The sequence below is a fragment of the Desmodus rotundus genome, chromosome 13 (genome assembly GCF_022682495.2).
Source record: "Desmodus rotundus isolate HL8 chromosome 13, HLdesRot8A.1, whole genome shotgun sequence".
Lineage (NCBI taxonomy): Eukaryota > Metazoa > Chordata > Mammalia > Chiroptera > Phyllostomidae > Desmodus > Desmodus rotundus.
The window spans coordinates 89096430-89239550 of NC_071399.1; the positions used below are offsets into that span (position 1 = coordinate 89096430).

General features: G+C 47.5%; 2 protein-coding genes across 4 annotated transcripts in view; both read left to right on the forward strand.

Moving 5' to 3' along the window:
• The window catches only part of MRPS31 (mitochondrial ribosomal protein S31), a 23535-nt gene extending 21019 nt beyond the window's left edge, over window positions 1-2516 (forward strand). For both annotated transcript variants that reach the window (XM_045201188.3, XM_053916528.2), the window contains exon 7: window positions 2223-2516. In XM_045201188.3, the coding sequence (XP_045057123.2) occupies window positions 2223-2452 (230 nt within the window). In that variant the 3' untranslated portion in view covers window positions 2453-2516. The remainder of the gene's footprint in view (window positions 1-2222) is intronic.
• Window positions 2517-25845: 23329 nt separating this feature from the next.
• FOXO1 (forkhead box O1) lies at window positions 25846-113210 on the forward strand. Of its 2 annotated transcripts, none has more exons than XM_024568552.2 (3): window positions 25846-26918; window positions 108173-109527; window positions 109996-113210. In XM_024568552.2, the coding sequence occupies exons 1-2, from the start codon at window positions 26271-26273 to the stop codon at window positions 109508-109510; spliced, it is 1986 nt and encodes a 661-aa protein (XP_024424320.2). In that variant the 5' UTR covers window positions 25846-26270; the 3' UTR covers window positions 109511-109527; window positions 109996-113210. The 2 variants fall into 2 exon arrangements, with proteins under 2 accessions (XP_024424320.2, XP_053772501.1); XM_053916526.1 differs by having other exon boundaries at window positions 110142-113210.
• The last annotated feature ends 29911 nt before the right edge of the window (window positions 113211-143121 follow it).

Sequence of the window (143121 nt, forward strand, 5' to 3'; positions counted from 1 at the left end):
GTGAGAGTTCTTGTCACAGTGGGCATTAGCCTGTGAGCTTGAACCTGCGCGCGTGGTGGATTACGTGGATTTTCAAATAGCCGACCACCCTTGCGCGTATGAAAAAAATCCCGCTTGATCTTAGAGTGTATCTTTTTATACATTGTTGGGTTTGTTTGCTGTGTTTTAAAAAAATCTTTTTGCCTCTAAATTCATGAGAGATACTGGTTCAAATTGTTTTCTCTCCCTTCGTCTCTCTCTCTCTCTTTTCTTTCTTTTTTTGGTCATGCCTTTGTTTTTGATAACAAGGTAATACTGGCTTCATAAAGTGAGTTAGGAAGTGTCCTTTCCCCTAGTTTGTGGAAGAGATTGTGTAACTTGGTGTTAACTCTTCTTTAAATGTTTGATAAAATTCTCAAGTGAAGTGATCTGGGCTTATAGATTCTTTTTTTGAGAGCTTTTAAATTACACACTCCTTTTCTTTACTAATTATAGGACGGTATTATCTATTTTTTTGGATGGCTGTTTTGGTAGTTTAATGGAGTTTATTTTCAGTTGTCCTCTCTCAGATTGTTGAACTCGTGAGCGTAAGGTTGTGGTGGTGCCCCTTTACTGTCCCTCCAATGGGGTCGGGATTCATAACAGTAACCCCTTTTCATTCATGATGTTGGTGGTTGGTGCCTTGTCTGCATTCTTCTTTATAGGACTCGGTAGAGATTTATCAATGTTACTGATTTTTTTTAAAGAACTAGGTAGGTATCGATTTCATTATTTTCCTATGTTCAATTTTAGTGATTCCTGATTATCATTTATTTCTTATTTCCTTCCTTTCGCTGGCTTTGGGATTATCGTGCTCTTCTTTACTAGGTTCCTTGGTGGGCGCTTAGACGGTTTGAGGCTCTTCCTCCTCCCCGCGTGTGTGCGGGTGGTGCCGCATGTTTCCTACGCAGCACGGTCTCAGCTGTGGCCCGCAAATTTGGGTGTGTGTGTTTTCATTTGCATTCGTTTCTGTGTGTTTTTTAAATTTCCTTTGAGATTTCCTCCATGGCCCATGGATTACTTGTAAGTATATTAATTTCCAGCTGATTGCAGATTTTCCTGTTGTCTTTCTGTTACTTTTGGTTCGATTCCGTTATGGTCAGATTACCTCCTCTGTGTTTAGTTATGCTACATGTGTTGCAGCTGCTCAGTGATCCTGGCTGCGGCTTACCAGGTGAAGCTTCATAGGTGCCACAAGAGTTTCTGTTCTGCGAGCTTGGTGGAGGGTTCTGTGCACATCAGTTTGGTCCTGATGGTGGTTCATTCTTCCGTATCTTTGCTAATTTTTCTACCTGCTGGTTTTCTCAATTGCTAACGGTGGGATATTGAAGTACCCAACTAAAATTGTGGATTTTTAAGTTTCTTCTTTATTTCCATCATTTTTTCTCTCATGTATCTAGAAACCCTTATTGTTTGGTATGTACATAATTCAGATGCTATCTCATCTTGGTGGATTTATCCTTTTATTGTGTAATGTTCCTCTTTTGCCAAAATAATTTTTTTTTGCTCTAAATTCTACTTTATCTAATACATAGCCACTCATGCCTTCTTTTTTTTAAATTAATGTTAGCAAGATATCTCTTTCTCCGTCCTTTTACTTTCAACCTACCTACTGAAGAACTACCTATTGAGTTTCTCGTGGACAGCATGTATCTACTTTGCCAACCTCTGGCTTTTGATCGGTATGTTTTAAAGTAACTATTGATTTGTTAGGACTTAAGTCTCCAATTTTATTATTTGTTTTCTGTTCATTTTCTCTTTCTCATTCCTCTTTTCCTTGCTTCCTGTGGGCTGCTAGAACCTATTTTAGGACTCCATCCTTTTTCATTTATGTATTTTTTAAGCGTAGTTTGCATAGTGTCCTTAGTGGTTGTTTTAGACATTAAAGTATTTAGTAGCAGAAATTGCTGCTACACTTTGAACATTTACACTATGTTGAGCATTGTAAAAGAACTTTATTGGCTTTGTGTCTTCTTAATCTTTACAGCAAACCCGTGAAGAAGATGCTGTTTTAACCGTGATTTCATGCCCGAGTCAGGGGGTGCTCGGAGAAGTGAGGCAGTTATTGAATTGGTGGGCAGACCTGGGGTGTGACTTCAAAGTTCATGCTTTTCGTTGTAATATTATATTACATTAATGTTAATTTTATGATGTAGGTTTTACATTCAAAATTATAATGTAATATATTTTGTCACATTTTTTAGGTTTTGATGATGATGGTTCAGAATTCCATGAACATATATTTCTAGATAAACACCTGGAAGATTTTCCAAAACAAGGACCAATTCGCCACTTCATGGAGCTGGTGACCTGTGGCCTTTCCAAAAACCCACATCTGAGTGTTAAACAGAAAGTGGAACATATTGAGTGGTTTAAAAATTATTTTGATGAAAAAAAGGATATTCTAAAAGAAAGTGGCATACAGTTTAATTGAAGACCATGGAATTTTTTTTTCAAGATGCTGAAGATTGTAACTAAATAAAATAATTTTACTAGAAGTTTACTTATATGGTATTAATTATTACATCTGATTTGAATGGTATAAATGTCAAATTATTTAGAAATATACAGTGGTAACTGGAAAATATTCTTGCATGAAAAAATTATTAGCATTCATAGATTCAACTAGTAATTCTTTTTAAAAAGAATATTTTAGAATTAGTAATAAGCGTAAAACAACTTTTTCTAACCTTTTGATTTAGTCATCATATATCTTTGCAATACAGTTATTAGCCATATATATGATGACATCATAGGGCTATCACAATTGAGATGATTTATAGGCAGTTTTATATGCATAGAATATATATACATAAATTTTTTTTCTATATTTGCATATATGCATGTTTATATTCTTATATATTTCACACAAAATTAATTACTTTTGCCTAAGTCTGCATCACTGTAGAGAAGTAACCTTGTAGCCCTGGCTGCTGTGGCTCAGTGGATTGAGCGCCAGCCTGGGAACCAAATGGTCACCAGTTCCTTTCCCAGTCAGGGCACCTGCCTGGGTTGTGGGCTGGGTCCCCAGTAGGGGGCACATGAGAGGCAACTACGCCTTGATGTTTCTCTCCCTTTCTCCTTCCCTTTCCTTTTGTCTAGAAATGAATAAATAAAATCTTTTTTTTTTTAAAAGTAACCTTGTAGAAATGAAGGGCTTATTCTAATTTCTTCTTGTACTTTAGATCTTAATGCCAAAGTTGGAACTATTTAGATTATATTATGGTGCTTGGCATTGTGATTCAAATTCACAGAGATTGAGGAGTCTAAAAAGAAACCCTCAAAACAACAGTTTATAGTGACACCAGGCTAGTGGTGCTTCAGGCCCCTGGCATAAGCCAGTAAAACCCCACCAGGCTTCAAACTGTGAAACACTTAACAAAACAAAGCACCGTGAACGCACATCAGCAGAAACAACAGACAACAGAACGAGACTTGTAAAGCCTTCAGATACCGGGCTGGTCATATTCAGAATGTAAAATATGTGTAACAGACGGACATCAGAGCAGGAGATTGTCCGATTTGAAAAAAAATTAAGATCAGTGAAGGTGTTTAACAATAGATTGGACACAAAAATAGATCTAAAGAAATTAGAGACATGCAGCAAAGAGAAGCGGAGAGAAAACAAATATGAAAGGGGTGCTAATTCACGTGAGGAAGTAATCACACTCCTGCGGCGCCCTTCCTGTATGTGTCTCTCCTGTCCTCGGTCTGCTTCTCTGCTCTGGAAGTTTCTCTGCTCAGAAACTTCTTTTCAAGTCTCCGTGTCACTACGAACCTCGATGGTGAGAACGCGACTTAATCTCGCGGCCAGTCCCCCCTGTGACTGACCTGTGACTCCCATCTCACAAGGTGCATGGGTAGGCTTAGCCTTGGGTGAGGCAGTGCATGGCATGCAGTGGCTGGCGCATACCAGATTCTGCAAAAACAACGGCGGTTTTCTTCTCTGCACTCCTCCCAGGCCCCCAGTGTCAGGGTTTTGTCCACGACTCAATGTTTATTTGGGAATCGCAGCTAGCTCCTTTCACAGTTTCAGATCTGGCTATCATTACCTTGAAACAGAATATTTAATGTTTATGAGGCATCTTTCTCATCCTCCAAAATCCATAAGGTCATTTCATCACTAATGTAGGGGACTCCTGCTTTCGCAGGTGGGAGTGGGGACAGGGCGGTGTTGGGACAGGAGGGTTTGTCCTCAAATGGCTCTGGGCTCCATCTTATCCCTGACAGCTTATGTTCTGTCCCATGGAGAAGGAGCCCAGCTCCGTCCAAATGAACAGATGCCCTTAATGAAGGTTTTACTCTGTGGTCTGCTCTGCCATCTCTTTGGGGGTCCCCAAGAAACAGGATAAAAGTAGCTGTTCCCATAGCAACAGACTGATAATGACTGGTACCGGGGCACAGCATACAGACTGTTGTCACATCCTTGACTCACTCATTCACGTGTTAAGCATTCCCAGCGCTCTGCCACATGCTAGGTCTCTCCTAGACACCGGAGTAGAAATGCAGTGGTCCAGCATTTACTGGTCATGAGATGTCATCTTAAATGACATTTTTCTAGAAAAGCCTTCTCTCCCTGATTTGTTCAGTGGGTCCTCTTACTGTCTAATGCCCTTCTGTTTCCCTTTCAATATTTTCCTACTCCTTAAGGGGAGGGGTTGTGTTAGCCTCTATCACCTCTGGAAGCCATGTGCTCAAGGCCTAGCACACTGCTGGGTCCCAAATAGGTGCTCAATGAAACCCGACGTGTGAGTAGAAAACGGAAGGAATAACACAGGCTCATGGGAAAGAGAAAGTTAATGATTCTGTTGTGATACACCCTGACCAGCATCGATGGGGAAAAGTGGGCTGCGGAGGGAAAAGGCGAGCGGACACCTGGGTAGATCTGCCTGCTTCTGGGGGGCAGAATTAGACGGCCATCTGTCTGCCCATAGAGATAAGCTGCATCCTCCGAAATCAGCCTTGTTCATCATAAAAATAACATTCTGGTCTCTGCATGCCACACTCTTCACTGTCTCGTGAATGGTTCAGAACTTGGGGAGAAAGAGGCACACTAGTTATCGACTGCCCTTTCTCATCCTTTCTAAGCTAATTATCTAATTCTTATGTTCTCCTTTGGGCTGCTCTCCTTACCATTTATAAAATAGATTAAACCAACATGATCCTATCTTAGGAAAATACTAGTTTTCTTTTTAGGAAAAGGAAATAGAAAAAAAGTAAATGACTTACATTGTCTATTTAACCAGCGCATAATTAGAAACCTCTGTCTTTGCAGCTGCCAACAAATGAGTAAGTGGCCAAAAATGAAATAAAAATTCTTTCATAATTCTCTTCCTGGGATTCAGTAGATTAGTATAATTAAACTTAGTATGTCTGAAAATAAAGGCATAAATCTCTGCAGCATGTAAAATGATCAAGTCACAATCCCCGAAAGGTGGAAACACCCCACATGTCTATCAACAGGCCAACGGATAAACAAAATGTGTTATATACGTCAGTGGAGTATTATTCAGCCTTAAGAAGGAAGGAAGTTCTGACACATGCCACAGTGTGGGTGGACCTTGAGGACATTATGCTGAGTGAAGTAAGCCGGTCACCAAAGGACATGTCACAGGATTCCACTTACGTGATGTACCTGGAACAGTGGCATTCACAGATGAAAGGGAGAAGGGCGGCCGTCGGGGCTGAGGGGAGGAGGGCACAGGGAGTTACTGTTTAGTGGGGACAGAGTGTCTGTTGGGGAAGATGCCAACATCCTGGGGATGGACGGTGGTGATGGCTGCGCAGTAACGTCGGTGGACTTAGTGCCACTGACCTGGGCACGGAAAGAGTAAACAGTGAATCTCGTGTTCTATGTAACTTACTACCATGACACCTTTTAAAAAACATGATGAAGTGCAGATCGTGTGTATAATAAAGACACGCCAGCCATTTGAAAAAGGAATGCTCTGTTCTCAAGCCAATCGGAGGGCCCCGTACCACCCCAGGAAAGAGCAGCTGTCAGCCAAGGGCCCAGGAAAGCTGGGCAGGGCTGCTCGGTGGCTGAGGTCGGTACTGTGGCATGTTCCCTTCTTGCTACAAATAATTACCGTCGTGTTCACTGTGGCTCCCATTGTCACAGCTGCTACGGACAGGGCGAAGTTCACAGCGATGGTGCTGGTGCTTCATGTGTACTTCTGGAACCTTCTCCAAGGCAGGCATGATTCCCACTTACAGGAATTGAATACATTTCCCGAGGTTGCAAATAAGCGGTGCAGCCAGGACTTAAACCCTAGATCGGCAACCCCAAACCAAGTATTCTTTACCAGCACCCCTCAAGGACAGAGTTTAGGAACAGTTATGTGGATAGTCTGGGGTGAAGGGAGTAGGGATTTCTTCATCTGGGCTCACTGAAGTGTGCTCACAGGGTGAGCAGAAACGGAGGGACTCCGGAGTGATCGTAATGACCAGATGAAAAACCATTGCAGTTTCACGGGGGAAGGGGGTGGGGGAGGCAGAAGAGGGTAAAGGGGGATAAACGGTGATGGAAGGAGACCTCACTTGGGGCGGTGAACACACAGTACAATGTACAGATAATGTGTTATAGAATTGTACACTTGAAACCTATATAATTTTATTAACCAGTGTCACCCCAGTAAATACAATAAAAATTTTTTAAGAAAAATCATTAGAGTTTAAAGAGTGGAATAACAAAGCAATCAAAGAGTTTTGGGGGCTAATTCAGTAGAGCTATTTGGAACTGATGGGGGAGGCAGGGATTAAAGCTAGAGAACTCAGTGGAGCAAATGTCACAGTAGCACCACACACACACACACACCACACACAGACACACAGGTTTTACAAAAGCGGCTGACGCCCTGACTGAGTGCTCAGTGGATTGAGTGCTAGACTGGGAACCGAAGGGTTGCTGGTTCAATTCCTGGTCAGGGCACATGCCTGGGTTTGGACCAGGTCAGGTCCCCAGAAGGGGGCATGGGAGAGGCAACCACACTTTTGAAGTTTCTCTCCCTCTCTTTCTCCCTTCCTTCCCTTCTCTCTAAAATAAATAAATAAAATCTTTACAAAAGGGCTGGTAAGTAAGAAATAGCAACTGAGAAACTGAGAAGTCATTTATCCAGTGTCATTATGAGCATAAGGAAAATTGTTCCTTTAGACCAGGGGTGTCCAAACTTTTGGCGTCTCTGGGCCACAGTAAAAGAAGAATTGACTTGGCCCACACATTAAATACACAAACACTAATGAAAACTGATGAGCAAAAAAAAAGGTCTGTGCATGATTTTCATGATATCCACCACCACAGATAAGCAAAAAAGTCCTCACATAATAACCTAATTATGCAGCGGCCCTGTTGATAATCTTTTAAAATCATCAAGCAGGTCCCAAGTTTGTGATCAATATAGAAAATGCACATATCTAAGTAATAAAACTAAGGAATGTTTTTAGTAAATGTATGATTTTGTGTTGGGCCACACTCACAGCCATTCTGGGCTAGGCTGGGTTGGACACTCCTGCTAGACTCCAGGTTAGCTTGTAATAATCCAGGGATTGGTGATGTAGGGAGGCCGCTGACTTCTGACTTTGAGTACTCCTCCATTCCCTACAGAGGGGTTGGGAAAAGAAAGGGAAGGAAAAGAGTCCGGTATGCTCTGCTTCTGGCTGCTGAAAAATCCTTACACAGGAAAGGAGTTTGAAACGTCCTCAGATGAAGTGTTTGATTTAGATGGACTGAATTTCACCGTAAGAAAATAGCTCACTGCTAACTCATTAGTGTGTAAAATCATCAGACCTGAAAGGGATTAAGATCTTCATTAAACTTTCTGAGATATTAAAAATTAAGAATCTGCCCTGGCTGGTATGGCTCAGTGGATTGAGCACTGGCCTGCGAACCAAAGGGTTGAAGGTTTGATTCCCAGTCAGGGCACATGCCTGGGCTGTGGGCCAGGTCCCCAGTAGGGGGTGCTCAAGAGGCAACCACACACTGATGTTTCTCTCCCTCCCTTTCTCCCTTTCTTTCCCTGTGTAAAAATACATAAATAAAATATTAAAAAAAAATTAAGAATCCAATTACTTCTGCCACGTAAACTGACTCTGGTTAATTAATGCATTGACATATGAAGCTATGATACAAGCTGGCATTTACAGTCTTTGGTCACTTCTACACCAAAGCTGTGAGCCTAACTTGGAGAGGAAGGCCAAGCTAATAGGAGCCAGCAATGATGAAGTACGACCGACAGAATTCTGAAACTAAGACAAATAAACACCTCTTTCTAACTCATTTTATAGCCGTAGAACACTAAGGACTAAGGAAGTGCCTTGCTTAGGGTTTCACACTTTTTTAGTGGCTGCACTGGGACCAGGACTCAGACATCAGACCAGCGACCCTTCCACGTTTTACCCAGAGACGGTGAAACGGAAGGTTTGGACTAGAAGATCCCAGGCACTGGGAAGAGGCTCTGTGCTGCCAATGGAGGCATTAAACACTCTCTGAATGTCTACATCTCTCCTCTCAAAATAGTGAGAGACACGTGGTGCTATCAGTTCACCTGCCTGAAGAAATCTCGCCTGGGAGCCTGGTACCTGCTCTGGCCTTGTCGTCTGCACGTGGCCAGCGGCTGCCGGCCTGCGATCTCTCCTCACGTCTCCCTGAGACCTCGCTCCTATGGTAGTGCTATTTCTTCTTGCGCCCATGCTTCCTCCTTCTTAGTTTACTTCATCCTTTGGTGAAGCACATCCTCCAACAACTGCCTGAGAAAGGGAGTATGGTTAGTTCTTGCTCTAATATGCTACTGAATAACCAACCACAAAACTTTGAGCAGGCATCAAGCCCTCCACTTGATTCAGCTGGTCTTCCTTTTAGCTAACAAGCCTGACTGCTCTAAGAATCACCTGGGATGATTGTTAAAGACAGATCCCTGGGACCTGCCCCAGAGTTTCTGATTAGAGTTTCCGAGGAAGGGATCTGGAAATTTCTTTAACAAAGCTACTCAGGTGACTTCTTAAAATATTTTATTTAATTTTTAGAGGAGAAGTAAGGGAGAAATAAATGGAGAAAAACATTGATTGGTTGCCTCTCGCATTCTCCCAAATGGGGACCTGGCCTGCAACCAAGGCATGTGTCCTAACTGGGGATTGAATCAGCAGCCTCTTGATTCACAGGCTGGTGCTCAAACCACTGGGTCACACCAGCCAGGGATGCTCAGGGGATTTTATCATTTGGCAACTATGATAAACACTGCTGTAGATGTTGGTTCCGTAAACCCAGTTCTTCACAATGTGCCCCAGGCAGGCATGGTGGATCTTTAAAACAAGGAGTCTGACTGCCCCCATTCAAACCTGCATAAGCCATAACGTGTCTGTAAGTATGGCCCTGGAGAAAGAAGATAACTACTGAAAATGGCTCCCCCTGCTGGGCTCAAATTAAAACAAAAACAAAACAAAACAAAAAAACAGAGCCTAGCAGCCATTTCTACACAGGTGCCTCTCGTGTAAACTGCATTTCAAGGAGAAGCCTGCACTGAGCTGCCGGCCTCTGCACTGTGTCTCTGCCACAGAGAGCCACCATCTGAGCCAGCTCTTATAAAGAAGATCCTGGGATCCTATTTCAGCCAATAGGACTGAGGCTTTCCCCATCCAATCAGAGTTGTGCAGCTATGTCCCTATCAGCTTCTTCACTGACCATTCAGAGTGGCTCCATTCTGACTAATCAGGACAATGCCTCTTAGACCGATCGAACTGAGAAGATTTGGAGTCTTCATTTACATCAGGATGGACCAATCAGAAACCAGGGGCAGGGATTTCCTTTTATATAAGTCAGCTTCCCTCAGGCACTAAGAGTGCCTTTCCCCCTCCCTTTTTTACAAAGTATTTTATTTACTTTTTCTAGAGAGAGAAAGGAAGGGAAGGAGAAAGAGAGGGAGAGAAACACCAATGTGTGGCTGCCTCCCTTGAATCCCCCACTGGGGGCTCGCTGGCCCGCAACCGAGGCATATGCCCCGACCAGGAATTGAACCGGTGACGCTTTGCTTCATAGGCTAGTGCTCAATCCACTGAACCACACCAGCCAGGGCCCCTTTCCCTTTCTTTAGGAATTCTTTTTCAGTTTATTGATTTGAGAGAGAGAAACATCAGCTTTGTTGTTCTACTTAGTGATACATTCATTGGTTGATTCCTGTACGTGCCCTGACTGGGGATCGAACCTGCAACCTTGAGGTATCTGGACGACATCCTAACTGAGCTGCCTGGCCAGGGCGAGGCCCTTCCCCTTTGCGCTGAAGACTTTGTTCCCCTGCTGGAGCTGACTAAATCTGAAACCCCGAAGATGTCTCACCACAGCAGAGTGGAGCTGGCCGGCACAGCGCAGAGAAGCCCTGCACGGAGCAGAGCTGTCTAGCCCGAGAGGGGCCTGGCCCCAGGGCACTTCCCAGCACTGCTGTTCTCACAGCTGTGCTGTATCACCGATGAGCTGTTTGCCCCGAGCAAAGTTTCTTTCTTCACCACTGCGCCACAGACTGGGCATGCCTGTTGGCTTTCAATTGACACCCAGGGCCATTGGTTGATATAAGTTGCAATCTATTTTTATTCTTTCTTTGAAGTGCTTTAATCAAACCATAGAATCCAGATGCATATGAGGTCCTCCTTGGTAAGAGTAACTTACATTTTCATAGACTTAATTATTTAAAAAAAAAAAATGTGTCCTGTCCCTTCTCTTCTGCTGGAGCACGAGCTGAGACGTAGAGTTGAGTCAAATTTATATTGTGCTTTTGACCTTATGAGAAATGAGCCGTGGAGGCAAGCACGGGTTTTCAAGCTGTCCAGTTCCTGCGAAATTATAATGGGTAGGTTTGGTTTTAGAAGAACTCGGTGAAGGCAATTCCCCCCCGCCACCCCATGATTAGTATGAGTAATAATGGCAGTTATTAAAATTGAAGCTAAAATACCTAGAATTAAGATTTTGGCAGAACACACCGACATTCCTAAGTTTTGGACATTTTAAATATACGCCTTGATGAAACAAACGTTCACTTCTCACTTGGGTTTTAAAAGTAAGAGGTGGAAAGAAATGACAGAAATAAAAGTTATATGACAAATATACTTTAAATGCTTGATCTCTTATGAATCTTAGGATAAGGGGGGTAAAAAAACAATGAGTTAAACAGCAAGATTGAAAACAGCTTAGAAAATCCTTGAACTAACAGAAGAGTGTTTTAGACAATTTAAATTTCCTGGGAAGCTTGGCTTATTGCGAGTACTTTGGGAGTATTTTTCTTGTCAAGGCTAACCTTTTAAATCTGTCACAAGATGATCAGTGAAATGATTTCACTTGGCCCATTTTGACATGAATCTATCTCCAGTTTCCCTCTGGCTTCACAAAAACAGGCCTACCCATCACTGACCGCAGTGGAAACCCCAGAATCAGAGAGCAGTCTGTCTTCCCCAGGAGGGCCCGGGGCTCTCAGGCTCCCGTTGGCTGTGGAGGCTGCTTGGACGCTCGCTTGTATTTTCTCCCTTTCGCTCTGGCCAAGAGTGGACGGGGAGCTCTCGACCACGTGGGATCCCTTTTGCCCTGGTTGGCTGTACATTCTACCCCAATCCAATAGGGAAAAACGGTTTCCGTGTGCACATCGATGTTGCGAAATTATGTTACCATCTACAGCAGGGCTTGCTTTATCAGGGACAAAAGAAGTCCTTCCCCACGTGAAATCAATCATTCTGGTTCCGTCTCTTACCCCGCCTCCCCTGCCGCCTCACCTCTCTGCCTCAGTTCCTGTCCATGTTAGTTAGTGGTCCTTTTGTGCACCAGTCTCGCACGGGGCATGGAGTGTTTGTCTGTTACCCTCCTAGAGACTTTGGGTTTTATCGTAATGGCTATCCATCAATCCACTTCCGTAATTATTACTGTTGTTTACAAAAATCCAAGGCATAAATATCCTCAAAGATCCATCCATTCCCAAAGTTCTTCCTCCCTTCTTTTCAAGTGAAACAAAGCTTCTGTTTTTAGACTAATAAAGATATTTCAAAGAGGCTGTGAAGATCTAAAGAAAATGCTCTCTTATGTATATTTATTTACTAGGTAAATATCATTTTCCAAAATGCAACTGATAGTTTTTTCCCATCAAAATGAAATACAAACTATATAGAATAAAAAACGTTGAGAAGTCAATATGTTTAATGTGAAAATATGCATATATAATGAATAATGAAAATGGTGCACTATTTATATTTATTAAAAAAATTTTTTTACTTTATTTCATAGAGGGAGACACATTGACATGTTGTTCCACTTATCTACACATTCATTGGTTGCTTCTTGTATGTGCCCTGACCAGGGCTCGAACCTGCAACCTTGGTGTACCCGGATGATGTTCTAAGCAACTGAACCACCTGGCCAGGGCTTATATTACTTTTAAGATACTATAAAAATTAAACTGTTTTTAAAAGGCTCATCAAAAACTATTTTTTTCTTTACTTTTCTGAGTTTATTCTCTATAACTGAACCTGTTTTGCAAATAGACTACTAATGTCACATACCAGTAGGGGGCACCAAAACATTAAAAATTAAGTAGTTTCGAAAAAGGAATTTTTGGCAAGTTTTTTCTTGACCCTTAGCATTAATCAGAAAATGATAGAAGACACTGACAAGGGAAAGAAACAGTTCAATTAGAAAATCAAAGCTAAAACCCTGGCCAGGTAGCTCAGTTGGTTAGGGACATTGCCCCAGTACTCCCAGGTTGTAGGTTTGATTCCTGGTTGGGGTCCAAACAAGAAGCAACCAGTGGCCCTGGCTGATGTGGCTCAGTGCACCGAGTGCCGGCCTGTGAACCAAAGGGTTGCAGTTCGATTCCCAGTCAGGGCACATGCTTGGGTTGCAGGTCAGGTCTCCAGTGGGGGCCACGTGAGAGGCAACCACATATTGATGTTTCTTTCCCTCTCTTTCTCCCTCCCTTCCCTCCTCTTTAAAAGTAAAATGTAAAAAAAAAAAAAAAAGCAACCAATGAGTAAGTGGAACAACAAATTGATGCTTCTCTCTCAAATCAATAAATAAATTACATTAAAATTCATTCAAAAAGAAGATCAAAGCTAACAAATTACCGTGACTAAGTTTGTAGAGAGAAACATTTTCTGTGTGAAAACCACGGGACAGTTAAGTTTCAGATGTTTAGTATTGGTGGCTGTCTCACGGACACAAAGCTTCACGCTGGCTCTCTGACACCCCGTACCGACTGTGGACAATTACAACTGGGAATCCCTCACACGGAAACAAATGGCGAAACTCCATGGCACGTGGTCGGCTCTGTGCTTTGATGGCCTAGAATATGTCACTTTCAAGTCTCGGACTGTAATAGCTTTCAGAATGATGACATTTGGGGCCTGGACCGTGGAGCCATCCACTCGAAGCGTGCCAACAGCATCTGATGACGAAAGGCCAGATGACATGCACAGCGGCCAGTGCCACATTTCCATTGGCAGGCTGGACTTCTTGAGGCCCTGCTCTTTACCAGAAGCTCCAGGAGGGAAATGAATATCGGGTCCTCAAAAAGTGAGTGCTCTGTCCCTTAGCTTGTTTATTTCCGTGAGAACGAAGAGGAAAGGCAAACCCGGCATTTCCCTTTGGCCTTGCTGCACACCTAGAGAATGTGTACTGAATTGAGCCTGGCCTGTGGCAGGAGTGTAGAAAGAAACCGTCGGCACAGGAAAAAGTTCCTACGGCTCGGAATATGTTAAGATTTATATCAACCCGGGACCCAGTCCAGGTAGGGTCCAGTGGCGTGGTGCTCTGTCCCTGCCAAAATGTTGAAAGCTCTCTGTGCGAGGCAGTTCAGCTACGTCAGACAGGAGAGGAGCTGGGTGTAGATCCAGGTGTGGGAGCAGCTGTGGTCACGTGAGCGGAAAGGCGTGTGTGCGTGGAAGCAGGGAATGCTCACTTCAAGAGCAGCTCCTCCAAAAAGCGTTTCTCTCTCCATCCAGAGGCCTGGGTTAGTATGAAGGCTAGGAAGGAGTTCTCTCTTCCTTCTTTTCTTTTTTTATTGTATCTATGTGCAAAGATGGATGTTAGCTAAACCTGTTATGGTAATCATTTCACAATGTATGTAAATTAAACCAGCCTGCTGTATGCCAATTATTTTTCAACTGGAAGAAAAAAAAGACTGGGAAGGGAATTAATGGTTGCGTCAGCCCAGACAGGTGTAGAGCAGAGGCATGGCCCACGCCGCGGAGACCGAGGGGCAGAGATGGGGGCGATGGACTGATGACTCGCGTTGTCAGTGCTGATTCCGAAAGGCCTGAGCTGAGCGAGGCCTGCAGCAGGCCCCGGGGTGCGGGGAGAGCCTGTGCTACACGCTGGGCGGACTGGCTCCAACACTGGCACGCCCGCGGCCCACTCCGGGGAAGGCTGGTCTGTCATTAGGCTCCTCCGCAGTCGCGTGGACCGCGGGTGAGCAACCCGAAAGCATTTTGGGTTGCTGGGTGTGGGACAGAGGAGCCTCGCAGGGGAGCACCCTAGGATCTGGCCTGTGTTTTTCTTATTCCATTGGCTGGCCCTCCTCACAACTGCTTTTCATGCAGACTCTGCTCCTCCTGAAGGTGGTGTTTTCTCAGGGCTCTCCAGAAGCCTAGGGGTGGGGGGAGAGACTTGCTGCAGGGGCCAGGGAAGGGTGGGCGGAGCCTCTATTTCCCTCCCATTCTTACTTGTTCCCAGGATAGTTGGCTGAGGACTATAGGTGACGGACTGGTGTGGGTGGGCGTGGTTGAGCCCTCCTCGCTATAGATGGAAGACCAGGTGGGAGGAAGTACAATCCCAGGCTGGAGCTGAGGCCACGGGTAGACTCCCTCCCAGCCTGCAGAGAGACCCCTGTTATATGAAGGCATCTCAGACCCGGTCAGGTGCCTGCAGGGCCTGGGGCTAATCCCACCTGCAAGCACTATTCTGTAATGACTTCAGGTGACCCACACACAACAGGTAGGCCTTCCCGTTCCCATGATTCAGACAAGGAAACCGCCTGGAGGAATAAAGCACTCTTCTTGGAGCCACTTTGCACTGCTGTGTTGGGTTGGTGAACGAGAGGCAGTGAGGATCACACCTACTAATTTAACAAGGCACAGGGATTACAGGGTAAGAGTGGAGTCTCCGGGCCAAAGTGCCTGAGCTGGTGTCCCAGCTCCCACGCGTGCTGGCTAAGTGACTCCACCTCGCTTCCCTGTTCCCCCACGTCCTCATCTGTACAAGAGGAACACCCCCCTCCCGCCACCATCTGGTTTTGGGAAGGTGAAGGGAGAGTTTATATACGAACAGTGCCTAGAGGTATCGCTGACGCATAGCGAGTACCAGATACGCGTTTTACTCGAACGGCGACCACGCTGCCTGTTCACAAACCGTGCATCTGCACAGATGGATTTGGTTGAGACTTTGGCTCCTAAATTAGTGCTTTATTTGCTTAACTGCTTTTCTGGGTTAGGGCCCCTTTCGTTTCTCAACGGAATGTTAAAAATCTAACCTAACCTCTGAAAAAACTTTGAAAAATCCTTTAGTCAGTGGATTGATTTGCCAGGGCCGCTGTAACAAAATACCACAGACTGGGCGGCTTAAACAACAGAAATAATTTTCTCACAGTTCTGGAGGCTAGAAGTCCAAGATCAAGGTGTTGTTTTTTTTTTTTTTTTCCGTCTTCTTGGCTGGCAGATGGCCTCCTTCTTGTTGTGTTCTCACACCACCTTTCCTCTCCGTGTGCGCTCTTCCCCCTGGTAGCTCTGCTCTTCCAAATTTCCTCTCCTTAGAAGGGCACCAGTGGGATTGGATTAGGGCCCACCGTAACCTAACTGCCCCGTCTTAACTTAATCACACCTTTAGAAAGACCCTACTTCCAAATACAGTCACATTCTGAATTTGTGGGGCTTCACTATATGAATTTGGTGGGTGGGGGAGACACAGTTCAGTCCATAAAAGTCAGGTCCCTCAAGACAATCTCGATGCACTAACATTCACAAAAGAATGCAACAAGTATCATTTCAAGGGAGATGCTGAGGGCTTGGGAGCAGTCTGACCGTGGGTACCAGCAGGACTGCTATCCTATGACCATGTGTACGCGTGCGTGCCAGAGCACAGCCAGGGGTTTCAATCGAGTAGGATGATTTTCAAATGCCCCCTGCTGCGGCTCTCGGCAGCTTGGAGAAGAGGGAAAGTGGTAAAGGGGTGGTGGAGGCACGTGAGCGTGGGACGGGGGCGGCCACTCCAGGCAGCCGATGGCCCCCACCTGGGACCAACTCAGGACCCGCTTGTGAATCTTCTGTGAAACAAGTATTGTATCCATGACAAGTACTTTGATCATTTTTCCATCACGACCTATTTAAAAGTATATTTTTCCATTTTGACCATTTTACTGCTTGTCATGGAAAAGAATGTATCAGCAAAGGTAGCTAAGAAGGTCCTTGCTAATAAAAAAACTTTCACACTTTTAATTTTTTTTTTTGGTAACATTTACATCACAAATTCTTACCTTGATTGTGTAATTTTGCAACTTTTTTTGTTGTTTTCATGTCAGGTCCTCCTGATTTCTAATTTAAGAGGTTTCCATGGTTCTCATCAGTTTTTGTTTATTTGCGACTAAATTTGTTGTGCATTTTAATTGGGCTGTGAAAATAAGGTGAATTTATGATCTTTTAATAGAATCCTGGTGTGTCTACAGAGAAACGTGAGGGCGTGTGAGTGCACTCGCACACTAATTGACACACGGTTTCACAGTACAGCTGCCAAGAATAACTAATCTAGGAATAACTGTGGCGTCTGATAATACAGGTGGTTTCATTTTAGAAATACTTTATCTACATGCACAGATGTAAAATCTTTATTTTTCAGACTTTATTTATTTTTCTTAGAGGGGAAGAGAGGGAGAAAGGAAGGGAGGAAAACATGTGAGAGATAAACATTGACCAGCTGCCACACCTATGTGCCTGCAACCCGGGCCTGTGCCCTGACTGGGAACGGAACCAGCGACCTCTCGCTTTACGGGACAACACCCCGCCAACTGAGCCACACCAGTCAGGGCCCCTTTTCAATTGTAACAGTGAACATTAAAATTAAGCTTCTGCCTCCTTCCTAAATATAAGTATTTAAATGGTTTCTAAAAAAATCAAACCTAGAAAAAAAGACCCAGGATTTAAGTCATTATATTCTAACTCCTTTTCAGTGGAATATTTATTGTCATTACTATTGTTCTGTATGTTTTGCTTTGCTTTTGAAAAAATTTTGTAGGACTTCGTTGGGTTTTTTTTTTCTTTTTTCCGTAAGAAAGTCACTTGTCTCCAGCTTTTATGTTTCTTAGAGGCAACATCTACCTCGTAAACATGTTGGGGTATCTGTGTTTCATTTTTAAGGATTTCACCCAGAAGAAAAACCACAGAAAACCAAAAGACACACACACAATTCTCTTTTGCAATTATTTTACAGAAATTTGCCCTATTGTTAAAGTTGTTACGCTGCTCTCTCTGATAACATTATCTGTTAAGTTGAAGCCGCCAGTAACATCATCAGCTAAACTCCCAAAATGAGTCCGCTAACTTTGTTTTTAACTGCTTTGTAATTGCCTGCTGAGGCTATCAAGAATAATATGAGCCTTTTTGAAGACTCCCTAGCAAAGTGTTTGTATATCAGACCATATAAAAGAGGTGAACCAAAGGGTCGGAATTCTCAAGTCATTTACGTGTGTTTTTCTTTTAAAACTCAGCTGTAAAGTATGGCTAGGTAGTATGAATTGCTGAGATTTGAGACTTTTCCTAAATTTTTGCTGTGACATTCCATGCATAGTATACGCATTACCTCTGAATTCACAAAGAATCAGTTGGATTTTGGCAACTAATGTGCACAATATTTAAACAGGGAGGAGCCCTAGTAGGATTTTGAACAAATGCCAGTGATTTATAAATCAGGGATTTATCTAAGTTAAAGTAATTCATATAACAATAAAAACCTGTCCACGAGGTTGTTCCCGCATCACAGGACAATTATTTCATTCCTGTTCCAAAACATCTGAAGACATTATTTTGACCCTACGATTCCTCCTTGAGGTATGTAGGGGGCAAGTCATACCAAGATAAAATTCAAAATGCAGAATAAAGTGGACACTACTTAGGGAATAAAAGCGCTTCTACTTGGTCATGCTTTGCCGAGTTTCTGCTCTGCTTGCATGATCCATTGGCGATTTTGCGTTATCATATTTTGAAGGGAGGGCCACAACATGCCATACTTGTCCAGACACTGTGATCTGTAAGAGAGCCACTGTGTAGCCACCGCTTTCTGTTCACGCAAGTCTTGGCTGGGGACAACTGAGGGACGAAATGGGGTACTTTCATAGCGAGGCCTTGTCAGACTCCTAATGTGACTGTGTCTACGATGAAAAGTGAAAAATCAGCCCTGGCTGGTGTGGCTCAGTGGACTGGGCACTGGCCTGTGAACCAGGGGGTCGCTGGTTCAATTCCCTGTCAGGGCACGTGCCTGTGTTGCGGGCGGTCGAGATGCAACCACACATTGATGCTTCTCTCCCTCTCTTCCTCCCTTCCCATCTCTAAAAATAAATAAAATCTTTTTTAAAAAAGTGAAAAATCAAATCAAGCATCAAATATGTCACTATTAAAGGAGAGACTATATTTGAGTGATTAAGTGACTATACTTGGTTCTCATACAAAAGTCAGCATTAATCTATAACATCTGCTCCCTCTCGTGTCAATTGGGTACATTGGATAACATTCGATGGGTCATCAAAACTAGGACATCTCCTGGAAATGGGAGAACACCAGGGAGTGATTTTCCTTTTGTGATTCATTGGCCATTTAAACTGTTCCTGGCTGAAAAGAAGGCAGCCACAGATAAGCTCTTCTGACTAATACTGGCCTCCAAGTCTGTGGTTTCTGAAGAGGCTGCCTATTCTTCTCTGTGATGTAAGGCTGAAGATAGGAAAGCACAGCCTAAACTCTTAGTTCAAGGATGTCTTATTCATGCTTTTTATGAAAACTAGGGGCATTCCCGCAGTCAGTTTTTCTAAAGGTGCTTTAAAAATATTTTTGATATTTTATGCTCTCGTGGTGGTGGAGGGCACTTTCTACTTCACTTTGAGGTTGACTTCTAATTGAAGAGCAAGAGGGTTTTGTTTGTTTTTAATCTTATTTATAGTCTCACGAAAGTAAACTTTATAGCTTCAACCAACCCCCAGCAAGCTCAGCAACAGAGCTGGATTAAAAAGTACTGGACTGACAACCCACGTAAACCTTGAATCTATTCATAGGTTCTAATCTAACCTCATGTGAAGCTTGTGAACCTCATGTGAGGGAAGGCTTCCTTTAGATACAAATTCATGCTAATCACTTTCTTGGATGGGGGTAGAGCTCAACAGAGCTGTTGAACTTGACTGGATACGTCTTTATTCAGGATAAGGGAAGTTTTGAAAAGAGTTCCAGATAAGCCAACCTTTCTAGAAGGGCGGGTTGCTCTTGCACGATGTGTTAGGCTGCCAGTTCATATAAGCCAGAAGTGCTACTGGCTAATGCCTTGAAATCCCCCACATCATTTGTTATACAAATGCCCACATCAGCATCATTATTGTTATTTATGTTCCATCCCTAGGCTCTGTTCATTAACATAAACTGAACTGGTTTCAGGCAGAGATGATGGGGGACAATGATTCTCCCCCACCGTCCATCCCCCAAACCCAGATATCAATTTTCTGGAAAAAAATTGAATCATCCAATTGTGTCTGGCTAATTTCTAGTCCTCTAGAAAATCCCCAACACTTAATGGAGGCAGAAAGTATAATATTAAACAGGAGATGAGCTCTGGGTTTTGATAATGGGAGCTTCATGAGGATTACACTTAGATAAGCTTCTAAGATAAGACCTTAGGTAAGTTTCTTAGCTCTTCGAGCCTCAGTTTCAATTTCTGTAAGATGTGAATCATAATAATTTGTACATTTTGGGGGGTAGTTTTGAGGACTGATTTAGATTATAAAGTGCTTAGTCTATAGTTACTGTTGAAAAAAGTCATTTTTATTAACAGTGGGGCATAAAAACTTTTATGTGTATTTTCTGATTCTGGATAAAAATAATTTATGGGTTAGAACTGAAAACGTTTAGAAACAAGAGATATATATTTATATTCATCAATTTACATATCATGTTTCAGACGGTGTAAGAAAATGGAAAACAGGAGGAGGAGATATCGCTAAGTCTGGTCTTAGATTGTGGAAAGCTTTGCCAGGTTGGAATCTTTCACAGTGCAGGCATGCAATAGCTGTCAAATGTTCTGTTTTCCGTTTGTTGTTCAAAAACAAAATTATTTAAAGATATGAGAAAAATCCATGTTCCCTCCAGCACGTCAGTGATCAGTTAATTAGAAATTCCATTTTTAAATTTTAACCCTTAGACTATAAAAGATTTCAGTGTGTTCTAAAGGCTGTATTTACCACAAAATAGAAACCTGACATTATGGAGAAATACCCTCTGTTCACCTCTGTTTACTCTCTGGCACGGCAAACTTTGCATATGGGTGGGCCCTGTGAGCCAACCAAATCTGAAATTTCATCAACTCTTACCTCCCGTGTTTATACCGTAACTGACACAGTCAGGGACTCTACCTAGCATATGAAAAACACATGTATCTAATGAGACAGTCATTACCTCTTCCTATCGATTTTTATCACCAAGTGACAAGCAACATGGTTAGTTGCTATAAAATGCTAACTAACAGTTTCTTTATCTTTCATTTTCATTACTGGACTCTTAGTGGTTTGTTTACAATCACATTCAACTCCCTTTCCCTAGTATAGTGTTATGGAAATAGGGTGATTTGATTTGAAAAAAACCTGATTATTGAAAACAGCAATTAATTCATCCTGCTTAACTTGAACATTCATACATATTACTTTTCCAAGTAAATAAGTAAAATGCCTTGTTAAACTTCCTTTCTGCCAAAAATGTGCTCCCATCTGTGTTCTACATGGCAGCGTTTTTTAATTTAATACATATGTCCCCTTTTTTAGAAGCATGTTAAGAGCTTTAATATGACATGAAACAGAAATGAAATAGTGAAAACACATTGTGTTTCAGGCATGAGTGGAAAATTCAGACTTGTGACATTCAAAGAATTTAGGATTTCATGTGCCATCCATTAATTTTATGGCAATTCTATGAGTCCTTAATGTTAGAAAAATTTTCATTGTAATATGTATATGTTTTGGGGTTTGAGTTATTTTATTGTCTCCAAGGTAAAAACCTAGTGTTTAAAATAGGTTGGATTTTATCAAATAATCTGAAAACCCCCCCGTTAGAAAAGGTACTGTGAAAAGCAATGAAATAGAAGGCAAAAGGTTTTGGTCTGAATACCAGGAGGTCCAAGTTCTGATCCAAATACAGCACTGCACTAACTGCAACTCAACTTGGGCAAAGCACTCAACTTCCCAGTGTCTCTATTTTCTTACCTGTGAAATGAGGGGTTTTGCTTAGACCAATAACAATCCATCCCCCAGATACCACCATTGCTAACACTTTTAAACATTTTTTTTTATCGATCAATTTTAGAGCGAGGAAGGGGAGAGAGAGAGAGAGCAACATCAATTTGTTACTCCACTTTAGTGATACATTCATTGGTTGATTCTTGTGTGTGCCCTGGCCGGGACTGGAACTGGCAACCTTGGTGTATGGGGACGACACTTTAAGCCACTGAGCCACCCGGCCGGGGCTGCTAACACTTTTGCTGTTGCAATGTCCTTACGAATGATCTGTCTACTTTATTTTAAATGGCCGCATGAGATTCTACCTGACAGGTAAGCCATCGTTTATTTAACCATCCTCTATTATTGGGCATTTAGATTATCTGCACATATAGTTTAGAATTCCTGTAGACACCTGCAAGTTGACTCTCACTAAGCCTTAAAGTGAAGGGAGAGAGTACACTGAAGCTGAGAAACACTGGCTCTTCCTAACAACTGAAAACATTGACTATCTGGTGCATGACCTGCCCAGTGCTTCTCCCCAGTTACAGATGACTAAGCATCATGTTTAGGTGTCATAGACAAGGACTCGATGCAGCCTGTGTCCTTTGTCCATTTGAGCAGGATTATCCCAGCCCTCAGTCTTGGTGGTCAGAGTTCATACTCCCAGTACCTGGGGATGGCTCACGTATTTAGCTTGTCTACTTCATCTTACTACTTTTCTTCAAAACGGTTATGATATTCGAATTTTTCCTGCTTTCGCAGTCCTTGTGTCCATCAAATACTTTTTTGTGAGTGTTATCCACCCCCCCCCAATATTTCAGTATGCATTGCTGATCATTGAAGAGCAGCATGATCTTCATTCTGACATCCAGTATCATACAAAGGAAGATAAAACACGCCATTTATAACCTCAAGGAACTTACCATAGAAACAATGTACTCGAAGATGTACAGTGTCTGGCGTGTACATAGTAGGCTCTCTATACATATTTGTTGGACGATCAGCAAAATCCAAAGGAAATTATCCCTCAAGAAAAATGAACAACTACCATATTCTGATATTACCCTGGTACCACTTAATATGCCAGCGAAGCCGAAGCTGTTGTCTTTTCAGATTATTATTTCCTACGCACATACTAAGGAAAGGCTGTTCTAGGTTGGCGGCAGTGCCTTTCAACAATCCGGACAAAGCACTGGGAGAGAGCAGTTTTGGGGGAAGGGAAATGGGAAGTATGCTGCTAAGTGCCATGACCGAGAGAGAAGCATCTAGGCTGTTGATTTACTCACTAAATTTGACTTTATTATCTATTCTGATGAGTGAGAATTTAAACCAGAGATCGATGCACGGTGTGCTGATAGTGAGGTGTAAATGCAGAAATTTCTGCCTGGGAATTGATCACTTGAGATGGCATCAGCGAGAATATCCTTTTTCATTTCAATTGTCCTTACCTGCCATGAAACATTTTTCTTCTCAGTTAGGTCACATGTACCAACTAATAATTGATAATCATTAGAAAAAGCCTTCAAAGCGAACAGCTACCACAAAAAATACTGACGGAGAAATGAACATTTTTTCTTTCAAGCAGAACTAGTGCCAACCTAAATACTTGGGCATCCTTCAAAGAGAGAAAACATTTATATTTTTTGAGTGAAAAACCCAAACCACTTCTTTGTAATCTTTTTCTTTCATTGTCTCACTATCACCATCATCTTTTTGTGTCTGCTTTTAAAAACTTTTAAATCAAAACTTCATTCAGTTCAGTGGAGTTCATCTAACAAAAATTACAAAAATCGGGGGGGGGCGTTGACTGGAGAGCACCACACCACCAAGTTTTATAGTAGTTATTCATATAGTGGGATTACGGGATATTTATAACTTTCCATCTGTGAATTGAGATTATGGACAGGAAACCAAGACAGTGGAATTCTGGTTCTGGCCTTGGGGCATACAGCCTTGCATAAATCAGTTAGTCTCTCTGTGCCTCAATTTCCCTATCTATAAGCTAAAGGGGGTCACCAAGGTGATCGCCAAATTTATTTTCAATGTTCAGATTATGTAGGTGTAGCTGAAAAGGAAGTTCAGCTTGATACAACCTTTACGGAGGGCAATTTTGGCAGCGTGTCTCAAAATTACAAATGCGTTTAACTGCTGACGCAGTGATAGCTTTTCCAGAAATTCCTCCTATGTAGTTGGAAAGATGCGAACTGAGTTATAGAAGGTTATTCATTACAAGGATAGCTTGTGGTAGCTAAAGACGGGCAACAAGCACTGTGCCCTTCACCAGCACCCAACAGTTCAGTAAATTGATACATCCACCGCTATGGTAGGCAGCTGTAAACTAGAACCTTCAAAGAAACAATTAGGCAGGATAGCACAGAATTCAAGATCTGGGCAGTCTGGAAGAAAACTCCCTTAACCAATCCCTCGCACCCGACTGAGGCTCTGAAAAACCGGAATGGAAATGAAGGCAAGGCCAAATTTGCAGCTGACTTCCTTCGCCAAGAATGATGCACTAGAGCACCGCCTCTGTGCAGGGTGCGGCCGCCTGGAGCCGGGACTGCCTGTGCAGAGGGTAATTGCAAAGGGTCGACTTTGCGACCTTCCTTTGAGCTCCTCCTCGGGGGTGCTGAGGTCCCCTAGCGGCTGGCAGAGGAAGCCCGAATGTCCGAATTTGATAGTAAACGCTAGGGGACCGCAAGCAGGGGGTTGTGAACTAACCCATCCTCAATGCACCAGGCTCCCGACCCCTCCCCAGCCCACCACCCCCAATATCAGTAGGAAGCTGTTGTGATAAGTGGATTTTAAAGAAGTAGGGGGCTGTACAAGGGAGATGATAGTGACAATGTCAAGGAAGAAATAAATCTCTAAATTTTCAAAGTTTTGTAAAAGATGCCTAATTTTCCTAAGATGCTATTTTTTTTCAATTGAAGAATTACCTGTAAGAAAGGTTTTGTTTTTTTTTTTTTAAGAATTGGGAGCTGTCATTTTGGACAAGATATTTAAAACCCTACTGTCAATCTTCCCCCGTAAATGATCCCACCCCTCTGAAAGGAAATGCCTTCCATATTCCTCCTAAAAAAAAAAAAAAAAAAAAAAAAAAGAAGCAAAGCAAAACAACTTGAAAACTGTTTCTTCTGCTCCCTGAGACACAAGGGCCGTTGTCTTCTTACCTTTGGCCCCACTGATCTCTACAGGACGTCCTAGACCTGGAGCCCAGATGGGGGAGGGTGGGGTGGGTGGGTTGATTGACGCACGTGGCAAACAGCCTAAATTAGGAACCTGGGGGTGGGGCAGGGCTACGCCCTAAGGCACTTGAGTTTTTAACATCTCAACACCTCATCACTTTCATTCTAAATAGCAAAGAAGTTACAAGGAAACAGTTAAACTTAATTAGAGGTAAATAATAAAGTGACAAGTTTCTCACTCAAGGCTCCCCTTTCCCTGCCGTCCCTGGCTGACGCGGCGGGCAGGCTGAGGTTCCCACTGAGGGAATGATGAGGTCTAGGATGCCTTTGGGACCGTCTGTGCGTGCGAAATAGGACTACATTTGTCGGGCCAAGCCCTTTCCCCCTGATTTCTGGCCGTGTAGGTCAAGGATGGAATGAAACTGGCTGGTGGCTGCTTGGCTGGACGGCTGGCCCCGCACTAGACCGAACCGCAGAGGCTCAGCTAACGGGTGCGGAGGCGGTGGGAGGGTGCTGGACGCGCGGGCTGGACCGTCAGAACCCCGGCGCCGGGGGGCGTGCTTGGCCCACGCCGGGCCTGAGGTCTTGACAATTCGCGCAGAAAGAAAACAAAAAACCAAAACAAAACCCACCGGCAGCCCCACGTTTCTTTGCAAAGAAATCGTGGGTGGAGCTCAGAGCCGGGCGGCTGAGAATTCCGAGAGGCCACCTCCGTCAGCCCACCCAGCGCCTCCGGAGCGCGGCGCGTCCTCCCCGGCCCCCGGCCCCCCGCTTAGGGCCCGGAGAGGAGGTCGAGGTAGAGCGAGCAACTCGTTCTGGTGCTTCCTCAGTACTCGGCTGTGCTCCTCGGTAGTAAACAAAGTGTCGCTGCCGCCTCCACGCTGGTTTGCCTCCTAGCAATCAAACACTGAAAGGGCGAGAGACTCACGAAACACTCGAGAATTACCAGAAAATAATAACAGATCCAAAAAGAGAGAGAGTGTGAAAGAGAAAAACACCCCACTACCCCCCACCAACCCACTGCCGCCTCCCGGTGGAAAACCGGCCCCCGCCCAGGCCGGCGTCCACTGGCTGCCTCGGCGGCGGTGCCGCGCGCTCATTGGCCACGGTAGCTGTCAGTCAGGGGCGGGCCGACGCGCGCGCCGCAGCGGGCGGGGGGTGGCGGCAGATCCCGTAAGTCGGGCGGCCGCGTAGTAGCTGCAACCTCCGCTGCCGCAGCCACATTCAACAGGCAGCAGCGCCGTGGTCGCGCCGCGGAGAGCGAGCGGCCAGCGGCGTCCGTCAGTCCTCCGGTCCGCGAGCCCTGTCATCAGGAGCGCGGCGCCGGTGCTGTCCGGGCCCGGCGACCCTGGCCTGCCGTCCCGTCGGTGCAGCGGACCCAGAGGAGTCTAGATGTTGATGGACTCGTGAAGTTAAGTTCTGGGCTCGCGCTTCCACTTCGCCGCTTCTTCCTCCGGGTTTCCGTCCTCTTGCGGCACCGACCTCGCTCCCAATCTCGGACCAGCTCTTCGCAGCCCCCCCTTCCTTTGGCTCCGGGTGCTGCGCTCTACCCCTTCTCGGCTCTCCCGCGACTGGGGGAGGGGCGGGGGTCACCATGGCCGAAGCGCCCCAGGTGGTGGAGATTGACCCGGACTTCGAGCCGCTGCCGCGGCCGCGTTCGTGCACCTGGCCGCTGCCCAGGCCAGAGTTTAGCCAGTCCAACTCGGCCACCTCCAGCCCGGCGCCGTCGGGTGGCGCGGCCGGGAACCCCGATGCCGCTGCGGGCCTGCCCTCGGCGGCCGCTGTCAACGCGGATTTCATGAGCAACTTGAGCCTGCTGGAGGAGAGCGGGGACTTCCAGCAGGCGCCCGGCTCCGTGGCGGCGGCCGCGGCGGCGGCGGCGGCGGTGGCGGCGGCGGCCGCGGCAGCAGCGGCCGCCACTGGGGGGCTGTGCGGGGACTTCCAGGGCCCGGAGTCGAGCTGCCTGCACCAGGCGCCGCCGCAGCCCCCGCCGCCCGGGCCGCTGTCTCAGCACCCGCCGGTGCCCCCCGCCGCTGCCGGGCCGCTGGCTGGGCAGCCGCGCAAGAGCAGCTCGTCCCGCCGTAACGCGTGGGGCAACCTGTCCTACGCCGACCTCATCACCAAGGCCATCGAGAGCTCCGCGGAGAAGCGGCTCACGCTGTCGCAGATTTACGAGTGGATGGTCAAGAGTGTGCCGTACTTCAAGGATAAGGGTGACAGCAACAGCTCGGCGGGCTGGAAGGTGAGTGGCCTCGGGGGCGCACGGCCAGACCGGGAGAGGGGGCGCGGGAACCTTTACCTGCGCCTGAGATCGCAATGGGGCATATGAGGGGCGGTTGTGCAAGTTTGTCCTGAAAGTGCAGGGCACGCGTGCAGGGAGCGGGCGAGAACTGGCACAGGTGGGTGGTGGGCCCGAGACCAGTTGGGGGAACACAGGTGTGTGCGCGCGCTCAAGTGAAAGTTGGAGTGGGATGAGGACCGAGTCCGTTTAAGGGAGTGAAGAAAGTACGCCAAGAAATGAACATCAGAGAAGGCACAAAAGTTCTCCAGTGACAGAAGTGGGTTCCCCGGGAGTTGCTTTCTCCCTCTTCGGCCCGCGCAGATTTCTGCGGCCGCTCCTTAACCTCCAGAATCTCAGGGTTAAGGGCGGCTCCTTCCGACCTGTGGCGCGCGACCTCCCAGCTTGGGCCGCCCCGGGGAGCCGTTTCCGCCGCACAGGGCCGGGATGGGCGCGGCGAGGGCCATCGGAGTCCCGCCAGCGGGGAACACGGCTTGCAGGTGGAGGGGATAGGCGCGAGCTTGTCTGTGGGGGTTGGCCGCGCAGTGTTTGGAGGCCGGTGTGCATTTTGCTTTGTTTTGATTGTATCCGCAGTGGACTTGAGTGGAGGGGACCGGGCGCGCCAACCGCGAGGTAACGCATCCGACACGTGCAGTGGGGTGGCCACCGCCTGCGGAGCCGTGGCGCCGGGCCGCGCAGGGCGAGCTAAAGTTCAAGTGTGACCCTCGGCGGGGGCGGAGGCGGGAGCTGACGACCGCGAGGGAGGGGCCGAGGGCGCAGGAAGCGAGCGCCTTTAAAGGGCCAGCGCGGCTTTCCGCCCGGCCCGGGGGACTGGCGGCCGGCTCTTAGCTACGCGAGGAAGTGCCCGAACTTTTGGCCTCGCCGGTGGCCCCAGGCCTTTAATCAGCAGGGAGAGGCCCCCCCGGGTGTCCCGGGCTGGGGATCTGTGTGTACACCTTCTCTCTTGCTTTGCCACCTCTGTGTTACCACCGAGCGCGGAGGTACAGATCTGAAGGCCTCATCCTGACTATACAGCCTAATGAAAGATAATCATAATCTTTTTGTACAGCATAATCTTTAACGCGCAGTTGTCACACCAGGGTGATTTTACACAGTCATTCCTGTGGTTACTGTGTGTCAAAAAGGTTAAGTTATTCACATGGTGTTGAAGTTCCTGGAGAAGGACACAGGATTTTATTTTTTCCAAAGTGAGTTTTAGAGTAAAGTTATCCCTTACAGCTTAAGGACTAGGCAGCCATGCTATTTATCAAGTGTTTCGAAAAGCAAAGTGCCTCCTTAGTAGGTGTGCAGGTGTGAGTAGGCGAACAAAGTTTATTCTTCTATTATTTATTAATTATTTTCCATACGAGCAACTGTAAACCTACTTTTGCCCCACACTGTATTAAGTCACAAAGTTGGGATTGTCTGCCAAATCTAATTTTATTTAACATTTGAATATATAACTGCTGCATTTACTTACTCATTTATCATCCTACTTGAGCTATGATTAAAAGCATTTGCCATTTTAAAGTAATTTTTCTTTTGCCATTTGAAGTACAGTGTGTACTGACACCATTCTTCCACTCTTTTACGTCCTTGGATGTGGGTACAACCTGTTTAAGCTTGTTGGAGTGCCAGAGTTTTGGTATGATTTTAGTTTTGCCTCTCAAATGGTCTTAAGTCAGGGTATTATCCTTAAACTAGGAATAATAACTAAACTTTTTAAAGATTCAGTGCTTAGTAAAGAAACAGATAATAAAGCCATATCATTCCCCAACTATTATTATTAGGTTCTTGTTCTGATTTTTCCCTCCAAATGCAATTATACTTTTACCATTTTTAAAAGTTTACTTAACAGAACTGGTAGATCCATTAAGTGTTAGGGTTATGTGTCCAGACCTGGAGGCCCAGGGGCAGCTCCCAGGAGAAATCTGGAGGGGCTTTGGGAGGCGGCAGGCTGCCGTTCTCAAGTGAGTAAATGTTTCAAGTGTAATCGGGAGTCAGTTGGTGCAAGTCAGATTACAGCAAGTGCATTTTCACTTTGAGTAAAAGGGTATTTTAAGAAGAAAAGAAAAAAAGACATGAGGTGTTCTAACTCATAACTAGTCTTATGGTTAGAGTTTTCATAAAAATGAGTTACTTGTTAAAACCAAGTTTCACTGAGATCTGAAAGATTCTCCTGTTTTAAAGATTCATAAAAGGGAGAAGTTGAGTTCTAAAAGGCAAATCAACCAAAACTTAACTGTTTTAAGGACTGAGGAGCTGCTGCTTTGGAACACTTAGGTATTTCCTGTGATTTACTACTGGGAATTAGACTGAATCTTTAATTAAATATAGTTTCTTGTGCTTTACTTCCTATGGCCTGCCTGAGGATTTGAAAGTCATTTGCATGGATAAAGTAGTTGGAAAGCTGTTAAAGAGCTCACGAACTGCTGGTTCCTTAAATGCTGGTTCTGTTTTCGGGACTAGCACTTTGTATTTGTAGGGATGGTACTTTAATTCTCTTTTACACTTGTTTCAACGTCGGCTACCGCTGTCAGCAGGTTCCACACCAAGCAGAAGCTGAGGCCTTTGGAAAACCTGGGATCTTTTAAATCGTGAACAGTGTTTATAAATAGTGAAACTTCATTTCCGTGACCCATCTTTTTTTTTCCACATAGAAAGCTTTCTAGAGTTTGGGAAGTAAGTAGTATTGTGAGTTCTGGTTCTTTCTTTTCTTTTTTCTTTTTTTTTTTTTTTTTGTACTGGCAATTTTTAGTTGACTTTTGTTTTTTTGTTTTGATATTATTTGGAACATTTAATTTAGGTTAACTGAATGCTGTTTTGATATTATTTGGAACATTTAATTTAGGTTAACTGAATGCTTCCACATACAAGACTCAACACGTGTTAAGGAAAATATAAATTGTTTATCGTGAAGTAACTCAGATAGTCTTTATGTTGGAATGAAGTTTCTTTAATTTGGTCTGTGAGCTGAGAGTGCAGTTTTTTGCATTTTAAAATTCGTATCTGCTTTGTAAGTAATTTGGGGTTTTGGGCTGCCTGTGAGTAATTCACAGTAATGGGCCAGAGGCCCACGGCAGGAAGATGGCTGCTCTCTCGCTGCATAGTCACATTTGACTTAAAGAATCCCGGTGTGGCCAACTTCCAGATTGTTACTGAAGTAACCGTAAAGAAATCCCTTTTACAGTCGAGTGAAAATTGCAATATATGAATTTGAAAGGAGCATGAGGAAAGAGATTAAAATTGGTTAATGGGAGTATGCAGTCAAATATATCTTATTTGCTAAAAGGTAGAAATTGTGTGGGACTGATGTGTACGTGTCTGATAAGATTTTGTTCAGATATTTAAAAATAGATGCAAGTGTAAATATCTTGAGACTTATAAGAACTTTATGGTTTTTACTTTTTATTTTTTTAATTGACTATAGAGTGAGGGGAAAAAACCTCATGAGTTTGTCCCACCTGCTTGTGTGTTTGTTGGTTGTTTCTTGTATGTGCCCTGACCAGGAATCGAGCACGCACCTCGGCACATCAGGATGACGCGCTAACCAATTGAGCTGCCAGGGCGAAAACTTGATTTTTATTTTACCTATGTTTTTGTGTATGGCAGGAGGTGTGGCTTCTATTTTTGAATGATACTGAGCTTTTTCTTTTTTAAGTGGCAAACATTTGAGTATTGGAAAGAAAGTTTTTAAAGTTTTCATGTAAACTTTTTAAAAAAGGTTCAAGTTTGTGGAGGCCTTCCCAAAATGACGGAGAGGCTATCGTGTTGGCAGTGGACATAAATATTGCTGGATATTGTGCTCTGTGCAGGGAATCCAAGCGGACATTTGAAATGAAGATGAAGGGAAATAATAGTCAGCAGTTAGTTAGAATCCTCATTTGGCTGGAAACTTTTTGCCTGTCCTTGAGTTTTTCATCCAAACTCCTAAACTGCAATTCTGCATGACTTTCTAAGAGAGCAGCTGTCTGTATTTGCCTGGAATTTCTTTGGGAAGCCTGAACTATTTGTATTTTTCTGGAACACTCTGCCCTTGGAAACTACCCAGTACCCTGGCATCATGGGAATTTACTTGGCTTTTTTTTTTTTTTTTTTTTTTTTTGGTCTGTATGTGTTGTAACTTCGGTGCTTCCTGGAATCCTCTAGGGAAGGCAGTATAACCTCCGTGGTGATTGGAGAGAGCAAAGGAGTTTGCAAATGCATGCAGCGTTAGTGAGCCCAGAGCGTATTCAGTCCGCTTCCCTGCAGCTCAAGATTTGCCTTGGCCTTGGCAGGAGCAATGTGCAGAGACTTGCCCCATTGGCCTGGGCCCTGGGACCTCCCTTGGGCCAGATAACCCCCTTACTCTGTGCGTACAGAATTCTGAAGTTGCTGTGGTGGTTCTCACGTGTGAGATACAGAGGACCAGATGAACTTGAAAAAAAAAAAAGTTCATTTTGGTGTCTAAGGGTTGCAGGTTTGTATTGTGAGGGATATATACCGCATAGAAGTGCACTCAGGTGTGGGAGAAGTCTCTTTTTGCTGATTCCGGACAAGGACTAACAAAACTCGTCAGTGGTGCAGAAGTCCTTGGCAGAGTTATGTCGTGTGGTTTCTAAAGAACGTATGAAGCAAGATAAAATATTTTTGTGCATTGATGATTTCATATGGTTCTACCTTTTAGATAAAGGCTTTTTTCACTAGCATTTCACCTTACTCCACTCAGTCCACCTGTGATTTATCAATCTACCTCTAGGTTAAAGCCCTCTAAATACCGCGTCTTGGGTGGAGTTATCCTTGCCACTTGGAAGGCATTTGGACTGCCTTCCTTTTTAAATTGCCTTTTCACCTACCATATAGCTTTGATAGAAGCTAAAGAAAATACACATTAGTCTTGACGTTAAGCCAAATAAAATTAGAATGCTAAATCTGCCTTTTCAGTTTATTGTTTAGTGAATTTTCACTTTAATGCATTACTTAAGGACATAAATTCAACATGTGTCCTTTATTTCAGGCAGTGTTCACTAAGAAAAAACAAAACAAACCAGACGGAGCTACGTGATCAGCTTCTATAACCCCAGGCCTGTGTTTTGATGATCGCCTGAGCCTCGTTCTTGATTGCCAGTGAATCACGAAGGCTGGCAAGGAAGTCCCTCCCGTCTCCTTTTCTGTTGGCCACCCTGTCTGTAGAAGTGCTTTCTTGTCTTGAATTCTGCTACATTGTACTGTCCTGACCCTCACTCCTCATTCTGGTTGTTTGGTTTATTCAGGATTCTCCTTTTCCTGTGCTCCATCATGAGTAGGAGGTCTTTCCAGAAGGTATCCAGACATTTTTTGAAGAAGATATAAAATACAAGAAACACTGTGCATAGGACAATGACACCTCAGTCCCCTTCAAAGTAGGCACCTTGGGACCTCACAGAGTTCTCCCAATTGCCATCAGATGGCCCATCCTATTTTCCTGAATCTCATCAATGGTCTGAAATCTCTTCCCTTTCAAAGGTAATTTTAGTTTTGGGAAAAGCCAGAAGTTGCAGGATGCCTAATGTGGGCTCTAGGGGGGTTAAGTCAGCTGAGTGATTTGATGTTTTGTCCGAAACTCCACATGAGATAAAATGCATGAGTGGGCACATTGTTGTGATGAAGCTGCCAATCACCAGCTGCCCAGAGCTGCGGCCTCCTGAATCATCTGAATAGTTTCTGGGGGGAATGTTGAAGCCTAACACAAAATTTGATGCAGATCTGTTGCTCTACTTGCTCAGTCACTTTCAATGTGATGGCCACACAGTACACATGTGGTCACTCAATGGTGTCTCCCCCCCCCCCCCCCGACTAGTACAGTGAAGTCGGCATTGTTCATGCATGCTCATTCCATACCACTCTCCTTGGCTGCCAGGTTACATTGATGTGGCACAAACCATTCTCATTATATTAACAACAGCTGGGCTTTCCCCAGGCAAACCTTGTACACCTTGAAACTAGTTGTGTTTTTTTTCTCTGATTCTTTTCTAGTTGACCTACCCTCTATTTTTCTATGTTCTAGTTACCTAAAGGCCATAAATGTCCCATTTTCACCTCAAATTCAGCTGTCTAAACCCAGGTGTACTGTATTTCCTCTCTCTCAGCCAAGGTTCCTGTCTTGAGTCCCCCAGTTTGGGTAATGGCCTACTTAGCTCTTTCCCTAGTTTGCAGACCTGGACGTTCTCTTCAGCACTCTCTTCTTACCGGTTCGGTGTCCCCAAGCTAACAAGCTCTTCTTTCCTAGACTTTCTTGAGACTTGCACATCCTAGTCTCTAACCATCCCCTAGATAACCTCTTAATTCAGGCCGGCACCACGCTCGCCCTGGGATCTGGACCATCTCTTACTGAGAACTCCACAAATTTTGCTTAGTCTTCAAGGCTCAAGTTAGTTTCACCAACTTTTATTCTCGGCTTGTGCTGGAAGGCATTTTTGCGTTCCCTGAGTGAAGGCCTGGTAAGCTCTTAATTCATGCTTAATTTAACTTAAATGGCCGCATGTTTTAGCATCTTAGTTATATTGTAAATATCTGGTTTGGGGAAATTTTTTCTTAAAATATGGGCCTTTTTAATTTCAGCTTCCTGTTTTCTAGATGATCATAATTTATATTATGAGAGTTTTATTAATAAAAAGCACAGTGATTATGTTAGTTTCAAGAGATGGTCAAAGCCGTTTTCTCCCATTTGTTGAATAATTATTGTGTATAAGATGTACTAAATGCACTTGAATGGTTGAAAAATTTTTCACACTTGGATCCTTTGGGAGCTAGAAAGGGTTAAGTGCCTTTGAGAAAAATGGAATTCTTAATTGGCCATTGAGGTAGGCCTTGAAAGTGGGATGCTCTTATCCCAAGATTTCATTATAAAATGTTTCATACGTTCAGCAAAGTTGAAAGCATTTTACATTAAACACCCGTATACCTACCACCTGGTTTCACGACTGCCATTTTTTATACTTCCTTTATCATGTATCTTTCCATGGGTACATCCGCCTTTCTGTCCTTCAGTCCATCTTATTTTTAAATTTATTTTTGGAGTTATGCCTGGCATTCATGAAGGCATGAAAATAGGGGACGTGTCAGTTTCTCTGAGTGCTGGACACATGAAATACAGAAGTACAGCAATACAAAAGTATAAGAGTTTTGTCAGGCTGAATGTGGACTTTATTATGAAAGTAATACTTGTGATAAGACCACATTTTTCTGTGAAACTGTATCTTTTTGTAATGTAAGAAATTATAAAAATGGGATTGCATTTTTAGTTTTTGAAGGTGCAACTTTTTAGAAGCATGCTCATGTGTGAATACAGAGGCCATGGAATGCACTTTAAATCCAGTGGTATGCCGCATTTTTGTGAATCCTACCTGAGGATGTGTTTTATTGATTTTAGAGAGAGAGGAAGGGGGAGGAGAGAGAGAAAGAGAAACATCCATGGGTTGCTTCCCATATGCGCCCCAAGTGGGGATCAGACACGCCACCTGGCTATGTCCCACCAGGGACAGCACTTGCCACCATGTGACTACAGGGTGTCGTGCCAACCAACTGAGCAACCTGGCCCAGGTGTACTGCATTTAAAACCTTTTATTTCTCAATTACAATTTATATTCAATATTATTTGGTAGTAAACTGCATTTGATTTAAAACTGACATAGACTTTGGTAATACATGGAACAGATTAAATAATTGACTTTATGAATAGTAGGTATTTAAAACATACTTAGCTTTTTGCTAGGTGTGTTCTTGAAAAGTAACTTTCATGCTCTATAAGCAGAGTGATTCACACAAAGAAATATCACTACTGAACATAATTCTTGGGTTTTTATTTTTGAGAAATGAAGTTAGCATTCTTAAAATACAGTCAGGGCAAATGTGAGAGAAAGGTATATTGACTTAAAAAGATGCTTTAAAATTTAAATACTGGTTTTAATATTGTGTTAGCTAACTATTAGAAGTCCTCGATGTAACAGATCTTTATCCTCTAACTCAAGTACAGGAATGGAGAAGCTTCATTACAATGAGACGCTTCAGCGGCTCCAGGAGAGGCTAAATTTGGGTAGGCTTAAACCCAAAATTAATGCCAAGCAGGCAGACATAACTGAATGTATTCAGAATACTTGGAGTGAGAATGACTAGCTTGTCGTGATCTAAAAGGTTTATGCAATAAAAACTGTAGTATGGCCTATCGAAAGGCACAAATACAGAGTTATAAAGCGTATTAGCCATTTTGGAAATGATAAGTGTTGAAGAGAGGTACAAAGCTCTTTGACTATTATGTTTGTACCTATAGTAGTAAACTACATTTTATTTAAAAGGTACTCTGCCTGGGGTCGGGGGGCGGTGATACAGAAGTAGACTGAATAGGTCACTACTGTGAGGTTTTTACTAAATGTGTAAGTTATTTTCCGCGTGGACACAATAGCTTTCCAAGCACACTTGCGTGATTGCTAATGATGTCAGGGAAATTAGTCAAACCAACTAAGAAACAATAATGGAATTGGCCGATCTAATTTTTTCCCCTTATTGTTTGTAGATTGAGCGACGTTCAGAATTGCAGCTTGTCTTTGCTCCCTTCATTCCATAAGTAGAGGGAAATGTAAAAACATCCTATAATTTAGTCTCACTGGGTTCTGATACTGCTGGAGAATTGTGGGGTCTTAGTCCCCTCTGGGAGGAGAGGCAGAAGTCAGTTTGTAGATGTCTTGGAGTCAGGTGGTTTCTACCCAGGTAGCCTTGTCCCTACTGACACCAAGTCACATGAGTTCTTTAATGTTTAGGGACAGTGGATGGCATATATTTGTCTTCTCAGTAGAGGATGCCACCTCTACAGCATGTAGCTCATTGGTCTGCACTGCAGCGTCTGTGACTGGGATGTGCTCTCACCCCCAACAGGCCCTGTTCCTCTTACACCCCCCTGCAAGTCACGTGTATGGACACCCCGAGGCTGCTGCCTTACAGAGATCCAACATCTCTGCCTGGAACTTTGACACCTAAAGTGAAAATATTTTTATGCTTTGATTAACTCCCCCCTCCCCCTCCCCCCATGATATTTGTTTCAATTATAGTGTTGTTTTTGTGTGGCTTAAGTTACAGAACTGATCTCAGTGGTAAAACCCATGAATTTAGTAACTCTGAAGATGCTGCCCAACTCATGTTTTTCAAACAAAACTGGGGGAGGGGTGGGATTTGATGAAGCCTCAGAGTTGAGAAAAAAATGTTTTTCTGTTTACAGCTATGATCCTGAAGTTGTTACAGACTTACCTTTGCCCTGCTGGTAAGGGGCCTCCTTATTGCTTTTGCTGACTTAAACATTTGAAAGTAGCTAAGTGAACTTGGCCTCAGGAAGGGGAGGAGGGGACCTTGGTGGTTGCATTTGGTAACTACAGTAAAAAAGAAAGAAAGAAAAAGAAAGGAAGGAAAGAAGGAAGGAAAGAAAAGAAAGTAAGAAAGAAAGAAAAGAAAAAAAAGAAAAGAAAGAAGTCTCAAAGAGCATGATGGTAACCCTGGAAGTGTTATTTGGACTCCAGCCAGGAGGAGGAAGAGGAGAACCAGTTTGGGTTCTGTGGGGGTATAAAGAGATCTTGTCAGTAGCTTGTGATTTCTCCAGTAGTTACCTACGACCTTTGTTTTTCCTGGTCAGTCCCCCCAGCCCACCCCACCCCCAATTAGTTTTCCATTTTTAATCTAGAAAATTAACGCTGTACCTTTCCTCCACCAGCACCACACCCCAGAAGAAGCTTGTGTGCAGTGGATGGAGGGAAGATCTGTCTTCTCTGAATGAGGAAGCCCTGCAGACAGAATGGGAGGGAGGGTCTTTGTCTGCAGTGGTGACCAGGGTTACGGTGAAGAGGGCTTGCCCTTCATTTTCCATCAGAAGAGAAATACGTTTGGATTTCAAATCCAGTTTGGAGAGATAAATTATAATTGGATTGCATAATTCCTAGGTTTCTAAATAGTGTGCCCTTCAAAGCATGAAAACAAAATAACCACATAAGTTTTTGCGAATGGTCTATACAAGTAAATATCAAATACTTCAGCCTGGTTGCCTGGATGCAAGGTCAAACTCAATGGTTTGGATATGGTTTAGCTAGAGACTTTTATTTTGCCAGATTTTTGAAGTAGTGACCGTCAGATGTGAATTTTATTGCACTATTCTGTCAGGAGAGGAATATTTTTCAGCTGTTCTCATATAATCTTAAGTGTAGGATTGCATTAAAATAAATGCATCAAGACAGGTGCATTCACTCACCACAGTTTTTTTTTTTTTTTTTTTTTTAAATCTTAGATGATGTAATTACTTGTCTTTGTGAGGCTTAATTTGCAGAATCACTAATTTGTCACAGCAGTGAGGGTTCAGTGTCAGGTTTCAGCCAGCGGTTCTGTACTTTGAATAGCGGAGAAACCCTGCTACCTTAAGGCAAGTATTACATCACCTGTCTGCAGCTGGGGGACCTCCTGCTTTGAAGGGGGCTGAGGGAGAGGTAACAGGGGGAATTTGCCGAACTTGTAAAGAACTTGTAAATATCATTGAACCTGTAAAGAACTTGTAAATGTCATCGGTTGTTTGTGTGCTCAGCACGGATACGTTTCTCTAAACCTTTTCTAAGCCCTTTCTCTGGATAGGTAGGCGTGCATGCCATCACGAAATTTGCATACAGTGAATGGAAAGCTTCCTTTGGACCATCCTCTTTATGCAATCTATGACTGAACTAATCTCTCTCCTGGAGAATTTAACTTCATCTTTAGTGGCTCATTGCGACATTTGCATACATTGCATGTGGAAGATTCCTGTACTCTTGCTCTCTCTTGTTACCTGCGTGTCCGAGGGTGGTTTCTTGAGCCATTTTAGAATTCATGAAATAGAATGGTGTAGTGCCTAGATTTCTCCTTACTTGTATGTATATATATAACAATTATCCTAATGCATTTATATGCCTTTGTATTAACACTGATTTTCAACATCGTATTTGATGGCTTTACATTTTAGATGAGGCCACCAAAATGGTATTTATTGTATTGGCTAAAAAGTTGGTTTAGTTTTTTCCATACCAGAACTCTAGTAGTGCTCGTGTGTCTGTAACATCATTCAGAACAATTTTGTTAGACTGTATTGTGACAGCCGTCATAATCAGCGTGCGTTAAAAAAACTTACCAAATTGGTGAATTTTTGTGCAGCCATTTTAATATTGAAGATGGGAGAAAATTTTGGTGTATTATGCTTTATTATTTCAAGAAAGGTGAAAACGCAACTGAAATGCAAAAAAAAAAAAAAAAGATTCGTGCAGTGAATGGAGAAGGTGCTGTGATGGATCAGACGTGTCAAAGGTGGTTTGCAGAGTTCGTTGGTACTATTGACATTTTGGCCAAAGAATTCTTTGCTGTGGGACCATCTTATGCACTGGAAGATGTTTAGCAGCACTCCTGGCCTCTGCCCACTGGAAGCCAATAGTGGGAGACAGCCAACGTGCTCAAAACATCCAAATCAATACAGTTATTGGTGAAAATGAAAAGTGTCTGATTTTATAGAAAAAAGGTAACAGACTTTTTGGCCAACCCAGTATTTTTGTTCTCTTCTGAAGAACTTGGGAGAATTTAAAATGAATAATAAGGAAATTTATTAGGGTTAAAGATTTCCATAATTTGTATCTTGATGGCATGTACATCCTCCCTTTTGTTACTGTTTTGTTTCGTAATGGCTGCTTTCCCAGCTGTGATCCCGTCGCTCCGTAGTAGTCCTGTCGTGTCGTCTCCCAGTACTACTGGGGTGTTTCTTTGAGGTGCTTTCTAGCTCTTGAAATGCCATTTTAACATCTTTGGTAATGACTGAGGACATACTTAAAGTAAAAGAAAAGCGGAACTCAGATTAGTAAAATCGAAGTTTAGAAGTGTGGTTGTCACAAACTTCAAGAATTACCCTGCCCACACTTCAGTGTTTAGGGGCTTGTCCCCCTCCTCCTGTCATCGCCCTTTCCGAGGGGGCCCTTGTTCATGACCTGCACTTCTCACCGTGGCGGCTCGCTCACGGGTAAATATTTTGAAAGCAGTCTGTTCATTTTCGTTGAGTTTCAAGCTGTTTAATAAGTAGTTCGAATATTGAAGTGTGTGCCATTGAATCCCTTACTGTGATTTCTTTCTTCTCAGCTAACGGTGGAGGGTGTGGGAGATGTAGAAAACCACGGAGACAGTTTTGTATTGATACACAGACAGATGTAGCCCCTATTTACGCGGAGTGCTCTTTCTGCATAAAGTATGGGCTGGTGAATGGTTGATGTGAACTTCAGAATTCATTACTTTTTGACTGTATGCCTTACGAATTGTATTTCTAAGAGAATTAAAAAAAATAATTATTGTGCCATGTGATCCCATTGAACAACGTAAATGATCTTAGGTTATATGGGATGTTGAATGTATTCATCGAAGCACGCTACTGAATTTCTTTTGTGATGAAATTGTGGAGCCGTTTTAATTAAAGACAAGCTGTTTGTTGATGGCTGTGGCGGGTAGACGAACGTGACTTCCACCTGTGTTTATATAAAAGGCAAGAAGAGAAAAGGAAAACACATTAAATGAAGGAAGTCTTGAGCTGGGATCTATTCTACTTCGATTGACAGCTCAGGGCCTCCAATTAAGCCTCATTTACACTCCCCGCCCTCATTTGTGTTTCAAATAACTTTTAAAAGAAGCCTGGGAGGAAAAAGTGATGAAGGGTGGGGAGGGGGGGAGGTAAAGTGAAAATTTAAAACATTTCAGAGTCTAAGGTGATGAATGCATCTGAGGGATTCCTTTCATGACTCAATTCTTTGGGATCCTTCACTATGAATACACTCCTGGGAATCGAAATGGAGACTCCTTCACCCCTTTTATTAAGCTTACTTCTGCCTGTTTCAGGGACTCAAAGAAATGATGTTGAATTTTATTAAGCAGCATCATGGGTGACCTGCCTTCTGTGCAAAACGCTCACCACTTTTGGTGCGGTGTCCCTGCTCCCCGGGCTGCCAGCTTGTTATTCTGGCCTGAAACAAGTTAGCAGCCACCTTCCTGAAGGACATCACGTGATGGTCTCACTGATAAGAGCATAATGACCTGTTAGACCACATTTATTGTGCAAATGAACTTGAATGTCACTAGGACAGCATACCTACGTAGGCTTAAAAACTTTCGAGTTTTAATGCCCCTTCCATATTTTTTTATTAGGTTATAGTTTTTGGATTCATAGGTTCTTATTCTGGCTGTAAATATGTTAATAGTATTTTTGGCCAAATAAGGGGCATGCCCTTTGACATCTTGCTTGGCGATGCCTGGGAATTTGACAGCCTTCAATTTAAATGGAATTCCCTTTGTTTCCGGGGATGGTGCGGGGAATACACATTTGGCTGTTCCAGCCAGAGGTGGAGGAAGACAGGAAATAAGTAGAGTTGGAACACACAAAGAGGGTATTAATTATTTCTTCTGGGTGTGGTTTAGTTGGCATGCTTTTTATAGGAGTCAGCCTACAAAAGTAGTCAGTGCAGAATACGAAGAAAATGCTGTAATATTTAGTTTTATTTTCTTTGACCTGGACTTAGTTTTTGGCCAGTGGGCATTTTAGGGCGTTTGAACCATTTTGCATTTAAGTACACGTGGTAGATGGATGTAACCCCCTGAGCTGTCTTCGAGACGCCTTTGCCAGTCCCGAGCGGGCAGGGGCTGTGCTGGCACTTCTCCTGTGAGGGGGGGAAGATTTTGCTGTTCCTAAAAGTTCACACGTGCGATTGTTTCCTCACTGTAATCGGAACCACTATCAAAAATTACCCCTTTTGGATTGCCTAATACTTGACGTAGAGTGAAATCTTGAAGCCAGATTTTTTACAATATTTCCCTTTTAAAAGTCAACTTTTGCTTTAACTGCGTTAAGCAAAAAATCATGATCCCCTGCCCCCCCAACCCATTAACAGACTTGCTTTTTGTTCATTAGCTTTTCCATTTTCCATCTAAGGCTAACACCCGGGGTCCACTGGTTAACAAGGTCCACTGTAGTTGTATCTGTTCTGTTCTCAGTTGCCCACTGAGCGAAGATCGCCGCACGCAGCCTTCTGAGCTGTTGAGGGCGCACGGTGAAATGGTCCCTATTAGAGGGACCATTTTTGATCCCTTGCTCATTTTTGATCCTCGTCTGTACCCTCCCTCCCTACTTTCCAGCTCCTCCTCTGCTTTTTCTCTTTTGTGTTTAGCCCTATCATTTAAAATACTAGATTTGAATAAATTTCTCCCACCTGTTAACAAAAATTAGGTGAAGAGTTTCTTTAAAGTCCATTGCTAGTTAGGGGTGTGTTCTGCCTTACCACAACGACCCTGTTTACTCCTGCCATTGGGAATGGCCACGGACTTACTGACAGGTCTAATCCTGTTTAGGACTGTTTATGAGTAGAAGATTTACATTCCCCTTTATTTCCTAGTTCTTGGGTTTTGGCTCAAAGGTTTATTCATGTAATAGAAGGTATAAAGAATTGTGGAGCCTTTGAACAAACTTTAAAACTGCCACCTGATACAGGAACCATTTGGAAGTTTTGAGAATCTACTACTTCTCATACTGCTACAAGTTTATTTCTGTACGGAGCCTGTGCGGTCACCTGGTATTCCTCCCCTCCCCCATTCCCAGCTTGCTCGGGTTCTGGCGCCAGGGGCTGCATTGAGTTAACTTACTTCTCCCTCAGGTACACGAAGCCAGTTCTGATCGTTACTCTTTTCCCAGGTAACTGGTCCAAACTTTTTTCTTTTTTTTTTTTAACTTTTTCTTTTACCCTATTGAGGATATTCTTTTCACTGCTCTGAGAGAGAGAGAGAGAGAGAGGGAGGGAGAAACAAACAGGGATTGGCTACCCTCTTGTATGTCATGCCCCAACTGGGGATTGAACCCGCAACCTGGGTATGTGCCCTGACTGGGAATCAATCCGTGTAACCTTTCAGTCTTTGGGACAGTGCACCAACCGATTGAGCCACATGCCTGGGCCCATTCTAACTTCTTAATGGGACCTTCAGAGGACTTAGTTTTTTACATGTTGTCAAAACCCAGAACCCTAGAGCAAGTCTTCTGTCGTGGATGGAGAATGACAGTGAAGCACACAGCAGGGTGCCTGTGCCCCTGTCCAGGGGCAGCAGGCCTCTGGTCGGGCGGCTGAGAGAGCCTGGGCTGGCTTTGGGGTGCTGTCACACTTTGTCTTAGAAGAGAGGCAGTGGAATTCGGGGCCAGCAAGGCCTGTGTGGATTGTAACCAGCGTTGGAAGGTATGGAACTGTGCTTCACACGGGGCACGCACGGCCCACGTTCAGAATATCTTCGAGGAGGAGAGTAAGTAACCTAGGGGAGTAAGCTGCACGGAGGCAACTCTGTGTACTCTAGCCGTTTAAGCCAAAGATCTGTAGGTGTGTGCGTGTCTTCCTTTTTGAAAGATACTTTTACTAACTGGTTTGTATTAATAAGTAGGCAGGGAAGTGAGGGAAAGAGCTTTTCTGGAGTCAGATTATCTTGACGTATAGATGTAAATTTCCATTGAATGTGCATTCCCAGATCTACCCTATTTTGTAATGTGTAGTTAACCTATATTTGACTTCAGGGAGGAGAGAACCACACCAAGGTGCAAGATGAGTAATCGTAGCCCTATCAGCATTGTTCTAGGTGTGTACTGCCATCAGCTGTGCTCACGTAGCTGAAAAAAGAAGTCTTTGTATTTGTCGGTGAATTTGAACTCTGTCCTAGCCATGGTCTAGTTCAGCACATTCTGCAACCTTCCAGCTCTGTCTGTGTTAAATGTGGAAATCACAAAATTTGAGATCGGTGGTGTTGGCTAACTTCACATTTTGAAGTTTTGGTTTTTTATTTCAGATTTTATTGTATCTTTAAAGAGGGGAAGGGAGGGAGAAGGAGAGGGAGAGAAACCTCTCATGTGCCCCCCACTGGGGACCGAGCCCACAACCCAGGCTGTGCCCTAGACTGGGAATCGAACTGGTAACCCTTTGGTTTGCAGGCTGGCGCTCAATCCACTGAGCCACATCAGCCAGGGCCACATTTTGAAGTTTTAAATTTTAATTTCTGGCCTAAAATATATGAGACCATGGACTAGAGTAGTCTCTACTTTAGGAAAAGGATTTAGAGTCAAAGGTTGTATGATTTTGTGCTTTAATAAGAATGGGAGAGAATGCTGGTCCTGTATTTTGGGTGAATAATTCCTCAGATAAATATTTTGTCTGCTGATTGCATAGATTTGACCCAGTCAGACCAGGCTTTACGGAGTTGAGATCTCCAATACTAGGGCCTGTTCGCTCCTGTAAACCACTTAGGGAGCACCTGAGCGAGCGCCACTTATGTGACCTGGTACAGCCCTGGGGACTCTGCAGATCCAACACCACTGGTGTCTCTCGGGCTCCACTGGATTTGGCTCTCGCTTGATCTTTGGCATCTAATTGGTTGTCCTTTCATCCTCCCATCTGTTCTCTCCCTTCCAGGAACTTTTCCCTTTCTCTTGGAGGCAGCCAAGTTCCTCCTCTCCTTGTCAGTCCACATGAAAGCTCTGGCTACGTGGCTTCCCCCTGGGGGTGAGCCGAGGTGGGAGAGGATGAGTGTCCTGTCTTCCCAGACTCACAGGGATGTGTGTTTCAGTTTCCTTCTGTCTTTCTTTCCCCACCTGTAATTTTGGTCAGCGATAATTGGCCAGCCAGGGCCAGTGTCTACAAACATTGGAGATCCTTGGCAGACGTATATTTTCTCACACCCCTGGGAGGATGCCCCTGAGATCATTAGGGTGTTCCAGACTGATGCTGGGGTCATCTCAGAACTATCAGACTTCCCTGTAGCGTTTGCTTTTTGAAATACCCTTATGAGCCTACCTAGATCTGTAATTTTGCAGTAACTATCAGGAGTCCTGGATTCAGTTTCTAGATCGGTAACCTGATAATTCATGTTTAGAGAAGTCACATCACTGCTGTCCTAGCTGCTTCATCTGTAAAATGGGGTTAATGATACCACTGGGAAGTACTTGCAGGGCAAGTTGAGGTGCTCAGAGCAGGGAGCTGTATAATTATGCCGTAATATACAAGGTCTGTCTAGAAGGTATCCAGCCATGTAACATGAAAAAAGAAGAAGATCCAAGACACAAGGAACTTTGTACGTAGGATAATGATGGATGCCTCAGTCCCCTTCAAACTAGACACCTTGGGACCTCACACAGTTCTCCCAATCACCATCAGCTGCCCCGCCATATTTTCCTGAGTCTCATCGAGGGTCTGAAATCTCTTCCCTTTCAAAGGTGACTTTAGTTTGGGGAAAAGCCAGAAGTCGCAGGGCGTCACATCTGGACTGTAGTGGGGCTGAGTCACTTGGGTGGTTTGACATTTTGCCAAAAAGGGCTGCATGAGACGTGATGCATGAGTGAGTGTATTGTCATCATGAAGCTGCCAATCACCAGTTGCCCATAGCTGCAGCCTTCTGAATCATCTGAGTAGTTTCTGCAGAGGAATGTTCAAGCTTAATGCAAAATTCGATGCAGATTCGTTGCTCTACTTGCTCATTTTGAATGCATGGGCCACACAGTACACATGCTCACTCAATGGCATCTACCGCCTCATACATAGACCAGTACAGTGAGGTTGTCATTGTTCACACATGTGCATTCCAGTCCACTCTCCTTGGCTGCCAGGTTAGATTGATGTCGTGCAAACCATTTTCATTATATTATCAGTGGCCGGGCTTTTTCTAGACAGACCTCGTACATTCTAGCATTAGCCGATGGTGAGTACTTGGACTTCAAATTCAGGGTAGTTGGGAGTGTGGAGCTTTCATTTTTTTGTTTTTGAGCTTCTTGATTATGTGGAATATTTTTAGATAAAAAACACAAATCAGAGCCAAAGAGAACCAAAACACCGAACGACACCCAACCTGCCTGTTAATTCCGCAGCAGGTTTGATAAGGGCATTCTGGAGGACTTGTCTTTTGTTTTGGAAGAACTTCTGATGATTTGGAAACATACCTGGCAATATGAAAAAGCAGAACACCCAATTGTATGTGAAATGAATGTTTTTTGAAATGAAAATAAAGTTTGTGGTTTTCTATCCTTTTCTCTTTGAGAGAATGTTGGATTCAAGTAAGTGTTGATTATTTATACTGTTAAAGGGACGAGAAGAGGACTGGAACTAGATTTTATATTTATTGTTCAGTTGCATAAACATAGAAGGTAAATGTCACTGCCACCCCCATTTCTTACCTGGGAAACTGAGGCACAGTCAGATAATTTGCTCACAGTCAGTGATGGAGCCCCGAGGTGCCGGTGGGTTTTTATTGTAGCTCTCAAGACTCTCCTCAGCCACTTCACTGGGCTACATCAGGAAGATGATTATCCTTGGAATCTTGGAGAAAAAGTAGGACTTTACATTTAAGGTGGAGCCCTGGCTTTTGTGGCTCAGTGGGCTGAGTGCCAGCCTGCGAACCAAAAGGTCACGTGGTCAGGGGACATGCCCGGGTTGTGGGCCAGGTTGCTATTGAGAGTATGCGAGAGGCAGCCAATCGGTGATGTTTCTCTCTCACATCGATGTTTTTTTCCCTCTTCCTTCCTCCCTTCCCCTCTCTCTAAAGGACAAATTAAAAAAATCATGTATTATTTAAGTTAGAAATAGGAAAATAAAATGAAATTATTAACAGGTGGACAATCAGTTAATTAACAGAATCTAAACAATTATTGCACGTACAGGTAACCCTAAGATAGGAGTTTGGCTGGCTCACCCAGCTAGTTAACTGGACCCTTACAGATGAAAAAATACCTCGATAGAGAGTCTTTGGGTGAGTGACTTTGCTTGTCTTTTGCAGAGGGTTATGTTTGTGATGATGATGAGTCAGCAGTTGGGAGGAGCTAAGAGACCCAGTCGTGACTCACAGTGTGGCAGAGGAGAGTCCCCGTGTTTTCCTTACCAGATAAACGGGTGGGCTCTACTGCTTTAAACTCTGGGCTCGTCACCCCTCCACTTGCTGCTTAGGAGGGGGGAAAGTACTTGCATTCACAGGGAAAGGGAATTGGCCTGTCGTTGCTCTAGGGGTCGACAAATAGAAAGAATACTTGGTCCTCTTTGGACAGAAAAGACTTTGTTGGTGAGCTTAGGCTTCAAGGCCGCTACTGAGCCCTTATGTAAGGGACAAGGTTGAGGTAATGTTCTTCACCTGTCACGCAAACTTGATGAAGTGCCGGTCAGCCTTCTCACCATTGGGAAGGGTCTCCACCGCTTGGATAGGAAGTGGAGGCCCGGGAGGTCGTGTGACCTGCTCCAACCTGCCCTCCTGGAATTGGTGGGAGTCGTGGGGTGCCCAGGCTGCCCTTCCTGCCGCATCATCCCTTGGCCTGGCTAACTCGGGGTTCCCTCGCTCTGAACGAGGCGTGGGGAGTAGTGAGGCAGCGGTCACCCTGGCTTCAGAGGCAGGCACTGCTTGGCCCTGGGTCTCGCTTCCAGATGTTGTTCGTCCTCCCTGTCTTTAAAAAACCCTGTCGGCCTGCAGCGATTCTTTCCACTGCTGCTGCGTGTGTTGCTTGTGTGAAGGGAGGGCACGTTTGAATTTTCCTGAAGCAGCAGTTCCTGGTGGACAGGGTGTGTGCCCTGTAAGCACGGGGTTATTCGTATTGGTTTGGCTAGAGTGATGGGCTTCCCATGCACCTGCGTAGAGGGCCCCTTGGGGCAGGAGTGGTTAGAACCTGGAGTACTGTCGCCAAATCCCTTTGAACTTTGGACAAGTTAACGTTAAGTACAGGTTTCGCCGTCTGTAAAGTGAGAATAACTCTTCTGGGACTGTTGTGAGGGCTCAGAGGTTGGGATCTGCCACCTAAGAAGACAAAGCTTACTGTCTCCCCTGTCCTCAGTCCATTTTACCTGCAGAGAACTTTCAGCAAGAGGGGAGAAAGGAAAAAATCCTAAGCATTTCCACATTCTTCCTGTGCAAACGACTTGGCCAGTGGTTCTGAACTAGGGGTGGGGGGAGGGTTGTTCCCCAGGAACATTTGACAATCTGGGAGACATTTTTGCCTGTCAAATTTCGGGGGGGTAGCGTTGCCACTGACATCTGGAGGGGGAGGCCAGGATTGCTGCTGAACGTCCAGGAATGCCCAGGACAGATCCTCCTCCCCCACCCCCCAACAAAGAATGCCCTGGCTTCAAATGTCAGTCCCGCTGAGGGTGAGGGACCTTGCCCTATGCAAAATGATCCTGTACGTTGTCCTTTGAAAAGGCAAAAACACATTAAAGTTTAACTAAAATTAAGTGTCTTGATGTATTATCTAGTGAACAGCTTTAAGACATACAGAGGCTTCTCATGCCGCCTGGCCTCAGCCTGCTGTGAGTCAAGGTCGCGTCCACTCTTCTCATCGCCACCACGAGGGGATGAGAGGCAAGAGCTTGGCGCCTTCCGAAATCCCGGGTCCCTGGACCTCAGCCCAGGCCCAGCTCGGCCCTGGTCCGAAACACCCAGTACAGCACCTCAGAGAATGGGCGGGGAACAGACATGTGGAAAGTACCACGTGGCAGTTCTCCTGACCAGGATGTAAAAACCATGTATTTCCTACCGTGTCTTCCTTACTCACGTTGGTGTTCCGCTGTAAATGACGACGGTGTTCGAGTTCTTAAGTAATAAAGTGAGCAGTTGCTGAGGAAGTAAGTGCCCGGGAGTGGCTGAGAGCGCCGGTCTTGCTCGTCACATTGCGGGGGTCGAATTCTGCCTGTGGTCCTTAGCGACCTCGCCACTCGGGCACCCGACCTCACTGCGCTGTGAAAATAAATAACACTTCTAAGTTGTAAGAACTCAGCAGAACATGCGACGTTCCTGTGCAGTGTTCGGCGCACAGGAAGTGTTTTAGGCATGGCAGCTATTACTACTTTAGCAGAGAACAGGGTATGCAAAAGGCGGATAATATGGGACTGACACATTTTGAGGTGGTTGAAAGTTGGCAGCTAGGAAGACTCCCGTTGAGAATGAAGTCCCGGCGTGGGCCTGTTGTAAGGTTCCCCCCAGCGCCAGTAGCCACTGCCCGCTGCCGCCGCCACTGGAAGGGCAGCGAGGTGGCTCGTTGGGAACTCTACGTCTTGAGTTTTGACCTACGCTTCCTTCACTGGTGAGTGAAATTCTTACCTGTGCGTGTTTGCGCATCTGTAGAGTGGGGTGCGGGAAGCCTCAGTGTTCATAGCTCCTGTCTTGTATGTAGCTCATACGTGGTGCCAGGCGCTGTGCTAGGCTGAGCTGGCCGGAAAGGTTGTCTCATTCTCACAGCGACCTTTAAAGGTAAGTATTGTCGCCAGGAGGCCCGGAGCCGGGAGGACTTGCCGAGGAATGTGTAGCGTGTGCGGCTGTGTTCGGCCGCAGGGGTTTAACTGACCCGGCTGCTCTTTCCAAAGATGGGCGCTCCTGTGGACGTGAGCTGCGGGTGCAGGTCCGCGTGGGGCATCGGGATGGCCGGGACCACTCTCAGGTGTTGGGAGTGGCCAGGGGAGGCTCACCTCTGTCAGAGGGTGTGCTTGATGGCTGGGGGCCCTTTCTGCAGAAGGGGCCAGCCCTGCGCGGTGGCAGAGGGCCTGGATCAGAGGGGTTCCGTCCAGTTCAAAGTATTGCCTGGACGTGACATCCTCTAAATTTTCATCCAGACAGATATTCTGCCAGAGTTCTTGTACAGATGTTTTCCTCACAGTCTTCACAGGGCATTTGTTCCAGGATTGTAAACCTCAAGCATTTCAATAGTGTTTCACAAGCAGTTTGTGAAGCTGAGTAAAACCCAAACTGGCCATGATGATTCTTTTTTTCTTTTTAAATGGCCTCAGCAATACATAAAATGCCTTCTCCTCGTTCCGTGCATTACAATATTAAACTGTAAATTAAGTCTTTAAAAGTTGTCTGGTGTTTTAAAGGACTTTTGATTAGAAACAAGGTTTTTCCTACATATAAAAGAACTTGTAATGGTTTTGTGAAGCTGCAGATATTTAGTAGCTTACAGAAATTTATCATCTTGAATTCACTACTTATTTATCTTCTTTCTTTCTAGGCAGAATTGAGAAGACAGTATTTTTTAGAACCAGTATTTTTCTAAACTTTTCTTTTGTAAACATTTCTGATGTCTAATATTCATCTTAAGCAGATAGAACAATGCCAGATGCCCCTTAAGGTAAATGATTTATATATACTACTTAATTGATCATAACTCACAAATGTTATAGATTAGGTTTAGAGGCCTGCATTTTAGTGAATGATGCTAAATTGATGTTGAATGTGTAGCACTTAAAAAAATACCAAACCCATTTTTCTTAGTAATATACTTAGAGTGATTTAAATTACACGTTTTCCCCTGCAGCTTCTTGGGCTCATATAGTCAGTTTATTGAACATGGAACTGCTCGTTTGTCAACGTCTGAGTATAGAAGACAATTATGCATGCTTCTGTGGTGGAGTAGACAGGAAACAGTTAATTGCTGTGTCTTCTCCTGCAAATTAGTCCAACACAAAGCGAGTCTTTGTGGCCATTGGGAAAACTCTGAGGGGACTTTGTCACCGGCATTTTTATTAGAAAAGTGCAGCTTCTTTCACTTAACTGTAAAATCACATAGCTATGGGATGGCAAGCATTTGGTGTTCTATCACGTACCAATTTATCACGTGGGCAGTTTGATGTCAAACAGTTGGATGTCAGGCCCTAGATTGTAAAGGCAACTTGTCATAAGTACGTTTCCAGCTTTCAGTGAATGTCTCACTTGGTACAGCTCTTGGACCCCACGTGTTTGGTGCAATGGGAACAGCAGGCCCGTCTCCTGACGTGTGCGTGGGTTAGTGCCACCACGGAGGCTGCGGGGGGGGGGGGGGGGGGGGAGGGTCAGTTCCTGTAATTGATTATAGGCGAGTTGTGAGTTCTCTCCTCTGCCATTCAGTGGGTTACTGGGACTAAGGTATCTTTTAGGCATGGAATGGATAGATACTCACCCATATTCATACTTTTATTGAGCTTTAATAGCTTTATTGGGATACAATCCATATACCCATTAACCCATTAATTTTTTTAATCCTCACCTGAGGATATGCGTATTGATTTTTAGAGAGAGGAAGAGAGAGAGAAACGTCAATCAGTTGCCTCCTGGATGGAACCCACAACCTAGGTGTGTGCCTTGACCAGGAATCAAACCTGCAGTCTTTCGGTGTACAGGACACCGCTCCAACCAGCCGAGCCACCTGGCCAGGGCTCAGTTAAAGAGTGCAATTCGGTGGGTTTCGGTATATGCACAGGACTGTGCCGCCATCCCCACAGTCAATTTCAGAACATTTTCAGCACTGCCCCAAAGACAACTATTGCCAGTCAGTCCTCACTGCCCCTTTCCTGTCAGCGCTAGGCCACTACCGACTTGTCTACTTTCTGTCTTCATGGATTTGCCTATTCTGGGCATTTCATACAAATGGAATCATGTAATGTGCACCATTTTGTGACTGGCTTTCACTTAGCATAACATTTTCGAGCTTCATCCATGTCGTTGCACGAGACAGTGCTTCATTCCTGCTTGATGCCCAGTCATCTTCCGTTGTATGGCTGGACTACATTTCATCTATCCGTTTACTCATCGATAGGTGTTTGGGTTGCTTCCACTTCTTGACTCTTAAGAACGATATTGCTAGGATCACTCACGTACAGTTTGTGTATGCGCGTGCGTACACGAGTATACATATTTCTCCTTTCTCTTGGCTAGAAGTGAAATTGCTGGGTCACTCGGTAACTCCATGTTTAACTTTTTGAGGAGCTGCCAAACTGTTCCAAAGTGACCGCACCATTTCCCGTTCCTACCAGGAGGGTACGAGAGTTCTAACTTCTCCACATCCTTGACGACATTCGTTGCTGCCTGTTTTGTTTTAGCCGCCCTACTGGCTGTGAAGTGGTGTCTCGTGGTGGTTTTCTCCTCCATTTTTCTGATGGTTGGTGTTGAGCAGTCTTTTCGTGTGCTTACTGGCGTTTGCCATTCGGATGTCTTTGGACAGATCTCTTTTGAGATCTTTTACCCAGTGTCTAATTGTGTTATTTATGTTTTTGTTGTATAGAGATTTAAGAGCTCTTTATGTAGCCTAGATCCAGATCCCTTATCAGATACATGATTTGCACATAATTTCTCCCCTTCTGTGGGTTGTCTTTTCCCTTTTCGGGTGGTGTTTTTTTCTTTCTTTTCTTTCTTGAGTTGTGGTGAAATCCACATCAGTTTACCATCTTAACCGTTTTTAAGCACACAGTGCAACAGCATGAAGTCCCGTCAGTGACCGTGACCGTGCCCGGGACTCTCTTCTCCTTGGACAACCGAAGCTCACTGACAGCTCCTCACACCCTCCCGCGTCCGTCCGCCCCTGGTAACCAGCTGCTACTTTCTGTCTCTCTGAGTTGGACTGTTCGAGGCTCCTCACGGACGGAGTCAGGCAGTATTCGCCCTTTTGTGACTGGCTCATTTCCCTTAGCATATGTCTTCAGGTGGATACACACAGCATGTAACAGAATTTTCTCCCCTTTGCAGGCCGAGTAATACTCCACTGTGTGCATGTACCACATTTCGTTTATGTCCATACATTAATGGACACTTGAGGTGCTTCCGGTGTTTTTCCCTTTGTTGCTTGTGCTTTTGGGGTCATGTCTAGGGAAATACTGCCTGTTCCAAGGTCACAAAGATTTACACTTTCTTCTGACAGTTCATGGCGTTCGTTCTTACGTGTAGGTCTCTGACCTTTTCTCGTCACTTTGGGCCTGCAGCGTGAGGTCACCTTCATGGTTTGCGGAGCGGCGGCCCTGAACTTGCCCTTCAGTTGTCAGGCCTGTGGTTGTGCTGCAGAGGTGGGGCATGAAGCCTTTTCTCAGGAAGCCCTCTCCCCCACCGCTGCCACCTTCCCCGGGACCCCACACGCAGCTCCTCCTGCCCCACAGGATTGAGAACCCGAGCCAGTGACGATTCGGCATTCTCTTCGTTTCTTTATTCATTATAGAGGCTTCATTCTTTCTCACTTCCCCTCGCAAGTCATTCCCCTGCCCCTCAGTAGCCCCTTTGGGAATCGACAGTCACACCTGGGGGGCATCACCTCTTCTGTGCCCCTCTGAGCCGCCTTCCTCATGGCAGCGCCGGGAGGGGTGGCCTTGTGGCAACTCCCATTTGAGAAATTGAAAAGGTGAAACAAGGAAAGCGGCAGTGTTGTTGCCAATGCAAGTAGGCTTCGAGGGGGCAGTGTTTACACCCTTTGGTGGTTTACCCCACCGGTCGCCAAAGGGGAGCCTTTCCCGGGTCTCCCCGCGGTGACACATCATTTTTGCTTGTCAGCGAGGACAAACACGAGATCAGCCCCGCGGGCACGCGGGTTGTCTGTGTGGTCAGAGGTCCCGGGGTCTCACTGCCCCTGCTGTTTCGGGGCAGGTGTGGGGTTCCTGGTTTAGCACATTACATTTTAAACCTCCTTCCCTTATTTTTTTTTGTGGTAAAAGGTAGAAGATATTATCATGTTTTTAAAAAGTGGTGAGCATTATCTAGTATGTTAAAAATACTATGTGTGGTGTAACTAAAAGTTCTTATCACACCGTACACTAATGGGCTTGAATGCCGAGCGTGAGAAACGCTCACACCAGCTACTTGCTCTTTCTGGAGCCTTCTTGACTGCCAGTTCCCACCTGCCTTCTAGGTCTTCTGGTTTCAGAATGATGTACACTCGCTCCCCTAGCCCTCGTTGTCACCCTGAGTCCCGCCTCTGTGGCTCCTCCTAAAGAAGCCAGCGCTCCAGCAGGGGCCGCCTGCAGCCAGGTGCCCCACAGGGAGGCTGGGCCGCCCTGTGGTCTCCTCCCAGGTTTTAGCCGAGGCCCACTACCAGGTATGTGGAAGGAGGTCCATCCAACATGTATGGGTTGTGCGTGAAGGGTAGGCCATTCAGAACCTGTCGTCACAGGCATCTTCAGTAATTACGGTCTGACTGTAGTTCACTACACCTTGGAACTCACATATGGAGCTTTTATAGTGTGCAAGGCTGGCATATAGAGATGAGGCTGTTACACTTGGGGGCGTAGTGTGACGTAGGTGATTTTATTCACAAGGTGCACTTGTGATGAACGTGGTGCACCCTAGGTGGCCTCTCAGAGGATCCCTAATTACTGCCTTGGGCACTCAGGGGAGAGGCGACTCTGTTTCAGAGAAGGCAGCTGGGGACGACTCTGGAGAAGGCGGGGCCTGCCGGGCTTTGGAGGTGTGGGGCAATGACCACGAGCACTGTGCTGCGTTACTCAGCTCGCAGAGCATGTTCCCACCTCCCACCCAGTGAACTCGAACCGCAGCTACTGTGCCGCTTCCCAAGAGCATCTCGTCAGTAGGTGGCCGGAACCCCCACTTTGCAGGTGAACTGGGCTTTTAATTGAGCAGTGAAAGTGCACAGTTGGTTGGGGCGTTGTCCTGATACGCCAAGGTTGTGGGTTCAATCCCTGGTCGGGGCACAACGAGAATCAACCAATGAGTGCATCAGTTAGTGGAGTAACAAATCAGTGTTACTCCCTTACTGTCTCTAAAATCCGTAAATTAAAACACATTTAGCCTGGACCTGTGTGGCTCAGTTGGTTGGGCATATCGCAAAGTGGAAAGGTTGTGGGTTTGATTCATGGTCAGGGCACATGCCTGGGTTGCAGGTTTGCTCCCTAGTCGGGCGTGTACGAGAGGCAACCAGTTGATGTTTCTCTCTCATATTGGTGTTTCTCTGCCTCTCATTCCCCCTCCCTTGCCCTCTAAAGAGAAATAAATAACATCTTTAAACTGTAGGAAGGTAAGTTCTGACATTATGTACGCACGTGTGAAACATTACCACCATCGAGATAATGAACATCCATTGTCGTGAAAGGCGACGCGTGCCCCCTCAAAGGGCTTTTCCCCAGCAGATGAGCTTAGAGCGTAATAGGAAGAACTTGTATACATCCTCCATTCAGATTCACTTGTTTTTAACAATGCCATCTTTGCTTGCATTCTTATGTATGAGGTCTGTGCAGAAAGTAATATGAAAAACAGAGCCATTTATTGAAGAAGATACAAGAGACAAGAAACACTGTACATAGGACAGTGATGCCTCAGTCCCCTTCAAAGTAGGCACCTTGGGACCTCACACAGTTCTCCCAATCACCATCAGCTGCCCTGTCGTATTTTCCTGAGTCTCATCAATGGTCTGAAATCTCTTCCCTTTCAAAGGTGATTTTAGTTTTGGGAAAGCCAGAAGTCACAGGGGGCCAAATCTGGGTTGTAAAGGGGTTGAGTCACCTGGGTGATTGTGTGTTTTGCCTAAAAAACTCCGCATGAGAAGTGATGCATGAGCGGGCATGTTGTTGTGATGAAGCTGCCAATCACCAGTTGTCCATAGCTGTGGCCTTCTGAATCATCCGAGTAGTTTCTGCAAAGGAATGTTCAAGTTTAATGCAAAATTGGATGCAGATTCGTTGCTCTACTCGCTCAGTCATTTTGAATGTGATGACCACATAGTACACATGCTCACTCCCCCACATGCGTCTACCGCCCCCACATGCGTCTACCGCCCCCACTGACTAGTACAGTGAAGTCGTCATTGTTCACGCATGCGCATTCCAGCCCCCTCCTCTTGGCTGCCAGGTTACATGAATCCGGTGCCAACCAATCTCGTTACATTAACAGTGGCTGGACTTTTTCCAGACAGACCTCATATACACACATGTGTATGTGTGAATTTATACACAAAAACATTTATACACACATGTTTTTCCCCAGCCTGTTCGAGAGTAGCTGATAGAAGTGGTCTTGCCTTATCCTTTAATTTTTTTTCTTTCTCTAAAAGATTTTATTTATTTTTTAGAGAGAGAGGAAGAGAGGGAGAGAAACATCGATTTTAGGGAGAAACATTGATCAGTTGCCTCCTGCATGTCCCCAACTGGAGACCTGGCCTGCAACCCAGGTGTGTGCCCTGGCTGGGAATCGAACCAGTGACCTTTCAGTTTGCAGGCAGATGCTCAGTCCACTAGGTCACACCAGCCAGGGCTTATTCTTTAATGTTTTTGTGTATATTTCCAAAAATCAAGTGACCTGTCGTGTATCCACGTGTGCTGTCACATTTGGAAGCTTACCATTCATACAGCATCTTTCATTCCGGGTTCCATTTTGCCAGCTTCCCAGGAACATCCTTGATAGCAACTTCCTGTTCCTCCTGGCGGATGATCCAGTGCAGAGCCACACAAGGCATTTAAACAGTTTCACCTTTGTTTAGTCTTTTTTGAGGAGAGCAGTTCCTTAGTTTTCATCTTTGATGCAGTCGTCAATCTGGAGGAGGACACACCAGCTATTGTACAGTGTCAGGGGGTGTTTGAGCAGGTGGGTGGGGGGTAGGATCCCTCTAGGCTTGGGGAGAATGAACAGGTGTGAGGGGTATGGCGTGGAGGAGGCACTGAGAAAATCGCTGGGCTGTGGGCGGAGCTGGAGAAGAGCGGAGGTGAGGGTGGGGCTCTCATGCTCGTGATCTGGAAAAGTACAGAAGGAAGGAGGAGAGAAGAATAAAACGGAACAAAGGGCAGTTGCATGTCCCTGAGGTGCATACAGTTGTATGTATGTGTATATACACACACAGACATACACACACACACACACACACACATTTCTGAACTCCTGTGGGACATCACCACACTTCTGGTGGTAACGGTTGGAAAGAGGTGGTGACGTTTTAGAAGCTTTGGATCTGTGGCCCCACGAAGTTCGTTGCATCCTTGACCGTGAAGCTACCCTTGTGCACAGGTTGATAGCTGGGGCCCTTGCGCTTCAGATGGAGGAAAGCTGCCCTCTGGTTTTAAGGAATTAGGCTGATGCCACTTGGGCAGAGTCTTTAGGAACAGTGATAGGTTTTCAGTTTTGTAACATTTATCATTTATATTAAACTGGCATGATGGCCTAAGGTTGGTTACCTTACTTGGTTCCTTTCTCGGGAGATTTGGGAATGTTGGACCCTTTCAAGTTTTTACAGTGTTTTAAGTGGTAGAATTAGTTAAAAATACATCCTATTACCAGAATGTCTGCTGGATAGGCTTTTTTTTTTTTTTTTAATTGTGTCTCAGTAGAATATATCATAGAACAGGTATTTTCTAAAATAGCCTTAGATTTTAAAATCGAGAGGAGTGGAGGTGCCAAAGGCTTTCTCCCCGGTCCCCGGTCGGTATGTCGTGTGCACTCTGCGTTTTCGTTTCAGCATCTATAAGATAGAGACGACAGTCTGCACCGCCCTGAATGCTTCTCACGGTGGACGTGTGGAGGCACGTCCCCATCAAATGTCATAGGAAGGTGGCCAGCTCTGCGCTGTGCCCTTCGTTAAGCCGTGTTTCCCTTCAATTTGCACCTCCACTGTTTTAAAGTGGCACCACAAGATCATACAAACACTTTCTCCCTCTTTGTGAAAAATTAAACTATCTTTTTAATTGAGTCTGTGCTGATGGAGTATTTTAAACTCTGTTTATAGAATTTTCTACCGGGCCACATAGGAAATTTTTGCTCCAATGTGGACACTTACCAAACAGCGCTCAGAATTGGCTGGATTTCGTTTTACTTAGTGGAAAGGAGACCCGAGTTAAGAGTTTAGGACGCGTGTTGTACTTAGTACATGTGTGTGTGTGCTGTGTCTGGTTAGTTTGAGGTCGCACACGTGACACTGTATCCATGTGCCACGTTTGTGGCAGGCGTGGTAATGCCTTTATTTCCTGTTTTGGTTTGAATCCAGTACCTTAACTGTATTTTGTGTTTCTTCTAACTCTGTCTGGTAATACCATTGCATTACAGCTTTAAGCAGTTTTTCATAATCTACTTTATCACAGTAAAAAGTACTTTCATAATAATTCCTACTCAAATCTACCCCATTAAAACTTTACATTTTACGAGACTTTTTGTTCCTTTCAGATACCATTTGAAGCCATACTTCGTGATAGGTTGGCAGGGAAGAGCTTTGGAATATAAACACAGGTCTTCAGCGCTGATGCTACACTGTTAAAGTTTCCACCTAGTGGATCGCCAGAAGCATTCTCTGTCATATACATTAAAGACTGTACGCATAGCTCTCAGTGAGAGTTATTTCCGTCCCTGCAATATTCTCATCGAGAGTTACAATCATATGTTCCTTTACATGTTTACAAAAAATGAGATTAGATTAGGAGAGTGGGTAATGCCATATGCTTGGGAAATTTCCAAAAGTAATTTGGAGTGTAGTCGATAAACTGTAAAAAGTTTGAAGCTCATACACAGTGTGCCCCTTGCCCTGTGCCTGGCGACCACCGTGTAACGCGTGGTGAGAATGTTGCTGGGGCCCTGATTCCCCGCGCCTCCTTCAGTCAGAGAGCCGTTCTCGCAGCACGCTGTGGACCAGCACTGGAGCTTTTTAAGCGATTGGGTAAGGTGGGCGATACCTGGTAAGTGATATTCGGTTACTGTTCTTTTATTTTATGATGTTGAGATGTTCTAAAGGAAAGCATTACTGTAGGTTCTGGTACATTTTTATGAAGCTCCTATAGTATAGCATTTCTTTATGGTCTTAGGAAGAGAAGCATCAAGTTCATGAGTGATGCATTTTTGCAGTAATGTTGTTTGCAACCTTCAGCCACACTACTGACCTGTTTCAAGCACTGTGGGACTTTAATTTCTCGTGATCAACTGTTGAACTTTAAATTTTATCTTAAATTTTTTTTTTTTATTTATTGATTTGAGAGAGACATAGATTTGTTGTTCCACTAATTTATACATTCATTGGTTGATTCTAGTATGTGCCCTGACTGGGGATTGAACCTGCAACCTTAGTGTATCAAAATGCCACTCTAACCAGCTGCGTTACCCAGCCAGGACCTTTCCATTTGATCTTGATTTTTAACCCAGCATTCTAACTTTTCAGTGTAATTTAATTCTATTTTTGATTTCCTTTTCTCATTTTGCTTTTGGTCATCAGTGAGTGAGTGACTTTGCCGGTCTGCCTTCTGGGTGTTCCGCTGCTGCACAGAGATGTGCATACAGGATGAAACAGGTTCATTAATAACAGTCAGCAACAGCAAGAACTAAGTGCCCCCCATGATTCCCGCTGTTCCTTTAAAAAGTCTGCGTTCCTGGAGTAGCCCGGCAATGGGTTAGTGTCTTTATGGTTGTATTTTTGATGGTTGGTGACATGTATTTCAATATACAGATTGTGTTATTTTTCAGAAGTCAGTTGCCCTTTTACCTGTGTTTTATTGATTTTAAGCTTTTCCATTGGAGGACTAGAGGAGGGGTGAATAACTGCAAAGTAGGTTGTTTTGATTTAGGTACTTTCGTTAAAAGATACTCCTTCAGCTGAGAATCGAACTGTGTCACTGTTAAGCGTTAGCATCCGTAAAGGTGAACTTAAACCTTCGGATGTAACTCGTAACTCGGGAAGCAGATACTGCTCTGGGTGTCTCCTCCCACCTGGAGAAGTTTCTCAATGAGCACCCTCTTCCTCCTCCTCCTCCTCCTCCGTGCTTGCTTCTACCTCTAGTCCTTCTTCGGGAACGGGCAAAATAGGAGGAAGCCGGAAAATAATTTTTAAAGGGTTGAGATTTATCAGTAACAATAATAACAAAGAGCCGACTTTTTTTAACAGTGACGTTGCGTGCTCGGCATGGAGCACTGTACTTGCTCTGCACTATCTTCTTTCGTCATCTCCGCAGTCCCGGAACTACTGCCTGCTGTTGACTCGGTTTCACAGTCCGGGAAGCAGGCGCAGGAAATGGTGGGATTGTGTGGCGAGGGCGAAGGCTCGGCTCCCTTTGTGTGGGTCTCTGACTTGGGAAAGGCAGGTTTGCCTTTGCCAGCGAAGAGCTGCCCGGGCGAGCAGGCGCTGGAGGAGGGGTGGTGTTGAAACTCAGCCAGTTCAGTCAGGGTCTTTTTCTTTTTAAATCAACACTTCTTCGTCACGTCTAGCTCTTTCCACAGTTAGGAAGTTTGAGATTTTTATTTTAGAGTGGAGGATAAGTGTTTAGTGGATATAGGCTTTTAAATAAGAGAAATGTCAAGCTCATTAATAAGGCGAAATTATATAAATCTGATACAGTACTGTACACAGATAATTATATAATGCCGAACAATAACATTAGTCCATCAAGTATCTTTTGAGGAGCCTCTAACACTTGCAGATGACCACCTGTCTCACAGAGGGGTCTTTAAGGACTGAGTGGGAAGAGCCCCATTTTTGTACTGTTTTCTGCTGCCGGGACGCCGGCAGGAATAATGGGGAGAAAAATCGAGCTTCAGCTGTAGACAAGCCAATGAGATAACGACCTTTTATAGAGTACTTACTTTGTGCTGAACGATAAGGGCAAAGTCCGTCTGTACTGGAAGATAATGTTGCAGTTCCCCTTCTTCCAAGTAGAAGTTAAGGCCTAGACACTTTAGGTAGATAACAGCGTTGATTAAAAATACCAACTCAGAATCCCGTCCAGGTCTCTGTCTTCCAGGCTCGTAGTTTTGCCTTTCTTGTGCTGGTCTCCGATCGGTGGCTCTGCTCCTCAGGGCAGTGGCCCTGGCTTTCCTTCCAGCCTTCATTCGCCACCAGACTGCCACCCTGCAACGCGGGCACAGCTCTTGGGAGGCTGGAGGGAGGAGGAGGGCTCACCTTACTACGGACTGGTGTCTATACACGTACATTTAGAACTCCTAAATCTTGAAGGACTCTGGAAGGAACACATAAAAATGCACACGTCCCTTCGGCAGGCACGCCCCGCCTTGGTTTCCGCTTTGCCGACGCGGGGACGCAGCTGAAGTGGTTTGCTGTTTGTTCGGTGGGCTGGCGTGCAAGAGCTAGACTGCCTGTTTCTCGTTCCTTATGTCTTAGACGTACGCTCTGGGCTTTGCAGTGTCTCCAGAGAATTTCACACACGCCACGTCTCGTTTGTGGCCTGCCAGTGGCACAGAATACCCGTGCTTTCATTAGTAGCAACTCTGGAGTTATTGAGACACTGCTTGTGTTTTCTCCTTCGTTCTTTTCCAGCATTGTTCCTTCGCTCTTTCCCTCCCGTTTTCAGGTCCTGGTCTCCACCCCACCCCCACCCCCCTTAACTCACTGTATTTTTTCCTTTGGTCCCTTTACCCAGACACCAGTGGGGACGGCGGCGGTGCTGGCCTGTCGAGGCCTGTGTGCTGTGGCCCTGTGTGCCGTGGCCCTGTGTGGCCCATGGCTGAACTGGATCCCCGTCTGGGCCTTGCGGAAGGGACATTTTGTCTGGTTGTCTCCTTTTCTGTCAAAAGAATCTGAGCTCTGCTGGGATAAGTAACCTTTCTCTCTTTTTAGTCATAAACATTCTTAATAACCTTTCACTTTTTTAATTCCCTTAATCGCTAGGGATAGACTGTTCCCTAAAATACTGTTTCTCTTCCTCTCATCCCATTTGGGTTCCGTGCAGGGGTGAATACTTTTGTGTAATATTTTAAAGGTCTGTTCAGTTATTTATATTAAACGGCTTGGGTTCAGTAAGGTGAGGGGGGCGGGGTGACTGTGTGTGTGTGTTTGCGTGTTAGGGTAGGGGGTCCAGAGCAGAAGGGATTTGACCTGAAAACAAACAAACAAACTTGAAAAACTCAGAGTTTGTCTAGTGTTTACTCTAAGAATCTACCACCACCAACGAATTGAAGTTGGCCCCAGGGGTTAGTTGCTGCTTTCCACACCTGTCCGCCCTTGTAGTGCTAGTTTATTCTTTTCATTGTGTGGGTCTCCTTTTCAGGTCTTACCTGTGTGTAGCATCTGCCCCCACTCAGCACTGAGACAAAGTTTTTCCCCCTGCCTCTGTGTTTTAGCCTGGTCCCGCTCCTGTACTAGCTTCTCACTGTTAACCTCCTGTACCAAATAACCTTCCTCCTCACGGCCAGCCCATGCCACCAGGCGACTCCCCGTCAGGAAGCCACCTTTCTGCCGCCCCTGCCTGTGACGTGACTGCAGACCGGGGTCTCCCCCACGTGCAGTCGCCCTCTGCTGAGGCTCTTCATCTGAACTTCTTCCCCAGCCTCTTCATCAGGTTGTATCGTCTCATCCTGGAGACTCATTTCCTCCGCAGAACCTTCCAGAGCTGCCTGTTTTGGTTCTTTTTATCAACATTTCTGTCACTCTCCATACGTCTTCCAACGTTTGCCCGTCTGCAGAGTGCTCCGACTTGGTTTTTTGTTGTGTGGGCAGTGTTCTCGTCTCAGTGTGGTCTGCTAAAGATATTTGTGTTCCTTTAAGTAAAAAGTGCGGATAACTAAAATGCTTCTGAATTCAGGAAGACCTTTTTTCCCTTTCCTTCCCCACCCAACATACAGTTCAATCAGCAAATTGTCACCCCCACCTTCAGAATGTGTCCAGATACCCATCTACTTCTCCTCCTGTCCTGTGGCCCCTGGTCGGAGCTGCAGGATTTCTCACCTGCTGTTTGCAGAATCTCCTAACTGGTTCCTCGCTTTGGCCTTTTGCCTTTTGCGTCCTTCAGCCTGCTGCCTGCAGGGCCAGAGCGTTTCTCTGCTGAGAATTACCCCCCTACCCTCTCCCCCCTCCCGCCCCCCCCCATCCTTCAGTTATTTCTCTGACCTCTTTTTCCTATTCTTTGGTCACACCGGCATCCCTGCAGGCCAGCCTCCTCCTGCCGTAGGGCTTTGGCACCACCCTTGGCCTCTGTTTGGAATGCTGTCCTCCAGGTGTGTGAATGGCTGACGGCCTTCACCTCACCTCCTGTAGGCCTGTGTCACCTTTCTGTCCGACCTTCCCTCATCCCCAGTGCATTCCACCCACCCTCCACTCTGCTTTGTTGTTCTTCCTAGCACTGGCTGCCCCCTGACCTCACATGCTCCGCCTGTCGTCTCCCCTCTAGAGCCTGGGCGCCACAAGGACAAGCACTGGTCTGCTTTGTTCATTCCTTTGCACCCACGACTCAGTCGGTGCCCAGCAAGTGCTTGTCGTGTGAACGTACTTTTTCTGTCCCTGTGAGTTCGGTCCCCTTGTGCTCTCTCCCTTCCTGGGGGGCTGGGGGTGGTCATCTCCCGACCACCTCCTCCTGGTCTGTCTCGTGATGCCTTCTGGAGCTCTGGAAACACCTTTTGTAACTGTGTGCTGATGAGCCACTTAAAAATGGTCTTCAAATGAGGATGGAGCCTGTGTAACAGAGTGTGTTCACTAACTGACCTTAGTTTCGACAAAGGTCAGTTCCAGCGGGCTGTAGGTGATGGTCCTGTGCTCTGTGGGTTAGCACTCTGCTGCCGCCACTTTCTTCGGCCCCGGCTTTCTGGTTCATGTTTGTTCATGTGGCTTCACTGATTTCTGAACAGTGGAGGCTGTTGGGAGGCTGGCCCAGAAGACAGGGGTGTTACCCTATGCGCACCTGTTCTTGCAGTGCCCAGGGCGTGGGTCTTCCACTGACTGAATTCTTCCAGCATCGTTCTCAGTAATAAAACCCTCAACAGAGCATTTCCCTCTGTTCTTCCTTTTCCTACTGGGAAAACGAGGCGGGCAAACTGTATTTTCAGGTCTTAAAAGTCCCAGCCACCTTGAGGCTTCTAGGCTACTTCCCAGGTAGCGTGTTCAGATGAATTAAACGCTGGGCCCTCGCGTGACAGGATCGGGCTTTGAAACGGGGGGTGGGTTTCCCAGCAGTGCTGAGGCCTTAGCTCATAGTCGGCAGGTATCCTGTGGCTACATGTACCTAGTGTCAGTGTTTTCAGTCACGGGAGGAGACAGGACGGTGGGGACCAAGCAGATAGCAAGCAGTTCGTCTTCTAGGAGCATGCTGGCGTGGCCTGGTGAAGCTGCATGTGACTGCTGGCGCCAGGTTAGTTCCCTGGGGCTTTTCCAACATTTGTCTCTACTGAATTTTGTTCTTATTCCTGGAACAGAGTGGCCACTGAAATCAGGAACTAGAACTGCTGGAAAATACCTTGGGAAACCACTATGGTAGAGAAGAGGTGACTGCTGCTAGTTCAAATGCTGGGTTGGGTGCTACTGTATTTGTCTCTCTTATTTTTTTTTCCCTTAAGGAAGAGCTTGATATACCTTCTCTCTGTCTGTTAAAGCTCCTCACAAGCTCTGAGAAAAACGGGCCATTTAATGGTTCCCTCCACGAAGGGCCCCACCTGAAACCCTACGCCAGCTGTCCTGTCAGTCCCGATCATGGGACCCGGGTGCGCGACTACACGCCTGGAAAGCCGGGGTGCCAGGCCGTGGGTCAGGTGGTTCCGCTGGGCCTGAGCTCAAGTTTGTTCCAGTGACCTGAATGTGCTTCCTCTTTGGGGACCTGTTTTAAATGCAGATGCTAACGCCCCACTAAACTCAGCCAAGCGAGAGGCAGGAAATTCAAGTTGATAGAGCCCGCGACCCGGCCACACTGCCTCCCCCCCACATCAAGGTCGTAGATCAGAGAGACTGCCATCACAGTAACACCCAAATCGCAGAGGGAGCCGAGCTGCTGTTGCTGTGGGGACTGCAACTTTGAAGTTCTACACTTTGATGTGATTCAGGTCCCTCTGTGTGTGTGAACTTTTTTTCCCCTTTAAACACCAAACTGAAAATAAAAACTGATTTAGATTGGGGAAGGGTTTGGAGAAGCAGATTGTAAAGGGAGGAGGCCTCTCGCAAACCACATGTAATTTGTGTCCCATCCTGCTGTGTCTAAGGAAGAGAGAGAAGGCAGGCCACTGCTGACCGTCCACTCTCTCTGCTCCTAGCCGTTCCTCGCACAGACCCAGTCCCCAAGGCGCATGCCACCCCCCAGAGAGGACACCTTGGCTTTGCTCTGTGGCATTGACCTAGGGGCAATCCTGATGGAGGAATAAGAGTTTAGGTGCCTTAGGTGCTCTTTTCAACCAAGACCTCAAAGTTCAAGGACTTGGGGACCCCGAGCAGATTTCTTAAAGTTGTGGCTGGTAAAGTTTAGTTCTTTGCCCCTGTGTTTCTGGTGAAAGAAGTATATGGGGATAGGGGAGAACAGAGTTTTGGGGTCATTTCTTCTTATAAAGTTACCATTAAAATTTGAGATCAATTGGTAGAGCAGATCAAGTGGTAGACCAGTAACGGAATTGACTTAAACAAGAAATTTTGTGCCTAGGACTTCACATTTCCTGGCCATTGAAATTGTAGGGTCAAGTTGCTTTTTGAAAGAAGTCTCCTTAGGTATGCTTACACGTGTGTGTGTATTTGTGTGTATGTATGTGTAACACGTATCTCAAGAGTCCTTCTGTTTCTTCTCCCTTAAGGCTGAAACCCGAGGTGCCGTCCTGATATTGAATTTTAAAGATTCATGGAGACGCTTTGTCATCTTTTCCCATCATAAACAGCATTTCTTGTGATACTCGAGTGTGTGTGATGTGCTGTGTGCCTGCCATACTCTGCCATTTGAGCTTTATAGAACCTTCCGGGAGGGGTGGTGAGGCCCAGATTTGGCCCGTGAGACTCCAGGTCCCCGCTGTGTGACAGTTAATGCAGCGAATTGGAACTTGCAGGGGCAGTGCCTTCTCTGACTGGCCTCTGAGGGCCTCACCGGACGCACCCTGGCCTCAGTAGGTCCTGCAGCCGGCAGGGTGAAACCTTGCCCCCAGTTTTTAGTTTTAGTTTTTTGAACCGTTGATAGCACTGTAGCTGTGATGGTAGGAGGGAGGTAGCGGGGCTGTCGAGAGTGCAGAGTTTCAGCCTTTTAAACCTCACTCACACTTGCAAAGGACACCAACGTACTGAAGTCCAGCGTCTGTTTGCCTCTCTGTGTCTTTCCCCCTTTCCCCATTCATGCTTAGGGGCACCAAAAGGGTCAGAGGGAAGGGACTGGGCAGGTCGGTCCATGGGGACCCTAGCAGGTTGGATTACCTCTCAGCACCACGTCCCGGAAGTGGGGTGGGATGATGGCCTCATTCTCTTACCGTGATAAACCGACAGGGCTGTGGATTTTTTTGTCTTCAGCTGTATTATACACGGAGAACCTCATACATAATTCTAAATTAATTGCTCATACTCTGAAATACACACTGTATGTACCCAATGCTGGCTACAGTGATGACGGCTTGCTGAAGTGTTTATTTTAAAACGTACAGAATTCACCATAGTGACATTTTTGGGCACATTCTGAAGCGGCGGCGTCAGGGGTCTTTGGAAGCCGTGAGGTCACGCAGAGTACGTGTAGTGGCAGGACAGAGCGCGCTGTTCTCTTTCTGCTGCTCCTCACCCAGTCTGCTGCTTCACATGCAGGCATCACGGGTTTTAGTCTGTCCGCAGCGTAGATGCCATTGATGCGCATTCTTTTTGGGGGAAGGTGTCACTTTTCCCCAGCCTTTCAGGTGAGAGCTTGGCATAACTAAGACTTGGGGTTCTGGAATGTATGTATACATTTCTGTAAAAGGAAGTGCAGTTCTGTGAAGCCTGGCAACTCGAACAAACGGTGGGGAGAGATTTTGGCTGCCATTAGCAGCATTATTCCGTGGCTGACGGGTTAAATAAACAGCACTTTATCTTGATGAAGTGAATGCATTTAATTGGTTATCTTGGCCTGCCAGGGTATTTGTTGGTCAAAACTTAATTTTCTTTCTGTTTATGTTATTTTTCCTTCCAGAGATTTGTGAGGTATTGTTTTTATAGCTTATATTGAACACACGCTTTTTTTTTTTTTTTTTAAGATGTGGATTGTAGTATAGTGCTTTGTTAATAAAAAATTAAAAATGGTAAGGCGGGATAACTTAGTTATTTTTCTATTTTCCTGTAAAAACAGCCCCGGTGAAGTGAGCCACAATGGGCCATGATGCGTTTCCTCCATCGGGATGGAGAATAAGCCATTTGTTATTTCAGGTCTGACGCACAGCGAACCTGCTGACTCCGGCATGTTTTAAAGTCACAGCCACAGGAGAGGTTAGGGCAGAGGCGTGGACGCTGCAACCGAGGTTACCTGCTCATTACGGTGTTTTACAGCTTAGATACTCGGGGTTTCCTGGCACAATGTCCTCACCCTCACACACTAAGTACCCCCTTGTACAGTTACTGCTTCCCAGTTTTAGCTGGTGCCAAACAGACAGATGCCTCATCAGAATGACCAGTTTTAAATTTCCCTGTTACAGACCTCTGTGCTGTTAGCTGCTCTCCCTTTCCTCGGCCTTCCTCCCCACGCGGGCTGGTTCACAGCAGCACGTGGGGTTGCGGAGAAACCGGCTGTAGTGAGCACGGTGACCGGATTTGTCCCGTGGCGATGCGTGCACCTCCTGGTCAGCACACTGGAACAGCAGGGTTCAGCCACGAGGGAAAGTAACTCGGAGGCGACTGCTCATCCGAGTCCCAGTGTTCTGAGTCCCTGACAGCAGTTGCAACGTGAAGGCGCCAGGTCTCCGCTGGTGTGAGTGTCACGGGCACCGTTAATACCACGCTGCCGCCTTTCGTAATTGAAATGCTAACTTTCAGTAGCAGGTGGTGAAAACAAAAATCTGTGTTTCCCCGATCACCCAGGTTCACTAATCCCTCAGCCTCCATCTACAGGCTCTGGGTTAAGAACCTGTGGCCTTGGGGGGTTTTCCCCTGAAGAGTATCTTAAGCGTTGGCTTGAATATACTCATGTGCGAGTCCAGTCTTCCCTGAAGACAGTGCTCGTCTCCTGATTTTGGTTAGGAAAACTGGGAGGAATGTTTAACTTCGCTTTCCTCGTCACGTGCTGGTTAACTCTTTAAAGTCCAGAACGGACAAGCAGCCTTTACTTTGCTAAGAAGATTGCCAGCTGTTTGACAGGAAAAGACAGGCGCCTTGAAACCTGTGTCTTCTGTGGTGCTGCGCCATGGAGACTCACAGGTGTTCGCGCACAGTTCTGCACACACACCAGGCACCAACGGTGTATACATGTGGGAACTGCGCACCAGTGGACACTCACGCTGACTGGTGTTTGTGCGCAGTTCTGCACACACACCAGACACACCAACGGTGTGTACATGTGGAGACTGCGCACTTTCAAAAGGAAGTATACCCTTCTCATTTTACATGGCAGAGGAATAAAGGAAGGAAGCAGACTTTACCTTGCCATAGGAAGGGGGAAGAAGAGTAAGCAGTAGGTTCCCTCCCTTCAGATGACTCTCTTGCATGTGTTTTGTCATCCAGACGTAATTTTATTTCAAGTCTGCCGAGCTCAAATATTACAGAAGGTGATGATAGTCTAATTAGAGTAGTTTCGACAACGGGCAGCTGTATTCGGGAATAAGAAAGTGGCTAAATTGGAGCACATTTACACTGAGTGAACCCGTAGGAAGATAAGGAACTCAGTGTGTTTTATTCTAGGCAAGGGCTTGAAAGCAGTTTTTAAGAACCCTGTGGTACCTGCACTGAAAGATGCATGCACTCCCCGCCTCTCTGTAGGATCCATCATCAGAGCTGGAAATTATCTTTAATAAATCAGCTGTGACCGTGACAGGTCTTGACTGCTTTGACGGGAGAAGGCGGCATTCCGGGAGGTGGCGCCGAGAGGTTGCCTTCTGCTCCCACTTTACATAACACCTGACTGCAGAGCCAGTGAGCACGGGGGCGACACTTTACTGTGGGGTCGCGCTCTTTTTCACTTTAATGTGGAGTCGTGTTCTCTTTGGAAGATAATTCAAATAAAAGATGGCCTTGAGAAAGGAGTAAAAAGGAAATAAAGAATAAGGTGATTGGTGCTTTGTTTAACAGGGGCTAATACTCTCGGGGATACAATAGCTGCAGATAACCGGACTTTGCATTTTTGACCTGAAGGATAAGACGTATCAGTCAGCTTTTGCTGCATAACACTCCGAACTCTCAGAGTGGCTTGTGCACCTACTCGCATTTGTTTCTTGCTCACATGCCCTGTGCGAAGCTGCCTGGGGCAGCCCCTCTGTTTCTCACTGTGAGTCCGAGCCTGGAACGTAGGCAACTCTCTGTTCTTCTCATGGTGGGGTCAGAGGTGCAGGTTCCTTTTAAGCCTCCTTCCTGTTAGTGTCAGGTTCAGCAGCATCCCGTTGGACAAAACAAGTCACATGGCCAAGTCCGAAGTCCGGGAGTAGAGAAGTGCACTTCAGCCAGCCAGAGGCCATGGGAATAACTACATGGGAACAAGTGATTAACAGTTCTGTTTACCACAAATGCCAAACACGGTAGCAGCCGAAGGAAGCGTTCGGTGATGAGATTACATGGTGCTACCTTGCTGCCTTTGGCTTTTGTCATTTCCTCCTCACCAGCAGCTGTTTGTGTGACTTTGGGCTGCACTGAACACACTGCAGGGGCAGGAGAGCAGGAAGGAGAATGGTGCTGAGATGCTGGAGGTCTGGATTGTCCGTTGGCTTCGGCCGAAGACCTGCTGGGAAACCCCAGGCAGCTCACGTAATTGTCCCTCTGCCTTGGGTCACTTGTTCTGGAGAATGAGGATGTTAGGCTCATTTGTTGCTGAAATTCCTTTTACCACTAGAATTGAGATTTCCTTCCCTATCTGTAAATGCTCTTTCATTTATTGGCCCTGCCAGTCCACCTTCATGTTGCCAAATATCAGAAGGACATAAAACTTGGAAAACACCTAAGAGCAACAGAAATGAGTTTAGTAACCAAAAGAGGTCAAATAGTGGGTGAGGATAAAAGCATTGAATGTGTAGGGACTTATTATCTGTATGTAAATGATGTGGAGTGGGGACTACTGACTGCTGTGTGTGGGGTTGTGGACTCCTCCAATGGGCTCTAAATTCCCCGAGAGCGGAGATAACACCTCACTTTATCTCTCCTCTCCCACCCACCCACCCACCCATTGTGCTAGTACAGTACCGGACATGCAGTAGAGTGCACTGGGGATGAATGAAGTAAGATGCCTCACCTGGGCCGTTAGTGAGGGTGTACCTGAAAGTATCTCCAGGAAGAAGGTGGGCTTCCCGGAGCTCGAATTCGGTGACTGGGGTGGGGTTGAGCGCCTTGCCTGATGGAAAAAGAAAGGCACCCGGGAGTTTGAAGCCGGCTCAGGGACGTGATCAGATGTGCTTTCTGAGAAGATGGTGGTGCGGCCTGGGAAGGACAGAGGGATGGGCCCGAGGTGGGCGGGGGGTACTGGCAAGTAGAGAGTCTAGCATGGATATTCACTTCCACAGCCTTCCGCAGTCTCTTGGCCTCCCGTCTCCTCCCCCCAAAATAGAGAACTCGATGTGCGGTCAGTTAAAACTTCCTTTTCATAAGCTGACAGGCAGTGGTATGCTACTTCTGAAATGGTACTGTTCTTTGAAACAGTCTGTTTTAGGCTAGATAACTTCAGGTGACAGGATGGGTGGGGTACAGTGTCAGTGTCGAAAGGTGATGTGACCTCAGTTTGGTAAATAGTCAGCTTGGTATGTTTGAAACCACTTGGGTCACTAAAGTAATAGGTGTTATTTGGATCTTCAATTTCTGCAGTTTATCTTGCTAACATTTGGAAAAACACTGTTTTTAAAGTGTTTTGGTTAAGTAGGCAATGCCTTCCTGTAAATTCCACTGTATTATCACACAGAATATCTTTTCTATTGTCCCAGGTTTGCTGGTACTTTTTATTAGTGCTCAGCCCATGTACATATTCTAGATCAGCGATTTTCAACTTTTTTATCTCATGGTGCACATAAACTAATAAAATTCTGCAACACACCAAAAAATATATTGTATTTTTTTGCTGATCTGATGATAAAGGTATGATTTAGATCGGTTTACAAAAAATAATAGGAAGAATTAGCTACACTTTTTGCTCCATAGTGACTTTAAAAAATCAGTACCTATACTTGTATGTAAGGATTTCTAGGACCAAGAATTAACCAGTCAGATGTAACCTTATTATGGGATGCGACTGACAAGATGGAATTGTTACATGATCCACGTGTTTATGGTTGGAGACGGGGCATTCACACCAGGATGGCTGCTGTTGTGTCGGCTGCTGTTGTCCTTTACTTCGACAATCTAACGGAAGAGAGGTCGGTGCCCTAAGCACTCAGGGACCGCATGCTTTAAAACTTCTGTGATGCACGGGTTGAAACTGCTCTTCTAGATGACTGGGTTCGTACCTACCAGCTTCAGAACACTGGTCAGCTGACACAGAGAGACACCTCTCAGGGGTTACCATCGGCAGCACTTCCGGTGTAACTTGCTGGGCCTTTGCACACCCACGCCGGCTGTTTCTGCCAGCCCTGCGTCTGTGCTGAGCCTCACGGGCAGCGCCCTCCCCTTTGTGCAGTTGACGAGGACACAACACAGCCTCTGCCTCGACAGGCTAGCACCTGACATGTCTGTGTCATGGGCAGGTGCGCGGGGAGATGTGGGAAAGGGAGTGCCTTGGGTTTAAGGGACCAGGAAGGTCACATGGGGTTGGGCGCACCGGGCAAAATACGGCCCACAGCTGAAGGTGAGCGCTGAAGTGCAGGTAGCATCTCAGCAGGCCCAGGCTGCACTAGGCCTGCAGGGGAGAGATTCAGGGTGGTGGGAGCAGCTGGAGCAGGAGGATGGTTGTGGGAGAGGGTGGTGTGTCGCTGCAATTGGGTTATTGGAAAACGCGCTGAGAAGGGGAGGCCTTGTCCCCATGGTTTCTCCCAAACCACGGGAGTAGGGAGAGTGGGGAGTTCCTGAACAGGGAGGTCGTCATGGCTGTATTGCTGACGGTAATACTGTTAAAGTTGTAAGCACCAACGACAACACTGTGGCCTGCTTAGAATTGTAACTGAGCATCTGCAAACAGCTGGAATTATCCTCACAATATCCTGAAAAATGCCTGCTTGCTCCTTGATCAGAGAATACAGTGATATGATCAGGCAGTGAACTTTAAGTGTTAGCTGTTCTGTGTAGTTACTTACTCCTGTAGACATGTGCTGCTGACTTTTAGTGTTGACCTTTTCCACAGTATGTGGGTTTGCTGATTATAAATGAGGACAGATGACAGATGACGATAAAAGTATTAATTAACACTGGAAAATTTGAGTTGCCAATTTTTGACCCCTAAAAGCATCTTAAAAGGACTTAACAAAACATGATTTCTCTTCCTGGGGATGCTGTTTCTTTACTATTACAAACTAAATCACGTTTTATTTTTTTAGTAAGTGATGAACAACATTCTGCCTAGTTTTGTTTATTTGATTTTTAGTAAATCAGGAATTATTTACGAGCTTTTAAATTCTGGAAACAAATCTCAGGTTTCTGTGGCATTCAACAAATGTGATTATTCAGAGCAAAACCTGTGTTCCTGAAGAAGTTTAAGAACCAAGGAGTTTGTGTCAAATAGGAAATAATTAGATTTTAGAAAGAAGGATTTAACTTATAGCTGTTTTTTGTTTTCTGTGATGTTAAATAAATACATGTTTGGTTTCTGTCTGGAAAAAAATAACATCTTAACCTAGTGGCATGTGATTTGTTCTACATAGGACTGTTCTCAGGGATGGTGTTGATACTTACAAATGAGTGAGCAGATAAAGAGCTGGCTGGCATCGAGGCAACATCACATTACGACATTTTCAAAGAAAAAAGCTTCCAGTACAGAAAGGCTTGTGGTGTTGAAGTAGCGTTGCCTTTTAGTCATCTCCAGCCTAGACTTTGTGTCTGTCTGTCTGTCTTTTTATCGATGGTGGGGCCTTGGTGTCCTTGCCTAGTATCGGTATGACTCTGGGCTGCAGGCATCTGAATCGATCCCAGTAGAGCACACGGGGAAGCTAAACACGCTAAGAGAACTACATGCAGACCACAGCACGGGTTCTAAAGCCCAGCAGAAGTAAAATGCTCTGGTGCCGAGTTAATTATAAGTAATTGACAGTTACATGAGGCCATACGTGCACATTAATCAGCCTGTCCCTATGTATACATATATAATATCACTCTCTGGATTTTCCGGAAGATGCACCTGTAGGAACGAGAAACGTTCAACTCTTACACATTCGAAGCGTTAATGTCAGTGCTTGAGCGGCAAGTCCTTTTTATTCTTCAGTGGCAGTTGGAACAATTCATTGCATCACATTCAACATCCATCAAACATCATAAAGAACTGCCCCCTATGCAGCCTTCCCTTTTGGCACACTCACGCTCGGGGCAGTGTTGGTGGCCACGCTGCATCTGCTGGAGTGGCTCTCCCAGCTGACAGTCGCGCTGCCAGCCCTTCCACTCGCCAGCCCTGGCTCTCCGTTCTCTCTGTGAAGTGAGTGCCCCTCGAGACGCTCGGGTGGCCTGAGCTGCCCCCAGTGCGCCGGTGGGGTTTGTATTTTTCTAGGGAGTCGGTTGTGGGTTTTTTTTAGACATGTTTCTACAGTTGTACTTGTTTTCCTGATTAATAACGGTTAAATATTAAGTGAACCCATTAAATATCAGTGACATAATTATCTATAGAAAAACTAAATTAAACACTTTGGCAGACTGAAATTGCTGATGAGTTAGGTGTGGTCGGATGGTACACACGCCCGGGGGGAAGGCACGAAGAACCTGCAGTTGGATCGCTGCGCAGTGATGAGGAGAGTCCACCTCCATTCTGAAGTCAGAGTTGGAGACCTTCGGAGACAATGCACTGTGAGTTTGTGAGAGAGACCGGAAGTGCAGCCAGGAGACCTGGCCTCGAAGGAAAGGTTTTTACCTTACCTAAAAGCACATTTATATTTACCTTTTTAAGGTGAATGGTTAAGGAGGATTGTGCATCATTTTAAAATACTCTGTATTTTAACTTCGTTTTTGGTTACTCGACCAGTTTGGGTTTGGTCCTGATTCGGATTGGATTGGACTGGATTGGATGAAATAGCGAGCGTGCTTCGACCTAAGGGTTGCTGACATTAAGAACCCTGACTGCCAAAAGGCGCACCGAACCCACTTCGTTTGGGATAAAAATTGTTTCTGCTCCTTACCTTGTATCGAAGTTATAGATGTAGCTAAAGCATGTGCTGGGAGAAGTCTGCAGTGCAAACAGAAGGCATGGGCATGGTAAGAAGTCGAGAGACCGAAAGGCTTACTGTCAATACCTTCCGTTCAAACGGAGGAAACGGCCTCGCAGTGGAGCGGCCACTGCGGGACCAAGGAGGCAGCGCGCGGTGAGTTCGTGCGTGTGGGGTGTGCTTGTGTGTGTGGTGGTCGGGTTCCTTCTCACTCTTCCACACAAGGGTCTTGGGTAGGGCCTTGAACTCTTTGCGGACTCTATGGTAGTGTGAGTGACAGAGAGAATGTCTTCCTTATCAGGTAAAGAGCTGGGTAGCGTGGCCTTTTCGTTTTGCGTTTGGACCCATCTTTACACGTGCGACTTGAAAAGGATGTGTTCTTAATCTCCTCCTGAATCGCTGGCACAACCTGGAAACGTTTGGCCAAAGGTGGAGTGAGAGGGGCTGTGTAAATTGTGCCAGCTGATGGAATTCAGAGTGTTGGGATGAAATGAAAAGGTCATTCTTAAATACAATTTAAATGATTTTATGTGGAATAGAAACACGTAAGCATTAAAAAGCTGTGTGAGCAGTTGAAGATCAGTCTCTCACCATGGGTGTTTGAAATAATCTTTATATTGCTTACGAGTTAATTTACTGTGTTTTACATGCATCACACGCATTGCTCATGCCTGTTCCCATCCTCTACATGTAATCCCCAAGGGATCTGTATTCATGAGTTTTCTATTTTTTTTCTTATCCTCCAAAAGTGAGACTGGGGAGAAAGAGAAAGAAAGCTTTTCAGATTTCCTTTGAAAGCTTTTATTTATCTCAGATACACTCACTCCTTTCGAAATTTTCTCTGTGCAGCAGGCTTAGTTTTTGCAGAGGACTGATTGAAGTGCGAGAGAGCACGCTCAGACTCGCTGCCCCTGCTTGCTCCTGTTCTCGTTTCTTTGCTCAGACTCCCTCCTCAGAAAGTGATGGAGCGGAAGTGGCCTACCTGCAGTTAAGGCAGAGGTTGGTTATTTAATTTGTAGTTCGTAAAAGCAAAGTTTTAAAACTTTTATTAAAATTGTTCCTGCCTTGATGGAACTAAAAATAAACTCAAAAGAAAACCAGATGCTTATATTTCTTATGAAGGTTTATGTCAGTTTTCCTGTGCATGATTTCAGCCAATGCCTCTTGGCTCTGAAGGCTATGTATATATAATTTCACTATTAACAATAACACATGTAGCTCCATAGAGTTCCAGTTACCTTATTTTGAAATCTCGAATATTTGAAATGTAGTAGATGGGTCGTCGTCTTCTTCTTCTTTGTTCTTTAAGATAACAGGTTTGAACTGAGGATCTTTGGTGATATTTCAAAGTATTTATCAAATAAAGTTGTTACACATAAAACTATGCTTGTACAAAGGTATGTTTAGTTATTGCTCTTTTTTTCAAAAGAATAGCAAAGCAAGAATAACATCTTTGAAAACATGTATGAAAAGCGCTGTCCGAAAAGAGCCATCTAACCACTGAGAACTTTAATAGGAATTCCAAATCAAATTATAGTGAAGTATCGCTGTGTAGTGCGTCGGGCAGTTCAGCGGATTCATTTATTCAGATTTGCTAGAATTGATGAGAGCAAATTTGACTCTAAATTTTTATTTATAATTAAAAAATATGATCATCGAAGAAAATTTGAAAACTTGGAAGAAGAGTCAGCTGTGTTTCTTTCTTCTTTCCAGTGTCAGGGGCACGGCCGGCCTCGCTGTGTACGTTTAAGGCAGACAGCGTGAGGGTTATTCACGCGTTGTGAACGGTTACCGCAGCAGGTTCAGCTAACAGCCATCTTTTCAGCCCTCTTTCTTTACTGAAACGAAACTTACTGTTCTATCAATGCTTCCATGTCCTTTTCTTTGTGTTGTCTTTTAAAAATCAGTGCTTACTGCCATTTAAAGAACCTGCCAATTTGCTTTTTATTAATAGAGTGCATTCAACCAGGGAATAATAATAAGAAGTAGGGTCACCGACACCACAGCTGGAAGTCACTCAAGCCGGTAAAAACTGGCCCCAAGTTAAAGCTAAATTCTCTTTCAATATGATCGTCATCATTGAGAGAAAGCAGTTGTGCTTCATCCTAAGGGTTCTCATTTAATGTCCCCCAAAGACTGGGTTTCAGCAACCTGGGTTTCAGCAACATCAGCGGTTGTCACGTGGTGGCAGTTGCGGTGGGGTGACGGGGGAGGTGTGTAGAAAGGAGAGCCACGGGATGGAGTTACAATCTCAGCCCGTGGGGCAAGCGTCTCCCCCCCGCCCCCCCCCCCCCAGCCACCCCTGGGCCGTTGCTTCCCAACCCTATTACTGTCCAGGCGTTGGTCCAAGGTTTTCTGTTTTTCTCTCTCTTTCAGCTTTTGTTTGTAGTGGGTTTCTTGAGGAAGGACCACTGTGGATTGTTGTTAATTATTTAGAATTTATGATCATTAGGAGGCTCAATAAAAGTCTTTCAGATCCAATTTGGACAGAATTTTGAACGTCCGGTACAGGGGAATGCCTTTAAATCATCATGGATGATAGACAATTTGTGCTCATCTTGAACATGGAGAGCACTTCTTAGGAGTAACTGGGTGGGTTGGCGGAAGCTCTATGAGCTCTTTGAGGGTGAGTTCTAGGCTCCTATCTAGTCTACCCCCACAACGGCTTACTAAGTGCAGCCCACCCGGACAGTGTTGCAACGTAGTGCCTTGGCGGGGCTAGCAAGAGTTACTGGAGCTTCTGAAGTCACCTTGTGTTTTCTTGGAGAATCTCATTCCGCATTTACAATGGTTGTACCTGTAAAAAAAAAAATGTCTTTATTGTTAATTTAAAAAATTTTTCCTTTTTATTGACTTCATTGGGGCGATACTGGTTGATAAATCTGTACAGGTTTCAGGTGCACAATTCTACAACGTACCATCTGTGTACACTGTGTTGTGTGTTTACCACAAGTCAAGGCCCTGTCCGCCACCATTTATCCCCCCATGCCCTCCTCCACGCCTCTCCCCCACCCCCGACCTTGCCAGTCACCACATTGTCCGTGAGCTTTTCTCTCTCTCTCCTTTTGGTTCAATCCTTCCATCTCTGCCCCAGCCCACCCCTCCACCCTGCCCCCAGCTGTCAGCCTGCTGTCTATGAGCCTGTCTCTATTGGAAGAGTGTCTTTGACTTGAATGCCTGTTGGAGGAATTACTGCGCAATTCAAGCCAGGATCTTCTGGTGTTTATCCTACTCCTGTTCCTGTTCCTTTTTTGCATACTCTTTTTTTCTTAATTTATATGGGTGTCCAACAAGGTTCAGGCCCACACTTCATGCTGTCTCTTGGTGGTTTCCTCTCCCCTCCCTGGTTTCAGTCAGTTACTTTGCTGCAAACTATGGTTTCTGAAGTCCCATTTAGTTAGTTCTTGCTGTCTTGTTCTTCACCCTCTGTATCTCCATCTCCTCTTTTCTCCTGAGCTTTAGTCTTAATTTGCCAACTAGCTGGTGACCAAAACGGCTATCTCCCTGTTGCCTTAAACTTAACCTTCCTTCCTAAAACCAGCTTTCCCTCCTGACTGCATTGTGTTTGAATAGCACTACCCCTGCCTGTCTGCCTCGCAACCCATCTTTTCAGCAGTCTCCTCCTGCAGCTGCGGAGGAACCACCTCCACACCAGCCTCCTCTGGGGGCCGCAGGTCCAGGCTCCCTCGGAGTCTGGCCTCTCTCCCTTTCCCATGGCCCTCGAGGCCCACACCTGGATCCCTGCCTGAGCTTGCCTCCAGCGTCCTCCTTTGTTCTACTCTGGGCAAGCTGTGCGGTCAGATTCCTTGACGTGCCACTTTAATTGCATCATTCTTCTCCGTAACACCTTCAGACACTGTTCCCTGAAAAGCCCATGGTTCCAGCTGCCTTTGCCACAAGTTCTCCCCCAGCCCGCCTGGCGTGCTCTAAGGCCCTCTGCTCCCTTCTGGGAGCTTGACTCATTCTGTTCCCTCTGTCTGCGTGGATTCTCTGGGTGGAAGTGTTCAGTGAAAGAAGCCAGGCTCGGCAAGGTACATCCTGCACCGTCCCGTGTGTAAGAATCAGAGTCAGTGAGCGAAACTAGGGCCGCGCTGGGAGTCAGAGCAGTGCCTACCTGTGGGGGCGGGGCACAGGCTAAAAATCCCTCCAGCCGTGCCCAGCAGGCCTCCGCAGTCGGCTCTACCTAAGCTGAACTGCGGTAAAACAGACTAAGTCAGGGTCCACTTGCAAGGCTCAAATGTGGTGATATTTATAAAAGGCGGAGCACAGAGTCTGGCAATGGGGGGAAAATCCCATCTCTTTCCTTAGACGAAAGTAGTCTTCCTCACTGTGAATTGTATAGTAGATATTCCCCAGCAAGATGAATTTTGCAAATGATATGGCCTTGGAGACTTCGTGTTTGTTAATGTTTTTTACTTGAATCTTATTGTCGTGTTTATTGCTCAGTTGATACTGTTGATTTAATGTGGATACCTGCTTTTATTTTGTTTGTAGTGTGCATTTAAAAAAACGATTTTATTTATTTATTTTTAGAGAGAGGGGCGGGAAGGGAGGAAGAAAGAGGGAGAGAAACATCAGTTGGTTGCCTCTTGTATGTGTATGCACCCTGGCGGGGACTGAACCCAAAGCCCAGGCAAGTGCCCTGACAGGGAATTGAACCAGCAACCTTTCGCTTGGTGGGACAACGCCCCACAGAGCTGCACAGGTCAGGGCTGTGATACACATTTTTCATTATCATTAGAAATAATGGCACTGCGGTGTGTGGTAGAAAGCTGGTCATGGCTGTAAACATTTTTTTACCCCCAAACGTTGCACATGTCAGAAAAAGAACTTTGAGTTTATTTGAATAGTATTTGCACAACAAGCTTAAGATTGGATTCATAGTATTTCTGAGAGCATTCTCGTGACCAGGGAAGCATTCATCAGTGGGACTACGGGACAGCACATTACATTCAGGGTAAGGAAGACTGTCTTTGCAGAGCAGTTAAAATGGGCTCGGATGACTGTTCAATAATTACCCCCCTTATGAGATGGTGGTCAGCAGACTTGGATGCATATATGAATTACCCGGGAGTCTCGTGCAAATGCTGTCAGTTCTGACTCAGTAGGTGCTGGTGAATCCTGAGGTTCTGTGTTTGTAACAGACTTTGGTGGCAGAGCTGATCCCTGACCCACACTTCGAGTAGCATGGAGTTAGGGGCATTGTTCAGGTTTAGAGGTGGGACTTTATGAAGGGCAAACCAGGAACAACCTAGCCCATGGGAATGCTCCACAGATGGGGGTGGATACAGACCATGCAAGCCACGTTTGTGTGCATGTGCCAGAAAGAATCCACTGAAGAAAATATCAACTCTTGGGTGTTGGTGCTACCTGATTTTTCTTTTCATTTTGTTTTCATTCTAATGGGCAAGCCTAGTTAATTTCATTAGTTTGTTTTTTTTCCCTCTTGCAAATGATGCTATTATCAGTGGAAATAGTCATGAAATCAATCAGAAGTTTTAGTGAAAAGAACTTTAGAAACAGAACCATTTGTGAATGCCCCTCCTTAAATTAAAAAAAAGAAAAAAACTAAACTAAGAAGTAATGTCAACAAGACACAGCCTCCCATCACCTGTCACTGTGTCCAGGGACAGGACTTGTCTGTCACTGCTCATGTCCTCCCACTTCGCGAGTAGATCTCCATACCCCTTTTTGGAACCACAACCTCTCCTATTCTGTCTTCCCTTTTCCTTGTCCTTTCTGGACCCAGTATAGGGTGGCTTCATACCCTGTCAGTCCTTGGCCTCTGTCAGCCTACGATCTGCAACTGAGGAAAAGCCAGGTTACAAATTGAAGATGAGATCCTGCCCTTTGATGTTGGGAAAGCAGCGCTGTCTGAGCATTTAGCTCTGGGCAGAGCCCGCCCGCCTCCCAGGGTATAGGGAAGAATGTGGTTCTGCCTGCTGGCTCCTGGGCGCATTCCTTTCTGTTTGGGGCTGGAGTACCAGAAGCACACATTACTGAATTACTTAATGGAGGTTTGGTGGCTCACATCTAATCCCTTTGAAAGGGCCCATTCAGCCTGAGAAGGGTGTGTGGGCAGAGAAGGGTGTGTGAGATGTCCCACTGGTGGGGAACAGGGGCCTCAGATGCTCCTTGGGATGCTCGCTCCTTGGCTGGCTGCTTGCAGTCTGCCCTGAATCAGCAGAAGAGACCTATGGGGAGGGAGGGTCTTCATAGGGCAAGACAATTCACCAAGGAAGAATGTAGGGTTTCAGCCTCAGCCTCGACTCACCGTTGCCATTTACATTCCTACACAGGAAGGCTTTTGAAAGCCGTGATCAAGGACCTCGGAGGGCGGCTGTAGCTGACACATCCTAGTAACTTAGCGGGGCACAGCTCGGGCTGATGGAGTGGGCCCCGGTGGCCTCTGTCTGAGCCAGGTGTATAAGTGAGAGATGTAAGTGGGTGGAATAACAAAGAGGTTCTCCCTCTCATTGAGGGGCTCTCTGCTTTAGAGAGTGAGGAAGCCCCCACGAAGGCTGGGTGGCCTGGGTGGCCGTGCGCTTTGCTCTCATATCGAGCCCGGGGAGGCTTTGTCTGTAGCGACGGTGAGAATAGCAGTCCTCAGTGCTTCACAGGGGCATTGCTGGGGCAGACTGGGACAGCATGTGCGAAAAGGCTGTGCACTTCAAAGCTTGATTGCCTGCACTTACTTGAAACTAACGGTTTTCCTCCCTCCCTGCAACCAGTGCTCAGTGGGCAGAGAAGGGGCAGAGCGCCCCTCCTTACAGCATGCTGGGGCAGGTGAGCTGCTCTTGGCTTGGGCAGGGCACGTGGTGGGGAGATGGGAAGAGGCTGTGGGCCCTCCTCCTGCTCCTAGTGTTTGTGCTGGTCCTGCCATGTAGACAGAATGAAGGTGTGAGCCCGTGGTGGGGGGGCACGGGGAGGGCCAGGGACAAGACGGCTGTACTTGTGACAGTCTTTCTTCTCCGAGTACTGCGGTGCTCAGCCGAGCACACAGAAATCGAGAATTGTCGGGGATGTTTAATAAGTGGGTGTGACTTACGTAAGCTGCTGGCTTGAAATGGAGCCAGCTGAGAACAGGGCCTACCCAGGGACGTGCACATTTCGTACAGCGAACATCGGGACTGGTGGGCCCCGATGGGGAAGGTGGTCCTACTGGTAGCAGGGGTGCTCCTGCCCTTACGCCTCACTGGGTGCGCCGCTGAGCTGCTGGGCATGTGCAGTGCATGACCTCACCCTTATCCTCGCTAGATGGCTGTTGCCCTTGATTTATAGTCGAGAAAACAAACGTAGAAAGCTTAAGTAATTTGCCCAAGGTCACATAACTTGCCAGTGGCAGGGTTCTGAATCAAGATCGCCCAAGCCACATCACTTCCTAAGGCTAGTTTTAAAGTTTTAGTCCTCAGATAGACGGTAGCCCACAGAGACTGGAAGATAGTGTTTAGGAAGCTTCCATTTCTGCTGGGGCACATGAGACCATGGAAAGAACGGGTGCCAGGTGCTGCTGCTACTACTACTGCTTTCCCTGGGTTCCAGCAGCCCCACCCCGTGGTCTCCACCTGGGCTTCTCCGTGGGCTGGGAGAAAAAGAGTCTTGGGACTTGGGGACAACACCTCAGTGCCCTCTGGAGAGCAGGCTGGCGTTAATGTCCTTTCCCTTGTATGGAAATACTGGTTTTCGTGCGAATGAACCCTTGGTTCCCTCAGGAGGACTTAAACCCGGTTCTTCAACTCTGCAGCTGTCACCGTCCCTTTGTGGTGTGACAGACACAGAGGCTGAAATTCTCCTCCCTGGGCCCGTAGCACCTTCGGGTGCATGAAGCCACCACCATGCTGTACGGTGAATGCTTTTTCACTTATTTATCAGACTTGAACCCTTTGCCCCTCCCCTAAAAGAAATTACGTTGGCATTTCTGCAGAGCCCGTCACTCACCAGCGGGAAAACATGCCATTGTTTTGTGGCCAGCAGTCCAAGTTGTGAAATAAACATACCTTGAAATGTGGCTTCATACCTCTTGTCTTTTATGGCCTTGCTGCTTAACGCCTGGCCTGTGGCCTGGGCCCGTGGCTGGCATCAGCACCTCCAGGGAGCTGGTGAGACTCGCAGGCCTGACCCCAGGCCCACTGAATCAGATCTGTGCGTGTTCAAGTGTGCGAAGCACTGGGTTTTTATGGTGCTCGTGCCTCTCCGAGTTATATGGTTAAGCTTACTGAGCGGAAGCTTTTTTCTTCCCTGCAAAGCTTATTTTCAAGAATAAAATCTTGTATTTTTAAAGATCTCATTTATTTTTTAGAGAGGACAGATGGGAGGGAGAGAGAGAGGGTGAATAAAACATTGATGTGTGAGACAAACGTGGGTTGCCTCTCGCGCACCCCACTGGGGACCCGACCCACTACCCAGGCGTGTGCCCTGACTGGGAGTCGAACTGGTGACCCTTTGGTTTTCAGGCCAGCACTCAGTCCACTGAGCCACACCCGCCAGGACAAAATCCTGTATTTTTAGAGGTAGGTCCTAAAGAACAGAAGGCTCACGTGTAGCTGTTCGGCATCGAGGGGTATTTTGCCCGTTCTAGCGAAGTCTGCCTTATTTACCAAACCTGAGTCGCTCCATCACCGTTTGCGTTTGTCCTGCGTTTGTCCTCTGTTTGCAGCCAGAGCTAGTAGGGTGTTCACTCACCTGGCCTGTGAAGAGTAGAAAAATCACGACCGGAGTCCAAGTTTAAGTAGAGCTCACGCAGATACCATTGAAGGGAGAAGCCCGCCACCATTTGTGTGGTGCGGACGGCCCTCTTCCTGCCGCGCCCCTTCTGTCCTGCCTTCGCCTCAGAGGGCGTGCGAGGCCAGTGCGCGCGAAGGCGCTGCCCCCGTGGCTCTCTGAACTCTGCACTTACTGTCCACGCGTGCCGGCCTCTCAGCAGCTGGACCCGATGCCTGTCGCCCGCTGGCTTCGTGACCGCGGCCTCAGTTTCCTCACTCCTGAAGTGCAGGTGTTGGATTCCAGCATCCAGGGGCCCCACACCAGCTCGTTTCCACCCTGTCTGGCCAGCTCTGCATGACTGTGGCCACTTGGGCCCACACTTTTCACAGCCCCTCCTTACCTGACTCTCCCTCCACCCCTGGCTGAGCTGCCTGCCTCGGGGCCCTCCTGTGCTCACCTACGCTCACCGGCTCCCTTCCACTCTGGACGTGCACGGCAGCGATCAGTGTGGGTTTTCTGTGCACTGCCCGTCACCTGCTCAAGGACGCCGAGGGGAGCTCGTGAGCGTGTTTGAACAGATGGGACTGCCCTCGACGGTTGTCTGGTTCTCTTGGGGCTGCCTTAAGCAGAAGACCCCCCTTTATGAAATAATCACCTCTGTTTTTCTCCCCAATTTTAGGGAGGAAGGTTCACTAAAGCCTTTCCACATTCAGAGAAATTAGGAAATCTTGGGTCGTTTTACCGGTGACTAAATGTTTTTGTTTGTTTGTCTTTGGTCGCGTCAGCCCTTGTCTAAAGGGACCTCATTAGGCCGCGCTCTGCAGTTGTGGCCGGCAGCCTACGATGTCTAATTAAATGTAAATTATCTCAGAGCCAATTGAAAGCCAATGAAACATCTAATTAAGGAGCAGAGAAGGATCCAAAGTACTGACTTTTTAAAACATTATATTAGGATAGATTTTACTGGAAGCCAGGGCATTCTTTATAAAGATTTAAAAAGATGGGAAACACCAAAAAACTGAATTTTTCCTATTTATCTGTGTTTTAAATAGAGGCAGGTCCTAGGTTGGGACGGTTAGTAGTTTGTGTTGCGTATTGATTCCCAGGCTTCAAACTTGAACTCAGTACCTTTTAAGCACACTGTGCAGTTGGTAACCGTGGTTCTTTGCGGCACGCATCATTGTCTCGTTAATCTTTCCTCATCACTCAAGCAGAAAACTGTCGCATCTTGGAATGATTGTGAATTGCTGCCTGGCACACTGGGAGTTCCCTGTTTTCTAATTACTCTGTTACATGGGTGGCCTGCAGTCCAGGGCCCCTCCTTTTTGAGTCTAAGATGTTAAATGGTCTCATTTAAAATGTTTCCTCCTATTCTTGAGGCCTAGTTGATATTTTAGCAGTATTACATTTTATAGACGTCACAGTTACGTCGGCTGTTCAATGACGGATTTCGAGAGTGGGAATCTCCCAAGCCATGTGCCTGTTTTATTATGTTTGATCATGTGAGACCCAGAGGTGCTCCCAGATGCTCCTTTACTGTTGCACGCATGGCAGTAGGGACCAGCCGTCACTGTACTCAGTGTGGTGATATGAGGGATTGGAAAAGGGGAATTGAGATTATGGAAGCTGAAAAAGGAGGGAGTAACTTGGATTCCTCAAAAGCCTGATTACCCGGCTGTGCAAAGTGTTACAGAAAGACACCCGAGGGTAAGACAGAGTGTCAGTTGTTGAGGAGCTTACCTCCAAGGCCAGGGTCAGCTGCAGTCACAGTTCTAGCTGTAGAACTGGGGCTCTTCAGAAAGTGTTCCCGAGGAATGCGGTCATCAAGGCACCCGGGTTCGTCTTTCTCCTCCCTGCTCTCTCTGCTGCTCAAAAAGCCAGTGTTCTTTGCTCTGGACCTTTGAAATCGATCTGTTGCTAGTTGCTAGTTCACAAATCAAACTGTGCAGTGTGCAGGAACCGACTTTCTCTAAGTCCTGAGTTTTGATGAGTTTTCCTCTTTTTAAATGGAGGGCAGTTACTCCAGTCCGCAGATCAGTTTGGCAGATGAAACGAGGTGGACTGCACGCCGTGCCAGACCCAGCTGGGAAGTGACCTGCGCACAGTGTGGAGGCATGAGGATGCCACCTGGAGAATTCAGGGACATTTAATCAACTTCCAGAATTTTAACTAACTCAGCCACAGCAGCCAAACGTTTCCAAGTCCCCGCCGTGGTCTTCAGCCCCATGCTGTCTCTGGGAGATAGCGCACAACCAGCAGGCGGCTCGTGGGGGTGGTGTGAGGAGTTGGAGGGGTTGAGCGATGCCAGGAGGTACCATTCTCTGTACACAGCCTCCTGTTCATGGAAATGGGTGAAGTTTTCCTGTAGGAGACTTGGTTCAACGACAAAGTGATCGGGAAGATGATGCAGTCACACTTTGAGATATCTGTAATGGCTTTGACTTAAAGTAGGCGTGGGAACCTCTTACCAACAGTAGAATTTCGCAGATGAAAGGCCTTCTTTCTGAGCTGTTTTCACCTGATGTGCACCAGGGCAAGGTTCAGTGTGTGTGCAGAAAAGTCATCTTTCTCTTGGAGCTCTTGGAGACATCACATCCAGGATGAAAAGTAACTTAAATTTAAAAAGTACGTATGGATTCCCACGCAGCAGCGTGTCCCAGACGTGCAGAGGCTTTTCTCGTTGGCTCTCCTTCCTGTTCACCCAGGCAGTGTGTACACAGTATGGTGGGCACGTCGGGCGAGGTCTGCAGTCGGCAGGAGGGAGAGACAGTGCTTAGATCTGTGTGGTGTGAAGTGTGTCGTGTTGACAGGTGCTCTGACAAAGGTCAGCAAGGAGGGGGCGGTCCCGAGTCCCAGGGTGTCCTTGTGGGGCAGCATTCGTGCAGACAGCTGAAATGGTGAGTCTCCTTTTGCGTCTTTAAACGTTTGTGCCATGTGCATGTCTTTCCTTGTCGGGGAGGGACAGGCGGCGCCAGCTCCTGACTGTACCGTGTCCCTCCATCATGATCCTGGGCCCTGATGAAAGCCTGGAGCCCAAAGACAGGAGGAGTCGTGGAATACCGACTTGGGTGGCTTCATACTTAAGGAAATGCTGGTTTCCATTGCTTAAGTTTTTATGTTGAAAGCTATAATGAAATGGGATATTTTTGTTATTAATTGCTGAATGACAAAGTAGTGCAAAAACTGAGTGGTTTCAAGTAACACACTGTCCTTACCTCTTAGTTTCTGTGTGTCAGGAATCCTGGGCCCAGCGTGGCCAGGTGGCTGGAGGGCAGGAGGTGACACAGGGCTGGAATCTCAGGAGGCGGTCCGAGGGGGATCTGCAGGGCATGGGGGGGGGGCGGGGGGGTCTGCAGGGCATCGAGAGGCCTGCAGGGCATCGAGAGGCTGGCTCCGTGCAGGGTCCTCGCTGACTCCGCCCCTTTCCAGACCCTGGTGACTGACAGAAGCACACTTCCTGCCCTCTAAGGAAGGAGAGGAGACTACTTCCTGACTTTTGATCCAGTTTTCCAATTGTATTTGTAACACTCATTCCAGGGAAACAGGATTGACAAAAGTAATGAAACAGTAGTGAGGGTACAACATGACTGACCCCCGAGGGGTCTGCCCCTTCTCAGTGTACAGGCCCCATCGGGCACGTCCCGTCATCCTCCACTCCACCCGTGTCCTTCCCGGTGGTCCTGGGTGCTCTGCCCAGTTGGCCTGCTCGTGAAGGATGACACTAGGGTCCCTGTTCTGGGCCTCCGGCTGCCTTGCACTAGCGTCGTAATCACCCCCTGGAGTCCTGGGTCTCTGAGGCTTCAGTTGCTCACATTTCCCTCCGTCTAGTCTGCAGTTCTGCCAAGTGCGGAGGAAGCGGTAGTTTCTTCTGTTTTGTGGGGCTAGCCTCCCAGACGTGAGCTGCTGTCTGGACCGAGTCTGGACCCAGCCATGGTGCTGGATGTCCCGACAGTGGGAGTCACCAGCCAGCCATCTGTGTCAGTGCCATCCTCCAGCACCGGGCTGTCGGCATGCCCTCTTCCGTAGCGTGTGCTCCCGTTCGCATTTCTCGGTGCCCCTTCTTCCTGCTTTGACTTGTGGACAAAGGGCCTCTTCGTTTCTCAGTTGATTTGCAGAACAGAAAGGACTCCACTATTGGTGGAGTCCCTGAATGGTCCCTTGGCCTCATTCGTCCTGCGTCCATCGGTCATGCCTCGTCCCTCCAGAGGTCCTCCAGAACCTGCTCCTCCTCGTTGTTGTTGTTTTTTTAATACCTTGCTTACAAACCAGAAGGGAATAAAAGGAAGAGGAGAGTAGTCATAAGTAAAAGAGACTTTTGCTGGTCAATTTATAGAGTGGAACGTTAACTAAAAAGTTGCCATGTGCCCCGCGAAATGGTCAGTTGAATTAAGTCCACCGCGCCCACCAGATAATTCGATTTTCTCCTCTTTAAAAGGAGAAAAGCCGCACAGAAGGTGTCAGTGCAGTGTCTCACCCCGTCCTGGCCATGCTTCCGCTCCCAGCAAGTCTGAGCCAACGCGGCAAGTTCCGGGGTCCAGGCTGCGGGGCCTTCTGGGTCTGTGTTGTTTTGGGTTCATCTTTAGATTTCACTAGCGGTGGTTTTGTGTCTCCATGTTTAGTTCTCGCCGGGCTGCCGCTCGGAGCAGTCGGCACCTGTCATCTTCCCAGGTCCCTGGGTTTTCTCTGTTGGTTGGTGTGCTAATGCGGGGTTCTGTTTTCTCAGACTCACAGGCTTTGACAGGAGTCGAGGGGTCTTTGCAGCCATCAGCTGACTGGGGGAGTCTGCGGACTCGAGGTTAAGGCTGTGCCTGAGGTCACCCGGCCAATGAGTGACACCGGGAGGGAGAGCAGGGTTTCTTGGCCGCCTGCTCAGCACCGTCTCCTGCACGTGGTGCCTCCTGCCAGCTGAGCCTCCTTCCAAAGTGAAGGTGGTCTCTGTCTCCTCCCTGCACCTTCATGCACAGATGCTTCTCTCAGACTGATTAACTCCGGCAGGGGCGGGCACTTGGATAATGGTCATTTTGGAAAGAAAACTCTTCAGGGGCGGCAAATGCCAGGAGTCGTTATGTAAGAAGGAATCCAAGAGTCTCAGCAAGGAGAGGATTTCCCCGTTTTTGTGGCAGTTAGGCCATGGTGTAAATTTCCTTCATGGTGTTTCCATCATGTGGCTTCGATGTCGATAGATGTTCCTAGGCCAATCCAGTTCCTCGTTCTGTGAAAACAGGTTTTCTTGTTTCTCTAAATGGGCTCCTTTCTGTCACTGCCAGAATAGTCATCCTTAGACAGAAGTGAAGGCTTCTGAATCTGTGACATTTCAGACTTGCCGTAGAACTTGTAAAATCATAGTGTTGCTCGCTGGAGGAGCTGAGCAGCAGGGAGAAACAGCAGAGAGGTCGCCATAAGAACACATGGCAGACTTTTACCAAAACTTAGGTCTTGGTTGCCAGTTACGTGGAAACATGGTAATCATCCCCATTACTAGTATTTGTATGTCCACGTCGTTGTCTCCATGCACCCCGCAGACACCTGTGTCGGGGGACCAGTCCGAGAAGTGGGACAGCTTTTCCTGGCTCAACTCCTGCCAGTTCCGAACTGCTGTGTGCCCTGCACGTGGGACAGCGGGACTCCCGACTGCTGGTCCAGTTTTAACGGACAGCGGCGCGCTTCCTCTTCCTCAGCTCGCAGACAGTCACCGTGGTGGCTTGGAGTGCGCACAGAAGATTCTGTCCATCTATCCTGATTTATTCGGGAGGCAGCGGCGCTCGTGATTTGACTTGGGTTAGTGGTTAATTAACCACACTAGAACACGTTTCCCTTTTTTTCACCAATTGCATGCTGGGAGAGAGTAAGAAAGAGCAAATACGCTGCAACACAGATCCTTGAGTGTGACTCGGAAACACTTACTTTATTTTGCTTCAACTTCCGGTTTTAGTGACACTTAAATACTGTTTCTATTATTAGCAAGTTTTGAATTTTAAGTAAATTGAAATGGAAACGAAAGTTGTTTCTAAAAATAATAGTGATTGAGCTTGTGCAAGATTTAAAAAGAATTCCACGTCATTGTTGGTGAGGAAGGCCTCGATTGGTGAGAACATACAAATTTCATGCCAGTCTCTCTCTGGTTAGCATTGGTGAGAAGTGGACTGGATGGACGGGCTGCCAGGGCAGGTGGGGCACATTTGAGGTTTCTCTCCACGTGGGATGCTCCTGCAGTCATCCTCGATGCTCTGCCCTGTGCGTCCTACGGCTGGTTGGCAGTCAGAGGCACTGTCTTGTGGACACAGTTTCTGTTGCCTTTGTGAGGGGCCTGCCCTTTATTCTACCTCGGAAGGCTCCCTCTGAGTTCTTGGGGGAGGTTTGGCTGAGGGCTGCCCTGATAAGGCTGGGGCCTGCTGCCAGTGCGGGCTGAGATTAGCTGGGTACCGGGGAAGCAAGCATAGTGCTTCCCAGGCCCCTGATAAGTGGAATCTTCCAAGGATGACTTTTCGGCTTGGAATAAATCCCCCCCCAAAACCTTACACACTCTTCAAATGTAAAGGTGAAGTTGTATTCCAAAGCTTAAAAATACTTTTTTTCCCTAGATTTTGGGATGGCTTCTGTTAGTGGAGGGTTTATTACAGACCTCATTTTCACTGATTTTTTGTTGTTGTTGTTAACTCAGTGGAAAATGAAGCAGTAGGCAGGGAATTTTCTTTCACTTGTGGCTTCACTGGGCTAATTCAGATTCAGGTGAACCGAGGTGGGCGATGGCAGTCTGGCCCATCCCCCAGATGCACCTGGCTCTCCTGAGAAGTGTGGTTTGGGGAGTTAGAGCTGGAGCCTGTCCTGGGGGCACTCTGACCACTGCAGAAGGGAGGTAGGGGACTAGCCCTCCCTTCCTCCACCACTGCCCATCTCTGCAGGGTGAAGTTAACACTCACTGAAATGCAGGGCTCCGTTCGCCTGAGCCCCGAGACTTCTGTCACTCGCCCCCATGCCCAGGAGGCAGGGGATGTGGAGCATCGTATGCACTCTGCCGTGTGGGTTTGGAAGGCCGCTTGGAAACCCCACTGTTCTTCCCCGAATAAGTCTGTACAGTGGTTCTCTTTTATATGGAAGGCCCCACAGTGCTCTGGGAGGCTGGCTGAGGCAGCTAGCACAGAACAGGGACCCATCTCCACAGCCAGATCCCAGCCACTTTCACAGACAGGGAAAGGGTCCTGCGAATGCCAGAGACGAACTTTAATTGGATGGGTTTCATAATTAATGTCTCCTTAAGTGAAGACTTCTGTGTAATTTGCCTTTCCAGACCATTTGGTAGAAATTGCAGAGGAACAGAGGAGGAACGTCTCAGCTGGCAGTCGGCAGAGCAGACGGGAAGTGCCAAGTCCATTGTTTAGAGGGGCTGCTTTTCTTCACGTGCGTGGGGGAGATTGGTTTTTGTGTACTGAGCTGGGCTGTAGGGGCAGGACTGCCTTTGGAGCTGTCTTAGTGATTGCGATGGTCAGGGCCCACTTCTCCCTCCCTTCTCGGGCCTTTTAACAAAAATAACCCAGTATCTGACCAAGGGACTCAGCCTTGTAGAGGAGTGCCTTGGATAAATCTGCTTTTTAACTTGGAGGGGAAGATGAACAGTTCACGTAAATAGCCGATTGGCTTATCTGCACATTGCCGGCACCTGCGTGTCCTGCCGCTGTGGATAATTGACGGCTGACCACCTGCTGAGGGCCGGAAACTTCGCCCTCTGGCCTGCTCTCCCTCTTCCTCATTGTTCTGAGCCCTTTCAGGCAGAGGAGGTCGGGCAGGTACACATGCTCTTGGCAAGGAGGTGGTGGAAAAAATACACCGTAATGAGCCCTTCCGCCTTTGGACTCGGCAGTGCGGCCTTGCCGCAGTAGGCGGAGTTATTCTCGGAGGCCCCGTGCGAGGAAGGCTGTGCAGAGGCCCATCTGTGCTGCTGGCTGCCAACATTTCTGGTGCAAATATTGTCATTTGCTCTTGAGGCAATCTGCTATTTCAGTCCTCGGTGCAGTTCTGTAATGTGCTGGGCAAAGTAGTAGAGAAAAAATAGCTTAAGTGGTGGTATAATCTTCAGTTTAAAAACACTTTAGCAATGTTTCCAGTGGAGGGTTGTTGGGCTTGTCTCTTCTCCTCCTCTCCTCAGCTGTAAACATACTCTAAATTCAATTTTTCCCACTCGCCTGAGCCACGGTTTCCTTGTACCAACTCTGCCCACCCAGGGAAGAGGGATAGTTAGAAGGCCGAAGTAATAGTGCTTCTTAAAATCACACCCTGTGAAGGTTTAGTGTGCTACGTCCCATCTGTTGGTAGGAAAGTAACTTGCTTAGGGACTTGGTTAAGGAAGAAATTGTCAAACATGGCCCTACCCGACCTTTCTCATCCCACTTACTTTCCTGTTCCAGGCAGCAAGAGTTTGCAGAAGTCAGAGCTCCCTGAAGGTTCTGGGAACCCTCCAGAAATACAGGGATGGAGCTGTGCCACGCTTGTATTGAGCTTTGCGGTGCAGAGCGGGAAAGCTTGTCCCTTTCTGTTCTGGGGCTCTTTCATTCCCCCCCTTCAGGTCTGGTAGGGAACCCATCCGACAGTGTGACTTGGTGCCCTTGTAAACACGAGGGTTTTACAGAGCGGCGCTGTACTTGTGTATGAGATAGGCTCTGTTTAATTACTTTTAAAAGCACTGGTCTCAACCCTCTAGATTGACTCGCTATTTTATGGATTGTGAGCCATAGATTTTGGCCTGAGGCCTTCCCACGTTTATGCTCCTTAGACCCCGGTGCGGGCGCAGCATTGGAGTGCGGCCGGAAGAGGTGGGGGCACCCGTGCGCAGAAGCCGGCCGCAGGCGTGACAGAGAGAGCAGGGTGTTCGCAGGAGGGTTTGGGCTGAGCTGAGGGCAAGAAGCAGCCCCTTTGTGGGCTGGTCTCCAGCATGGAGCTAGCTAAGAGCTATGTACTAAATTAAACCTCCTCGAAAGATGTTTTGTGTGATGGGTGGGGGGCCCTGGTGTGGCAGGCGAGCCAGGATAGTTTTGCACTTATCTGGACATCTTTGTCATTTAGATTTTTGCTTTCAACCCCTGTAAACTTGGCAGTGGCTGGGATCCACATTGCTGGACCACTTGTCCTGCTCCATTGGCGGTAATCTGGGCCGGGCTCATCCGGCCACCGCTCAGCCCTCTGTGGAGCCTTGGACCCCGTGGAAAAGTGCAGGCCAGCTCCTTTTCTCAGGGCCAGAGCGAAGCCCCCACCACACTGGAGTCAGAAATACCAAGAAATTCTAGGGGATACCAAGGACTTTCCCAAGGAATTATGTCCTTTTACTGCCCAACAGGAGCATTTGGGGTCAGCCTGCGATAGGGTCCCTCCGCCGAGTCCCTGGCTGGCCTGCTGGTGTCAGAGCAGTGACCTTGTAGCGACCCCGCTGTGAAGCTGGCTCATGTGTGAGTCCAGAGGAAACACCATGTAGTAAGGGGGAAGCGGGGGGGTGGGGGTGGGGGGACTCCAGGAAACTGGAAGGTGAGGTTGACACGTCCTCATTCACGAACGATGCTTTTGTTTTTCTTTCTGAAACACTGATTTAAAATTTTATCTCAGAACAAACTGCATTTTATCCATATCTTCCTAATTCCTTTAAACAGCCTTTCTTAACCATTTATTAAATAACGCCAGGCTAATAAGTGGGCTTTTATTATACGGTGTTAATGACCCCGAATACCACTAACACAGCATTTCTCAAACTTGCCCGTCACATGAGGTACTTGTTAGTGTATTCTGGGACTTCACCCTCTTCCTGTCGAGTCAGAGTCTTCAGGGAATGACACAGTTGAGTTGTTGTCTCGGACTCTTAGAACTAAAAGCAACGCCGGACGTGAAGGTAATCCAGGTGTTCCCGAACCTGGTGACCCCGGTGTCGCGACTGTTGGTACAGCTCTCTGGGCCCACCCCTCCAGACCTGTTGAGTCCTAACCTCTGAGCCGAGCGAGGGCTTTCGTGTTTCTCTTTTCTACACGCTTCCTAGAAGGTTCTGATCATTAGTCTGGAGTAGCAATGACTCATTTTTCAGATTCCTTTAGGAAAGGGAAATTGATCTGATGTGCATGGTTATTGGTCTAGATAGTAGCAGATCAAGAAATCCTCTTCTGATACCTGTCGATTCATTCAAATAATGTCTGTGACTCAGGTGTTGACCAGGTGGGTGAGCGCGGGCAGTTTCGAGATGAGTGACCAGGGTCCCTACCCTTGATTGGATTGGATTGATCCTCAGCCTGTCTCAGGGGGTGAATCTGGGTGGAGGGTGGTGGTGGCACAGGGGGCATCTGGGGAGCTTTTACAACCTGTGCCCAGCGCCATCCCCACCATCAGATGAGCGTGCGCCCAGGTCGTGGAGTCAGAAAGGACAGGGCGCGAACTCTCCTTCCCTTGTGGACTGACTGGTGGCCATCTGCCTTTTGCTTTTCTCCTACAGCTTTGTGAAACATTCCAAACATCTAGAGAAGCAGCGAGACTAATACAGTCGGCACCCACGAGCCACTGCCCGCTTCTAACAAATGCCACCCCCTTGCTGTAATTCCAGAGGTCGTGTGCTGGGGGGTCGGGTTCCTTGCCTTCAAGAAGTCTGCCGTGTGTCTAGATGAGTAATTTCAGGTCCACAAACCCTGCATAGGTGCTCCCCTCTTCAAAGTTTATATAAATGCCAATTAATGTAGATATTATTCTGCAGCTTTTTAAAAAAGTCAGCATTATGTTTTTGAGATTTACCCATTGTTTTTTTTTTTACATGACCTGACATGGCCCCATATTTAACAGTAAAATCAGGAAATTGAAGCCAGACAGCTTGAAAACTTTCTTAATGGAAAAAAATGCAAGGAGATGTGGGTGGGAGAGAGTTTTTGTTTAATTTTTAATGTGGAACATTGTCAGTTTTGGGAAAATAGCTGATTTGAATCATACACTTTTAAATAGACCAATGTCAACTTAATGAGAATTAACTGCACGTTGTATGAAAAGCTAATTGTTTTTATTTACTCTGGGTATGGTTTATTGCAGTGCGGTCCAAACAGGTGAAAGTTAAGATTTGTGCCATAAAGCAGGAAGCAGATGGGGGCTAATTAAAGTTCTGTTGATGATGAAGGGTGACTGATCAAGGAGCAGGTGGTTCCCCAGTTGAAACACAGTCTGTGCTGGGTATGAGCACAGCCCTCTACGAGCTTCCGTGCTCACCGTCCAGAGGGGGAGGAATGTGTGTCAGCAACACATGCGAAGGCTGTCGGGCTCTATTTTTGTTCACCTTTCTGCCTTCAAGCAGTGTCTCTTCGGGGTTTATCCAGGATGAGGGGGGGAGGGGTCATGAAAGCAGCTCGTGTTTTCAGTGGTGCGTCATGTACTCGAGACCCCATCGTGCCCTGGAGAGAGCTGTCTTTCTGCATTCTCCACTGGAGGGCCCGAACACTTGATTTCATTTGTGCTTTTTCTGTTTCTCCCAACACCTCCTGAGGGGTTTTAAAATGGTCGTGCCCAGGCCATACCCCATGGGGGCCCCTGTGTACCTGCCTGAAGCGCTGTGCGTCTGCATGTGGGGGTGGGCGCTGCGAGGTGTGGGGGCAACGACCTAAAACGAAGTGTTTGTGCTTCAGACTGAACTTCTTCTGCTTCCTTGTGCCCTGGATGACTTTCACCTTCAAGCGACAGCCTCTTTTGTTGCTACTGCTAATAATGGTTGGATAAACATTAAGACCAAGTGCCCTGGATGTGTTTTGCATAGAAAACATACCAACACTGGGTTCTCGTGGCATTTTTGCGGGAGGTAACCTGAGGTTGGTCTCGCCTACGGTCAGAGGCGAGGCATTTGCCTGTGACATTTGTGTGCTTTCTGTGCTCATCTTGTGCCATCCTTGTAGGAGCCCCTTGCAGGGGCAGCTGTTACCCCACTGTGCAGACAAGGCGGTCCAGGCATGGGGAGGTTGAGTCACTGGGCCAGTGCGCATGCGTGCCAAGGGTTAGGCTGGGTTGGAACCCAGGTTGTCTGAAATCGAGCCTGTGTTCCTCGGCTGCTGTACTCGGCTGTGTCGTGTACAGCTATTACAAAATTATCGCTGTTTTGCTTCCTGCGTAGGGAAAGAGCTATTATTTCCTTAAAAAACAAAAATCTTAGGATATAGCTTGCACTTTATCTTATTTGATCACGCATGTTTGTATGTGTGTATGCGTATCATGTGGTACTACAGGGTCTGGCATGCAGTAGGAAATGAATTTTACTATTTCAGAAAATAATGTATTTTTTAGAGGGGGGGAAGGGAGGGAGAAAGAGCAGGAGAGAAACACAGATGTGACAGAGAAACATCGATCGATTGCCTCTCGAACCCTGGCCAGGGACCTAACCTGCAACCCAGGCAAGTGCCCTGACCGGAATTGAACCAGCGACCTTTTGCTTTGCAGGACGACACCCAACCCAGTGAGCCACACTGCCCAGGGCAGATTTTATTATTAGCTGTAATGACTGCGTGGCGGAGGGACAGGCGGAGACTTTCTGGTCTGTTTCCTCCAAAGGAAGTCGCTCCACTCTGGTTATAAAAGTTGTGCACGCTCTCCCTCTCCGCAGCAGCCGCGCAGACACCCCACAGAGGCGCACCTGGAAGTGGAGATCCCCGGTGCCTTCCCCGCTCTGACTGCGGCATTGTGTCGGCATTGTTCGTCAGCGCTGTCTTGTAAACGACACGTACCTTTCCTAGCTGGCAGTGAGGGGCACCCTTTACATTAGCTACCAGTCGAGTGCGCAGAGGTTTCAGGGACATCACAGCTGACCTTCATTGTCAGGTGGTGTTGCCGGGTTCTACACTAGGTCTACGCTAGTTGGGCTACTATTATGCTAATTGGGGGAACCTGTGGGCAGGGCCTTCCCTGCCCAGGCTCTGTTTCTGGGCCTGGGAACCTGCCTCCTGCTCACGTGGCGGCTCTTCCAGTGTGTGAGGCAGGGTGTCCTGGCCAGAGCTAGCGCGTTTTCCTCACCTCAGAGAAGTCTCAGGCTTCTCAGTCATCCCCCCATTCTCTTGTCCTCATAAGCACATCAGCCTGCAGCACTCTTCTCCTGTCTCCTTGCCCCTCTCTTGGCCTCCTTGCCTCCCTCTCATGGAAACATTCAGGGGGGCAGGTGGGGAAGGGATTTGGAGATGAAACTGGAGTGGGCCCGTTCATCTGCCCTGGCCACTCTGCCTTGTGTGGTTTTGAAGATAATGGCCCTGACTGTGGGATGTCTGTGACAGGGACCTGCGTGGGGCCTGCCTCATGCAGAGCAGTCTGGCCCGGCTAGCACGGTGTGTGTCTCTCCTTCGTCCTCAGAGAGTGAGAAGCGTGTGTCACAGAGCACCCGGGCTTTCCAGGGCACCTGGGACAGGTGCGTGCTTTGGTAGAAAGCTTGGGGTAGCTCTGTAGCTCTCAGGTAGCGCCCCCTTCTACCCTGGGCATAAATTATGAAATGTCACAAATGCACTGTACTTTTAGTATGTTTTATTAGGTTTTAAATTTAATGGGGTGACAGTGGTTAACAGGATCACATAGGATTCGGGTGCGCATTTCTGTGATGTCGGGTCTGTATGTTGAGCACTGCACGCCTACCACCTACAGTCAAACCATCTTCCGTCACCACGTGTTAGGGCCCCCCCGCCCGCCCCTCTGGTAACCACCTCGCAGTTGTATCCATTCCAGCGCCTGTGTGGCAGTTCAGACAGACGTTGTTTTTCCACGTTATAGACGAGAAAGCTGAGACACAGGATATAAAACTGGTCCGAAGTCACACAGACAGAAACAGCACCATGCTTCGGTCTCCTCCCTCTTGACCCCGCGTTTGCCCATTAGACAGCACTTCCCAAAGCGTGTGCCGCTGAACACCGGTTCACGGTGCCGTCTGTCAGGCAGCATCAGAGGTGGCAGCGTGCCAGTTACCACACCCCGAAAAGGAAGCAGAGTGTCTGTTAGTGGAGGGGTTTGGTTTTGCTTTGCTTTGCCTTGCGTATTAACATAAAGTTAGTGTATTCAGGTCCCGAAAACCCTGCAGTGAGGAGTCCCATTTACGCTGGCGTGGCCAGCATGTCTCGATCGCGTTTCCTCAGGAGCCCCGCCACCCTGAGAGACACCGACGTCCCTTGGCGCACGTGTGAAGATGCTTTACCAGGCAGTCCAAGTCCAAGATGCTGCTTGTCCTGGGCTGTCTTTGGAGGGGCTCCGGGCGCCCTCACCGGTTGGAGGAACACCTGCTTGTTGGGGACCTGGCGGGAGAGTCCCGGGGATGTTTCGGGAATGAAGGCTGGCCCTCGGGAGTCATGGGCCCCGAGTCTGTGCCAGCAGTGCAGCAGGAGATTTAGGAGGCGGGCTTCCCCGGGGCGCAGGGACCATCTCCATCAACAGGCTCAGCATCCCGGGGCCAGGTGTCGGCGTTGTGAGTTAGGCCCAGCTCCACGCACTGCAGCCAGGGGGAACTTTAGAAACCTGGACCCGGAACAGCAGGCTGCCGCGTCTTTGCAGGCGTTTGACGAGGCCCGTTCCCCGAGGGAAGCTGTCTGCACCAACACCCTCTCTAGCCCATCTTTAATGTTTAATACGCAGCTGCGCCTGCATGCGCTGCACTCACTGGATTGGCTGGTAGTGCGTGGGGGGGAGGGGGTGGTGAAAGTGCCGTCTGCGGATCCGGAATTCATCCCATTGATCACTCTCCTTCCTTTTAGCAGAAGCAGAATTTCTTAACAAAACTCCTCTATTTTGAAGTAAGCTGTTTCAACCACACAGAAATGATAAATTATATTTTGCACTGAAATCTCAAATCAAGAAAGCAAGTCCAACTTCTTAGAACTGATATTGGACATTATACTTGATGGTTTTTCTTTCCTTTCCCCCCATTTCCCCTTTCCTAAAGCATCTGCCTGCGTTCCTCCTTACCTAAGCTACGCAGTTCCAGGAGTTGGAGGGTATAGAGCAAAAGTTTACATACAGTATTTTGAAACCCAGATGATAGAAACTGAGTTCAGGGAAGTGCTTTGTTTGGCTTTGTGTGTTTTGGTGGAATAATGAAGGTTCCCAGCAGGAGGCAGGGGCTCGAGGACATTCTGTGACAGATGGGAAAGCCTGTGGCCCAGTCGTGAGCCTGCTCAGCACGGGTTCCTCAGCTGTCCTCCAGGCAGGCGGTCGAAGTCCTAGACTTTGACCCACAGTTTTCGAAGTGCTGAGCCATTTGCTGTTCTTTCCTCATGTGTAGTAACGTTGTGACTTCACACCTGATTGTAAGTTGCATAGCATGAACTTACTTTGTGGCAGGAAGGAAGGAAGTAGACAGAAGCTGGGGCATCAGGACTGTGGAATAAGCAAGGTGGGGGGCAGGGCTTCTACCCACAGCCCTGGGCTTTTTCATAATCAACTTCTGATGGGATAATCAGCCACTAAAAATTAGCTTCCCAAGACCGAGACCTGTTTTCTCTGTGTGTGGGACACGGGCGGAGGGCTGTGCGTGGAATGAGGGGGTGCCGAGTGCCCCGGCAGTCTGTCCTCAGCCCAGTGCAGCCCAGCCCGGGGGCAGACGTGGCTCGGGATCTCATAAACACCTCCCAGAGTGCTGACCGCTTGGCCGACTCGTGAGTAATCTGTTGCAGCTTTGTCCGTGTTTATGCTGAACAGTGCGGCTGCATGGCGGGGCATTATTTCCTTTAATTTCCCTTTAGCTGTTTTGTAAAAACAACCCGAAAGATGTTATGGTTGAGCCTAGACAATCACCTCAAGAAACAAAAATAAACCTTTCAAAAAGTAAGAAATGGACTTGTTTGCCAAGTGTTACAAACGATGGATGACTTATGAAAAAAACCAGGCACTGCACGGAGGGGAGTTTCAGAATCTGTTTCAGAAATAGACGGCCCCTTGCTTTGGTACCCTGCCCTCCTCGGACTATGAAAAACAGGCCGTGTTTTCTACAGAGATCGTGCCACGAGTTGCAAACCACCAAGTCGTCTTCAGTCGTGAGGCAGACGCACGCAGCTGCCTTGACAGAAAGCCCTGTGGGGCTCCTGGGGTAGGCAGGCACCTCCGGAGGCCGCCCTGGCCACGCCAAGCTCTCCGCACAGGCTGCTGCGGCATCGCCTCGAGGGAGGGAACCGAGGGCACTCCTCTGGGTGGGAAGAACAGACCGAAAGATGGCGCCTCTCTCAGATGCTGTTGCTTATCATCAAAAACTTATTTGCATAATAACATCCCCACACATTTAAACTGGCTAATCGAAAACACCTGCTTTACAAGCAGAGCTGCAAACTCTCCTCTCCCACCATCTCATGGGGATACAGGTGGGTGCTTTCCTCTAGTTCCAGGCTGTAAATTTATCCGGATCTTTCCGTCGCTCTCCTGTGCGTTGGATGCGGGGTAAAATACAGGCTCCCACCTTGCGTTTCCAAGTCCCCTGCCATCTTATTCCCCCTCTGTCTACGTCTGAGCTCAAATAAAGTCCCCGGTACCTCGTTCTTCTCTAGACATGTCATATTAGTGCCTTTAAAACATTTTTCTCACACATACTGACACAGTAGCTTGGAAGAGATGCAGAACACTTGCACAGGGCGCAAGAACCCAGCCACGGTGGGCTGTTCACAGTTCCCTTCCAGGGGAGTCCCAGGGCAGCCCCGGACGCAGCGAGCACGCCAGGAGACGATGCTATGCCCCCCGACCCGGAGCTGGCGGGAGGGTCCTCACTTTCCTTCGGGTGGGGTCCTAAAAGTGGTTCATTTAATCATTTATTCATCCTTGCTTTGCTAGTTTTCTCTAAATACTTAAGACAGGGCTAACTGTAAATGACTTTGTTTTCTCAACCCAAACAACAAATGTGTATTGTGTGCAACCCGTACATTCAGAAATGATATTCATACCTATGTAACTACCAAAGGCTGTGAGGTTACTGTCTTTGGAAATTTGTAAACGAAGTCTTTTCATTCTTGGCCAAACCATTGTTGGTGTTTCCAAAGAAGGCATGAGTTTCAACTGCAGCATTGGAGCAAAGAGTTTAATGCAAGGGATGTTTTCCAGATGGTACGGTCTGCCAGGCCCTCATGTGAGGATCCTTTTTGTGCTGACTTGGCCTCTTCTCTCTGGAGTATGGACTGGCCTAGCCCCGGGCTGAGCTTAACAAGAATGGAATCCAAAGGATCCGTAGTGGGATGTGCCCAGGCCCTCTCCATCTGGTTCTGGGGCCGACTCCACGGGGAGCCTCCAGCATCCTCCGTGCCCCGGAATGATCCGGTGTAAAGTACCCTCCTGGGGCGGCTTTCGTCTTGCCTGGCAACCTGATTTAGGCCGCAAGCCCTTGTGGGCAACACCAGCGTAAGGGTCCTTTCTTCTGTAGTGGGCCATGGCAGCACAGGGGTGGGGGTGCCCCTCAGGCTGCTCTTCTGCTCTGTGGGTGCAGTTTCCAAGCAGGTGGGAACGCTGCTCACGGAGCCGACGGTGGGGAGGAAACTGGGTCTCACAAGTGAGCCTTGTCGTTGTGCGGTTCCGTGGACCCATGCTGCTCGTGATGCGGCGTGTGGGCCTCAGGTGCAGACGGGCTGTGCTGGCGCGGAGGTGTGGTTCAGGGTGGTCACAGATGGAGGTGACGAGGGCCATGGTGTTCGTGGGCTTTCAGGCACCTTCATGAAAGCCGTGCTTCTGAAACAGTTGTTGGGGGTTCTTCTGAGCCCTTCGGGGGGCTCCTGGTGGTGCTGGAGGCGGGTGTGGGGCGTGGAGCGGCAAGCTGTTTGCAGCGGCCCTGTCTCACTGCACTCAGCTTCCTTGCGTTGTGCAGATGCTGCTTTTTTTACAAATTGGGGGGTTGCGGCGGCCCCGTGCTGAGCAAGTCCGCTGGTGCCATTTTCCCAACAGGCTCACACCGAATTTTTGTTTGTTTGTTTTACCAGTAAAGCATTTTAAATTAAGGCGTGTCTATTTTTCAGGCATTATGCTATTTTGCACTTAAATGGTGTAGTGTGAACGTAGGTTAGCTTTTATATGCACCAGGAATCAAAAATGTGGCCTCACTTCATTGTGGCATTTGCTTTATTACGGTGCTTTGGGTAGCTGGTGAATTCGTATGGCTGTTTGACATGGGACCAGCTCTTGAGACTTTTTGGGAGGTAGCCCCAAAATAATGTATAGTAAGCAGTCACAAACCATTGTTTCATTAGGCTCCTTTGTCAGAATAATAGGCAGACAACCCAGTTTCAAGATTCTGTGTGGTGAAGAGAACTGTTCACATTGCAAACACTATGTAATTTAGAGTGTCGTATTTTTATTGCAATTTGCTGTCCTTTTTTAATAATCTGGATTTATTGTCTTTGAGTTCCAAAATAGGGGAGAAAAAGCATAAACCTAGATTTTGTACTTTTTAATTCTATTTCCTAAGGGTAGCGGTTCTTGGTAAATGGATTATGCACGCAGCAGATTCATTTCCCCCTAGATCTTGCAGACAGTGAGCATATTGAGGATAAAAAACAATTTCAGATAGTGCGTCCTGTAGGGAGGATGTTGTTCTGGAGACTTTAACCTCAGTTTCAGCGTTCTCCCCTTTGCATTTGCACTCGCGAAAGCTGCTCACTGGCTCCTGTAAACACCGTGGGCACACACCACGAGCCAGCATCCCTCCAGCCTGAGCAGGCTTGATGGGCTCATCACCAACCGTGACAGGAGACGTGAAAATTCACCTCAGTCCTCCAATAACTTTAGGCAACGTTAACATGGAGCAGGTTGTTGCTATGCTGTGTTTTGTGTCATGCCTCATTTAAGTTCTTCATCAGACGAGAATAAATCCTAATGTTTTGGTTTTTATTCTGTTTTCACTCATTCTTCTGATAGCCAAATACATAAGGTAGTTAATTGCACTGTAAAGAGGTGCATTTATAGAGCCACTGAAGAGTTGAGGAGCAGTGTGACCTGTAAAACAGATGAGGATTTTCAGTAGGAAACAGCAGAATCACTTCACCCACAACTGGGTTTCCTCTACTGTTTTGCTTTGGTGGGGCCTAATGTGTCCGAGAGAGTCACCAGGCAAGAGCAGCAAAAAAAAGAGCTCACATTCTGGGCAGTTATTTAACTAGAAGTTCCAGACGGCCAGGCTCCTTCAGGTCACCACGCAGCAGGGCAGGGGTTGTGGGCTCTGCTGCACACTTGGCGGTACCCGGTCTCTGAGCGTCGCTGGGGAGGGAGGCACAGTAGGTTAAAGGTCACTACGGATGTGTGCGCGTGCCACACTGAAACTAAATTGATCTCAAGAGATACCAGCTTCACTTTGAAATCCTCAGTAGCCTACAGCATTCCCTTTAAAACAACACACACATGCACACACATACACGCACACCCACGGCACTTAGAAGGATTGTAGCTAAATGACATTTAGTCTCCATATATCTACCGCTGGGACCTTATTAGCCAGGCTCGATGGCGCTTACTTGAGAGTTGGCCTGCGGGCCGGTACAGCAGTGTCAGGCCCACGTGTACGACGGTGGGAAGCAGTCTTCACCTCCAGACTGAAACGGGGATCGGCACGGGCACCTTCTATGGACAGTATGGAAGGTGAGGGACTCATGTAAATGACTCACGCCCTGGAAGAAGGGAAGGCGCTCGTAGGCATCGGAGGCTTCACCTTCACCTGGGGAGGGTTTGGGTTTTGTCTTTCAGGGTTCCTGGTTTCTGCTAGTGTGTGAAGCACGTGGCATTACGTGGCATAGGAAGGACTTCCACTTTAACCTTCTGAGAGTGCAGGGCGGAGCCCTTCCTCTCATGAAACAGTAGCTGTCCCTGAAGATGGGGTTTTCCTGTGGGGCACAGCGAGGTACATCACTGTGCTTTCCAACTATGACCTGAGAAGCCAAGGCTTGAGCCAGCTTCAGCCCCTGACAGGCCTTTGTAACACTCGTGTCTCTGTTCACGGCGTCTAGGCTGAGGCTGAGGGCAACCCACACAGAGTGGCCCCGAAGCCGGCCCGAGCTCCCCGGGCATCTCCCCCAGACACACACGTCCTCACGGTGCTTAGGAGCTCTTCCTACGTCTGTTTTCTGGGTGCTGTTCTACATGAGCACGTACACGCCCACAGGCCTCTTTTTTAGCAGAAGCTGCTCTCCTGTAGTCGTATTTTCCTTCCTTTGGAGTGATCTGAGTCAGAGATAAGGCTCTCCAGCGCTAGGTGTGCACCCGACAGTGGTGTGTCCTTGCCTGCTGTGTTACGTGCCAGGGGGAGAGCCCCACGCAGCCCTGCTGCTCTGTGAGTGAGCGCACACAAGCTTTCCACCTGCGTTTGCACCTCTCTGAACTGTCCTTCCTGGTATAGAGGAAGGTGCTAGGCCAGGCGCCCTTCCCAGTGTCCTGCACTCGAAAGTTCTACGAGGCCGGCGGTGGTCCTCTGCCTACGGCTCTGGGGCCATTGGAGAAGCCCAGTGCGGGCAGAGGGGGCGGCCGGCCTCTGGGGTCATCAGCGTTTCGGGGAATGAAGTCTGTGCCGGGAAAGGAAAGCCGAAGGTGCGAGCTGGTAGGTCGGCTGTTGGCAGCAGGTGTCGCAGCGCCCTTTAAAGGGGACTCTCTGTGTTGTCTGTTGGCGACGCGTGCCAGTGGTGCCCTTTCTGATTGGGAGCAGAGCGGTTTTGGTTTATTAACAGCTGTAATGGGAACTCTGTTGAGGAGAGATTATTCCTGCTTTCCCCTTCGCGTGCTCTCCCTTGTAGGAGAGCAGGGAGAGGCGGTGCAGAAGAGGAAGCAGGAGGAGGGAGTGAAGTCCACGCTGGGAGCCCACAGAGCAATCACACACGCTGACTGCGTGCACAGAAATTAGATAAAACGCTTTTGGAAAAGTCTCATTTATCTAGCATTTTGAAAGAATTTCTAGAATTTCTACAACAACAAATTGATTTAGTCACGTGTTCCCATGTCTTGGAAATTCTTTTGTTTGACCTGGTGAGTGTTGCTCACACCAACCGCTCCAGGGGCGACGGGCAGCTCCCGGCTGTGGCAGCCCTGGGGGACCTCCCCGTTTTCCTGTGGGTCCCCAAGGCGATGTCCATGTCTGAAGCTCGCACCTCAGCTGCTGCTGAGAAGAGGAGCCATTAGAATTAAAAGCGAGTTACGTTTTTTAAAAATTACTCCCCATGGAGGAGGAAGATGAGTTTCACGTTTCCTAAACCAGTATTTGTGAACAGCGTCATTTCCGCTCCCAGGAGAGGCACACACGCGGCCGCAGTGTTGACTGAGAGGCCGACGATCTGGTTTTCCCGCTGGCCGGGGGCTGCACGTGGGGCCTCCAAACCTGGGTCTGAGTCCTAGCCTCGGCTCATTTCCTGAGCCTCAGTTTCCCCTTTTCTGCAACTGGGCCAATAACACCTGCCGTAGGTGGGGCTCCTCCAAGGATGGAATGAGCCGATGTGTTGAAAGCAGTTAGCCAACTACAGGTATAAAGTACGAAGGCCAGGGGTCCGTGAGCAGGATGTGTTCAGGTAAAGGTGCTGGTTTTGTTTTATTTTGGTTAAACACAGACCAGAGTCATCTTAGGACTGCTGAGCAGGGAGGCGGGAGGGCAGCAGTGAAGGGAGACCCGTGGCTGAGGGGCGGTGAAGTCAACGCACAGGGATGGGCAGGCCGGATGGAGCCTCCCTGCAGCTTGGGGGCGAGGGGGTTGTCCAGGGAAGCCCAGGGTGAGGAGAAGTGTCACGTGGGGGAGGGGAGGAGGAGGCAAGCCCCAGACTGGACCAGACCACTTCTGCAGCCAAGAGTTTGCTGGCCTGGACTCGAGGGCTAGTTGTGCCCCTTGGTTTTCTTGGTTGGGGCTTCTCGTCTGCTAGAAGTCTACTGTGACAGACTGGTGGTCTGCCACATGTTGGAAAAATTCTATATCTTTTTGATAGTACATTTATTCACTTGTACTGTACCAATTTATTGTATATATTACAGTATATAACATTCGCAAATACAGATTTTTTAAAAACTGAGTAAACAAAAGGTATGAAGACTTCTTCTCACACTTGAGTGGCTGTCCGATCATCGCTGTAGACAGTGGGGGTTGTTCAGAGCGTCCTGGGGAGGGGCAGTCCCTGTCCCCGTCCCTCTGGGTCTCTGTGGGCCGGCTTCTCTAGCTGGGCAGGGGTCGACCCCCAGAGCTGCCGGTGGGAGCCTGCTGACGTTGGCCTGCCCCAATTCCTGCCACTTCTCCCCTGTCGCTCGGTGGCTGCGGCCAGAGCCCATGGTCAGGTGAGATGCCGGCACACAGGGCTCAGCAGCGGCACCTTAGTGAGGTTCCAATGACACTGACTGGCAAGTGTGGGCACAGGCCAGCCTCAGTCGCTGGGTCTCTGAGCCAGTGTCTGTGGGTCTCTGAGACGCTGTCCGCTGCCAGGAGACGACACCTTAACTCTCACCCCGCATGGGTCTGCTCTCCTAGAAACACTCGGGAAAGCCGCATGCTAGCAGGCACAGTGTGAGGCGCGATTGTAAAGAAATGAGGCTCACGGTTGTAATACAGGTAAATCTCTAAAGTAGAGACATGCACTTCAGAGCCACCTTCATGCTCATAGTAACAACGCCAGCGAACGCTGATTGAGGTGAGCACTTAACAGGTGCTGTCTCATCCGGTCTTTACGGTAGCCCCGTGCGTGCGTTCAGGGCCTGCCGATCCGTTCAGCAGGTGCTGAGAGCCGCCTTGGTGGGGACTGTGAGGACACAGTGTGCAGGGGACAGGCCGGGTGCCTGAGCTCCTGCAGCTTACGGTGTGGTGGGGAGCCCGGCGTGTCCCCGGGACCAGGCAGAGCAGAGTCATAATTGTGAGTGACAAAGGTTCTGCGTTAGAGAGCTGCAGGGTGAGTGGGGGTTATCTGGAAGGGCTCCTTCAAGGAGGGGACCCTTGGACTGGGACTGGAGTTGGCAGGGGTGGGGGGTGACCTTGGTGGGAAGAAGGCGGTGCTCCTGGATTGCTCTTTGTGCATCTGTTGTGTCTCGAGCGTGTACTTCGGCGGACCGCTCTCTCCCTAGGCGATCAAAGAACACCTAGAGGGCAGAGATTGCGTATCATTCCTCCTTTTGTCCTTCGCTGCATGCAGCGGAAAGGGGGCCCCAGTAAACCTCACTTGGAATGCATTGGCACATGGCGGGGCGGGTAAAAGCTGTGTAAGGCGTTACAGCTTCCCTATAATGGGTGGGGACGTCAGTCAGCAAACAGCCATTGACTGTCTTATGTGCAGAGCACAGTAAGGGATTTGAGACTCAGAAATGAAAACGAACCTGAGCCCCTTGCCCTATAAGGAGCTTGGACCCTGGTCTGCAGAGCACACCAAGCAGCGTGCCTGAAGAGTTAGAACAGCCCGCAGCGCGGGTGGGACCAGCACGTATGGCCATGTCCAGGGTCCCCTTCCTCTGCGTGATCCACGGAGTCCGCTGGACCGGGCTTCCTGAGAAGAACGCACTGCACTGCATGCTGGGGCCAGGGGTGCAGGCGGTGGGGCAGAGCCAGGGAGCCCGGTTCAGAGGGAGGTGTGCTTGGGGGAAAGAAAGCCAGCTCAGCATTGGTGGAAAGCTAGGGCCGCAGGGAAACACAGCTGGCGGAGAAGGAATGTGCCGACTGGTCTTCTTCCGTGGTGTCACGCAGAAACTCAGGCTTTGGGTAAGTGGTTTGCAGTGCGTGAGTTCCGTCCTCACACCTCCTCTCTTCCTCACAAAATAGTTGCCGTGGTTCAAGAACCGACTCTCTCAGCGCACTGACCGTGTGACCGTGCATGCGGCTCTGCTGCGTGGCTCCACGGGTGAGCCGCACTTTCCTCTGGCCTCGGCCGGGGCCACCAGAGACCTGCAGACATCACATCATTCCACAGCAACACGTAGTTTTTTACAAGATTCACCTATTCAGCACCCTGCCCCCACGCCCTGGAAATCATAGCTGCTTTAATGTCCTGCTGGCTGTGTGAAAAACAGGAATTTATGCAACAAGCCCTGCACAGAAAACCTTTTCCTGTTCGGAAAAAATTTTTTTTAATTGTTGGCAAAGTTAGGAGACAGTGCTGTTACTCAAAGAGCGACCTCAAATGTCCTTGTAGAAAAATATGTGGCATAATGTTTTGATACGTAAGGGGTTGCTGTGGGACCTTTTCTTTTTGTGTGAGTCTAATTAGTGAGTTAACGCGTGTCGCATCTGAGTGAGCGAACGCTTCTTGAATTTTATTAAAGATGTCATCATTGAGCCTCAGCCGCATTACTGAAGATGCCCCCCAATTGCAGTTGTGAATGATCTAATTATAAATGCTGTGCAGCCGCAGCGCCCTCCCCAGTCAGCGGGGGCAGCCAGGAAGCTGCTGTCCAGGAAGACCTTCCCCCTTGATCGCTAACTGAATGGGACAGGGACAGGAGTCGGACTTCCTTTTCTCTGGAAATTTATTCATTGCAGCTTCTCTGTGTCTGTTGTGTTCCGTGAACAAGGTAGTCGCGCTGGCACATCATACAAATGCTCGTCCCGGTCTCTACCCCGGGGCGAGCCTCGCTTCTTTAAGGAGGGATTTGGAACTTGCTGTGCCGGTGTTGGTTGGCCCAGCAGATGAGGCTGTGGCTGTGAGAGAGAGAGAGAGAGAGAGAGAGAGAGAGAGAGAGAGAGAGAGAGAGAGAGAGAGAGAGAGTGTGTGTGTGTGTGTGTGTGTGTGTGTGTGTGTGAGAGAGAGAGAGAGAGAGAGAGAGAGAGAGAGAGAGAGAGAGAGAGATAGAATGTAAATAAAACCTTCCCATAAGGGAGTGACGTGGGAATGAAATAGGACATGAGGAAAAGACAGTACTTGGCCTCTGTTGGAATCTTGAGTTTGGGGACAGACCCAGAGGTGGAAGGAGGGGAAGGTCTGGGAGCAGAACGCCGTCGTTCCACTTGCCACACCTGCCTGCATCCAGGTGGGAGACCTCGCATCCAGGCGGGAGACCTCGTTCAGGGCCTGGCCTGACCCCTGCTCTGAGCCCTGGCCAACGGCTCGCGGAGCTGCCGTGTTGCAACTCTGCGGTGGAATGCAGTACAGAGGGTCAGAGGGCGTTTAGAAATGTGGATTTCTCAGCCTTGGCTGTCTGGCCTCTCTCTAACTTTTAAATCTCCTTTTAGAAAGTGAGATGCCCTGCCCCTCCCCCGGTCTGTTTTCCACCTTCTTTTAATGAGAGAGGACGTGCACTTTGGGTCTCTGTGGAGCTCCTCTGTCCTGCTGTGCCAGCCTCTGTTCTAGTGCAGTGATTGGCATGTTGATGGCATGAGGATGTGGGCATTGTGGCTGCATCCCTGGGTGACCACAAACCCAGCCAGAGCCTTTCTGTGGTCGGGGACAGGGGCGACGGGTCCAGGGGGCTTGGCCAGCTGAGCCTTGCACTCACTTGGCAGAGGAAGCTGTGGAAGTGTGGGGCTGTGCACTCCGCCCTGCTCCCAGGGGTCCAGGACTCCAGAGAGCTCTGCTCCTGGACCTTCGGGACCTGACAGCAGACACTGCTCAGTGAGCTGGTGGGGGGAGTCTGCACGTGCCCTGTCCTGTGCTGGGGGAGAGAGCTGTGAGACAAGGCCCTCCGTCTCAGGAGCCCACTGCTCCTTTTCCACGTGTCCCAGAGGCTTGGCAGGGGGCGGGGGGGGGGGGGTGGTTCGTCGGATCAGGGCTTCCTTGTTGGCAGCGTGCTTTTGCTGCTTCTACTGGAACTTGAGACTGTTCCCAGGCCCCTTCACTGTGTGTTTGGAGTTGTGGGTTTGCGTTCACGAAACCTCTAAGCTCCTATGCACACCCCAGTGAATGAGAGGAAGGGAATGGGGCTTAGACGTGTGTTCCCGAAGTCGGGATCTAACATATTCTCGTCACTGAGTCTTGCCATGTGTCAGACACTGCAGAGTCTTTTAAACCCGGTACCTCATTGAATCTGTACAACAGCCCCTTGGGGTTGCGTATCTCTCTCTGTTACATGTAGGAAACTTAAGACATGTAGGAGCCAAGCAGTTGTGTGAGGTTATGGAGCCAGTGCATAGCAGAGCCACCTGAATGCTCAAAAAAAGGTTGACCTTGCTCTACGAAGTCCCCCGGGGTGCTGGCAGCCCCGACAGCCCTGGACCCGCACTGGACCCGCACCTGTCCTCCTCCCCTCCCAGGTGGAGGGTGTCGTCTGATGCCTTGTCCGAGGGTTAGTTGGTGCATACCAGTGGTGATTTCGGAGAGGGAGGGGTGGCAAATAACACCTGAATTTAATTTTTTTCTTTTGTTGGGGGGAATTTCAGCTTTCTAAATTAAAAAAAAATCACACAGTTTTTCCTTATTCACTTGTATGTATTTGCCTAATGGACTTTCAAGGGTATAAATGAATCTGAGTCTTAAGAGTTTTCAGGCTTTTAATTTCTGACCGAGAATACATGCTGCTTGGTTTCCTTCTTTCCTGTCCGTAATCGTGTGGGCCCAGCAACGCAGAACTCCCCCCCCCCCAGAGCAAGTGGCACGTGTGCTGTCTGAAGAGAATCGGCGCAGTGTTAGGGGTGATAGAACGGAAAGAGGCGTTGTATGACGCGTATTAATTTTGTTCCCACGTGAAGATACAGATGCTGCTTTTCCCGCACTGGTTTGGGGGGTTCAGGGCTGCTCTGACTGTGCGGGGTGAAGTCCGTACTCCTGTGTAACCGGAGAAGCGCTGTATGTCTAACACGATGTTTTGCTTTCCAGAATTCAATTCGTCACAACCTGTCCCTGCACAGCAAGTTCATCCGTGTGCAGAATGAAGGGACTGGAAAGAGTTCTTGGTGGATGCTCAACCCCGAGGGGGGCAAGAGCGGCAAGTCCCCCAGGAGGAGAGCGGCGTCCATGGACAACAACAGTAAATTCTCCAAGAGCCGAGGCCGGGCCGCCAAGAAAAAAGCCTCCCTCCAGCCTGGCCCGGAGGGTGCTGGGGACAGCCCGGGGTCTCAGTTCTCTAAGTGGCCCGCCAGCCCTGGCTCTCACAGCAACGACGACTTTGATAACTGGAGTACGTTTCGGCCTCGGACCAGCTCCAACGCTAGTACTATTAGTGGGAGGCTGTCGCCCATTATGACCGAACAGGACGATCTCGGGGACGGGGATGTGCATCCACTGGTGTACCCCCCGTCCGCTGCGAAGATGGCTTCCACTCTGCCCAGCCTGTCGGAGATAAGCAGTCCCGAGAACATGGAAAACCTCTTGGATAATCTCAACCTCCTCTCACCACCGACGTCGTTAACCGCCTCAACCCAGTCCTCGCCCGGCACCATGATGCAGCAGGCACCGTGCTACTCGTTCGCCCCGCCCAACACCAGTCTGAGCTCGCCGAGCCCGAACTACCAGAAGTACACCTACGGCCAGTCCAGCATGAGCCCCCTGCCCCAGATGGCAATGCCGACGCTTCCGGACAACAAAGCGGCCTACGGCGGGATCAGTCAGTACAACTGTGCGCCGGGGCTCTTGAAGGAGCTGCTCACTTCCGACTCTCCTCCCCATAACGACATTATGGCACCAGTCGATCCCGGGGTGGCCCAGCCTAACAGCCGGGTCCTCGGCCAGAATGTGCTGATGGGCCCTAATTCGGTCATGCCAGCCTACGGCAGCCAGGCATCTCATAACAAAATGATGAGCCCCAGCTCCCACACCCACCCCGGACACGCTCAGCCAGCGTCCGTAGTGAATGGGCGTGCCTTGCCCCACGCGGCGAATGCCATGCCCCACACCTCGGGCATGAACCGCTTGGCCCCGGCGAAGACCGCTTTGCAAGTGCCTCTGCCCCACGCCATGCAGATGAACGCCCTTGGGGGCTACTCCTCGGGGGGCAGCTGCAACGGCTACGGCAGGATGGGCATTCTCCACCAGGAGAAGCTCCCCAGTGACTTGGACGGCATGTTCATCGAGCGCTTGGACTGCGACATGGAGTCCATCATCCGCAACGACCTCATGGACGGAGACACGCTAGACTTTAACTTCGACAATGTGTTGCCCAACCAAAGCTTCCCGCACGGCGTCAAGACCACGACGCACAGCTGGGTGTCAGGCTAGGAGCGAGTCGCGAGCAGGTGAGGCCACCCCGATAGCCCGAGACCTGCAGTCCGAACTTCAGTTGAGGGAGGAGCACCTAAGCCGCGCGTCTCCTCCACGGCTAGGGCTCTTTGGATGTCAGCTGGCTGCCTCGTGCAGAGAGGCAGCTTTTAATATTTATTCATTCCCCACCCTTTCACAGCTTACACGTTTCCCTTCCGAGCTGAAGCGTGGAACCTTCCTGTAACTGCTTTAAAGATTTTCTTTGACAGTTAGATGGCTGCATCTTTTTAGTAGCTCTTCAGTAAATGAATACATGCGATGTAAGTCACATGCTAAAGGGTTTCTTAAAGTGGAGACTCCCATCCCCCCATGAATGATTTCAGGGCTGTTTGAGAGAGCTCTGCCTACTACCAGTGTTTGTCTGTCACTCTAATAGGTTAAGTTGAATTGATTTTAATTTGGCTATATTTTTATGGTGTGTGTGTGTTTTTTTCCCCTCTTAGGCTACATTTAAAAGTACTTCAGATTGTCTGACAGCAGGAATTGGGGAGAAGTCCAAAGATGTCCATCACCCCATCTTCTCATTTTCTTGATTTAAAAAAACCAAACAAACAAAAAAAACGTGTTGTTTTTTTTTTCCTTTCGTCAGACTTGGCAGCGAAGACACTTTTCCTGTACAGGATGTTTGCCCAGTGCTCGCAGGTTATGTGCGGCTGCAGATAAGGACCGCACCATCGGAGATTTCATTACAATCAAGTGCCAAACTCACTGCACCATGTAACTGCAGAACAGACTTTTGGATCCCGGTGTGCTTTCAAGTTTTGTATATAAGCAGTAGCTACAGAATTGTCTTTGTGTGTGTTTTGTTTTTTAAATAGCTATTCGGTCCAAGGAAAGTTTATACTCTTTTTTTGTAATACTGTGATGGTCTCATGTCCTTAATAAGTTAAACTTTTGTGCGTCCTACCTGTGTTCTGCTGAACTGACGAATCCCCAAGAACCAAGCCCTCCGCCCAGCACCTCCGTGGCGCAGCTTCTGACCTGCTCACGCTGCCACGTCACTCACGAGAACCAACACCCTGTCAGCAAGCTGCTGAGTCCAGCGGACTTGTCAGACTCTTTGGGAAAAAAAAAAAAGTAAATGCCAGCCTTGTACAGGTCTTTTCTATTTTTTTTGTTTGTTTATTTTGTTATTTGCAAATTTGTACAAACATACAAATGGTTCTAATTTCCAGATAAATGATTTTTGATGTTACTGTTGGGACTTGATCATTTTTGGAATAGATGCTGAACTGTAATGTTTTCTTAAAACTAGAGTCTACTTTGTTACAATATACCGCTTGTAAATTTACGGACTCCCAGATATTTGAGACAGCATCCATAATTTTCATTTTGTATTCTAACTGGATTAGTACTAATTTTGTACGTGCTTAACTGGTTTGTACACTTGGGGATGCTGCTTGGTGATGTTTCTGACTAATCTTAAAATCATTGTAATTAGTACTTGCCTACTCAATGTTTCGGGCCCTATTTTGGCAGGAGAGTGGTGTATAGTTAAGGACATTTTTGTGTTTCAAGTTTAGGAGAACTTGGTATGTTTCTATGTATGTATTTTAAAGAAATTACATATGCTGTTCCTCTGTGAACTAAGTGTACCACGTAGCACTGAGTCCTCTCGTCCTTGCGGCTCCTCCTGGGAGGCCTTGTAACAGGTCTGTCGGGCAGGAAGGGAGACCTGCGCCCAGAACAGCACCCCTTTCTCTGACTGGGCTTTCCATTAACAGCCACTTTAAGCTGAGCTTCACTGGAATTTTCCCCTCACAACTCTGCGCTCTTATTTTGGTCTGGGTGGAGGCAGGTTTTTATAGCCTTGCCTTGCGGGTTCCGTCAACCCCCACACCTCATCCCTCTTTCCTTCTGTCCTCCCGTCCTGCAGATCGTGTAGCGCACCGTGGAGAGTCAGTCAGAGGGGCATTTAGAATGGGACTTCGGTGATGTGTGGGGTGTGTGTGTTCATGAGCACAGAAGCTACCCAGTGGAAAAGAGCTTGTTGAAAACCTAGGGCGATTCATTGAAAATCAACAAACCAGCTCTAAGTTGTATATTTGAATTTTAAAAGCCTTTGTGTAAGTTGAGAATTTCTTCAGCATTTAGCAACCTAAACTATAATCCTGATCATTATGTTGTAATATTTTCCATTTACCTGTAACTGACAGATCAAATTCATTGGCTTTGCGTCCCACTTGCAGCATTGGTATTTTCAAGTCGTGTGGACGCCCAAAGTCAGCACAATAAAAGGAACAGCTGAACAAAAATGTTCCTCTTGCCAGCTTGAGGAGGCTCTGATCTGATTTCTGTGTGCTTAGCCCAAACCGCATTTACTTCGTCTCATCTGTGAATTGCATCTCTGTTGGCTTAGTTTTTTCTACATGTTTAACAAGAACAGAAGTGTCCTTGATAGATTTCCTCCAGGGGGCCGGCTCTATGGTAAGAAGCTTCCCACTAAAACTCCTATGATGTTGAAGAGTTGTTAAACAACCCTCTTCATCGTTGGCCGCTCCAGAACACACCTGGCTGTAGAGATGCCGTCCCTCTCAGTGGTGCCTCCTGCCTACGGAACGGACCTTGTTGGTGCCGATTACTCGGTTTCTGTTACTGCAACCACCCCTTGGACACCCCCACCCCCCATGTCCTTACTCGTGAGCCTCAGAGACAACCACAGCCAACATCACTATCAAAACCTTACTGCTTCAGTGTGGCTTCTAAAGGTCTTTCTTCCTCCGAAGTCTGTGTAAATATCTTTTTTTCCTTCGAATTTTTCTTTTTTGTGTCGAAATCCTGACATGAATCCCGGGTAGCTAGCGCCCTGGGGTACAGTGATCTCCAGTGGAAGGCCCCTTGTCTATTTTGAAAACATTATGTGACCTCTGATTTCTCTTTCTGTATGAAGACTGACTTTCTGGAATAACTAATCTACCAGTTTTATTGTACATTATTGCTTTGTGAAATGTGCACATGGTACCACCTATGCAGCCTTGTTTGATTTCTTTCCCCCCGGTTTGTACTGTTATTAAAAGCATATTGTATTATAGAGCTCTTCAGATATTTTAAATATAAAGTATTGTTTCTGTAATATAGACGTCTGGACTGTACGTAGGTCATACACGTGTGGCATGGAAGGTTCTGCCTGGACGAACGTACGCAGTCTCAGTTAATCAGTGCAGGCTCTACTCCAGGGAGCAGGAGATCAGTGGGACCTCCCAAGAGGAGGGCGCCTCGGGTGGAGATGGTTCTCCGCAGGGAGACCGTCAGATCGGTCCACTACTGGGCCTGTGTTACCGAGCCCCCTGGCATTTTTACAGCCAGCTCCTCAAGAGTTCTTAATTTATAACAGACTTCTAAATGAGAAGTTTCTCTTGCAATTGTAGCTAGGGAATCATCATTCCATAAAGAACGGAGTGTAGTCTGTGCAGATAAAGCCGGGGGCGTGCCGCTGGGCCGCCTCCCTGAGGGTGGTCTGGCAGAGTGGGCGGGACAGGCCGCGCCTGCCCTCGAGTCCTCGTCTTGCTCCTTGAGTTTAGTAACAGTGCAGGCCCCCATCCCACTCCAGTACTCGCTGAGAAGTGCCTGATGATGCGGATGTACTTACAGATACAAGAACAATCTTTGCTATTATTGTGTAAAAGCCATAAATGTACATAAATTATGTTTAAATGGTTTGGTGTCTTTCTTTTCTGATTGTACAGAATAAGCTCGTTATGAGGATTTAAAAGAAAACATTTTGCCGTCATAGGAGTTAAACCTTGTCGGCCGCGGTGCTGTGGTTCATTGGAATCTGGGGTTTTCTTTGGAGGGCCAGTCTCTGACCAGACCATAGTCCCCCGGAGTTATGGACAAGTAACACCCCCGATGAGGGACAACCCGGGAGCGCGGTGCTGCACCTTCCAAAGGTCTGAAAACACACTCTGTACGGTAATCGCTGGCCCATTCAATCTCCCGTCAGAGCAGACGAAGGTCAAAGCACCGGAAGGGCGAGTAGGGGGTGTTCTGGCTGGGAGGTCACTGAGCAGGCCCTGGGTGGTGGGGGGTGGTTTCCAAGGCCACTCGGGCCCCTGTCAGCACTTCACACACCTTTCCGAAGGAGTCCTCATGTTCAGTGGCTGTAGATCGGAGGTTTTCTGCGTTTGCTGTTTTCCCAGAAGGCCAGAGAAATGAGCTAGGATCGATGAATGAAGGTTAAAATGCATGTTTAAACCAGGACGATGTCTAGTCTCTTTGCTTCTGACCCTTCTACCAACCAAGGCCATGTCCGAAGGAGTCGGAGTAGCCACAAGGAAATAGGTTATTCAATAGGTTATTCTCATGTTTATCAGTTTAGACTCCAGAAGATCAGTTCAGCTCTCCAATCCTCCCCCACCTCCCCTTTCCAGCAATGGGACCCGGTCTTTAAAAGACAGGAAAGTCAGAAGCCCAGAGTGTAGAACTGATAAAACCAGCCCCTGGGGCCCATACACGGATCCCTTCGGAAACTGCGGATTCAGTCCAAATGCAGAAAAACCCCTGGATTGCACCGCCAGAACTCAGACGAGCGGGCCCTCTCATCGCCCTCTGTGTGTGTGTATATATATATATATATATACCTAAAATCACGCATCTGATGCCCTTTTTGGAGACCACTTTGCTGTTTTACCTCAGCAGGAAGGTGTCTCTGGTAGAGCCCATGGGTGGGGCTTCAGGGGGAGGGAGAGCATTCCTTCCTTGGACAGGGTCTAGGCCCCTGCTGTGGCCGGAGCGCCAAGGTGGTGGAATCAGAGGTGTGCTTAGGATTGCCCCTTGACCTGTGAACCTCCCGCACGGCAGGACTTTGCCTTGGCTATTGTTTCTCCATGTTTGGGTTGACCTAACAACGATGGTGCTAGTTAAACTTAGACTGGTTGGTGTGGTCACACACCGGGGAGGCTCTTCTGAGAGACAGATTGGGGTGGCTTTCTGGGCAGCCCCCTCGCCCTGGCAGCATGGCCAGGAGAGGAGGAAGCTCCATACTGAGAAGAGGCTTACCTGCGACAGAAACACACAAAAAAAGAGATTGGGGCCCATCTTCTTAGCCTGACTGGCGGCAGGCCACGGTCTTCCTTGTCCCAACTATCCCCCTGAACTCAAAAGGCTAAATGAAATATCTTGGCATTAGTGCCTTTATCAAGTTTGTCTTTTAAGAGTGAAAGTCTTGTTTATACTGGAAGCCACCAGTGGGAAGTTGAGGTTTACCTCCTCCGGGAAGAAAGAGGGCAGCTTTAGGAGCTCTCGTTTTCATTATCTCTGTCTCATTCTTCCCATGCACTCCAATCCCAGACAGGCAACCTGCAGAATTCCTAGGAGCCATGTGGGATTCTTACCCTTGCTAGAATTCCTGCGTATATTCTCGGGCTTGTCACAGTACTGAAATTGCCCAAGCAGGGTCATCTTAGCTGAGACAGCTGCTTAGAACAGGACTCACAGTTCCCGAAAAGCCCGAGGTGTCCACTACTAGGTCCTTGCAGGGGGCAGGGACGCCCGGAGTGCCAGCAAAGCGGTGAGTCGTTCTGACTTCTTGGGCCATGATTTCCTCCCAGACGAAGGAAGCTGAAGCTAACTTCGGTTACCTGGTTAGATGCGAGATTAGAGGGTGAGGTAATGTCTGCACATGGCTTCCTGTGTACAGATGAGTTAGTGTCCGCACAGGTAATAGTAGCCCTTGGGGATTTGCTGCCTTCCCAGGGGGGCTTCTGGACAGCCAGCCTTTCCCGCAGGATGTGTGTGTGAGAGCTGCCTGGTTCACTAGCATCGTTCTCCTGCGTTCTCACGAGCAGCACTCGGTCTCCGAAGCCCGGGAGTGTGTGAACGGTTGGCCAGACCCAAACTCCAGGAGAGTCGCCAGGCCTCTCGGTGCTCTGCAAGTATCCAGTCAGTTGTGAGCCTTTTTTACAGGGGTGGGCAAAAATAGGTTTGCAGGTGGGATACAAATAAATCATACAAGAATAAACCAAGAATAAACCTTATACTCAAACCGTGAACCTACTTTTGCCTCCCCCCACTCCCCTCCCCCTGTGTATGCCCAGTACTCACTAGATGTGATACCTGTTTCCTGAGAAGTTCTTCGTGGACTCACCCTAGGAAAATTTAGGGACATTTTAGATGACTCCCCCTCGTCGTGCTTACCCAGTGGACTGTGGAGAACGCCAAGTCCATGTGCCCTTTCCAGCCGATCTGTAAGATATGGGTGAGGGTGGGGAAGACTGACGGTGAGGGGGTCACAGTGGTGTGTTGGTGCCCAGCTGGCTGGTTCATAGGAATAGATTGTTAGATCTGAAGCAGTTTTGTGGACCACTTTTAAATGCCAGCATAATTTACAATTGCATTAGATAAACTTATTATTAAACAAGTTACATTTAAAAAAAGCCCCCAAAGGCAGTAAATATGCAAAACCGATCGCAACCTAGTGTACTACGTTTTACTGCTGTCTGCTCTCGAGGTATTCACGTGGGTTTATCTCTGTGGTGGGCTGGCCATACAGTAAGTCCTCACTTAACATTGCCAATCGGTTCTGCGACTGTCAGCGAAATGGCACACGACAAAACTGCTTTTGCCAAAGGCTAGTTGATCTACACCAGGTTCCCACAGCATCTCGTCGACGCGGTGACAGAGCGATGTCATCCGAGGACCTGATGTCTGACGGGGTGCTGTCCTGCTGAAGCTGAACAGTGTCGGTGTAATAAACAGTTTGTAAGGCTGAGAAATAGTTCAACAGTAGGTTACGTCAGTTTATTGAGAAACTAAGTGCGTTGAGAAAACCGCGAGCGGGTTGGGAGGTCAGTCCGTTTGGTAAATCCTGGGTGAACGGCCGCCACCACCATATGTTGGCCGCAGATAACGGGGCGTGGCAAAAGTCAGCGCGAGCGTTCTGTGGGAATCCACTGGCCTGATGGAATTCACACAGAGTATCCGTGCATGTTGTTGTGTGGGAGTTGTGTGGCACATGTGCTTCACATCAGCCTGCTTGTGATACACGTCTGCACGTGTGAGCAGGCCCCCACGGCTTCCCCATGGAGCAGGTTAAACCTTTACCAGCACCGCAGTGCTCGGGGACAAGCAAGAACAGAGGGTTTTTTTTTTAATACATGAGGGTGGAAGAGGAAGATTCTGGAGTTGCAAAAGGAATGCAAAAAGGATGCTAGTTCTACTTTCGAGACTCATCACAGTCTGTCAACTGGAAGTCATCACACTTAATTACTGGAGTTCCTGGGGGAAATAACGAGCTGAGTTAAGACCCTATTGCAATGCCTAGTACATAGAAAGGGCTCAAAAAATAGGGGTGACCGAGCATTCTGGTTTGCCCAAGACAGGTCTGGGCAAATTGTGTCCGGCATAATGGGTGCTCTCGTCACTCTGAAGTGTCGGAGTTTGGTGGTTAATTACATGTCCACCCTGCCAGCAAATGACTGCGTTTCATTTAATTACTTTCTAGAGCCCTCACCTCTCATGGACATGCAATACCAAGGGTGCCCAGCGGGGGCGAGAACTCGGGGTTGTCTGGAAGAAGCGGTCCCTTGCTGGGGGGCTATTCTAAAGGAATGCTAGCCCGGAGTCTAAATAACAGAGATGAAAGTTTTCTCTATGGCGTACGAGGTCCTTCCTTTGCATTCTCGTCCTTTCCACCAATCTGCACCAGTCCCACTGGACAGCCATTCACTTTTATGCTCCCAGCCTTCTCACACGTCGGAAGATGGTTTGTCTGGAATGCCTTTCTCCTTTCCTCATCGACAAGCTACAGCCCCAAACCTTCCTGTCCCCTCCCAACCCGCCCAGCCCCTCGCTCGCATCAGAGTAGTTTCTTGCCCGTGTGGGCTAGATGAGTTTCAGGCTTCCTCTTCCAAATGCAGGCCTGTAGCCAGATAATAATAATTCTCAACAGTTCTCCCAAGCCAGCCCTATGGCCATCGTACTTGAGGAGTTCAGAGCCAGGCCTGACTAATTTGGGTCATCACCAAACTCCCAGCCAGCCTAAAGCATCTGGCCAGTGCACTTGAGCTCTGGCCACCGCCAAAGGCATTCCTCCTTGGCCAGCCGGTCTGCGCCAGCCAACATTCCAACAAATTAAAAGCAGACCAAGAAGCCCAAGGTATTTTGACAAGTCTGGAGCTGCTATTCATTTTCTTCAACCAAGGCAAGTTCAAAGGCAAGAGAGGGGATATGGCCAGTGATGAAATGCCGAAAAGGGATTATTGGCTTGCTTTCTAGCCTGTCATCCCTACGGGCCACATAACCCTCTCTCTGTGTAGCTCTTCTCTGGGCTGAGGGGCAGACCCAGTTCTTTGACTTACGTCCAGAATTAACAAGACTGAAATGCCAGTTTACAGCTTACCTCCTGAAGGGTTGCCTGCCTTTCTACAGAAACTACATAGAATATTATATAGAATTTCTATACAATAAGGGCAGTCGTTAAAAAAAAAAAGGCAGCTGCCACCCAAAGATGCTAACTTATTTTCACCGAACCTCAGCTGAGAAAGAAATCAACTTTGTCATTTGTACCTTCTGCCTTGATGTGACATTGGGTTGTCTCCAAATGGGGTTGGATAAATACATAGATTTTGCATTCTGGGTTTTAAACATTATTTTGAAATTACTTTGGAATATTCACACTTTTTGAAATGGAATATTACTTTGAAAGGGAGGTAATTATTCTCCTTTACAAGACGAAAAATTTTTCCTGTTTCGATCCACCCCAACTACCAAAACAATGACTTGGTGAAAACAGAGACATTTTCTGAAGCCAGACAATTCTGTTTTAGAAATTCTTGGGGGGAGGGGGGCATAAGGGGACTAACTGGTGATAGAAAAAAAAATACAATAAGGATTAAATTAAAAAAAAATTCTTGGAAAGTTGTGCTAAAACCTACCCTGAATAGAAAATTTCATTTATTTTTGTAAATGTATCTTAGGAGATCTCAAAAGTTCCTGGCACCCTATGGGCTACATTTCAGACTGGTATTGTTTTGCAGGTTCCAGCTCCCTTCCAGCCCCCCTTTGCTGTCCTAGTTGGTATTCCATTAGAAGCATGAATAATTTCCAAAACCCTAGATGGCTAGAAGCATTTAACAGCTGTATGGAATCTCATGTAACTATCATGTGCCTTTTTTTGGAAACAACAATTGTCGTTGTCTTTTGTAAGAAAATCACATGATAAAAAAAAATAGATGCCCAGCAGTAGACCCCTTGTCACGGGGGTGCTGGCAGGAGCAGGGACAGGGAGGAAGACAAAAGAAAAACGCACTCTTGGATCCCTCAACCACACCGACCTGCAAACTTCCTGGAGTAAATAAGTTCCTTTGTCCTGTCTGGGTAACTAAAAAAAAGCTTCAGAATGTTTCAGGACTGGGCGTTACTCTGCATGATGCTTTTGGAGTGTGTGTTCCCTTTTCTTTGCTCAAGGAGTTGGCTCAAAACCCCGCCATCTTCCCCCCGCTGGATCCGAGTGTCAGAGAGGCCGATGTGAACTGAATGAATGAAAGTTCCGCCTTTAAGATGGACAATAATACTCCCTCTGGGATTAGAATTTCTTAATATACTCCAGAGCAGAAAGAAGGTTGAATCTGCTTTGGATCTCAAAGATCTAAGCGTCCTGAAATGAAGCTTGCCTGTGTCTCAGATGTCCCCTCCTGGGGAGAGAGCTGCTGCAGGCTTGCGTGGGAGGGTGAGCTGGCTGCCTCCTCACACCTCTGCGAGCCCAGAGCGTAGACGTCCGAATGCGAGGTGTTGGGAAGCAGCGGGGCTGCTCACTGACCAGTACGAAGAGTGTTGGAAGTGCGTGATCCTCTGTCAAATGAGCTGATGCTTTTTCCAGGGCAGTTCTAAGGCAGACTCATGGAAGCAACACTGTGATTAAGTGGATGGGCTGTTAGGAAAGGCTTTTTATTCAAAAGGTTTTGTGATTATCGCAGCACTTGGCGTGTGTAACACCTTCTGTCAAAGGATACCAAGTACTTGCCAAAGCCGGTTCCTCGGGCTCCACTGGAATTAGAAAGGGCAGGGCAGGCCCAGGCTGTACAGGCCACAGGCAAGGGAAGATGTCCCCCCGGTGGGGGGCACTTCCTGGAGACCCCGAGGAAACGAGACCCAGTGTTTCTCAAAGTGTGGGCTGCTGATCGTGGGCAACAGAATTATTTGGGAACATTTGTAAAAATGCAAGTTCTAGGTCTCTTCCCCAGACCTATGGGTTCAGAATCTGGGATGGGGAGGGTTGTGAAGGCTGAGAAATCTGCATTTTAATGGTTCCAGATGATTTTTTAGACAGAAGTTTGAGAACCACCACCAGTGTGTGGAGATGCTGTCACATTCACTGCCAGTCAGCCATCCACTCATTCATTCATTCATTCATTCATCCTACCGAGCACTCCCTGCGCCCTGGGCCCTCTGCAGAGTGCTAGGGGTTCCCTGTGACAGGCCCCTTAGCCACCCTCGTGAGGCCGTTTACCAGCAGCATGCCATGGAGTGGTCTCTAAAAAGAGTCTGCGTGGATCCGATACGTACAGGGCTGGTAACTGGCCCCGAAACTCCAAAATTTCCATCAGCCAGCAGAAGCTTCTACCTGCCTCACCTGCTGTGAGTGCTGAGCGACCTGGCTGAGCCGATTGGCTTCTCGTCCTCCAGTGCTTGCAAATGCAGGCGGGTTTGGCCTCTGTCCTGTGCGAAGGCCCACCCCGCACAATGCTGTGGAGCAGCACAAAACAGCTGGAGCCCAGAGGCAGGACTGGAACATGGCCCACTTCACCCACAGGGGCCCGATGGCTGAGCTGCTCGCATCCAGGCCTGAGGAGAACTCAGCCCCTGCAGGTCTGCTTTACCTTGGAAATGAGCATCCCCCCAGCCCCCCGGCCCTGCCCCCACCCTCACCTTTTTATAGCTGTGGGAGAGAAGCCCCTCGTCTGGAGGATCTTTGATGAAACAGACGCTGGGCCCAGTTGTTCTGCTGAGATGAGCCTACCACCTGGAGCTCGGTGGTCTAGGCTGGGTGGGCTGCGCCCAGTGCTACTCCACGGTAGGAGCCTCTTCCAGCCCCACCAAGGAGCTGTGGCAGGCTGAGTGCCCTAGATCAGGGTCCCACAGGCCACGATGACAATGCATTGACACTTCGTTGGGGTGGTGTTCTCAGACGGAGTTCCGCGCCCCACTAAGATACTTTCTGGATCTCTGGAAGTCGCTGCCTCCTGTGGATGCCCGGGTTGTTTTCCGTTTTCTTTGATGAGAGGCCCCAGAGCAGGACACAACTATCTGTTGCAAAAAGAACCCTGTCCAGTCGCACCCGACCTTTTCTGATGACTCAGGGTCATCGCAAGAATGTCCGTGACTGAGCCAGCTGTCATCCAGAGACATCCTCAGGCTGTGCAAGGGGATCTCTGCTGTTGGACCCTGTGTCCCATTCTCGCTCCCTCCCTCCCTTTCTCTCTCTCACCAGCTCCTTAACATGGGGCATTTTAAACATAAGAAAAGTAGGAAGAAGAAAAAGTGTGACGGGGCCTCCTCATCCTCCTCACTCACGTTAAATGACTGTCAGCTCATTGCCACACTCATTTCACAGCTGTTCACCCTCAGCAGTGGTGTGTTTGAAGAAAACTCCCAGATGTCCTATAATTTCACTGCTTAAAAAATGTGTGTGTGTGTATGTGTAAAATTACGTAGATAAGAATCCTGTAATATTTCTGTTTAAGGTTAAAATATTTTTATTGTCACCTCATTTATATACATTCGGATCCGCAGAACAGGAGCGTGCCATTCCGTCAGTGCGCCAGCCGCACGGCGAGATGCAGCACGACTTTATCGTCACCCCTTTGTGGCCCCCTCGGCCGTCTCCCTGCCCTGGCGAGCAACAGGGGTCTGACTGCTGTTGCCACCGGTCATTTTTGCCTTTTCCAGACTCCGTAGAGATGGGACCATCTAGTTACCTTTTTGCTCCTGGCTTCTTGCACTCAGTATTGTTTCTGATTTCTTCTGTGTTGCTGTTTGTATCGGCGGTTTGGTCCCTGTTATTTCAGCAATGTTTTGTTGTAATGATATGCCCGTTGGTTGAACCATTCTTCTGCTGATTGGCCATCTGGGCTGTTTCCAGTTTGGACCGGGATGCATACAGCTGCTGCAAAGATTCTCGTACAAGGTTTTCTTGGTGGACATAAACTTTCATTTCTCTTGAGCAAATACCTAGGGGTGGAATTACAGGGTCATGGTCTAGTTAACTTTTCAAGACCCTGCCACATGGTTTTCCAAACGTGGTTGGCTGGCCCTCTACAACGCTCCCGCCAGCGGTGCGTGGGGCTTCAGGTTGTCCCACTTCCTGTCCTCATTTTAGTGTTTTTCATCTGTTTACTGTCAGCCATGCTAGTGTGTGCAGTGGTACCTCATTAGGATTTTCATTAATTTGCATTTCTCTGATGGTTAATGACGTTGAACTCTTTTTTTATCTGCTGATCGGACATTTGTATGTCTTTTGTGATGTGTCAATTCAACTATTTTATCTATTTTTTGATTGGATAGTTTGTCTCTTTATTAGTGGGGTATAGGAAGTCTTGATATATTCTAGATATAAGATACAGTTGTTGTCTTCTCTCTCTCTCCCTCTCTCTCCAGCCAGCCAGCCAGCCAGCCAGCCAGATATAGTTGTTCCATATATTTTTTCCAATCTGCTACCTATTTTCTTGCTATTGTCTTTTGATAAATAGTACTTTTAAGTTTTGATGAAGTTCAATTTATTTTTCCTTTTATGGTTGGTGCTTTCTGTGCCTTCACCAATAAATCTTTTCCTATCCCTGTATTCTGTTATGTTTTCTTTTAATCACTTTACTGTTTATAAATGGGATCAACAACTACAACGAAAACATAAGCTCAACACCATTACCATGCCTAAAGAATAAAAAAAAATTCTTAACATTGTCAAATATCCATTCAGCACGATGTTCAAATTCTTCAACTCTTTTCTAGTTTGTTTACTCAAATCAGAACCCAAATAACATTTATATTTGCTATTTTTGATATATCTTTAAGAATCTTTTTTTGGTATTCTTTTATTTAATCCTCACCCAAGGATATGTATATTGATCTGAGAGAGAGAGAGAGAGAGAAACAGAGAGAGAGAGAGATTGATCATTGCCTGTTACAGGCATCCCCACCAGGGATTGAACCCTCAACCTTTTGGTGTATGGGATGACCCTCAACCAACTGAGCCACCCGGCCAGGGCTTGCGCTCCTTTGCAGAAACCAGGCCATTTGTCTTGTAGAGAGCCCTGCAGCTCGCATTGTGCAGGTTGGGGTTTTCTTGGTGTCATTTAGTGTATTTTTCATTCCCCATGGATTCTGAAACTAGTGGTTGGGTCTAGAGGCATGATTATGTTTAGGTTCAATTTTTGTTGACAATAATACCTTATAATATTCTACAAAAAAATAAGGGGAAGTACGTGGTCTTCAATTTTCTCTCTTGTAAGGTGGTAGCAGACCTTGCTAATCATTATTGTCATTATTTTATTAGGGTGATAAAATGGCGATATTCTAATTCTATCGTTACTTCTAAGTACATTAGCTAAAAACTCGTGGGAAGCATCTTCCCTGAGACTATTATTTGGAAACCCTGCAGGCTTTATCTGGCACAGTCCCAGGAATGCCAGTGTTTTCAGAGTTACTAACCTGCTCTATATCGCTAGTCTTAAGTTTTCCCCACAGCGTGAGGCTGAAGTTGCTGCCTATTCACATTTATAATATTAATAATCACTGCATGCCGAGCAGTTCTGGGGCTGGTTCTAACTGAGCACTCGAGGTATTTCTCCGATCGGATACTCTGGGGTAGAAACCGTCGCTCACAGATCCTCCTGGCTTCCACCGGAAGGTAACAGACTTATCTGACGACCTCAGACCCACTTCCATGTGGTGTCTCCCAGGTGACTGTCTCCACTCTGCATATGTGGAAGACTGCCCTCCTCCTTTACCGTTTTAGGTGCGACAAGATTAATACCATTAAATGCCCTTTCCTGTGTTAAAAAACATGAAGTTGAAATAAACACCCATACAATCATGGGATGTTGACCAGTCCCATTAAAGCTGAGAGAGAAGGGCCCCGGCTGCAGCGTGACCAATGCCAGCATCGAGTGCTTACTGACTCCAGCCAGACCTTTAGACAGGTCATTTGCCCCTTACAGAGGCTCCGTTTCCTCACAGCGGATCGTGACTGCTGGCCAAAGAGGTGTTTCCCCCTAGAGACCCAACTGGAGAGAGCTTGGGTAGATGGTGGCGGTCTGTAAGTGCTTTCAAATAAACATAGGAGACCAACATCCTGGAGAACACCCCTTTCCTGGTGAGAGTCCCCAGGTTTTCTTCTTCATGGCTTCATGTCTTTGAAGAGGAAACGACCTCAGTGACTGGATGTTTGAGGGAAATTATTAAGCAGAATCTTTAAAACTGGCCTTGACTTGAAAGAAGAAAGCGTTAAGAGAGTCCAGAGGGAATCGAGCTCCTGCTGCGTAGCTGTCCCTTTGGGAGGGGCGCGCACCGTGCTGCTGGCCCAAAGCAGAGGGGTCCGCGTCCTCTTGCTTCTTCATGGGAGGAGGGGCTCAGTTCTTGCTGTCAGGCCGCCTGTGACTCCTCCTGCCTCCCAGTCCTCGGTTCCATTCCACAGCAACCCCTCCCACGCGCCCAGCAGCTTCCACACCTTTGCACGTGGAACTCGGCTGTAAGACAACCTGCTTTCCCTCAGAACCTCATTGGGCACTGTTGCCGGCCTCCTGGAGGTGCCGGCATGTCTGGGGAGAGTCGCCCATGTCTGGGGAAAGCTGGGAATTCTGTTTGCCATAGAGTGACTACATGTCCCAGTTTTCCCAGGACGGCCTCCACTTATGGTTGTTGCTCATTGTAATTATGAATGGCATACTTAGTAATTAGTAATCATTACTTCATTTCCAAAATTGCTCTACTATGGGTGATAAATCATGCGGTCACCCTGTTTAGGCACCAGAGTGGCACTTTCCCTTTCCTCAGGCCTCAGGCCCCAGGCCACAGGCATGGAATGGTGACGTGTGACCCAGGGGACAGTGAAGGTGGAGTCAGCAGGCAGAGCAAAGTCCTCCTGGATCCTCCCAGTTACAAGAATCACTGGTGTTTCATGACTGTCGCCCGTCTGATAAGGTCAACAACACTGAGCGTGTCACCGTATTATTTTCCAGACGTGTTCCTTTTGATAACCAGGAGACCTTGTTTTCCATCTGAAGTCACTCCCAGTCACCTGTGGTGCCGCCCGTACATGGCATCTGAGCAAGGATAGAGCCACCAGCATGGCACATCAGCCTGTGGACCTGCATGGCGGGCCTGCAGGAGAGGCCGGTGCTCACGGGTAGGTGTCGCATCCTTAGCTTCTGTCTGGTGACTGAGAACAGCACTGCGGTGGTGGTGGCCCAAGGATTCCCGTCGGTGTCTGGGTAGGACAGTCGGCCAGCACAATCCAGCCTGGTGGGTGGGAAGGGAGACTCAGCTTGAGTGACACACACAAACAAAAACACCTAAATCTACTTAGAAGGAGCCTGAATCAGAAGCCGTGACTGAGCACAGCTGAGAGAACCGAGCGTTTTGCCAAATAGGGCTCTGGAACGCAACTAAGGACAGGCAGGTAAAGAGGTGCGCTCCTAAGCGAGTTCAACTTCGGGTCCTCTTCCGGATACACAGAAGTATTCATGGATGACTCTGCTCGCTTGTTGTTCAGCCAATGCTCTTCTCACCTTGTAAGAATGAAGACAAGTGATCTGAGAACAGTTTAAAAACTAACATGTGTACATATATTAAGATTATTATTGAGAATCAACAATGTCTGTGACATTGTGTTAGGGGCTACGGGAACAAAAAGATCAGTAAGACACAATTTTTTTTTCCAAAAAACATATAATCTAGCAAAGCAAAACACAGCAACTCAAATGAGCCAAAGCAACGAAATAAATAATGGTAGTATTTATATTTAATATAATTGATAGCTAATACATTATACATAATTTATAACAGATATAATTTAATATAATTATATGTTCATTATATAACTATGTAATTATATTTAATATTAATTTTCATATAAAGTAAATGCACTTGAGTTCACTACAATAAGTATAAATGATTAAAATAAATATGTGAGAAGGAGGGACAACCCTTCTTTGTGAAAAAATTGTTTTTAAATTTTTTTAACTTCAATTGCAGTTGACTTACAGTATATTGGTTTCTGGTGTCCAACTTAGTGATTAGACATTTACAGAAAATCCTAATGACCAAATGCAGAAGGAATGAGGGAAATAAAGATCCCTGTTAGAACACCACAGTAATAATTGCTGCAGGAAGATTCCCTGAGGAAGAGTTAAGTTGGACGGCAAAAGTTTCGGGAGAAACAGAATGTTTGCATAGGCTCAAAGCGTCTCCCCCCAAATACCTCCCAACTGCCAACGGGGAAGTACTGATGTGACAGTGCGGGTGCCTGGCAACCGCCCCTTAGCCAAGTGCTCGGGGTTGGCACCACTGGTACGAAGCCATCCTGACGGCGTGAGCTTGTCGCCATGACGTGCTGAGAAGGGCGCATCCGTCTGTGGAATGCTTGCTGCAAATGAATAGTGACCTCAGTCTAAAAGTCTCAAGGTCACGAAAGACGAGGAAGCACAGGAGAACCATCACAGATTGGAGGATAGACACTAAGGAGATGTGCTGATGAGGGAGCCCGGGCTGGATCTCAATGGAAAAGCAGGATGTTGGAGGAGAAACTGGCAAAATCCAAATGAAGCCTCTAGTTGAGGTCAGTGTCATTGCCAAGTTCGTTCCCTGGTTTTGATTGGTGTCCAGTGGTTATGTAAGGAGGTAACAGGAGCGACGGTTGGATGAAGCATTTTCAAAAACTCTGTATTACTTTAACAACTCTTCTGTATGCCTAAATTATCTCAATATAAGAAGAAAAGGTTAAAACAATTTCAGAGCTAAGAGTAAAAATCGAGTGCCGCGGGAAGTTTGACAGTGCACTTGATTCACGCATGGTCCAGCCCCACGGGCTGGTGGGGTGGAGTTAATGGCTCCCTGTGTGTGAGTTGTGGACTGGGGTGGCAGATGTGTGTGGGGGGGTTGGAGTGTCTTCTTGGGCAGGAGGACATTTAGCTGGGCCTCAGAGGCCAGGGGGATTTGGACATGCAGGTGTGGGCAGGGTAGGTGAGGTGTGAAGGTGGACGGTCTTGTAAAGGTCTGGACCGAGGCGCGTGGCAGGAAAGGGCTGCAATAGAGTGAGGAAGCAGGTCCGACTGGAGGTCCACAGCCTGGAAGAGGGACATGGAGGCCAGGTTCCTCATTGCAGCGGGAGTGTGGGGGGCAGGACAGCAGGCAAAGATCATCGAGAACTCTCCTGGAAGGTGCACCCACGTGGGATTCCACTCACAGCAGGAATCAGGGTCACAGAGTCTAAACCTGTTCCTGTCGCCTCAAAAGCAACTCATGGCGTGCGGGAATAAGTGGTGTGTTTTTTAAGGCCTTTGTGGAGGGTGAAGCCTCGGTGAGGGCTGGCCAGGAGTCCAGGCATGGATTCCCAGACCACGAGGGTGTTACTCTGTGTGCACAGGTCATGTGGGGAGCAGCTGTGGCCTCCTTGGCTCCTGTGTGTCCTGTGCCTCTCCTGTGGTGCAGGGACTCCTATCGTGACACAGATCGTTACCTGCTCAGAGAGAAAAGCATCTCCTTGTCGGACTCTCTCACGTTCTGGGAATGGCTCCTTGGCCCGGCAGGGTCACTGGGGCCAGGGGTAGCCAGGGAGACGTCTGTGGGTACACTGAACGTGTGGAGGACCCTCGAGGGACGTGGGGTGCCTGTTCTCTTTCCCGTCACTCACGGGGGAAATGCTAAGGCTCTCCGGTGCCTGCAAAGCAGGCTGGGACTCGGGCACGGATGCCCCTCTAAGGAAATGAGCTGGTCTCTTATGTCGTGGCTAGACAGACCCTGCTGGGCCTGTTTGCTCTCCCTCTCCCTCTGCTCCAAGTGGTGTCCGCAGATGTGGGGAACTTCTGAGTCATCTTAGCGAGTGACCGTGGCCGTTCTGTTGAGAAGCCCTGTCCCAAGGGAAGAGGCAGAAGTAACCACGAAGGTGCTGGCAGGCCCGCCCCAGGACACCAAGCTTGCATGCTGGAAGTCGAAGCGCATGATTCTGGGGTGCAGGGAAGTGCTGGCGGGCAGGCTGTTTGGCCCGGCGGGTGTTTGAACAGTCTGACAACAGCTGTAAAGGCTTAGCAGCTGGGGTTTATCAGGCACCACAGGACTTCTGGACTTAGGTTAAACCTGGGGTCTCGGGCCTAGACCTTCAGTTTTCAAGAATGCAAGCAAAAAAGGCAGCACTGACGTGGAACAGTCAACACTCAAGCTGTCTGCCGGTTGGGGCCTGGAGACGCAGCTGAGAGCAGGCCTCCCGTTGATTGCCCTTCTGAAGAAAGGGACTTGCGGTGTGGTGCCCTCTCTGTCTGTCACCCCAGCAGTTCACCCCTAGATGCCAGATACATATCGCCTTGGTCTTCCGCAGCCCGGTGTTTTCACTTGGGCCCCCTGTGCATAATAAAGCTAAATCCATTGCAAATCTAGGGAGGGGGGTTGGCCCAGCCTCTGCTCCCAGCCCCTGCTCCCAGCCCCTTCGTAACTGCGAGGTGTCTACGAACTCGTGGGCGCTCGCAGAGATTTAAGAAATCGTGTCCCGACACAAACAAACAGGCCGGGGTGGGGAGCTCGGGAGGACGCAGGGCTGGGATCTGTCTCAGACTCAGTAAATCCTGGCTCCTCCCCGACAGTTATGTAACCTTGGGCAAGTGCCCTCACCAAGCTGAGCCTTTCTTTCCTCCCTGGTGAGATGAGACAGTAACGCCTCCTGTTCTGGAGGGTGGTGAGGCCAAGTGACAGGGAGACCGGCAGCCCCCTGCATGGGCCATCGGGGCAGGGGAGTGGGGGGCAGTCTCCGTCAGCACTAGCTCCCCTGGGCCCCCTGCGGGGCTTCCTTTGAGCCTCTGCAATGAGGCAGATATGAGCATCTAGACTTACAAGGGCGGGGTGGAGGACAAGCAGCTTCGCAGAGGGGGCAGAGGCAGGCCTGTCTGACTCCCTGGCCGCACCCTGTCCGCTGCAGCAGGCCTGCCCTGGTGGCCGGAGCTGGGGTGACTGGGTGGGTGCCCCAGAGGCTGCCACAGACCTTTGGAGCTCTTTTAAATGTCTTCACCATCACAGAAGCATCACTGGTCCTTCAGACACGTGTCCTGCTGGGTCATCCAGCAGCCTAAGTGCTTTATTATTATTATTATTAATTATTATTATTATTATTTTGCCAGTGAAAACAGGCTTCTAGTTACATCTCCAGTTTCCCACAAATCTCAGGGTTATGGCTGTTTTGGTTAAAATGGCTTCCGCACCAGGCAGGGGCTAAAGGCGTCACCTGCATGCACCCTGAGAGGAAGGCGCTTTTACCCGTTCCCTGGTGGGAGTCTGAGGGTTAGATAAGGCGACTTGGCTCCAGGTTATCGGACAGCCCACTTATCTGCAGGCCGCGGTCTTTCCCACCATGCTGTGCTGCCTAGCAAATCCGGGGGAAACGTTCGTCGTTTTCTTCAGCTCGGTGTCCAGGGCAAGTGACTGAAGGTCAGGTTCAGATATGGACAAAATCATGATGCACCCCCAGGCGCGCCCCAGTACCGGCCTCACTTTCTGCAGCGCCGGGGAGGTGGAGGTGGCTGCGGCTGCGCGCACCAGCACTGCCGCGGGGTGGGGACGGGGGCGGCATCCCTCAGACCCTTTCCTGGACCGTCTGACTCCGAGACGAATAAACCAGCAGGCGAGACACGCAGGGGCTGGGCTGGAACAGGCTGGGTAAGCCAGTGGGCGGCCATCACGCTGCGCCGTGCGCGGGGCGAGACCTTCTCGGGCCAGGGCACCGAAGCTGGCAGGGAAGGCTCGCTGCTGCGCAGAGCCTGCTGGCTGTGATGTTGCTCACGGGTGTGTGAGCTCCGACTTGCATTGAAGAAGCCATTGAGTGGGTCAGGCTCTAGTATGTCACCAGCTTGATTGGAGTAAGTGATGGGACGTCTGCGCCAGGCTCTGGGACACTCGTCCCAGGGTCAAATCGGCGCTCAGCAGTTCCGCTCTCATTTGTGGGGTCAAGTCCACCTGTTGGTGGTTGGTTTCCGGTTTTGTTGTAAGGTTCCTGGGGTGGGGAGCGGCAGTTGCACACTTTATATATAACGTTTGAAGACGTGAAACCTGAGTTACGACGCGGTTATTATTCACATGCCGTCTGTCCCCACAAGGCGTTTGCATTAGTATCAACAGAGAAGAACCCTTCGGTATCCTGAGGTTGAATTTAAACATGAAAAGCAGGACAAATGCTTACACGTTTTGCTTTAGTTACCCTTTTTCAGAGTCACGAGTCGATCCCCCAGCATCCTCCAAAGGCGACCGCTGAGTTCCGCTCTGTTCACAGTTCCTCATGAAGCCAGAGGTTCGAAGGTGCTGCTGTGTTTCCATGTATTGGGGTTATAATGTCCTCTTTGATTTTCAGCTGCTCCATTTTGGCCAACTGGATCTAATCAACTGGGCACCTCCATTCAAGAGTGGAGTTTTGGGTAGCTTCTTGTCTTTGTGGTATGACAAAAATTTCCAGGTTTGTCTGGTGCCTTTTGTGCCACGGATCTGGAGTCAATCATTTCTTCAAGGAGCACTTGTTCTCTCAGTGGGAAATTGTATTCCGAGACCATGGTCTAGGCGCTAGGGGACTCGCTGATACTGGGTAGGTCATTTTTCATGACGATTTGCAGTGGACACAGCTGTAAAAAAATAAGAAAAAAATATATCATTCATTCATTTGGTTACTTCCCGTTCAAACTCAGGACCGTAAGGTCTTTTATTTAACGTCATTGCCCGTACAGTTGGGTCTCCGCCACCACACGGAAAATTCCCATTTTTGACCCCACTCATATAGTCACGTGTGTGTATTAGCAATGTAGCCGTCTTAGAGCAACTATACCAGCACCATTACAATCGATGTGGGCACGGAAAACAATTTAAGCCTTTTAAAGTTTGTTTTTAGGTCTATTTCGCTAAGGAATGATATTCTGCTAATATCACTGAATTTTAAAGCCACTTGGAAATAATCTCTGTGTGGTTATTTCACTAAAGCATACAAATTTATGTGCTGCACTTCACTTTCAGTTTTTAGAAAGTACTTTTTGTCTGTTTAACAGCTTTATGGAGGTATAATTTACACAACTTAAAGTCACCCATTTTGGAGAGAGATGCAAGGAGGGGGCCGAGTAGGCGGAAGTCACCGCACTCGCCTACTCCCAGGAGGACCGGCCTGGGACTACAGCTCTGTTTTGGAGCAACCGCCCTGAGTAACAAACTGGAGACGAGCTGAAGAGGAGTCTCATAGAAGAAGCCACAGCAACACCGGTAGGAAGGGCAGAGATGCGCAAAGGGCTGGCCCTGCTCGCAGGGGCTGCGGTTGAGGTTCTGGAGGGATATTTCCGCTGCAAAGGCTACCCCCTCCCCGGGGAAGCGTGGGGTCTAAACCCCAGGCTGGACTTCCCAGCCCAGAGCACCAGAGTGGGGAAGATGCACCCATGTTACACCTGGCTGTGAAAGGCAGTGGGGCGTCTGTCCACCAGACATGGGCACCCTCTTACAGGACCAATGCACAAAATTTCATTCGAAGCCACTCTCCCTGGATTCCAGTAGGGGAGGGCAGAGTGGACTAGGTTGCGTGATGAGGAGAGACTAGGGTTTGAGGCTCTGGGGACAGAGCTGAGGAGACAGCTACAAGGATCCCCTGTACTGAGTCACTCTCCCACATGGCAGATGCCATCTTTCTGGGGTGAAGCATGCCCCTCCATGAGGTGTCCACCAGGGAGCCCAACCCTCTGTACTCCCTGATGCCCCCCCCTCCCCGCCCCCTGCAGAGCATGCACCCGGCTGAGGAGTCAGCTTCCTTGGCTGGTGCGTAGAAGTCTGAGCAGGCTCGGGGGTGTCTCAGTGCCGGAGTTGTGTGGCTTTGGGGTGGGGGCCATTCCCTCCACTTTCCCGTGAACTTGACAGGCACTTGCCCCTCACAGGAGAACTGCTAGAGCTACCCTCTGGGGTTCTAGCAGACCCCCACTCTGGGCTCTGGCTCAGGCTCAGAGGCCCCACCCGCCCAGCTCCCAGGGGCCCCACCCTGCTGAGGTCAGGCAAAACCTGGGACAGGGGCTGCGCCCCCACCTTTCCTTAAGTCTGACCACCCTACTGTTTATTCCTTCCAGGGCATTTTTCTCTTCAGGTATTGTACTCTCATCTTCTGACTGGTTCTTTCTTACGGTTTCTGTGTCCTTTTTCATGCCTTTGCAGTTCTCACTGAGTTCCTGGAGCACCCGAATAACTCTCTCTCTGATAAATCGCTTGCCTCCATCCATTTCATGTAGCTCTCTTTCTGGAGATTTCTCCTGTTCTTTCATTTGGGGCATGTTTTTCTGTCTCCCCATTTTGGCCGTCTCTGTGTTTATTTTTATGTGTTAGGCAGACCTGCTACATCTCCCCATCTTGGTAGGGTGGCCTAATGGAGCAGGTGTCCTGCAGGACCCAGTGGTGCAGTCTCCTTGATCACCTGAGCTGGGTGCTCCAGGAATGTCCCTTGTGTAGCTTATGTGGGCCCTTCTGTTGTAACTGAGTGTTGATTGCCATTGTCCTGTTTGTGTGTGGGGTCTGCCCTTAGGCTGGCTGTGAGGATCGCCCCCAATCACGGCGTGTGAGATGCTGTGCAGGTGCTGAGCACACAGAGCGGGATTCGCCTCGGCAGGGTCCAGTGCCTGCAGAGATCTCCCTTTGGAGATGCTGCTTGTGAAGCTTATTGGGTCCTGTTCTGATGTCGTCTGAAGCTGGCCGCTGGGTTGTTGGTTCTGGGCCCCTTGGGAGGGACTCTGGTGCAGGTGAATGTCAGGTGTGGCCTGTGGCTGCCCCGGAGCAACCTGTTTGGAAGTGCAAAGGGGTCCACAGTTTGTGGCTGCCTCTGCTGCACCAAGGCCAGCCTTTTCCAGCACTGGGACCGGGAAAAGGTCAGCAAAAGTCTCATGCCGCTCCAAGCCCTACTTCTTCCTGCCTCCGCCTGCTGGCTGCCTGTCGGCTCAGTCACTGAGAGAGCCCCTGGCAACACTCAGGCTGTATGGGACAGGTTCTCAGTGAGTCACCAGGTTGAGGAGGGTGGTATTCGCCAGAGTGATACAGGTTCAAACTTGGTGCCAGTGCCAGGCCTGAGGCCACTCAGCCAATGGCCCAGGGTACCCACATCTAGCTGCCACCTGCTGGGTGCTCGCTCACCTTTGTGGTGGGGAGGGGTCTCGGGGAGTCGTCAGGGTGAGGCCAGCAGACTTTTTCAGGCCCAAACAGCCCAAGATTTGGCCGTGTGAACGGGAGGCTCTGCTTCCATGGGCTTGTTTGTTTATTTTATGCTTTAGATTGCACACATAAGTGAAACCGTATGGTTTTGTCTTTTTCTGAGTGACTTGTCTCACTGAGCATAATACCCTCTAGGTCCATTCATGTTGTCATAAATGGTAAAATTCCATTCTTTTTTATGGCCGAGTAGTATTCCACTGCACATACATATGACTTCTTCATCTGTTTGTCAACGATGGACGAGCTGGGTTGCTTCCCTGTCTTGGCTGTTGTAACCAATGCCGTCATGAACACGGGACTAAGTATGTTTTTTAGAATTAGTGTTTTGGGTCTCTTTGACTAAATACCTAGAAGTGGAATTGCTGGGTCATCAGGCAGTTCCACGTTTAATTTTTTGAGGAATCCCCATACTATTTTCCACAGTGGCTGCACCAATTTACAATCCCACCAGCAGTGCACGAGGGTTCCCTTTTCTCTACGTCCTCTCCAGCACTGGTTTGTTGATTTATTGATGATGGCCATTCTGACAGGCGTGAGGTGGTAACTCACTGTGGTTTTAATTTGCATCTCTCTGGTGAGTAGTGCCATCGAGCATCTTACTATGTATCTGTTGGCCTTCTCTCTGTGTGTCCTCTTTGATTCTCACGATTTTCAAATGAACTTCTAAATGTTATCATTGGCAGTCATAAAGAATATAACTTCTGCATATTATAAAAAGTATTACTTTTGTTGAAAAATTCATCACTTTTTAAAATGTATCTAATGGAATCTAAGTACCATATTAATTTGATATTTATCACCACCCATTTTATAACTAGATAAATAAGCTTATCTTTTTTCTTTTTATTGAATTTCCTGGGGCGACACCGGCTAACACAATTACACAGGTTTCAGGCACACAGTTCCGCAGCCCACCACCTCTGCACTGCCTGGTGTGTTCACCACCCACGTGTTCCTCCGTCGTCATTTGCTGGAAACACTACATTATTTCTTTTTCTCCTGGAACCTGTATTTTCAGCTCAGAAATTTATCTCAATATCACATATTTTTATGCTTGAAAACCTTAATGCTTTCTTATCATAAAAAGCAAAATTTTTATTGTAAATACATCTTGTTTTTCAGTAGACTTAGTTCAGATCCCCATGGCTGCATATGATGTACTGCAGGAACATATAAGTTTGAATATCAATGACGTTACTATTTTTTGATTTTTATGGATGCAAGTGCTAAGAAATCTTGGCTGCCTACCTAAGGGGAGAGAAGTGGGAAGGCTCCGTTAGAGCAATGTCATTCAATGCTCTGAGCTTCTTCTAAGTGAAATGCCAAAAATCACTCGGTGATCTTTCATCAGAAATTGTTTTTAGCTATCTGTAGTGAGCAACTCTATTAGGAGCCCCTTCCGTTTTGATAAAGGTAACGAGTTCAAACCACTTCAATGGCAAGGAGATGTATTAGTCACTGGTGTCCTGTACTTTCTGGCACGCAGACGTGGGATGAGGGAGAGGTAAACATTTCTTTGGTAAAGTGGGAGGAGGTGCTGTTTTGAAAGGGGAAGTGAGAAGAGAGAACTTGTAAGATACTTGTCCTTGACGTACTCCAGTTGAACACACTCAGGAAAGAATGCAGGTAGAACTTGAGACTCTGAAAAGTTTTTCCCTTAACACTACATTATAAGTGCCTAGGTGTTTCTTGAAAGGTTTTGTGTATCTGGGGGTATGTATCCTATGTTTTAGACCCTTCTATGGAAAAGGCAAGAAGGCATCCTTACGAAAACGGCATTTGATAAGATACCTGGAGGAAGTGAGAGTGGAATCACGTAACCATCTGGGGAGAGAGCACGTCAGATGGAAGGAACCGCAAAGGGCTTGAGGGGGGAGTGGGTTTGGAATGTTCTGGAAATAGCAAGGTCAGTGTTAGATGTTGCAGGGTGAATGAGGGAGAAGGTGGTAGGATATGAGGTCAGAGAGGCACTCAGCAGCGTGTTAGGTCTTGGAGTACAAGGTAGGAATTTGGGATTATCTTCTGAGTGAGAGGGGAAGAATGGCTTCCCATTGGAGGGCTCTGAGGTGACATGACCTGATTTTAGTTTTAAAAGACCTCCTCTGGTCACTGTGTTGGTTATTTTACAGAAGTATTGTTGCCTTTGTCACTTCTGCATAGTTTTGCTAACAATCCTTTCTGGGTTCAGAGCTGTGGATAACAGTTTTAACGGCAGATGCTTGTAAAAATAATCTGACTCTTGAGGAATCTGGTCTGCCAACTTGGTCTGAGTGTGGTTTTCTTAGCTTTATGGGCCTCAAAACTCTCATAATCAAAAGGGAGCTACCTCTTTTCTGGCTGTCACTTACTTGCACTTGAGCAGTAAATGCTGGGGTTTGGAAGTCAGTTTTAAGTGCATGGGGGTCCCGCTGATGGCTTGGAAATCACGGAGTCATGGTTCCTAGGGAGCAGACAGAGAAACCGAGGCCTGCGTGGGGAAGTTTATGGGGAGTGCTCTCGAAGACAGGAGCTGTTACAGATAACGGGATTAGGACCAGCCGGAAGGAGGTGCTGGACTGGGATGCAGGCAGCAACTCGCAGCCGTCCGAAACGAGGATGACCCTTTAGAATTTGCTCACTTGGTCCCAGAGGACACCTTCTACATAAGACCATTCCGTCGTGACCAAGGGACATAGCACATCTATCTAATAAAAGACAGGGAGGCAGCGAAAATGAGGAGACAAAGAAACATGTCCCACGTGAAAGGACAAGACTTCAGGAAAAGAACAAAATGAAAGACGAGCAGTCTACCAGATACAGAGTTGAAAACACTGGTTGTAAGGATGCCCATGCACTCGGGGGAAGAATAGATGAACTCAGTGAGAACTTCGACAAAGACATAAAAAAAATAGGAACTATAAAAATAACCAGTCAGAAAAGAAGAGTAAAATAACTTAAATGAAGAATACACTGGAGGGCCCTGACCCGTGTGGCTCAGTTGGTTGGGCATCCCTCCACAAAGGAAAAGTTGCTGGTTCGATTCCCAGTCAGGGCACATGTCTGGGTTGCAGGTTTGGTCCCTGGATGGGATGTTACAAGAGGCAGCCCAATTGATGTTTCTGTCCCTCTTTTTCTCCCTCTCTTCCCCTCTCTCTACAAATAAATAAATAATTTTTTTTTAAAAAAGAATACACTAGAGGGAATCAACAGCAGATGAGAGGAAAGAGAGGACTCAGCAAGCTGGAAGACAAGGTAGCAGAAAACACCCGATTGGAACAGCACAAAGAAAATGATTTCAGTAAAGCAGAATACAAAATTAACGTACAGAAACCGATTGCCCTTTTCTATGCCAATAATGAACCATTAGAAAGAGAAATTAAGAGAATAATCCCATTTACAATTGCATCTAAAAGAATAAAATACCCAGGAATAAATTTGACCAAGGAGGCAAAATATCTGTTTTCAGAAAACTATGAAAGTGAAGAAAGAAATGGAAGAAGATACAAAGAAATGAAAGGACCTGTCCTGCTCCTGGATGGGAAAAATTAACATTGTTACAATCTAGTCATTCAATACAACCCCAGCCAAACACCAGGGGCCCATAAAACCCCTAGAAGAAAACACAGGCAGTAAAATCTCTGACATTTCTCTAAGCAAAAAAACTAACAAATCAGGCTACATGAAACAAAAACCATTTTTGCACAGCAAAGGAAACCATCAGTACAACCAAAAGGCAATCTACTGAATGAAAGAAGATATTTGCCAGTGGCAATTTGGTTAATATCCAAAATTTATGAAGAACTCATACAACTTAACACCAAGAAAGAAAAATTTAAAAATCTGTAGAGGACCTGAATAGACACTTCTCCAAAAAGGCCATACCGATGGCCAATAGACAAATGGAAAGATGCTCAATGTCACTAATCATCAGGGAAATGCAAATAAAACCTCAGTGAGATGTCGCCTCACTCACACCTGTCAGAATGGCTGTCATCAATAAATTAAAACAACAAGTGCTGGCGAGGACGTGGAGAAAAGGGAGCCCTCGTGCACTGTTGGCGGGATTGTAAATTGGTGCAGCCGCTGTGGAATACAGTATGGAGGCCCTTTAAAAATTTTTTAAAAGAACTACTTTATGGCCCAGCAATGCAACTTCTAGGTGTCAGTCTGAAGAAACCAAAACACTGATTTGAGAAGACATATTTATGCATATGTTCATGATTTACAGTAGCCAAGACCGGGGAGCAACCTGTATGCCAATCAACAGACAGGGGGGTAGAAAGGCTGTGGTACATGTATAAACAATGGAATATTACTTGGCCATTAAAAAGCATGGAATTTTACCATTTGTGACAACATTTATGGGCCCAGAGGATACTATGCTAAGTGAAATAAGTTAGACAAGGAAAGACAAATACCACATGATTTCACCTCTATGAGGAATCTAAAAACCAAAATAAACAAAACAGAAACATACACATAGGTATGGAGAACCAATTGATGTTTGCAGATGGGAAGGGATTAGAGAGAGGGGTGACAAAGGTGAATGGGTTAATATGTACAAATGCCCAGTTACCAGAATAGTAACCGGGCTGTAAATTACAGCAGTGAGAATATAATCAATAACATTGTAATAACTGTGTATGGCCTCAGGTGGGCACGAGATTTATCAAGGCGATCTCTTCATAAGATACATAAATGTCTAATCGCTATATTGTATAACAGACTAAAATAATATGCCCACTGTAATTGTAAAATAAATTAAAAAAATAAAGTGTCTGTGTATTTCAGCTGATATTTTGCAATTATTCTTAGTGCTGTATATATTTCTTTATTTTAAAGTAAAAGACAACCACATGATCTGAATTATAGTATTCTAATTATAATTTTTTTTGCTTATAAAGGTAATAGAACGTGAAAATCCACCCAGTTCTTTTATATAATACTCCCTTTGTCTACTTTAGAAATACTTTTTCAGTTTTAAAAAATACGTATTTTTTAAGTGTCTTTTGTTAATTCTAGTAACATTCCTGTGAGCCAGAGAGGTGGGAGATAATATCATTTGGACCCAGCAAGGGCCAAGGAAGGACTTCATTCCACACACAAGAGCTCACAGCCCCACCAGCCTTCCATCCATTGGTTAGACCCAGGCTTCCACGGGCAGATTGTAACCTACTCATCGATGGTGAAGTCACGCCCAGCCAATTTCCCAGCTGACAACTGCCCCCTCCCCCTCCCCATGGGAATTTCCCAAGGGGAACCTGGCCAGGACTGACTCAGCCAACCCACACCTCGCCCAGCCTTCCAGCAGCTGCCACTTCACCCACCTTGATCATACTTGAAGGAAATCAAAAGTAACACCTCATTGGGAAAGGGCTAGGCCTCTTGCCTTAGACGATACTGCCTCCCACTCAGCAGCCGGTGTCTTGCTCATTTGGACTCACAAGGCGAGTGCAGTTCCAAGGACCTGAACTGGAGGGAGAAGCTCATTTCCTGGTGGTCCAAGACCATGGTCAAAGTCAAGTTTCTGCATCCCCTACCTCTTGCCTTGGGGATAAAGAACAGAGAACACAACACTCCTTCCCTTTCCACGGAGTCAGCCCACCTATTTTCAGCGCACATGTCTGAGCTCAGTGCTTCCCTGTGTCCTATCAGTGTGAGCAGGATGTTAGCGGGAGCTGTTATTTATCCAGCCCGTGGCAGGCACCAGGCACCGTGCTGAGTAAAACCGTCATTCTGCCAACACTTCTAGCGCCCCTGAGACTACAGCTGTGAACAAAGGTCTCCCAGAGTTTGCAGTCCACTGGGGGCCACAGCCCCGAACAGCTGTGTGTTTGATTACAAGGGAGCACAGCCCTGTAGCGGGAAGCGCAGGTCGCTGTGGGCGTCTATAACTGACATGACATCATTTTATTCTCACAGTAGCTCTTGCAGGTTGGTGAGCAATCCCTGATTTTTCAGAGAAGACAATCACGTCAATGTCTTAGGGGAAGGGAGTGCTGAGATTTGATCCATCTAATGCGGGTGATTTGGCGGACTCCTCCCACCCCGTACTGACTGCTCACATAGAGATACAAAACTACTCGCCGTTGTTGGAAGTGTGCATCCTCTGTGAATTTAAATTTAGCCACATCACTGCTGCATTAGAAGATCAAAGGCTCGTACCCCATGGAGAGGCTCCAAGGGACCTGTGACTGTCTCTGCAAATTTTAGGAGAGGTGTGCATATATTTCTTGGGAGAGTCCCTAGATCATACCATGTTCTCAAAGGGACCAATGACACTAGAAGTGTAATAGCCATTGCATTAGCTCATGTATTCTTAGCCCTGCCCCTGACCTTGGTCTCAGCCCACCCAGCAGGTGGCTGAACAAGCCTGGTGCAAAAAGAGGTGGGTGTTTGTTCATTGGGTCCCACATTTTTTCAAGGTGTCGGCATCGATGATCTATGGTTCATCCGCGTCTCAGTCTTGCTCTTTCCCCTTACCTGTGGCTGAGACAGGTGGAACATGTGGTGTAGATCTCTCATGGGGCACTGAGAAATTTCCCAACATACCTCCCCCACAGGCTCAGTGGTGCCTGACAGGGCAGCATTTCAGGTGTTGTATTAGTTTCCTGGGCTTGCCTAACAAAGTACTTATTCAGTCTTGGAGGCTTAAAACAAAAGAGATGTAGGCTCGCAGGTTGGGAGGCCGGAAGTCTGAAGTCGAGGTGTGGGAAGAGCCACAATTCCTCTGAAGCTCTAGGGAAGAACCCGTCCTTGTTTATTTGCAGCTTCTGCTCGTTTTGGCCGTCCTTGGTATTCCGCAGCTTGTAGCTGCTTCTCTCCAACTTCTGCTTCACGTAGCTGTTATTCCTCTGTCTGTGTATCTGAGAAGGATACTGTCATTGGGCGCAGGGCCCACCCTAATCCAGCGTCACTTCATCTTCACAATTGCATCTGCAAGGACTGCACTTCCAAATTAGGACACAGTTTGAAGTTCTTGGGGGACATGAATTTGGGGGGAGCACTCTTCAACCCGGTACAGATGTGGCCTTTGTCTCTCGCTAACAAAATGAGTACCTCTCAGGAAAAGCGCAGGCGCACCGATGCCTTCCCGGTGGTTTACATACTGGTGTGAATGAATTATCAGGCCTTTTTCCAAAAGCAGGTTCTGTTTGGACAAGCAGGTATGAAGTTTCTGGGTTGTTCTTTTATCTTCTTGATGGTATAAGTTTAAGTGCAAAAGTTGTTAGCCTGATGTCCAATTTAGCTATTTTTTTTTTGTGGTTGTTGCTTGTGCTTTTGGTTTCATAGTGAAGAAAGTGTTGCCTAATCCAGGGCTTCTTACCTCTCACATTTAGTTTAGGTCCTTGGTCCATTTTGAGTTAATTTCTGTATACGGTGTGAAAAAGGAGGTCCAACTTCATTTTTCTGCATGTGGGTATACAATGTTCTCAGCGCCCTTTGCTGGAAACTCTACTTCTCTCATTGAAATGGCGTGGCAGACATTGCTGTATTTTATGGCATAGAAAAAGCAACAATGTGAAAATAAAGAAATTGCAGAGAAATTTCTTGATGGATCCTGGACAGTCACGATTTAGGACAGGTACGTTGTGCCCCGCCTGTCACAAGCATTATCTCATTTAATGCACACAAAAACTCTTTGAGGTAGGTTACAACGATTCCCGTTTCATAAATGAAGAGAGGTTGAGAGGTCAGGGAGCTTCCCAACAGCCCATCGCTAATAACCAGTGGCGCTGGCAGTGAATGATTATTGGCTCAGAAATGACAACGGCAGCTGACTCCATGTCAGCCACTACCCTAAGGACATTTGGAATTCATTTGCTTCCTACCGTAACCATAAGAGGAGTGTGCATTACTTTTTACCCACACATGGGTGGATAAACTGAGATGGGAGAGCTTAAATGACAGCCCAGGAAGTAAGTGGTTGAGCTGGGCTCTGACCCTAGAGTCACACTGTCCTCTTCCAAGCTTGGCTGATGTAGTTTTCCACTGTCAACTACAACTTCTCTTTCTGGGTGGCTTTCTAATCGACTCATTGGAGATTGCCACAGACAAGTCACATTGACTTTGCCAGGGCTCCTTGACTCAGGGGTTGCTCACTATCATAGTCTTGAAAAATTTTCCAGGAGGTATTTTTATCTTAATGAGATGAGCAGTTGTCACCATGCTGAGCACCTGCTTTTCCAGATTCAGGGAGTTTCTTGTAGTAACGGGAGCAGCAGTAGCCTGCAGGAAACCAACCGATACCCAGCGTGCATTTCATTCAAGGGAAGATGGGTGACTTCCACCCGTCAGACTGTGCGTCACTGTTCCTGGCCTCCACGAGTAGAATAAATGCTGCAGTTCAAAAAGATGACTGTTTCCATACTCTCCACGTTTACTGTTTCATTTGAATCACGGAATGTCGGAGTTCGTGAGTTCCACTTGTTGTCTTTGCAGATGAGAAAATGCAGTCCCCCTAGCATTCTGAGACTTGCCCAGGTTTTCTTATCGTGGCCCAGGGCATTTCCTGGTCCCCAGGCTACTTCTTGGTGATGTCAGTACATTTGGTTTTGTTTTTTGGGGGGAATGTCCCCAGGTGTCTGCCCCCAGGTGTCTGCTGTTAATGTCTTAAGGGTGGAATGCACAATGATATAATGCTTTTCAGCTGTTCGCCAAGAATTTACTCCAGATAGTTTTTGTTTAATTAGATCAATATTTCTTAGGTTGCCAGGCAACACAGTGATGGAGTTTCAGGCTTTATTACCAGCCAACGAAATAGAAAGGGCACTATCGTTTGCTCCCAGAACAAACTTCTCTTTCTAACTATGACTCTCCTTTGATTTGTGTTTACTTTGTGTTGAGGTCAAAGACTCAAATAGGCATAAAGAAAAAAGTGGAAAAAGCAAATTTAAGAGGATACAAGCATCCTGCTTTGTGGGTGCTGCCCTTGAGTAAATGTTAGTGCGGACGATTTGCCTGCGACACTGTGTTAGGTGGGGAAGTTGGCGCCTTGGAGAATTACATCAAAACTCGGCGTAGAGCTGGCCAACCAGGGGAGGAAACACAGTTAATTAAGATGAAATTAAGAGGTTATAACCACAGAGTAGTTCACGTAGACAAAATATGCGTGGGGAACCCTGGAGCAGAAGAGCAGGTTTGCAACAGAGTAGATCAGATTAAACTCTTCCCTCCTGCTTCACAGCAGGGTCCAACCCATTCCACAACTTTGTTGAGCTTTGGAAACTTCAGTGGAAAGGGAGGATGGCAGCCTGGAGAACACTGAAGAAAATAAATGAATGATTTTTTTTTTGCTGTGTCAATTCACATAGCTGAGCCAGCATGCTTCTGGTTACCCACCAGCACCTTTTCCACCATTCCAGCCCCATCGTGGCCGGCTGTGATGGCTGCGTGTTGCTTTCTCCCCTGTCACCTTGTGCCCCGGTGACCTCCACGCCCCCTTCTAGGGGCAGGTGGAAGAGTCCCTCTTGTGACATCACTCCTTTTCAGCAGGAAACTCATTCGCCTGTGCCGGTGTGGTGGTCACGAGGTGAGATGATCTAGGAGCCCACCTCATACAAACCCTGCAGCCCTTTGTCGCCCTCATTTGGACCCCTCCCTGGCTTGCCTCTTGGCCCCCAGGCCCCTACTCTACTTGGGTCCTAGCCCCTCTTTGGGACACCCTCTTTTATAAAATAAAATCCAGCTGCTGGGTCCTGTTTAGGGTCGCACTTCCCTTCCCCCCACTCCCCACATCCTGCGGCAGGCCTCCACAATGAGCTTCCGGAATAAACAGCTCTCTTCCAGAATTCTCTGATCTGACTTCCTCTGCCTCACCTTGGCCAGACTCACACTTGCCAAGGTTTCCATGACTCTGAGCCACCAACAAAAAGGACGGTTTCCCATGCTCAATCAGTCATCTGTTTCCCTAGTGATGAAGCTTACTCGTATTGTCCTTGCGCCGCACGGAACCCATGAGGCAAAGGGTGCAGTCCCTGCCTTCTTACATTCCAGCGGAGGAGAAAGTCATACACAGATGCTCAGGTCTGGCTCGTGGCCCCGACTCAGGTGGGCGACGTGGTGGTGGTAGATGAGCCCTGGGGCTCTTCCTAACTGGGCCGGCTGGGTCATCACTTTAGAGCTTATACCTTCCTCGGCCCGATGTACATCTTTTGCCTTTCAACTCAAGCTACTCTTGTCTT

Coding starts and splice junctions, on each gene's coding strand:
- FOXO1 (XM_024568552.2), top strand. CDS start 26,271: ATGGCCGAAGCGCCCCAGGTGGTGGAGATTGACCCGGACTTCGAGCCG. Junction 26,919..108,172: donor ACAGCTCGGCGGGCTGGAAG/GTGAGTGGCCTC, acceptor TTTGCTTTCCAG/AATTCAATTCGTCACAACCT.